Source organism: Glycine soja, chromosome 18, assembly GCF_004193775.1.
Source record: "Glycine soja cultivar W05 chromosome 18, ASM419377v2, whole genome shotgun sequence".
Lineage (NCBI taxonomy): Eukaryota > Viridiplantae > Streptophyta > Magnoliopsida > Fabales > Fabaceae > Glycine > Glycine soja.
In genome coordinates this window covers 8,382,456-8,525,704 of record NC_041019.1, presented here as the reverse complement: position 1 = coordinate 8,525,704, position 143,249 = coordinate 8,382,456, and the positions used below count along the sequence as shown (strand labels likewise).

The window sequence follows — 143,249 nt, the reverse complement described above, 5'->3', positions numbered from 1 at the left end:
AAAGAATGCAGTGTGAGGGAAAGAGTGTTTAAGATTTGAAAGAATCGAGGAGTCAAAGAATAAAGTGGATAGTTTGGAAATTTCATAGAAGCAAACACTCTCCGTTTGAGGAATCCTTAGCCAGTGTATGTCAAAGAAGGTGAGAGACAAGAATGTTGGGGTGGAGGATTGGTTGGTGTTGCCACACGGCAAACTTCAACAACTTGATGTGGTGGAAGAAGAAATATGTGGTGGTGTTTTAGCTGCTAAAAGGGAAAAGGAAACAGAGAATGTTCTTAAGATGGATTATATCATTTATATTCCACTAACTTCTCGGACCTCCTCATTATCAAATGCCAAAATTGCAAATAAAAAAAAGGAGAATAATGTGACTTTAAAACCAGTAACTGCGGTTGAGGAGAATGAGCATATGTTCCGTCTTAACACATTTCTTATTCTTATGTTATACAGAACTTTGCAAATGAAAATTTGAAGATGCAAATTGAGAAGCTGGAAAGAAAACACAACACAGAGATTAATACCATGAAGCAGTACAGTACAAAGAGCAAATTACCGGAGTCTGCATTGCAACCACTGTATAGAGAGGATTTTGGATGTGCCGCATAATGCAACTTCCTCCTATACTTATGATGATCAGGCATCAAGAGCAGGTTTTCGAGCAATATATCAGGAGCATTACTAATTCAACTGTTGTTAGTATTATTATCAATTTGATAGCAGAGACTGCGCATATGATAAAAATCAAAACAATTTGTCTGGCATCAGATCCTACTTGGATTAAAGGGAATTCCTAAAATGTCACTTTCTTTTTTGTATTCCTAGAAATTTGTTGTATTTTTTTTCATGTTCTGATCATACAACACTAGTTATAGAACTACACCAATTGTGATTATTCATGTTGTGTACTGATATAATAGGAAAATTCATAGTTGTACCATTGCATTCTTGTTCTTTACCCCTAATTTTTCCTTGGTAAATAAATCTCCTTAGTGTTTTCATTTTAGATTTCTTCTTTTATTCCCAAAACCAGAATGCAAATGCTACATGTTGTCATCCTTGTATGTCCAATATGTCTGTTATACCTCATGTGCAAAATATGATAGGCTTGCACAGGGATAAGTGTACCTTATGCCAATAATAGTGGTTTTGAAAGTATGGATATTATAACATCCCATTTTTCGTAAGCTAATTTAAAAAAAGAATTGTTATTTATAAATAAATAGAGTTTTAGAAAAATGATGAGATTTTATAAATAAATAAATAAGGAGATATAATTATTAATTAAAATAATGATTTGAGAGAAAATAAAAAGGTATTTTATTTATTTGTTTGATAGAGAATAAAATAGCGTTTGTTTTTATAAAATAATAAATAAATAAATAAATAGATTAAACCTAACTATAAATAGCGTTAGGTCAGTTTCACATTAACGGTACATCTTCTTTCCCTTATTTTTGTTTTTTCTCTTCTCCTCTCAAAACTCTTTCTTTTTCCCGCAGCCCACCAAACCTGTCTCAGAAAAACGATGATTTCGGACGCATTCACCGTTGGATCGTCGTGAAATTTGAGCATCATGTTCACAACTCAATTCCGAGAATTATCATCGTTGGGATTTGGAAATACATGTCAGAGTTAAGAGAAATACCCTTCACACCATAGCTTTCTCTTTTCCCGCAGAAACCCAAAATGGTCTCAGTAAAACTACTATCCCGGTTTCTTTAACCGTTAGATTTTCATGAACTTTTGATATGTGGTTCGAAATTCAATTACACACATCTTCACTGTTGGGATTTGCGAGATAATACTCATGGAGAGAGAAAAAGAAATCTCACAAGGTCTCACTGACGTTTGGGAACTTTATCAGAGCAGTCGGAGGAAAAGCTGGAAGAATCTCAGGAAACCACTAGAGATGTCGCTATCGCTGTTGGAAAACATGTGAGTCCGCTTAGAGGTAAGGGATGAGTTATTCACAATTGGGGGTTAGTGAGAACATGTGTAGGGATCCTTAGAGGATTAAATTGGGGTTTTATTTTGGGATGTTTATTAAATTGCAATTTTTCCTTTATGATTATAAATAAAATATTGATGTTATGATGAGAATTGCTTGATAAATTGTGCTCTTGATATTTGTATATTTTGACCTATGATTTTGATATAATTGTGTAATATTATTTGAGAGGTTTTAGTCTCCAGGTTGTGATAGTCTTTTGTATAGATTGTTATATTGAGGATATGAAACGATGATTCAAATTGTGAGTATGTGATGAATTGAACATGTGATAAATGACAGAATACATGTATATTGAGATGTGTATTGTGTTGTGAGCTATGAAATGTGCAATCACATAATTGTAAGACCCTTTAAGGGCGATGGGTATTGTGATGAGATCCACTGTGGGAACCCGACGAGCTAAAATGATTTTGAAAATAATTGAGTAGTTGTATGTATTGCATAGTTCATAGGTAAAGTGAATATTATTATTCATGAGGGATGATAACATGCTATTTTGAGATTATACCATTGTAATTGAGATCGAGTGTATGTGATAACCTGAGTATGCACGTGATTGAGATGTTGTGTGCATTGAGTTGTAAACTACGGATTGTACAATCACACGACTATAAGACCCTTTAAGGGTGACGAGTTAATGCTAAGACCCTTTAAGAGCGATGAGTTAATGCTAAGTCCCTTTAAGGGTAACGAGTTAATGCTAAGACCCTTTAAAGGCGACGAGTTAATGCTTAAACCCTTAAAGGGCGACGAGTTATAAATATTTGAGAACAATTGAGGACTCGTGTGTTTTGTACAATTCATAGATAGAGTTTGTGTGCTAAAATATTTTTTGGGTTGGACCTTAATCAGGAGGGAGAGGCCCTGACGGACTCTTCGGAGTGTAGGCCTTGGGGATCACCCAGTTTGAGTGCTCCTTTAAGCCTATGTTGATCCCATATGGTTGGAGCATTCTCGCAAAACACTGTGACCTTGACTGGTCTCCCTATGATATTACCTAGTGAGAGTGACTTGACTTGCTAGTGTGTGATTTGTCTTGTCATGTACTCCTAGGCACCCGCGAGTTTTTCACTGACATGGTATCATATTGTATATAGGATTGAGTCTTAGTGTATCTGCTGCATAACGCTTGTGTATTGTTTTATATTAATTGATTTGATGATATTGTGTTTGAACTATTGAGTATGCGAATGTTGTGAAAATGAATGAGATATGTGGTGAAATAATGTGAGTTATGCTCAAGTAAATTGTATTTTGTTATATAATATTTATACCTATATGTTGTCTTATTTTTCTCTATTAGTTAGGAATGTGATAACTCACTCCCTTTGTTGTTTGTGTTTGGATCCTGTGATGATCTCGAACTTTATGTTCGGGGGAGCAGATGACTAGGTGAATTGTTGTAAGGAACCTTGTGCTGAAAGATGTCGGGACACAATGCTCTGATAGGATGTGACATTAGGGCATAAGTTGCTATATTAATTGTATGAGGTCTTGGACAACCTTGTTTTGAGCCGAAATAATTTATTAATTATTTGAACAAGTTTTATTTTGATGTTAGAAAGGTGAATGTGAGTCTTCTACCCTCTTGAAAGGCTTGTATTTAAATGTGTTTTAAAAACTTTTAATTAAGTTTGATTTCTTATTTCTTTTCTTATTAGTACATATATGTATGGAGTAAAAGGTGTCACAGATATCAAACCCAAATGACGAGTTGTATTTCCAATTAGTTAAGTTTATTAAATTAACAGTTGAAGTAATTAAAAGGATAGTTTAAATATTTTCACTGTTTTGGTTTTATAAGAAAACAAATATACGAATATAAAGAAAAGGTTCAGTAATGATAAGAGTGATCAGGGGTTATGACTTACTATTATTAATTTTCCCTCAATCCTAATGGTAATAAAATTCTTTCTCCAGTTAATTACTAATTCACAAAATGAACTAAAGTCTATGATCAAGGTTAGAAGATGCTCCTTGCCTTATATCAATACCCCAATGATCATGGATCTATCAATTTAAGTCAAAAGAAAATCAATTATAGGAAAAAATTAATTAAAGATTAACTAATCTATAAGAGATTACCCAAATAGTTTGATCATGCAATTTGACATAAAACATTCTCTACCTAAATCTACTAATTACATGCAAATGATTAGTATTATGCAATTGATTAAACTTCAATTTACTTGATGCTTCTTTAAATGTGCAAAGTAAAATTAAACTGCAATAAAGTAAAAGAGTTTAGGGAAGAGAGAATTGTAAACTCAGTTTTATACTGGTTCGGCCACGCCCTGTGCCTACGTCCAGTTCTCAAGTAATCCACTTGGGATTTCCACTAACTTGTAAATCCCTTTACAACTTCTGAACCACCCAGGGATACCCTTCCCTTGTATTCAAAAAACTTTACAAATCAAGAGACTCACTGCCTCTTGATTAACAACAGATTACTTTGAAGTACAAAAGATTATTTTTCTCTCTTTTAGAAAAGAATGATACAACTTGAAGAACTTATAAGCATCCTTAATGATTTTGCAAGTGTTTGATCAAAGGTTTTCTTGTGAGAGGATAGGACGATGAATGTTCTGAAAAACTCTGAAAAATTTCGAATACAAGTCACATATTTATAGGCCTTTTGTGATCTTTCAAAAAACTTGTAAATAGTTGTGACTTTTTAGAGTTATTTTCAAAATTTCCTCACTGGTAGTAATTGATTACAAATATGTGGTAATCGATTACAGTTAATTTTGAGGAGTTATGCCTTTTCAGTTTGAATTTAAAATTTTCTGTTACTAGTAATCGATTACACAATAGTGGTAATCAATTGTAACTTTTAAATTTCAAATTCAAACTTTTCTAAAAGCCGTTAAAACCATTTTTGCTTCTGATACTCGATTACAGTCTCTGGTAATCGATTACCAGGGAGAAATACATATGTTTCAAAATGTAATGTTTACTTAAAAACTTTATAAGATATTTAAAAGCTTAAGTCTTTTAAGGCCAAATATTTGCAACCTTTTTAAGAGATTCTTTTAACATATAAAGGTCTATTGTAAATTGTTTCTCTTGATTTCTTGTCTTAACTTGAATCAACGTTGAATAGCTTTAATCTTTTTGGCATCATCAAAATCTTCATACATCATATGCACTTATATTGTTGTGTTTTTTCATGAGTTAAAATATATTTGTGATCAAAAAGAGTTTTGAAGTTTTGAAACATCAAGGATTAAACGGAAAAAAAGAGTGAATAAACAAAAAAAAAAAACTAGGCAAATTAATTGAATATTTTAGAATTCAATAAAATTTTCAAATTTTTTGAAAGTAAAAAAAAATTACTTTTTTATCCTACTATTTATTTAGCATTGGTCCTCTATTAATAAACAATTTAACTTAGCACTTTAATTTTCAAAACGGTGCAATTTGACCCCTTAATAAACTTCTTGTTCTCACTGTTTTTTCAATTTTAATAAACAATTTAATTTGTTCCTTTATTTGATTCAATCTCATCCCACTATTAATAAACAATGTTAAGTGAATTTGGACAGAAGAGATCAAATTGAATCGATTTGGAATTAAGCGATCAAATTAAAGATTTTATTATTAGGAGGACAAAATTGAATAAAATAAATAATGAATGAGACAAAAAGATAAAATTAAGCCTTGAAAATTTATCTTACTCCAGATAAGTGATATATAAATTGAGTTTAATAATATATATTGAACCATTAAATGTTTTTGAAAGATATGGGATCAAACCTGAACATAAAAGTTTGGGTACCAAAATTGCTGAAGCACTATGGTAAGAGGATTAAAGTGCTAAGCCAAAATCAAACATGTCTTGTTACACTAAGAGTTCATTCTAAGCTTAACATGTACAACCCAAATTTTCACGTACTCCAATTCAAGTTCTAGAAGCATAATTGGAAACTGAATTTATTATTTACTATTGTAATTGAAGGTGAATATATCTTAACTCAAAAACTCTTTTCCGCAATTGAAAATTCTAAATTTTTAGAATTTCTCAATTAGGGCAATCATTAGGTTCAAGAAAATCTAAATTATCGTAATTGTTGATCTTTATTCCTATAGAATCTCCAACCTTGTTGCATTATATATTAAATTCAATCCTTATTTCAATTTCACACAGTTGTCGATAGGAATATACGATCAATGCACTATAAGTGACCAAATGCCAATTTATAAAGGCATTAAATTAAAACAAAGACAAACAATCAATTTAAAAGAAATGAACTTGAATTATCGATAAGAATTCAAATAACATCAAGTTAACAAAAATTTAAGTACGCATTTTAGAAAAAAGACAAAAAAAAAAAAAGAGAAAGAGAAGAAGGAAGCTTAAAAAATTAATTTGATGAATCTTGCACTTTGATGCCTCAAATCCACTCATCCACCATTTCACAGGCAGCAAAAGAAAGAACTTGAGGGAATCTGAGTTTTCCAGTTGTCAAAAATTGTCTACCTTTATAGGAATACTATTTTCAGCTTTTTCGTATTGTGTTGGTGTTAATAACGCTAAAATGGGCGTAATAATTAACACTCAAAAAACCGCAAGATTGGAACGAATTTGAACACCTCTTACAATCTTCCCTTGGTGCTTTCCTAAAATTCATGTTTGTACAAAGTCGGTCAAACTTCAAAGCATAAAAATTAGGAACATTTAACACAATCTAATTTATGAAAAAAATCCACATTGTCGTAATGGAACTTTAAAAATCCACTACATTTACACGAAATATATGCTTACGACCCTATAAAAACATCAAGTTAATTTCTTCTTAAAATGATACAATGAAATTGTTCAAGTACTTATCAACATGGAAATAAAAAAACTCAATCCAGTTGAGGTCAACATCTACCAATTCTGAGCACAATAATAGAAAGGATTATAATGGTGAGAATCTTATGACGAAGAAACGTTAACTTTGGTTGGTGTAGGCATATACTTGTTAGACAATTCTATCCCTAACTTGTACGTGAGATGTTGTAGAGAAAGAAAAATGAAGCAAATACTAGAAGAGAAAATGAGGCAAAAGTAATTATTTTAGGAATTAGATAATAATGGTTGCATTTTTTATTGAAGAAAAGAAAAAGGCCACGAATGTCATTCTACAAAGTTATAGATGTGAAAAAGATGCACCTTCATTTTTCAAATTTGGACGCATCTTAGTGATGACTTCTGCCGAATAGATGCGAAGGTTCTAAAGCATCCCTGCTCCAAATACATACACGGGGCACATCTTGGATGATCCAGTGGTCTTCTCCTCCATCAGGAGCAATGCGCTGCTCAAATTCAGTTGGCATGCAGTTGATATAGAGATCTTTAAGTTTCTCCAGGTGTTGAATTCCAGAGGGAACTGTTTTGAGTTGGGAGAGGCCTTCTAAAACAATTTCTTCCACAGAACACAGTGCTCCTCTGTCGATAAGGATGCACTTCAATTGATCCAAACTTCCGAGGTTCAGTTGCTTTAGTTTCTGAAACCCTCCACATTGAAAATGCAAAGTTTCACCTTCATAAGCATTGTCTCTTAAAATGAGGAACAACAACCTTGGCATATTTTTTAGTGACTTCAATGCATCATTAGTCAACCTGGAGTTGCGCTAACACAGTTGCACAAGATTTGGGAACTGTGAAATCCAATTTGTCAACCTTGTTGACGTCCCCCATAGGACAAGCTTCCTAAGTGTAGACATAGGTGACGTAATGTACAAGTCAATTTCTTCATACCAATCAGCTGCATCAATAAGTAGTTTCTCCAAGAGTGGCATCTCATTTATCAAGGAACACAGAGTCTCTTTGTGTTTTCCCTCAAAATCTCTCACTGTCAGTTCCCTTAACTGCTTTAGCTTTCCAACCTCTCCAATGACCACTCCATCATCATCTATAATCACTGGAGGTATCTCTTGTAGGGATGCCATGCCTCCAATATCCTTCCATTGAATTGAAGATATATAGTTACTCAGAAGATGACGTAGCTTTTTAAGCTTCATAATCTCCTCTGGAATCTCAAACACATATGTGTCTCTTATATCCAAGGTCTCCAAATTCTGGAGCTTACCAACGGATTTTGGTAGACTTTCTATCCATGTATACCGGAAGCTTAAATACTTCAAGTGGCATAAATTCCCCAAATTTTCAGGAACATAACGTAAACCAGAACCTTCAAAATCAAGTACCTTCAGTAGCATGTAATTTGTAGGGAATTTGTTTACCAAGTCTTGAGATAATTTTTCATCTTTTCCTGTCATGATAAGAATTGATCGAATGGGTGAGCTTCCTATACTTCCACTAAAATCATCGGTTGCAATTGTCAGGTGTCGAACAATCTTACTTGATACAGATTGATCAGGCCAGTCAATATACTGACAAAATCCTGTATCCTTGACTTTTCTAAGGATCATGTCGTGTATTAAGTCATGAACACGACACCTTCTAACTTTGCCACCAATTCTAAATGAGGATACTTGCACCAAACTTCTACGAACCAACCCTGATAAATATTGATGCGCAACTTCTTCCAATGTTTTTCCGGTTTCATGTTTGACAAACCCTTCAGCTATCCACTGTCTAATCAGTCTATCAGATTGAACTTCATAGTCCTCCGGATACATTCCGAAATACAAAAAACATGATCTGAGATTGATCGGCAAATCATCATAACTTAAACCTAAAATTTTTGTTATACTATTTAACTCAGAATTCCTCTCCAAGTCTAAACTTAGATCTCGACTAAACTGTCCCCATTCAGGTGCACTTTCATCTTTTTGAGACAAAAGACCACCAATGGCCACTATTGCTAGAGGTAAACCTTTACAGTTTCTAACAATTTCAAGAGATATATCTTTAAGTTCTTCTGGACAATCTCCATCGGAACTATACTGAAATGCCTTCTTACAGAACAATTTCAAAGATTCTTCTTCAGTTAAAGGTTTCTCTAGCTTATGCACCTCAACAAATGATGATTTCCTACAATATTCTGCAACCTTCTCATCCCTGGTTGTGATTAATATCCTACTTCCATTTTTCTTATCAATTACAGCAGATTCAATGTGATCCCAAAATTTTCCATTCCATACGTCATCAAACAAGACAACATACCTCTTGTTGCGCAAGCGGTTTCTGACTTCTTCTGTCAACGACTCGATGGTAGAAACATCCTTGGGATGGTCCTCCTTGTTTTCTTTGCAAAGCTCATTCAACATATGCCTCAGCAATCCTTCTACAGAGTAGGATTGAGAAACTGTGATCAATGCATGGCACTCGAAATTGTTACGCACCTGGTCATAAACTTGCTTGGCAAGAGTTGTTTTTCCCACCCCTGCAATTCCCACCACGGAGATGACTGTGCGCTTTTCTCTTCCATTTGTCAACCAATATTTCAATGTAGCTCTATCGTTATCGAGCTCCACAACCTCATCCTCCTCAATAAAGAGAGGATCCCTTCTAAGTTTCTGCCAGGTGACATCTTGATTTCCTCTACAACTGGTTGGTCTTTGCTCTAAAGGAAAATGGCTTTGGAAACCATCTCTTTCAGCACGAGCAAGGGATTTAACATCCTGAATCTTATACGCACTTTGAAAGAGAAGGATTTGAGTTTTGATGAAGGCAACAGCCTCACATAGTAAAGCTGCACATCGAGGATCATCAGGTTGCTTATCCTCACAGGAGATGTTATATTCATCGATGACATCTTCCATGCGAAAAGCTGCTTCTCTCAGCCGCATCACTCCTTCTTTATTCTATGACGCCTTCCATCATCTTGTTCAGCTTCAGCCACTTTATTAGCATTGTTGGTTTTGAGGAGGAAATTATAAAAAACAGAGGAGACAAGAAAGACAATACGTATGTGGAGGAAATAGAATTATTTTATTCTAATTCAAATTGTTCTCAGCAGCGATACAATAAATAGCAAAAGATAAACTAATTAGATAACAAGATATTAGCAAAACAGAATATTAAAACTAACTTGCTCCTTAAAGATAAGAACCACTTATTGACTAGGCTAATCCATTAAAACTGCCTTACTCCTAAAATATAGGAAATCAACTTATTTACTAAATCGTATCTTAAAAAATGAAAAATAAAATATTATGCAGTTACAAAAGTATATCTTCAACACTCCTCCTTGCTTTTGGAACTGCAAACTCCAATTCTTTGAGTTCAAGTTTGTTGATAGGTAGTGACTTTGTAAACATGTCAGCTAATTGATCTTTAGACTTGCAGTAAATTAAGTTCACTTCTTCACTTTGTTGCATCTTTATCAAATAATAAACCTGGATGTTGAAATGTTTAATCTTCCCATGACACACGGGATTGTTTGCAATAGCAATGGCTACTTGATTGTCAACAAAAATTCCAGTTTTGTTCTTTTTAGAAAATAGAATGTTTGACCTTGTTGAAGTGAGATACATTGGACATCCAATCAAGCTCCCACAATATCCTTCATCAATGTTATCAACACCTTCTTCCTTTCTGAACTTCTCCTTTTGATTCATTAGTGTGCTAGCAGATTTGCATTCCTCCATTTGAAACTTCTTCAAATTTTCTTTTGCATATTTCCTTTTTTCCATGTTTAGCATTCTTTCAAGATGGCAATGATCAAGTCTCTTGTGCCAGAGTTCCGTGGGTGTGACTTGAGTGAAATAGGTTGTATGCTCCTCCTTTGCTGGATCAAATGAAAAGCTTTTACCTTTCATTTTAACCCTTAGAACTTCCCGGCCAAAATTGTCATAGATAAAGCAATGTTGATGTTCAAAGGACACTTTAAATTCCTTTTTAATCAACTGACCTACACTTAGCAAGTTTTGGTCAATGTTAGGTACATAAAGAACATCTGATACTAATTTGGTACCTGAACACGTTGAAATTGCAACAGTTCCTTTTCCTTTTACTGGAATATAGCCACCATTCCCAATTCTGACCTTTGAGACATTAGTTGGCTTCAAATCCTTGAATAAAGTCTTATCATTTGTCATGTGGTTCGTACAACCACTATCAATCAACCAACTTTCACTTGATTCACTACTCAAGAAGCATGTGGCCACAAACAGTTGGTCCTCTTCTTCTTGATTAGCAATCTGAGCTCCCTCATCATGGTGATTTTTGTTGGCGTAGATCACCGCTTCATGTCCTATCTGGTTGCACTTGTTACATTTTGCATCTGGTCTCCTCCAACATCTGAAAGGTGCATGACCTTTTTTGCCACAATGCTGACAAGGTGGATAATTTTTCTTTTTATCCTTACCTTGGTTGTTTGCACTGTTTTCACTGCTTGCTGGTTGATTCTTCTTGAAAAAATCCTTTTTGCTTTCATCAACTTCATGATGTTTGGCGGGCAAAGCACCTTCGACAACATGATCTTGCCTCATCAACATTCGCTGCTCTTGAGCTTGCAGGGCATGTAGCACTTCTACCAATGTGATTTTCGACAGATCCTTTGTGTTCTCCAATAAAGCTATAGATGCTTCATACCTCTCCGGCACCGTTATCAAAATTTTCTCTACAATTCTCAAATCAGCAAAATCACTTCCCAATAACTTTATCTTGTTGGCAATACCCAACAATTTGTTTGAGTATTCTTTGATTGTTTCTGACTCTTGCATCCTTTGAAGCTCAAATTTCCTCCTTAAATTCAGCACTTGCATGCTTCGTATTCTATCATCTCCAGCGTATTCTTCTTTCAGATAATCCCAAATTGCTTTGGGTGATTTAAGAGTCATGATTCTGATGAATATCATTTGTGAAACACCACTGAACAAACATGACCTCGCCATTGCCTTCTTCATCTTTCTTTCCTTGTGATTTTTAATTTGAGCCGTGGTGGGATTTTCAGGCAGCGGATATATTTCATAATCCTCTTCCACAGCATCCCATAAATCCAAAGACTCCATGTAGGATTGCATTTTCACTTCCCAAAGATCATAATTCTCTCCATCAAAGATTGGAAGAGTTATGTAGGAAAAACTTGCTTCACCTTCCATGGTAGAGGTCCCGTAAGAATAAGGCTCTCGATACCAATTGTTTGTTTTGAAGAGAAAATTATAAAAAACAGAAGAGAGAAGAGAGACAATACGTATGTCGAGGAAATAGAATTATTTTATTCTAATTCAAATTGTTCTCAGCAGCGATACAATAAATAGAAAAAGATAAACTAATTAGATAACAAGATATTAACAAAACAGAATATTAAAACTAACTTGCTCCTTAAAGATAAGAACCACTTATTGACTAGGCTAATCCATTAAAACTGTCTTACTCCTAAAATATAGGAAATCAACTTATTTACTAAATCCTATCTTAAAAACTGAAAAATAAAATATTATGCAGTTACAAAAGTATATCTTCAACAAGCATCATTGATGAAATCTTGAAAGCTTTCAAGTTCATCTGTAATGTCTCTAACTTCTTTTGGGAGATCTCTCAACATTTTGACAGCTTCCAATATTTTTGGAAGTGCATGCTGACCAGCCAAGGACACTGCAGTTTCTGCCATTTTAGTCTTGCTAGCTAGCTCTGTTTTTTGGTTTGTTGTGAGTGCAAAACTTGATGTTCTGCAACGTTATATAACCAATAAATGTACTTAGCCAAACAATGACACGGACACTGTTTATGATAATATCTTATCCATATAATTTCAATAAAATTTTAAAATTAACATGATTCTCTATTTATAAGTTCTATAGTCATGATTAACAGGTGTCGGTTATCAGATTTGTTTTTATAAATTCTTTTTATCTATATCATACTGAGATGATATTTTGTAACTTAGTGCACTGTGTACGCGGAGACGAAGACTTTGAGCTTTGCAGCGTCTCTTTTGTGAGCAAGTTGTGATCTTGTGGTCCACTTTTCGTAAACCACTTTTCATATATGCTAGCTTTGCCGCTAATAATTGTATACAGATGATTTAAAAAAAAAAGAGACTTTTCTTTAGCGTGTCTAAAAAACAGATCGAGCAACTTATTAATATGCTAGTGTGAGAAAAAAAAATGTTAAACCGCATGGAAAAAAGATATGTCTTCTTTTTGGTTAAACATGAAAGAAGAGATAAAGTGGCCACATTTTTATTTTCCAATTTATTTATTTATTCTTTTTAAATTTTTTATATTGCCCCAGCTTCTATCTCTTCCGTTGTATGTTAATTCAGCAACTGACTTCACTCCTTCGTTAGTCATTTTGTATTTTCTTTGTCATTAGACTCTGCTTCCAAGAAAAAGAAATATACCCAAGTCTTGAAGATTTATTCTATCGTCGGAGTATTTTTCTTTTGCTTGATTTCGAATATCTCTAACTCTAATTCAATATATTCATTTTTTCATGGTCTAAAAATATATATAATCTTTTCTTTTCTTTTTAGTAATGTTATTTTATTTTCACTAACATTTTTTTGGTATATTAAAAAATTCATTTGATGGATATAACATGCATGTTTACCCCTGTAGCCAAGTCTTCATTCATTCATCAGGTCTTAAGCTTGTTCTGACAAAAGAAAAGAAATAGAACTATGATATTCTTCTACCCCGTTTTAGGATGAATTGAGATGGAAAGATGAGAGAGAAAAGAAAAAAGATACAGAGACAAAGTGATATATGTGATAAGTAATATATTAAAAAGAAACGAGCAAAATAAAAAGGGAAAATTTGGTGGACGCGAGATGAATAATTAGTATTTTTGACAGACATAATATACTTTTGGCCCTTAACTTTTTTGAATTTTGTATTTAATCTTTAATAAAAAAATTAACTTTTTGTCCTTATAATTTTTTTTTTTGATAAAATATTTTTTATCCTTAAATTTCTTATAATTTATGATTTTGATCCTTAAATTATTTTACCACCGATCACCATTCCTAAACTTTTCCGTGTCCAATGTTTTATCCTTTTCATCTATTTTAATTTGCATTTAAATGAATAAATTCATGTTAGAATGAACACAACAATCAGTCATATCATACACGAAATTTATATATTAGGAGATCAAAAAGAGCTTCTTAAACTAATATATATATATATATATATATATATATATATATATATATATATATATATATATATATATTAGATGTAATACTGCAAAAAAACGTTTGAGCAAATTAAATATATCATGGGAAACAAGGTGCCAAACTTGAGATGAAAGTTTGTTGTCATCTCAGCCTGTGAAAAATAGATCATACTAGTCAAAAGAATTACTAATACAATGCAATCAATAATCATCTAACAGTCCTTTGCACATGTTTTCTTGCCTTGTTTTGTCCTTTCTCAATCTAGCTGTCTTGCAAATTGAAGATGCCACCTAAAACACATTATTGTCTCTGCTATCTTTGGGTCTACCAGTGTGTGAATATTAGTTATAACTTAAAATAATTATTTTTTATTTATCCAAAACAACTGAAAAAGACATTACTTCAGAAGTAAAGATACAATAAATAAATTATGTAAGAAACCATTTTACAGCTTTTAATAAATAAAATATCATTTTGTAACTTTTAACAAATAGAAGCTTAAATTACAATATAAAATAGAGATACAAGACCAACATAGTAATTTAGCCATAATTTTATGTCTAACACCTATCAGTGTGATGTAGACAAAGAGAAATAAAGCATACTCCAATTCATTTCAAGCTGAATCAGTGCCTGTATCTCAAACACTTCTTCTAGAAGAGAACACAAAGAGCTCTGGTCCAATCCATTCAAGCTGAATCAGTGCATGCCTGTATCTTAAACACCTCATCTAGAGTACCAATCCCACCAGCAAGAACATCTCATCAAATGAATTGTTCCTCACTGCAGTGTCCACCAGAACTCAAAAGTTAAAATAATCTAGGCAGCAATTACACTCATGAATACCCCAAGTTATTGAGCATAGGTGGTAGATTACGTTGAGTGTGGTAATTTTCGGATGGAAGCATTGATGAAAGTTAGATGTTCTCCATTCCCAACTTCTTTTCACTGGAATTCCAAAGGACTACAAAATTCTTTATATGAAGTTAGACAAGAGGAAATAAAAGAACAGCATAGAGGAACTCGTATGTGTAGGATCAATTCCTGCCACACATTTATAGCAAAAGCTTGAGCTATTATTTCTTTATTGCTTTATACAGCTGCATCAAACAAATACAGAAACATCCTAATATTTTTTTCCCCAAAATTCAACAGAGATTCATCCTAGTAAGTGAAGAACCGTATCAACATTCACCCAGAAAAACCCAGAACATCAAAGAACATTCATCCTTTTCTAGATTTTATTAAAATTGTTGACATTAATATTTTCACACAAAAATATTTGGACATACTCCTTATGATCTTAAGAACACAAAAAAATAATTATCTCTCCAAAAATTGTCAGAGAAAAATAATGATTGATCCAGAGCACGAACATCCTCACTGGAAATGCAGAGAATGAACATAGGGTTCAATCCATATTCTTCCAACAATATTATCATAAAAAATTCTGAAAATTTTATAGGATACTACCAACCCATATATCAACATAAATCAACTACCTTTTTTTATTTTTAACATTCCAGAACACATTAAATAAAATAAAACAGTATGGATAGAAAACAGAGAATACTCAAACCTAAGTGAGCACCTATCACTTTTTACCAAAATGTGTGTACCATTTAAGCTTCACAATGATATAGACATCACATTTCCTTCAACCAAATATCCTTTTTAATAACACAAGATGCATCCAAGATCAGATCAAAACACCAAAAATCAGAACAGGGCCAAATTTCTCCGTGCATGCGAACGGATCCTCCAAAATCAACATGCAACCACATATATCATCACTTGCATCCACGGATTCGAGCATCAACCAAGTAGAGGTGCTTAGGACTTGTGAAGAACTCATCAAGCAATTTGAACGCATCAACCACAAGCAATTTGAAGTAAAATGGAGACATAGTCAGGGCTTAGGACTGGTGGAAAATTATAATTATAACCCTTTTCGAAAAAGCCTAGTTCTTCAAACTTCAAACAGTTGCAAACCAAGTAAATTTTCCATTATTTCCCTTGCACACCTTACTAAGCTGTTGGAGTTGAGTGAAGTTGATAATGAATTCTTCCAAGTTTGTATAAATGGTTCCCCTTTCCAACATCAAAAGGAAATTGTTAGTTTAATTTACTTGGAAGAGAATGAAAGGAGTATATGGAAGCAAATATATGAGTCTCGGCTTTACTTTACAAATTTTTAAAATTAAAAGGTGTAATAATTTATAGAATAATTGAACACTGTAGGCGAAAGAGGAATTCTCTTGACCTTAGTCGCTATAATCCTTACAGAAGGCATATTTTTTGTAGAGATGTCATGCCTCCAATACTATCCTTCACTGCAATTGAAGATATTTCGTTAGCCAGAAGATGACGTAGCTTTAAAAGCTTGCTAATCTCCTTTGGTATCTGAAACACTTTTGTTTGTCTTACATCCAAGGTCTCCAAGTTCTGGAGCTTACCAATGGATTTTGGAAGACTTTCTATCTGTGTATACCATGAAGCTCAGATACTTCAAGTGGATTAAATTCCCCCAATTTTCAGGAAGATGATATAGTATAGCATCTTCAAAATCAAGTACCTTCAATGGTATGTATTTTTCAAGTATTCCACTGATTAAGTATTCGGGTAACTTTTGCTTTGTGAAAATTAGAACTGACCGAATGCGTGATCTTTCAGTATTTTCAATTAAATCATTGGAATCTGATCCTATTGTTAAGCGTCTAACGATCGCACTTGACACCAATTGATTATGCTCATCAATATACAGACAAATCCATGTATCCTTGATATTTCCAAGGATCATTTCATGTATTAAGTCATGAACACGACATCCTTTAACTTTGTCATCTATAGTAAATGAAGATACTTGCACCAAACTTGTAGTGATCAACTCCATTAAATGTTGTTGTGCAACTTCTTCTAAAGTTCTTCCATTTTCATGTTTGACAAACCCTTCAGCTATCCACTGCGTAATCAATCTTCCAGATTTAACTTCATAGTCTTCCGGATACATTCTAAAATACAATAAACATGATCTGAGATTGAACAGAAAATCATCATAACTCAAACCAATTTTTCTTTTTAAATACTAATTAACTCAGAATTCCTCTTCAACTCCGAACATAGATTTTGACTAAACCTGTCCATTCAAGTGCACTTTGACATTTGCTATATAAAAGACCACCAATGCAACAATTGCTAGAGGTAAACGTTCACACTTTCTAACCATTTCAAGACCTACGTCTTCATATTCTTTTGTACAGCATCCACCAAAACCCGAAAAAAATGCCTTTCCACATCATAACAATTCCAAAGATTTTTCGTCACTTAAAGGTTCTAGCTTATACACCTGAATGAAGGAAGTTATCTGACAAAACTCCGCAACCTGTGTCCGAAGTAGTGATTGATACCTGTGTCCGAATTTTTATCAATTATAGCAAAATCAATACCATCCGAAAACTTTTTATCCCATACGTCATGAAACAGGACGACATACCTTTTGTGGCGCAAGTGATTTCTCATTTCATCTATCAATGAATCATTGTGAAGAGGTGTCTCCAATTTTTCTTTGCATAGCTTGTGCAACGTATCCTTCAGCAATTCTTCTACAGTGTAGGATTGAGACACTGTGATCCATGCATGACACTCGAAGTTGTTATGGAAGTCCTTGTTGTCAGAATTTCATTGTATTTTTTTCCATGTTGTAATCATCCATCCAACACTTGTCATAGAACTGCAACAATTGTGATCATTCATGTTGTGTACTGATATAATAGGTAAATTCATTGTTGTACCATTGCATTCTTGTTCCTTATGGTGTTTTTCCTGGTAAATAGATCTCCTTAGATCTCTTCTATTATTCCCAGAACAGAAATGCAAATGCCACTATATGTTGCCAAAACTTTTTGCTAAATGCAATATGATTCAGACGTGGCAGACCCACAATATGTAAGTCCAATATGTTTGTTATATATAAATTATAACAGTCCCATTTCAGAAAACATTGTTGTGTGGTATTATGCGAGTCAAAATATTTTTGTTATCAGAAAGAGTGGTGAAGTTCTCAAACATCAAGGATTAATAGGAAAAAAAGAGTGAACAAACAAAAACTGGGCAAGTTCAATTGAAAATTTTCAAATTCAATAAAATTTTCAAAATTAGAAATTTTAAAAAAAAAACTTAATTAATTTTTTGTCCTACAACTTATTTATTTATATATTTGCCTTCGTTCATCTATAGTTGGGAAATCGAGAGGGTAAACACCGGGGATATTTAAACCAATGGGCCTCGAGCAACCTCATAAGTGAGTTTGACATCACACTTTAATCCAAAACCTTAAGGTTTAAATTTATGGGTCTTGTCCCCACTTATATGATATTCAATCTTTTCATTTGTATCCAATGTGGTACTTTTCCTCACACTTGTACTCCAACAATATTCTCCTTAAATGTGAGTCTCTTTCGCATGATAGTCTCCTCCTCGAATGAAAGAAATTGTCAACCTAAAAGTATTCAATGATGGCCCTTAGAACTTAATCGTGACTACCTTTAGCTCGCCTAACCATTTCCACCAACATGCTCTAGTACCTTGTGCTGCCACAACACATGCGGGACCCGCTTCCTAGCCTCCATGCATGGACCCACCTGCCAGGAAGACTTTCAATACAAGGGATCCCTATGTTCATGGATCTACCATCATCATTTTACTCGTTTGACCCGGTCACCACATGAAACCATTGACTCTAATACCAATTTTTGTGAAAACCGAGGCGGTTAACATCGAGGAGATTTGCACCAGTGAGCCTTGAGCAACCACATAAGTGTCTTTGACACCACACCTTAACCTCAAACCTTAAGGGTTTTGACATGTATTGACTCTCCAATTTCTTCCATACAACTGCCTTGGAGATTGCTTCAATCCATTCACAGACCTCTTCAACTTACAAATCAGTCGATCCAATCCACCTTTACTAAACCTCTTTGGTTGCTTCATGTAAATTTATTGCTCTACATCATTGTCAAGAAAGGTTGTCTTCACATCCATTTGCTCCAAGTGCATGTCACGATTGGCTACCGAGGCTAGCACTGCCTTAATAGAAGTGTGTCTTACGATTGAGGAGGAAATCTCATCATAATCAATCCCCTTCTATTGTGCATACCCCTTTGCTAATAGGCGAGCGTTGAACTTTTCCCCTTTTTTTTTCTGATACTAGAGGTTTCCTCTTGTACACCCATTAGCATATCCCATGGTTTTGTTGCCTGCAGGAAGCTCAACTTGATCCTTTGTCTGATTCTTCTGCAAAGACTTCATTTCCTTCACCATATTGTCTTTCTCATGGTAGAAGGATCTCGCACTAGTGAAAAGTGCAAAAGCAACCAAATTAGCCAATTCTTCAAACCCATATTGGACAACGGGTTTAATGCTGCAGTGATCTTTATCTTTGACAAGATGGTACTCCTGATGTGGTCCACCTAGACTCACCGATCCTGACTCAGGTATAGGTGTAACCTCAAATCTTGGACTACATGGTTCTATCCTCTCAGGAATCACCGACAATTACTTGAAGTCCACCTAAACCTCAATGAAGTTGGGGAAAGCTCCAGTAGACACTGACATAGTTGTCTCAACTATCTCTGGTAACGTGGATTGCTCATCAAACACTGCACCCTTGCTAATCACCATCTTCTTGAAAATTAGATCCCGAAACTTAAACCCTTTCACACCTTTGGAATAAATTATAAAAATACATTTTTTCGACTTTGGATCAAGTTTAGATCTCTCATCACTGGATATATGCACAAAAATTAGAACACCCAAATATTCTCAAATTATTAAAATCAATAGGGTTACCCGCCCAAACTTCCTCTACAACTTTCCCACCCAATGATGCTCACGGTGATCAATTAAGTAGATAACACACCATATTCACCACTTTTGCCCAAAATCCTTTAGAAAGATTAGCTTGCAACCTCAGACGCTGAGCCCTTTCAGTAAGGGGCCTATTCAGCCTCTCTACAACACCATTCTATTGTGGTGTTTTCCACATTGAGAAATGCCTCTGAATGCCATGTTCCTTACAAAATTTCTGAAACAACGAGTTTGTGTATTTTGTGCTATTATCAGATCTCAAGTACCTAGTCTTTTTGCCCGCCTGATTCTCCACCTTAGTTTTCCACAACTTGAAATTCTCAAAGACTTCAAATTTCTATTTCATGAAGTACACCTAGACCTTGCCAGAAAAATCATCAATGAAGGTCACAAAATAGTGAGAATCACCATGGACGAATCTCTAGTAGGACCCCACCCATTAGTATGCACATTATCTAGAATCCTTTTGGTGGTATGTTTCGTAACTTTAAACCGCACTCTAGTTTGTTTCCTAAGCAAATAATGCTCGCACAAGTCTAACTTGCAACTCTGAATTCCTTTCAAGAGCCCTCTCTTATGAAGCTCCACCATCTCATGCTCACTGAGATGACCCAAAACAGGTGCCATAATTTGGTAGCATCATCATTAGACTCAGTGGATGCAACTCGACTTACAATTATGCTCCCCAGCAGCCTATAAATATTTTGTACAGTGTGTTGTGCTTTTATCATAGTCAACACCCCCTTACACACTCTGAGGGTATCTCGATCTCCATCAGTTCTGTAACTAAAATCATTGGCCTGCACGGTACTAAGTAAGATCAAATTCTTCCTCAACTCAGGGATATGACGGACATCACACTACATTCTCACTCCACCATTATCCATAGCAATCTGCACCTGTCTCATTCCAACAACAACACACTCTCTGTCGTTACCTATATAGGTACTGCCAAAATTACCTAACGTGTGTATGCTGAACTACTCCTTTTTGGGAGTCATATGGTAAGAACTTCCAAAATCAAGAATCCATGCATCTGTCAACTGATTGCATGAACTACTCCATCAGTTCTGTAGTAGTTTGAATCATTAGTCTTTTTGCCACATTTACTAAATGGGATGCCCTTTCACCAAATTTCTTCAACTTTGGGCAATACCTATTGAAATGCCCCTTTTGGTTGCGTTTGTAACACTCTTCTCTTTCTTGCATTTTCTAGACTTGGACTTTTTCCTCTGTCTACCACCAGAACCCTTTCCTTGTGTCCTTTCATGTTCCTGTTTCCCCTTCACATAAACGCCATTGCCTTGCAAACTTCCCACTACATTCTTTCTCCATTGAGAGTGAGACATAAGTGCAGCCGGTAACTGTGGATTATATAATTTATATTGCAGGGAATGTTCTTCTGCCATTCTATTATTTGTTAAAAGGGTAATAGGAAACAGGGAATGTTCTTAAAATGGATTATATAATTTGTATTGCACTAATTTCTTTGGCCTCCCTATTTATCAAATACCAAAGTTACTAATAAAAACAGGAAGGGAACATAATGTGACTTAAAAACCAGTGACTGTGGTTGAGAAGCTTCAGCTTCAGCATATGTTCTGTCTTAACACATTTCTGATTATTCTTTTCCTGAGTAATATATTTCTTATGTTATACAGGAGAACTTTGCAAATTTGCAACAAGATAATGAAAATTTGAAGATGCAAATTGCGATGATGAAAAGAAAACACAAGACTGAGATTAATGCCATGAAGCAGTACACTACAGAGAGCAAATTACCTGAATCTGCACTACAACCACTGTATAGAGAGGATTCTGATGTGGCACATAATCCAACTTCCACCTATACATATGACGATCAGGCATGGAGAGCAGAATTTGGAGCAATATATCAGGAGCATTACTAATTGAATGTTGGTATTATTTGCATTTGATAAATTTCCTTTTGGATCAAACTCCAAACAATTTGTCTGGCATTATATCCTACTTGGGTAAAAGGGCATCCCTTAATGCAATTATTCTTTTTGTGTATTTCTAGAAATTCATTATATTTTTTCCATTGCTGTGATAATCCAACACTTGTTATGGAACTGCAACCTTTTCCTGCTGTATGATGATATAATAGATAAATTCATTGTTGTACGATTGCATTCCTTTACCCGTAGAATTTTCCTGGTAAATAAATCTCCTTAGGTGTTTTCATTTCACATTTCTTCTTTTATTTCCAGAAATGCAAATTCTACATTTGCCAAATCGTTGTTAGTTTTTCTTAGCAAGAGAGATCAAACCTGCAACCTTTTTCTCCTTCCCTTCTTTCGTACTCATCCAACCAACTTTTATCTCCTTACAGCTTTTCATTATTAATAACAAAAGTAGTACAATAAGGTGTCATATGATAAAAAGATGGACTGACATTATCAATTGTCTGTAGTCATTGGTTGATCAAAGCTGCCTCAGAAAAATCAGATTTGGCAGCCAACACTCTATCTACCACTCCCTAGCAATCTAATTCAAACATAGCATGGAACATTTCCAAATCAGTAACCCACTACAAAGCCAACAATAACCCCGAAGCCTCCTACACCTTCACGCAAGGTTTCATCCACACTGATTTAGCAATCACAAATTCGCCCACCTCCTCATCTCCTATAATAAATGTAATTTAAAAGTTATAACAATAATGATTTTTTTTATTGGATGAAAATGTAAAATTATTTTACATTTGATAACTGCTAAATATGAATTATTTTATAATAAAAATATATTGAAAATATCTTTGAAAATATTTATTTAGCAGTTATTTTTGGCTTAAATGATAAGAATTGATACTTTTATTATTTATGGCTTGCATGATGCAATCCTACCCCCCAAGGGTATTGGATAGAAGACTCCAAAAAGATTGGGCCAAAGATGCAAGAGAAGGCCCTAGGGTTCTCATGAGCCTTAGGGTAGATTTCGAGCCCATGGGCTAAGTATGAGCCCACTTATCTTTGTACATATTAGATTAAGGTTTCATTAATTTTGGGCCTTGTATTTAGGACTCCATAATGTAGTTAGGATATCCTAGAAATGTAGGATTTTCCAGCCCTTGTATTTTAGGGCACCTAGACTAGTTTTTGTATTAGGGGTAGTTTTGTAATTTTACATGCATTAAGTGAATATTTGATGTGTGTGTTGAGAAATAAATTTAATTGAATTGGTAGAAGCCCAATCTAATTAAATTTTAGAGGGGGAGGTGAGCATTTGCTTGCTACACCCCATTGCTACATCATATAGTCACACTTTGTGCATGTCCTTCGTGCTTTACATGCCTCATAACACCTAAGCACACTAGTGGAGAATCTTGGACTTGATCTTGGATTAGTGGGATGAACTATATCTGAAATTCACTAATCATAATTAGTGAAATTTTGGCTCCAAAATTTGGCTCCACAAATTCAATTTCAAATTCAAGTGAAATTTGAATAGAAATTCAAATTTCCCTCCAATTTTGTGTGACACTTAGGCTATAAATAGAGGCTATGTGTGTGCATTTTTACAACTTTGATCATTTGAAAATTAAACTTCAGATTTCAGAGCTCTTTTAGGGCACAAAAATTCATGCTCTTCTCTTCCTCTCCCTTCATTCATCTCCTTCTTCCTCCAAGCTCTTATCCATGGCCTGCTATGGTGGTGAGCTTCTTCTAGACTCATCTTCTCCTTAAAGTGGCGTCTCTTCCCTCTCTTCCTTCTCCATTCCACTGCCATTCATCTTCCAAGAAGCAAAGGAATCCATTGATGAAGAAGATCCTAGGCCTACAAGCTCCAATGGAGCTTACATCATTGCAGATATGAAAAGATAAGATTACAAGATCCAAAAGATATTGATAACTGCTAAATATGAGCTAATTTAAAAATATCTTTAAAGATATTTATTTAGTAGTTATTTTTGGCTTAAAAGATATGAATTGATATTTTTCTTATCTATGACCTGCAGATGTAGGAAAGATAAGATTTATAAGATCCACAAGATATCAAAAAGATAGATAAGGAAGATTTTTTGAATCAAGCCCAAGTCCACTTCATTAGCTATAAATGGAGAGTCAGGCCAAGGAGAAAACCCACCAAGTCTCAGAGCACTCTCACTACTACTTAAAGCTTGAGAATTCTTACTCTCTTCTCTCTTTTTATCATCTTTCTTTCACCTCTTCCATTGTAAAGCCCTTAATGGCCATGAGTGGCTAAACCCCCTAGTTAGGGCCTGACAGGCCTAAAAAGTCAAAGAGATGTATGATGTACTTCATATTTATCAATGCAACAAGATTATTTTCTAGGTTTTTCTATTCAATTATTTTTTCTGCTTTTATCTTGCATTATTCATCTTTATATTCTTTTAGGGGTTAGACACTCGGGAGAAGGTAACTTCTAAATAAGATTTAAAGAAAATATGCATGCATTAGTTTTAGGGGTTAGACACTCGGAAGAGGATAACTTCTAATAGAACAAAAAGAAAGGATTTCATGAGAAAGTCATTGCTAGGAATAGAATGATAATTTTATGCCCATGTATTCTTGCAAACATCTAGAATTCATACTTCATGCATTTTATTTGTTGAGTCTTTGCAAAGGAATTTGGGAGATAGATGAATAAAATAGGCTTGTCATTGTGAGGAATCAGGGGCAAGTAAATGAACAGATGTGGGTAGAATAGAATCACCTAAATTGATAAAGAAAAATCATAAACTCATACATCCTAGGCAAACAAGGCATGCTAGGTCCTAACATTCGCATTCCATTGAATTCTCTCTTTAATTATTCTGCTTTTAATTCTTTTGCTTTTTATTTATAATTTACTATTATTGCCTTCTATCTTCTACTCTTTCTTTTATTCCCTTATAAATTGAAAAGTATCCAAGATAAGTACAACACAAAATCCCTATGGATTCGACACTCGGACTTCCGAGTACTTTACTACTTGTGACAATTTGGTACACTTGTCAACGAGTTAACAAGTTTTTGGCGCCGTTGTCGGGGATTTTGTCTTCGTACTTGGTTGTCATACCTTTTCAATTTGTAAGAAATTCTTCTATTCTTTATTTCACACTTTTCCTTTTTCTTTATTTTTTCAATTTTTTTCTTCCATTATTTCTTCCATAATTTGCACGGATAGTACTTGTTTTTGTGCATGCGAGGTAGAACTGCAACTGGAGAAATAGTTCCTATCAACTTGGAAATTGAAGCCACTTGTAAACGCAACAATGCTACAAGAAGAAAAAGGGAATAAAAAGCATAAGGAAGCAGTCATGCCTCACATCCTCCTTCTCCACAAATCCACGTCCATATGGAGGATGAACATGCACGCCGAGTCACATTAGAGGATTACTCTAGTGCAACTACTCCATAATTTTTTACATGCATTGCAAGGCCGAAGGTTCTAGCGGCCAACATCTCTTATCCTCACTTTCTCATCCAACTGATTCAAGGGAATCTATTTCATGGCCTACCAAGTGAAGATCCATATGCACATCTAGCCACATACATCGACATTTGTAACTCGGTGAAGATAGCCGGGGTTCCTGAAAATGCAACACGCCTCAATCTTTTCTCTTTTTCACTAGCAGGAGAAGCAAAAAGGTGGCTACACTCCTTCAAAGGTAACAGCTTGCGGACATGGGAATAAGTTGTAGAGAAATTCTTAAAGAAATACTTCCCTGAATCAAAGACTGTTAAGGGGAAGATGGAAATCTTTTCCTTCCATCAATTTCCCGATGAATCCCTCAGCGAGGCACTCGACCGCTTCCGTGGACTGCTAAGGAAAACACCTACACATGGATACAGTGAGCCGGTCCAACTCAACATTTTCATAGATGGTCCGAGACCTCAATCAAAGCAGCTACTAGATGCATCCGCAGGAGGTAAGATCAAGCTAAAAACACCGGAGGAGGCGATGGAGTTAATAGAAAATATGGTGGCAAGTGATCACGCCATTGTTCGTGATCTCACATATGCCCCAACCAAGAGAAGCCTTCTGGAACTCACAACGCAAGATGCAACCTTGGCACAAAATAAGCTGCTATCTAGACAAATAGAAGCCCTGGCCGAGACTCTCAGCAAGCTACCACAGCAACTACAAGCGGTAAGTCCTTCTAACTCTTCTGTGATGTAGGTAGGGGGATGCCATACATGTTGAGGAATACACGAGCCTGGACAATGTACAATTTAAGAAAACCCTTCCAGAGAAGTAAACTACATGGGCATATATACCAAATCGCCACGGATTCAAAGGTTACAACCAAGGAGGTCCGTCTTGATTCAATCAAGGAGCAATAGGATTCAATCATGGCCCACCAGGAGTTCAACCCTCTACTGATGGGGGGGGGGGGGGGTGAGCCCTCTGAGGTCAGAGATATCACTGAAGTCGGAACTAAGGATGAGACCATATTGCATATCTAGCAACTGATTGGGATCCAGGGCCCACACAAGATTGAGACCCAAATCTTCTTATCAGGATTTCTTCTTTTCTTTTGTTTCTTTATGTTTCTTGTCTTTAGTTTTTGTTTTTCTTTATCTTACTTTAATTTCAGAAATTTAATTCTAGTAGTTTAAATTTAGTCATTTTATGTCATTGAATAAAAATTGCATGATAATTATGAAGTCACTTTTTGAGCTTTTTCTGAAGGACTTCGACACTTGAAATGTCGCATACCAATTTTTGTGAAAATGCTGGTTACATGAAGGAAAATGTTAGTTCAAGTAGTGGAGTATGAATCACAACAAAGAGAGGAAAAGGTTAGTCCGTCGGGAAGAAATCATGTGCGGTAAGCCAACAACTTTGTTTTGTCCCAATGAGTTGTGTGAAACTTACTTGTGAGAGAACGTCTGTTTTTAATTTCCTGCTTTTGCATCATTCTTAGACTGTTTGATTAATTGCATGAGGTGGAAATGATCAAGGCCATGTTTCTTCTTATTTTCAGCCACTTAGCCAGAAAGCCAACCTTTGATAATAATTTATCCCTTGCACCCTATTTGAGCCAAAAATGATAATGATGTTTCTTTTTTAAAAAAACCCTTAAGCCTACTTTAATTATTTCCTACCTTTTTTAGGGTTTAAGAGAGCATAAGGATCTTAGTTATGATATGCTCCTAATTTGGGAGAGGGTTAAGGTAAAAATTATCTCACGAAGGTAAAATAGCACAAATTAAGGCACCCTAAAAAAATGTATGCCCAAAGTTTCTTTCCAAAAAAACAATTGTAGCCCCAAAAGTTTGTCTTCAAAAAAACAATTGTAGGCCAAAAGTTTCATTCCAAAAAAAACGGAAAGAAGAATAATAAGGGTAGAAAATAAATAGGTGCCATAAGTGCTGTTAAAAAAACGCTAGACTGAATAAGTGAAAGTTTTTCTAGGATAAATGGTCTCTTATAACCTTAATTTTTGAATCCCAGAAAAACCATAATTTCTTTTGATAACTGCTAAATAATTGTGAATTAATAGTAGTGAATTAGTCAAATTTTGGACTAAAATTAATTATTTAGCAGTTATTTGTGATTAAAAGTTAGAAAATTAATTAAATTGAATTTTTGGTTGCAGATACGAAAACTGAAGTTACATTAAGCAAAAAGGCAACAGAAATGAAGAAAAATAAGAAAGTCTGAAGGAGGCCCAGCCCAACACGCGCGCTAAGCGTGCAAAGCAGCACAGGCGCTAAGCGAGGCGTTAAGCTCGAAGATGCAGAACCCGTTACGCGCGCTAAGCGCGAGCCACGCGCTAAGCGCGCGATCCCACAGAAACACACGCTAAGCCTGCAGCGCGCGCTCAGCGCGCGTTCTGAACGCGCTAAGCGTGAGGTGTCGCGCTAAGTGCGCTTACGAAGGCCCAAAGCCCACTTTAGCTGCTATAAATAGAGAGTCAGTCCAAGGAAAACAACACACCTCCCCTCAGAGCAATTCTCTCAGCATTCCAAGTCTGAGCTCTCCCTTTTCTCTCTATATTCTTTATTTTTATTACCCCATTCTTTCTTTTACCCCCAGTTGTAAAGCCCTCAATGGCCATGAGTGGCTAATCCCTTAGGTAGGGCCTGGCAGGCCTAAAAAGCCAACGATATATGGTGTACTTCAAGAGTTATCAATGCAAAGAGGATTCATTCCAGGTTTCATGTTCTAATTCTTTTCTTTTTATCTTGCATCTATGTCTTAAATTGTTTTTGGGTTTTATTCGATCGGGAGAGGGTATTGCCTAGTAAGGATTTAAGAAGTAATGCATGCATCAGTTTTAGGGGTTATATGCTTGGGAAAGGGTAATACCTAATAGAACACATTAAGAAAAGGATCATTGGGTTAACATTGCTAGGCATAGAATGATAACTCAACGCCCATGCATTTAGAAACATCTAGAATTTAACCTTAATGCATTTTAATTATTGAATCTTCACAAAGGCATTTGGGAGATAGGTAGTTAAAATAGGCTTGTCATCGTGAGGCATCAAGGGCAAGCAAAATTAATAGATGTGGGTAGAACTAATACAATTGCATTGGTAATGAATATCAAATTTACATGCATCGTAGGCCAATTGGGTTTGTCCGGTCTTGACATTTTCATTAGTTATCTTTCTAAAACTATTTGATTTAGTAATAACAATTTATTCTTGCACCTATTCCTATTTTTATTATTTATTCCGTACTTGCAAATTGAAGAGTATTCAATAAAGTGCAATAAAATCCCTGTGGAAACGATACTCGAACTTCCAAGAATTACTACTTAGAGCGATTTGGTACACTTGCCAAACACCTCAACAAGTTTTTGGCGCCGTTGCCGGGGATTTTATTCGTGTACTTAATTTCCATACTATATCAATTTGTAAGCCCAACTCTTCTTTTCTTGGCTCATTCTTTTAGTATTCTTTCTCTTCTATTCTTTCTTCTCCCATAAATTGCACGGTTAGTGCCTTTTGTTTTTATGCGAGGTAGAACTGCATCTAGAGACGTTGTCCCTATTAATTTAGAAATTGAAGCTACTTGTCGGTGTAACAACGCTGCAAGAAGAAGAAGGGAGCAAGACACAGAAGGAAGCAGTTACACCTCACCTCCTCTTTCTCCAAATCACACTCAGATGGACGGGGAACCGGCAAGAAGAGTCACACTTGAGGACTTCTCTAATACCGCCACTCCTCAGTTCTTCACAAGTATTGCAAGGCCGGAGGTTCAAGCAGCCAACATCTCCTACCCGCACTTTCTTATTCAGTTAATCCAAGGGAACCTCTTCCATGGTCTTCCAAGCAAAGATCCATATGCGCATCTAGCCTCATACATAGAGATATGCAACACTGTTTAAATCGCCGGAGTTTCAGAAGATGTGATAAAAATAATTAATCAAAGAAATATTATAGATTGAGTTTTATAAAATAGAATAAATATCATTTTAAAAGTCTTATAAATAAAAATGGAGACAAAATAATTAATTTCAACTAATAGAAAATAGAGTTTGGATCGCCTTAGCCTTGGGTCGACCCTGCCATTGCTGAAAAGAGTAGGGAAAAACTCTTTGAATACCTTTTAACCATGATCCGGAGTAAAAGATGGTGTCCTTCAACACAACTTGAGTGTCAAATAAATGTTGCTCCCCTAAAGACGATCGAGTTTGTTAGGTTCACACAGTGAACCTCCTGGGATTCGAGGTCCAGGAATGCCTCCTTAGAAGAGAGAAAGGGAGAAGAAATTGCTTTTTTTATTCCTTTCTTGCATGGAGACGATGATATTTATAACATGCCATAACAAAAACAATCCCAGCACTATGATTCTAACAGAGTTGCCCCTCAGTATTAAGAGCCTAACAGAATACACTAAAAAAACATAATCCTCTCGGTGAGTCATTATCTACCTCTTCCTGTTAGAGTTCCTCTGTTTCCATATATTCCAAACCAAAGCAGCCCATACAACTCACCATCTCTCACCGTGAATACCATTTACTGTAATATATAAAATTTTGACACTTACTATCGATTCTTCTTAGTTGTTTTATAATTTGAGTTTTATTTTATTTTTATCTAGATCTGATTTGGCTTTTTTATGTAATTTATCTTTTGTTTTCTTGTTGCTTATAGATTTTTTTTCATCAGATATTTGTTATAGATCATCATTTCGTGGCTCGTGTTATCCATGGTTTTTTTTTATAGGTCAAGTGTTTTTTCCAACCCATTTGGTTGACACTAATCTTATTCACTGTGGATAATTGTCGTTAGTCCAAGGCAATTTCACACATGAAAAAAAAAAACACGATCCTCCTATGTTGATTATTTGTGTTAATCTAAAGATTATTTTCCATGCATTTAGATTTAAAGGAAATATTTAACAATAACAATATATATATATATATATCACAACATAAATTATTTGATTGATTTAAATATTCACTTAAAATATTTAAATATAAAACATTATAATCGTATTTGAAATGTAATTTTATAGTTTTCAGAGATCCTTTTATAATATAATGAATTTATATAATATTCTTTCGATTTCTCATTTATTGGTCTATTTAACCTTTCAATAATTCAACACAAACAATTGATTTATCAATGGTGATTTATTTATTAAATTAATGGTTGAATCTTTATGATTAGAATAAAATAATATTTTAATTTATTCAATCAATCAAATATTATTATTTTAAAAACACTTTACATTTTGATTCTCATTAAAAAATTATAAAAATATAATATAATTCTCAATATCATGTAACTCTTTAATTTTTAAAAACTTATTATATAAATAATGTTAAAAATATTTATGATCAACTAAAAAAAATTACTTATATCTGTGAATCATGATTCAAGGACTCATCATTTTAGTGTGTGAAAAAAAAAATTCCTACCAACTGCTCCATTCTGTTTACACATTTATTTTATTTTTCGAGGTATAATGTTAAAGCTACTGATTATATTGTTTTTCTCTTGTAAAATATAATTTTAATTTCTTATATATGTGTAAATGTCAATAGTTTTGTTAATCAACACCAACCAAATAAACTATAATCCATGATAAAAGAAAATAGTTTTGAAAAAAAAATTAATTTAAGAAGTATGAGGCACCTTCCGATGACCGCCAAGAACGCCACCACGAGCGGTCCTGACGCAACGCGATGCAACCGCCACCCATGACGGAGCATCACCTTCTTTGTCGTCATCTTCACCGCGGTGTGCACATCGTGAAGCACAAAAAAGCACATGACTTCTCACGTGGGAGTCACACGTGTGAGGTAATAGTATATTAACTCATGCATGAGCCATGACACAAGGAACGTGGCCAAGATGGCACTTGTCATGGCACAAGAGGGACCCACAAAGCATATGAAAATATGGTATATGGGGTAGTATATGGTGGGGCGTGGAATACGGGTAACCATGAGATTTCACCTAGGACCCCAAAAGTCTTGAAGGGATGTGAAAAGGTAGGGTTCATTGAATTGTGGTTCAATCTCAAACCCTAAAAGGGTTCGAATCGGGATAGCACTAAGGGCTAACACAAGTTCTATGCCAAGGTACATGTGATAGCAATAGAGGACTAAGATGAAATGAGGGTGCAACTTTTCTCTATAGTCATAAGCACGTATGATCATTGCAAAAATAAGCACTTTTAGGAGCAAAAGCCATTTTGGCTTTTGGGTGTTGTTTGTGTGGTTGTTTTTGGTTGGTGAGTGTTGTTTGGGGTTGATGGGGAGGGAAGCTATGGAAATGAAATGGAGAATGTTTGGGGGTGATAGGGCAAGAGGGCCTTGGTAGAAGGAGAGAAGAATGAGTTTGAAAGTGTCAAGCCAAACAAGGAAGAAGGTGGTGGGGCCACCTAGGTGGAAGAAAGAGAGGTTGAAGGGAAGGGTGAGGAAGAGGTAGAGAATAGGGAGGAGTGTGACATCCTGGAAATTCTACCCAGAATTTTGTAAACGGTGCATTTTGAATGATTATATATATATATATATAAGTATTATTCAATGTACATGTATATATATATTCCTGGTGGAAGTAGGTATTTTGGGGGAAAAGATACGCGGGTTAGGCTAATTAAGGAAGAAAAATCCATAACTGGATGATTATAGGTTAATTCTCAATTAATTAGTCTAAAAATCATCGTTTTGCGTGTAACTAAAAATTTAACGAAACCAACCTCTGAACCACGCTCGGGGTTTTATTCTGAGCGTTTTGATATATATATTGCTTACTTTCGAAAACTGGCCCCGACTGGTGCAGAGAAACGCGAGGAACTGAAACTAGAGAAATGGCACGCAAATTGAGGCAGGATTTTAGCGTTGCAAATGTCAGATTTTTCCCTTTTTGTGACTGAGTGCGAAACACATCAAGAGAAAAGTGGGCCTTTTGCTCCACTTAAATGGAGACATGTGGCATAACTTAAAATAAAATAATAGAAAAGAGAAAAGCTTTTCTTTTTAAACTAAAAAGCAACACACTCTCTCTCTCTTCTCACTCAGCCCCAAATTTCAGAAGTTCTCTCCCTCTCTCTCACGCAGCCTTCTTCTTCTTTTCTCTCATCCACCATTGTTGCCCAACAAAGCTCCAACCTTTGGTCACCATTTCTGCTCCAAATCGCGAAAGGAAGGCATTTTCGGAGTCGTGAAGCGCATCTCTACGTGTGGGACTTCGAAATTTCAGGTTTGGGTAGACTTCTTTCTCACTTGATTTTCGTGGGTATGGGGCTTTGGGAGATATGATGGGCAGTTTTGCTTGGTTAATGCTTTGTGATAGTTATTTGTGAAGAGATTTGACGAAAGCATGCTAAACGTATTATGTTTGAGTGAGTTAAGCTTACCCATTCAATTTTAGGGTTTTTATGATGATGCTTTTGATGTTGGTGTGCTGAAATTGCTTATGGAAAACTGTTAGAGATGAAGGGTAGGGTTAACCTAGGGTTAGAAAGTGAGAATGTGGTGTTATGAGTGGAAAAAGAGTGAGGCTTTGAGAGTTGGAAGGCCAAATCTGGATTTAATGGTATTTGGAGGTTAAAGGGAATTAATCCTAGTTTGAAATGTCATTTAGGAGTTATGAGAAAGCTTGGGCTGTGCAAGAGAGAAAAACAAATGATCAAAGTGAAGGCAAGAGTCATTTCTAGGGTAAAATTGGGTGTTGAGAAGTCAAATTTTGATTTGGTGGAATTTTAGGCGTAAATCCAGTTTGAGCAAGTTTAAATTGATGTTATAGACTTGTGTGAGGTGAGAGTTTGCTCCAAATTTACCTCATTCTCAATTTCACTTCTCAAACCTTGAAAATCCATTAAATTGAGGGGTTTTGGATACCTAGATTTTGTGTTGCTTTGGTCTGAAGCTTGTCCTTGGTTTAGACATGATTGATACATGATTTAGGACTTGTAGGATTCAATTTGGGCAAAATTGGATGAAGGTAAGAGTGATTTTCGAATTCTGCACTTTATGCAGAATTTTGCTGTGAAATGTGCAGCAGAATTTTGTATATGTGCAGAAAAATGCTTGTGTATGGCTGGCTGTGGAAAGGGTAGTACACATGGGGTTCTGGACATTTGCTAGCAAATCCCAACGGTCAAGATGTAGACTTTTGTGCTAGAGACTTTCAGTAAAATTTTCGAGTCGATCCAACGGTGAACGAATTGGAACGAAGAGAATGTTACTGGGGTATTTGTATGTGAAAAGCTGTGATTTTGGTTTGTGTTTTGGGCAGAGTTTTCTGCCTTTGCCCTGTTTTGCTTGGTTTTGTGAGTTCATGACGATTGGATGTGGAACTACTTGGATGTTGTGGAAGCTTGGGAGGATTGATGGGGACCCGGCGTTGAGAGGAACGAGGATAAGAGCTACGTGGGAGTACGTGAGCTCAGTTGGAGGTGGGCAATAGGGGATGGTGGATTTATACGTGATTTGTGGATGTGGAGAACTTGTTTTGCACCATCGCCCGACCGCCACCTAGTACCACATGTGATGGATACCCCATAATCCTACAAGCTTGAAATGAGGAAGTGTGGAAGGGTGAGACTTCCTGCTTTTATTGTTGACCACAGAGTGGTACCTGGAGATATGTCGCGGGGGTCAGGAGACCTTGGAGACGTCAGGTGGGGTGCTATTGCCCAAAACCAAGCTTGACCAATCCCGACCCAACCCGGGCATAGTCAGTCAGTGAGAACCTGTAATGTACCTAAGCAGGCGAGCTCCTGGCAGTCAACAGATAAAAGGAACAAAGACCACAAAGCAAGGAGGCTTGTGTGGTGGCTGGCCAGCTGTGAACTTTGATTGATATATGGGATATGGCATCTGGTAATCGATTACCAAGGGTGGGTAATCGATTACAAGGCTTAAAAATGAAGACAGGAGGCTAAGATGGTCTCTGGTAATCGATTACCAAGGGAGTGTAATCAATTACCAGGCTTGAAAACGAGGTCAGGAAGCTAGGAGGGCTTCTGGTAATCGATTACCAAGGGGTGTAATCGATTACCAGGCTTAGAAATGAAGGCAGCATGTTTTGGAGGCCTCTGGTAATCGATTACCAGGCTGTGTAATCGATTACACAGAGGAACATGCCACTGGTAATCGATTACCAGTTAGGTGTAATCGATTACATAGTACATTTTTGCAGGTTTCATGTCCTGAAGCTGTGTAATTCGAGTTTGGCCTCTGGTAATCGATTACCAAGGCTGTGTAATCGATTACCAGAGATGAAAAGCCTTGAGATACCCCTTTTTCTTGCATGTAGTGGTTATGAGACGCATTGTGTTGCTACATAGTTAGGTGTCGCGTGAAAGAGTCTACCCCTCTCTTTTCTTTCTTGTAGATCGCGATGGCGGCGCAACTAATCCATGATCGTGTGGAGATGGAGTGCCTAGAGGGAGCTTGGGAGACCCTCGAAGGCAACGCGAGGTGCTGATTTCGGGGTACGATTCGATTCACGGCTACCTCATTGGTGCATCCAGATGAACCCGCGCGTACGCTTCAGCGCACTGTGGAGTGGATATTACCCACGCCTACACCATATCGTCTAGTGGAGCCAGTCCAAGTGATCGAGGTGACGTCATCTGAGGAAGACCCAGAGGAGCTACCTCCTGAGCCTGCTGTGGATGCTCTTGACTTTCTAGAGGGCGACGAGGACCCACTCCTTGAGGTGGATTCTCCCGAGGACGTCATGTCGGCATCTGAAGCAGACTCTACGGAGGATAGTGGCCCTAGAGAGATGGCGATCAGTGGAGGCTCTTCATCATAGTAGACAGCTCCTCATACTAGTTTTGTATACTTTTGAGGGTGGGTGTATCTAGTGCTGACTGTTAGGTTTACCCTTTTGTTTTTGTATGGGTAGACCTATTGTAAAGGAATTTGATGATTGTATACATGTGACTGAAGCTACTACAGTGGATACTTTTGCTCTGGATGACACTATGTATTTTGTAAAAACTCCCATATTTTGGACAACTTTAAATGATGAATGTATTTATGTTTAATCTTGTTATTTGAAAAGAAAGCATTAGCAAACTTCATTTGCAAAGGAGTTTACCGACCATATTATTTTTTATTGTTTTCACGTGACGACCTAAAGTAATGGCTGGCATACCTTTCCTTTTGAAAAAGCAACATATTTAGAGGTTATGAGTGATCAGAAAGAAATGACTCCGAATAGAGTTGTGAACTGGCCATTCAGGACTCTATAGTGATGATTTTCCCTTCTGAAATTAATTATTGAGAAAAGAGAAAGAAATGAAAAAGAAAAAGGAAAAAAAATTTACCATGGTTTTTGTTATTTAAATTATTACTATTAATCCAGTCATTATTTTGGGGACGCCACAAGGAGGGAGAGAAGCCTCATGAAGCCTTTTGGTATTCTAGAAGCTATGTAATAACAATAGCATAGACATGAGATGGTTGTGAGCCATACCTTGATGAACCTCTCAACTTCACCATCCATGATTGATCTTCTTTTCTTTCCTTTTTCTCTTTCTCTTTTTCTTCTTTGAATCTAGGTGGTTGTAGGTGTAAGAAATGTCAAGGAAGATGATGTGATCCTGACTAGGAGCGGATCGTTTGATATAGGCTACAGAGATTTGGATGACGCCACTTCCAGTGAAGGAAGATAAGTCAGGGTAGACGCCACAATGATTACCTTGATAAGTCTGAAATTGGTTCAACAAGGAACCCAGAGAGAAGCTCTCACCAAATTTTATGAAAATGCCAAAAGTTTCTTTTTATTGAAAACAAAAACCAATACTTATAGTGTATCTGAACAAAAAGATAAAATAGACATGGGCCTTCTAAACAGTTTGGGCCAAAATTACAATAAATAAAAATTATAACTAAAAAACATATATAACTTGGGCCTTCAAATTAGTTTGGGCCTTAAGCAACAATTAATAGTCTTGATAATGTCTCTGTCTCTAGGCCTTCATCCTTCTCCGCTCGGAGGCTTTGTCCTTCTCCACTTGGGCCTTCGTCCTTCTCCACTTGGGCCTTTAGCCTGTATTTGGCCAGTTTCAGTATTCTCATCAGAAAATGATGACTAATGTTGGTAGATCTAAGGATCTCTGAAAGGTGGAATACAAAAAAGGGAATTGTAATTTTGATGGAACCTTGATTGACGGATACAATTTTTAGAATCATCAAAATAGATAACCAATTTGGGGCTCTATGAAATTGGGGAAAATAAAAGGATAAAGCGGACTTAGAGAAAGAGATGGAAAGAACAACACCACAATCTTGAAAGATTGATAAGCTGAGGATGATTCGTCATAAAGAATAATTTTTTTTATAAGAACTTAATATTTCGCATAAGAACCAAGATAGACATTCTTTTAAATGTGTCTAATATGAAGTTTTCATCAAAATTGCCAACAAAGTGGGAGTCTTTTAATAACTCCTACTAATAATCCTAAATTATGCCTAAGGTCCAATAACTAATCTAATAATTAAAAGACTTAAAAATAACAATAAAGAAGCTAGCAGTCCATTACAAGTCCAAAAATAGACCCAAGAATGTAATAAAAAATGAAAATAAATATTATTCTAAAAGTTGACTAAAATAAATAAATTTCACTTCTCTTTGTCTTCCCTCCACGAGAGAATTTAGTTTCTTGCTAAGCTCTTGAAATCTATTAATCCTCGTTAGTAATTGGTTCATCTATGTTAAGTTCACTTAAGTCAAAATCTTCCCCATTGGATAATCCTTTATCAAATTTTTAATTCACTTTTTTTTTTTCAATAATAGGTGATAAAAGAGACTTTTGGATGCAAGTGGGGCATGTTGCTTAAACTATTATTTTTTTTTTCATGAATCCTATATCGCATCGCAATTTTTATTTATTTAGTAGTGTAGCTCTAAAAATATATTAGTTGCAGTATTTAATATTTTTATTTTCTTGCATTTTCCTCCTCAAATTTTTCTCTTTTTTTACCCATTACAATGATTATTACACCAATCACCTTTACTGGACAATCTCCATCGGAACTATACTGAAATGCCTTCTTACAGAACAATTTCAATGATTCTTCTTCAGTTAAAGGTTTTTCTAGCTTATGCACCTCAACAAATGATGATTTCCTACAATATTCTGCAACCTTCTCATCCCTGGTTGTGATTAATATCCTACTTCCATTTTTATTATCAATTACAGCAGATTCAATGTGATCCCAAAATGTTTCATTCCATACGTCATCAAACAAGACAACATACCTCTTGTTGCGCAAGCGGTTTCTGACTTCTTCTGTCAACGACTCGATGGTAGAAACATCCTTGGGAGGGTCCTCCTCTTTTTCTTTGCAAAGCTCATTCAACATATGCCTCAGCAATCCTTCAGCAGAGAAGGATTGAGAAACTGTGATCAACGCATGGCACTCGAAATTGTTACGCACCTGGTCATAAACTTGCTTGGCAAGAGTGGTTTTTCCCACCCCTGCAATTCCCACCACAGAGATGACAGTGCGTTTTTTTCTTCCCTTTGTCAACCAATTTTCCAATATACCTCTAGGGCCATCAAGCCCCACAACCTCATCTTCCTCGATAAAGAGAGGATCCCTTCTAAGTTTCTGCCATGTGATATCTTGATTTCCTCTAGAACTGGTTGGTCTTTGCTCTAAAGGAAAATGGCTTTGGAAACCATATCTTTCAGCACGAACAAGGGATTTAACATCCTGAATCTTATAGGCACTTTGAAGGAGAAGGATTTGAGTTTTGATGAAGGCAACAGCCTCACATAGTAAAGCTGCACATAGAGGATCATCAGGTTGCTTATCCTCAGGGCCGGGCCCAACATATTAGTAAGCCTAAACCAAACTTCGAAATGGGATTTTTTTGTTGACAAAAAAAAATGGAGTTTTTTCTAAATTATTAAAATATTTAATAAAATTATTCATATTTTATTTTAAAATATTTGATACCTTCCACACGCATGTCACGACAGAACTTCACGTATAACAGTTCGTGGTCCTTGATAGTGCATATGTTTAATATACATATATTAATAGTAAAAAATTTATTTTTTAGTGGCCTAAAACAAGAGTTTGGATGGCCTTAGCCTTGGGTCGACCCTGCCATTGCTGAAAAGAGTAGGGAAAAACTCTTTAAATACCTTTTAACCATGATCCGGAGTAAAAGATGGTGTCCTTTAACACAACTTGAGTGTCAAATAAATGTTGCTCCCCTAAAGACGATCGAGTTTGTTAGGTTCACACAGTGAACCTCCTGGGATTCGAGGTCCAGGAATGCCTCCTTAGAAGAGAGAAAGGGAGAAGAAATTTCTTTTTTTATTCCTTTCTTGCATGGAGACGATGATATTTATAACATGATTGCAACAAGCTACCAGACAAACACCACGTCCCAAAATACAAAAGCGATAACGAAAAGCACTTATGCTATCATGCCATAACAAAAACTACCCCAGCACTATGATTCTAACAGAGCTGCCCCTCAGCACTAAGAACCTAACAGAATACACTAAAAAACATAATCCTCTAGGTGAGTCATTATCTACCTCTTCCTGTTAGAGTTCCTCTGTTTCCATATATTCCAAACCAAAACAGCCCATACAACTCACCATCTCTCACCGTGAATACCATTTACTATAATATATAAAATTTTGACACTTACTATCGATTCTTCTTAGTTGTTTTATAATTTGAGTTTTTTTTTATCTAGATCTGATTTGGCTTTTTTATGTAATTTATCTTTTATTTTCTTGTTGTTTATAGATTTTTTTTCATCAGATATTTGTTATAGATCACCATTTCATGGCTCCTCGTGTTTTCCATGGTTTTTTTTTTGTTTTTGTTTTAGGTCAAGTGTTTTTTCCAACCCATTTGGTTGACACTAATCTTACTCAGTGTGGATAATTGTCGTTACTCCAAGACAATTTCACACATGAAAAAAAAACACGATCCTCCTATTATGTTGATTATTTGTGCTAATCTAAATATTATTTTCCATGCATTTAGATTTAAAAAAACATGAAGAAGGTGATGCAACCGCCACCCACGGCGGAGCATCACCTTCTTCGTTGCCATCTCCGCCGTGGTGCGCACACCGTGAAGCACAAAAAAGCACATGACTTCCCACGTGGGAGTCACACGTGTGAGGTAATAGTATATTAACTCATGCATGAGCCATGACACAAGAAACGTGGCCAACATGGCACTTGTCATGGCACAAGAGGGACCCACAAAGCATATGAAAATAGGGTATATGGGGTAGTATATGGTGGGGTGTAGAATACGGGTAACCATGAGATTCCACCTACGACCCCAAAAGTCTTGAAGGGATGTGGAAAGGTATGGTTCATTGAATTGTGGTTCAATCTCAAACCCTAAAAGGGTTCGAATCAAGATAGGACTAAGGGCTAACACAAATTTTATGCCAAGGTACATGTGACAGCAATAGAGGACTAAGATGAAATGAGCGTGCAACTTTTCTCTATAGTCATAAGCACGTATGATCATTGCAAAAATAAGCACTTTTAGGAGCAAAAGCCATTTTGGCTTTTGGGTGTTGTTTGTGTGGTTGTTTTTGGTTGGTGAGTGTTGTTTGGGGTTGATGGGGAGGGAAGCTATGGAAATGAAATGGAGAATGTTTGGGGGTGATAGTGCAAGAGGGCCTTGGTTGAAGGAGAAAAGAATGAGTTTGAAAGTGCCAAGCCAAACAAGGAAGAAGGTGGTGGGGCCACCTAGGTGGAAGGAAGAGAGGTTGAAGGGAAGGGTGGGGAAGAGGTTGAGAATAGGGAGGAGGAAGAGAAGCCTCATGAAGCCTTTTGGTATTCTAGAAGCTATGTAATAACAATAGCATAGACATGAGATGGTTGTGAGCCATACCTTGATGAACCTCTCAACTTCACCATCCATGATTGATTTTATTTTCTTCCCCTTTTCTCTTTCTCTTTTTCTTCCTTGAATCTAGGTGGTTGTAGGTGTAAGAAATGTCAAGGAAAATGATGACTAATGTTGGTGGATCTAAGGATCTCTCAAAGGTGAAATACAAAAAAGGGAATTGTAATTTTGATGGAACCCTGATTGACGAATCCAATTTTTAGCATCAACAAACTGGATAACCAATTTGGAGCTCTACGAAATTGGGGAAAATAAAAGGATAAAGCAGACTTAAAGAAAGAGATGGAAAGAACAACACCACAATCTTGAGTGATTGATAAGCTGAAGATGATTCGTCATAAATAATAATTTTTTTATAAGAACTTAATATTTCACATAAGAACCAAGATAGACACTCTTTTAATTGTGTCTAATATGAAGTTTTCATCAAAATTGCCAACAAGGTGAGAGTCTTTTTATAACTCCTACAAATAATCCTAAATTATGCCCAAGGCCCAATAATTAATCTAATAATTAAAAGACTTAGAAATAACAATAAAAAAGCTAGCAGCTCATTACAAGTCCAAAAATAGACCCATGAATGTAATAAAAAATGAAAATAAATCTTATTCTAAAAGTTGACTAAAATAAATATATTTCACTTCTCCTTCTCTTTCCTCCATAAGAGAATTTAGTCTCTTGCTAAGCTCTTGAAATCTATTACTCCTGGTTAGGTATTGGTTCATCCATGTTAAGTCCACTTAATTTAAACTCTTCCCCCTTCGTTAGTCTTTTATAATTCACTCTTTTCTTTTCGATCATAGGTGATAAAAGAGACTTTTGGATGCAAGTGGGGCATGCTGCTTAAACTATTATTTATTTGTTTTTTTCATGAATCCTATGTCACATGGCAATTTTTATTTATTTAGTAGTGTAGCTCTAAAAATATATTAGTTGCAGTATTTAATATTTTAATTTTCTTGCATTTTCCCCCTCAAATTTTTCTCTTTTTTTACCCATTACAATGATTATTACACCAATCACCTTTCTTTCTTTCTTTCTCTCACGTAGAAGTTACCCACGTAACTTTCAAACGTAACAACTTCGATATTTTTCCGGCTACCTCATTTGCTCGGTCGGAAGAATATATCAAGCTATCGTTTTCTCTTTTTGGAAAATGGGGAAGGTACGTAGAAGAGTAAGGAAGAGGTGATAATTAAAAAGAACAAATAAGAAGAAAAAGCAATTGATGTAATAAATAATAATATAAAAATAGATGAAAATATTGGTTATTAATATTAACTCCCGTTTCTTATTTAAAAAGGTTGCTCGTAATCTGCAACTGCTGGCTTAGTGGCTTTAACTCCATGAAATTGACAACTACTAAGCAACCGTCAAGCTTATGGTCGCGACTCAAAAGAAAGTATGACTGGGTATTCAATAACAAATAAAATTGATGAAGCAATTAATGCTACAGATCAGTTATATTTATAATCAAATTTGATTTTTCTTAATAAATACTTATTGGCTTAAGAATAAAATTATGTGGCCTTAAAATTTTAGGCATTCTTTTACTGTGCTGGTTACTGACTAGTGTAAAATAACAGTGGGAAAATGTAATAGATGAAAATTAAAATGAAAAAAAAAAACTTGAAGAACCCTTGTATATGTGCAAAATGTTAGGAGTTGGTGGTTGAATAAATGAAAATTAAAATAAATTACTTCTTTAGTTAAATTGTGATGTAAAATTGTTTTAACTATTGACATTCTTAAAAAAACACTAAAATTTAATTTAAAGATGAAATAATAAAATTTAAGAAATATGTTGTTGGGAAAATAAATAAAACAAGGTAGTTTGAAAATGTCAAACACTTGTAGAATAAATGTGGTAGTAGTGCAAATTGCACTTCTAAAAGAGAGAACAGATATGTTAAAAATATCCCATGACCGGCGAAGAGAATGAATGTCTTAGTCTACATTTAAAGGGAATGTAAAGGTGTCTAATTGAATAATGAGGAGGGAAAGCCTCATTCTTCAAATAGTGAACTCTGATTTATCATATACTTGTAGGTGGTACAACGTATCTACCCACTCCAAGGTCTTGCATATACAGATCACCAAAAAATGAAAAAACCTAAATGTTCTTTAGGAAGGAAATAGAGACCGAAGATTTAGCATACAGCATACACCAAAAAAAAAAAAAAAAAAAACCCAATGATTTCTGCAGATTAAGGCATACAGCAATTTTATGCAAAAGTAGAAGAGGAGAACAAAAAGATGGACATTCAAACTACCCATTGAATCGGTCTGATGAATTCTGGCGTGAATACATATGGTGAGAACCAGCTGCAAAACCTGGCATCCTACTCCCATATCCAGGTGGGAGGGCACTACGTTCAAAAGCACCGTTTCTACCAACTATAGCAGGTTCAGACCCCAAAGGATCCATCCTTGCATGGTTTAATTCGTCTAGGCGAGGTGCATATCGCTGCATGGCTGGTGTATTCATCACATAAGGCTCAGATGCTAAAGCAAGGGCTGGATAACTTGGCCCCATGTGGTGGCTATTAGCAGGATCATGCACAGATAGATAATTACTCATTACAGAATTAGGATTCTGAATACCATAATGGCGAGTCTGTTGCCTTGTCTCTAATTCCCTAAGGTAGTTCTCATCCTCCCTGACATAGGGTCTCCCATCAATTGGATTGGGTGGTGAGGTCACACCTAGTCTTCTTCCATCGTTTTCCTCAGTTCGTTTCCTCTTCCATGAGGTCTTATCAGCCTTTCTCACCATAACTATCATCCAAAGTATGACTGGCCGGTGATTTTTCTTTATCAAAGCTTTCAATTCTTAACAGCCCCCGCTGGCTGATAAAGTGACCATGTTTCCGAGCTATGGCCTTATGCTTATCAGTCCAAAGGTAGAGCTGGGGTGGCTTTACATTCCACTGATCTATCTGCCTGTCGTTTGCATCAACTGATCCCGGTAGATAAAATGACTTAAGACAAAAAAGGACAAGAACAGGGGAAAAAAATAAAGACAACAGTCAGAACAATACAGAGTATGTGATAGGATACCAGAAATAGGCAACAAGGAAGCTGGAACAGAGAAGGCAATGGTAACAATCAGCAAACCAGAGGTGTAAAAAGAAAGGTCCAAGAGAAGGATAGCAGGGCCATCATACCTTCGTGATTTTGTTTGAAGCAGAGGGCAGTATGGGCAATACAGTAATTAGGAAAATCTTGCTTGATTCGTGCATAACAAATTCTGTTATGATGTAATATTCCTTGAGCAGAATAGCACAGATTTGTTAAGAGGAATGCTATATATATCCATGTAAATAACAAGCAAGGGGCATGAATGAGAAAATGATATTTCCCTTTTCTTACCTCTGTGTCTTCTTCTTCTTGCTGGAGGTTTGCTGCCCTCGAAGCCAGCTTTAGGGTTCATACCCTAACAATTGGTGCTTTCATCATTGTTCCTCATGGCCTCCCGCAACCTCGACGAGGCCCTTGCTCGTCTGGACGACGCCATGCACTCCATGAACCGCCACCTGAACCCATTTTTCACCCGCCATGCTCCTGTGCCTTTCCCCCCCACATCCAAATCCCCACCGGTTCCTCATCAAGCCACTTTTGCTCCTGCAACACCCTGGTTTGCACCATCTCCATTTGAGGACCCTGTCGGTGCCCTGTTCAAACTCACTCAGACGGGGTCAGTGCTCACATACCTACTGGAGTTTGAAGCCTTAGCCAGTAGAATTATCGGCTTGCCAGGCACCTTCCTGTTGCCTTGCTTCATCTCAGGTTTGCAACCGGAGATCCGCCGTACAGTTCAGGCCCATCAGCCTACGACTGTGGACCAGGCCGCCGGCCTCGCGAAGCTCCTGGAGCAGCAAACGTCTTCGCGGCCGCGAACCCCACCTCTGGTAGCTCCACCGTCCGCCCCTTTGGTTCCTCCTCACATCGCAACCTTGCCCCCTTTGCTGCCATCCCCGCCGCGACCCCCACAGGCCCCGACCATTAGCTGCCTCACCCCGGAGGAGTTAGCCTCGCGCCATGAGCACGGGCTGTGCCTCACAGGCGAGGAGAAGCTCCATGGCGGCCGTCGCGAGGTCTCTAGGGTTCTTCCCTTCATCGTAGTGAATGAGGAACCCACAGACCCATTGGGTCCTAATATAAAGCACCCTGACCCGCAACTACCCACACCCGGATCCACAGGACTTGACCCAAAACCCATACCTGACCCAGATCCAAAACCCACCCCTGACCCAAGGCCAAAACCCACACACGACCCGGCCGCACACCCCACACCCAAACCGGACCCGGCCCAAATTGGTCTGAAATCCTTATCGGGAGATTTCACACCGGGAATTTTGCGCCTTGCCGGCCTTCTCTCCGGCATTCGAGTGGTCCTCCTTGTTGTTGGGAGAAGTCCCCACACCTTCTTCCAGCCTCCACTATTGATCTCTCTGAGCTTACCTTGTTGGACTGCTCCAACTCTTTTTCGCGTGATGTTCCTTCCTCACGGATACTTTGTGGAATTGCAGGTTCGTCGGAATGAACCTTGGGACCCCGGTATTGCTTTTGGAAGCTGTAGTTTGAACGCCCAACACCTTGAGGACAAGGTGTTTTTGATGAGGGTGGGAAATGATAGGATACCAGAAATAGGCAACAAGGAAGCTGGAACAGAGAAGGCAATGGTAACAATCAGCAAACCAGAGGTGTAAAAAGAAAGGTCCAAGAGAAGGATAGCAGGGCCATCATACCTTCGTGATTTTGTTTGAAGCAGAGGGCAGTATGGGCAATACAGTAATTAGGAAAATCTTACTTGATTCGTGCATAACAAATTCTGTTATGATGTAATATTCCTTGAGCAGAATAGCACAGATTTGTTAAGAGGAATGCTATATATATCCATGTAAATAACAAGCAAGGGGATGAATGAGAAAATGATATTTCCCTTTTCTTACCTCTGTGTCTTCTTCTTCTTCTTCTGAAACCCTCCACATTGAAAATGCAAAGTTTCACCTTCATAAGCATTGTAACTTAAATCGAGGAACAACAACCTTGGCATATTTTTTAGTGAATTCAATGCATCATTAGTCAACCTGGAGCCCCACAAATGCAGATGCACAAGATTTGGGAACTGTGAAATCCAATTTGGAAACCTTGTTAACGTCCCACTTAGGTCAAGCTTCCTAAGTGTAGACATAGGTGACGTAATGTACAAGTCAATTACTTCACTCTCATCAGCTGTACGAATACGTAGTTTCTCCAAGTGTGGCATCTCATTTATTACGGAACACAAAGTCTTTTCGTGTTTTCCACTTAATTGTACCACCCACAGTTCCCTTAACTGCTTTAGCTTTCCTACCTCTCTAATGACCACCACTCCATCATCTTCTATAATCACTGGAGGTATCTCTTGTAGGGATGTCATGCCTCCAATATCCTTCAATTGAATTAAACCCATATAATAAGACAGAAGATGACGTAGCTTAGTAAGCTTACGAATCTCCTCTGGCATCTTATACACACTTGTGTCTCTTATATCCAAGGTCTCTAAATTCTGGAGCTTGCCAATGGATTTTGGTAGACTTTTTATCCCTGTAAACCGGAAGCTTAAATACTTCAAGTGGCATAAATTCCCCAAATTTTCAGGAACATAACGTAAACCAAAACCTTCAAAATCTAGTACCTTCAATAGCAAGTAATTGGTAGGGATTTTGTTTACTAAGTGTTGAGATACTTCATCTTCTCCTGTGCTAATAAAAAATGACCGAATGGGTGAGCTTCCTGTACTTCCACTAAAATCATGGGTTGCAATTGTCAGGCGTCGAACAATCTTACTTGATACAGATTGATCACGCCCGTCAATATACTGACAAAACCCTGTATCCTTGACTTTTCTAAGGATCATGTCGTGTATTAAGTCATGAACACGACACCTATTAACTTTGCCATCAATTTTAAATGAGGATACTTGCACCAAGCTTCTACGGACCAACCCTGATAAATATTGTTGCCCAACTTCTTCTAATGTTTTTCCGGTTTCATGTTTGACAAACCCTTCAGCTATCCACTGTCTAATCAATCTATCAGATTTAATTTCATAGTCCTCCGGATACATTCCGAAATACAACAAACATGATCTGAGATTGATCGGCAAATCATCATAACTTAGACCTAAAATTTTTGTTATACTATTTAACTCAGAATTCCTCTCCAACTGGTCTAAACAAAGATTTTCACTAAACTGTTTCCATTCGGGTGCACTTTCATCTTTTTGAGACAAAAGACCACCAATGGCAACAATTGCTAGAGGTAAACCTTTACACTTTCTAACAATTTCAAGAGACATATCTTTAAGTTCTTCTGGACAATCTCCATCGGAACTATACTGAAATGCCTTCTTAGAAAACAATTTCAATGATTCTTCTTCAGTTAAAGGTTCTTCTAGCTTAAGCACCTCAACAAATGATGATTTCTTACAATATCCAGCAACCTTCACATCCCTGGTTGTGATTAAAATCCTACTTCCATTTTTATTATCAATTACAGCAGATTCAATGTGATCCCAAAATGTTTCATTCCATACGTCATCAAACAAGACAACATACCTCTTGTTGCGCAAGCGGTTTCTGACTTCTTCGGTCAACGACTCCATGTTAGAAACACCCTTGGGAGGGTCCTCCTTTTTAACTTTGCAAAGCTCATCCAACAAACGCCTCAGTAGTCCTTCTGCAGAGTAGGATTGAGACACTGTGATCAATGCATAGTAGTCGAAATTGTTACGCACCTGGTCATAAACTTGCTTGGCAACAGTGGTTTTTCACACCCCAGGAATTCCCACCACAGAGATGACAGTGCGTTTTTCTCTTCCCTTTGTCAACCAATTTTTCAATGTATCTCTAGGGCCATCAAGCCCCACAACATCATTTTCCTCGATAAAGAGAGGATCCATTCGAAGTTTCTTCCAGGTGACATCTTGATTTCCTCTAGAACTTGTTAGTCTTGGTTCTAAAGGAAAATGGCTTTGGAAACCATCTCTTTCAGCACGAACAAGCGATTTAACATCCTGAATCTTGTACGCACTTTGAAGGCGAAGGATTTGAGTTTTGATGAAGTCAACAGCCTCACATAGTAAAGCTGCACATCGAGGATCATCAGGTTGCTTATCCTCACAGGAGATGTTATATTCATCGATGACATCTTCCATGCGGAAAGCTGCTTCTCTCAGCCGCATCACCCTTTCTTTTATTCTATGACGCCTTCCATCATCTTGTTCAGCTTCAGCCACTTTATCAGCATCATTAATGAAATCTTGAAACCTTTCAAGTTCATCTGTAATGTCTCTAACTTCTTTTGGGAGATCTCTCACCATTTTGATAGCTTCCAATATTTTTGGAAGGGCATGCTTACCAGCCAAGGACACTGCAGTTTCTGCCATTTTAGTCTAGCTAGTTAGCTCTGCTTTTTGGTTTGTTGTGATTGCAAAACTTGATGTTCTTGAACGTATATAGCCATGTCCGTAGTAAGAGGGGGACAATTGATTAATATTTAATATTATTTTATTCAGCAAGTTGGATGTATTGCTAATTTATAAAGTAGTTATTTATTCCAATTAATACGAAGTCATAATAGTTGGCATGTGGAAGTTAAAGTATCATCCACTTGTCCTATAAACACATGCTAGATATAACAGTTGGATGTCAGCACTGAATTTGCCATCGTTAATGTCAATTGTTTGTCATTGTATCCATACCATATCACGCTATCACATAATTGAAGATTTACAGGAATGAACCATAAAAAATCAAATAAAAAAACTTTACAACACATTTTAATTTAAAACTTTAAGATTCAGATTTATGAATCTTCTTTTCAATTTTATGATATACTCATTTTAATGTTTAAAGTTTAAACGAACAGAAAAGACAATATCTGTGAATATACTTCTTATTTTAATGTTTAAAGTACAACTTGTTAATCAGCTACAGTGCAATATCAATTCAAGCGGGCTAACTTTCAAGCTTTGTTTATTTTCCTAGAAAACGGAGGGAACATGCAAGAAGGACGATATAAAACTATCCTTTTTAGTATATATACTTCTTATTTTGGGTATATATAACTTTTTTTAAAATTTTCTACATAATTAAATATAAAATAAAGATTCTTTTTTTAATTTTTTCTCTCATAAAAAATCACTAAAGATGAACAAATCAGATTCTCTAATAGAAATTATTTGTTGGTAAAACTGATAGATTACTTTGCATCTATAATATAATAACATAAACAACCTAAGAAATTAGGTCATTTTATACTTCTTTTTTACTCTTATTTTTCATTTATTTTCTTCATTTTAGGAGCATTGATCAAATTGACTTGATCATAAACTCAACATTCTAAATAAAACCAATTATTTTGATTCAAATTAGTTCGATTAATTAGTTTTTTTTTACTTCAAATTTGAATATCCAATTACAGTTTGTTTGATTCTCTACTATATTCTTTTGCTTTAAAAAATTACAATTTGTTTGATTCTCTAATTTGTCTTTTTTTGCCTTGCATTAACATAAAGTTTAAAATCATAAAAATCAACACTTAGTGAAGATAAAAACTTAAAAGAAAATAGATTGATTTATTTTTTTTAAATTTCAAATATAACCAATATATAATTGGATATGACTGGTTAGGATTTAATTTTAATTTCCTCTAAATTTTGACCAATTGCACAAAAACTTGTAAAATTCATACTCCCTCCCTTCGGTCTCAAAATATTTTTTTGTACTAACCAAGAAAGTTAATTAATAACATTTAATTCATCAATCTTAATTAAAAATTATTTTTTTCTCAACATATCCTTCATTGAAACTTCATATTAAACATAAAAAATCATTGAAAAAAACCTCAATTAAATGAAGGATATTTTAGAGATAATAACATTAAATAAAGTAAATTTACTTGAAAATTTCTTATATTTGAAACTAAAAAAATAAATTTTAGCTTATAAAGGAAGTATTACTTTTCTCTCATAAAGAAAACCTAATTATGGTTAGCCCTTAAAATTAGTATTACCACACAAAGTTTTGACTGTTGGCCATTTCTAGCATACTTTCTTATTGGTTGAAATTTGTTAAAACTAAAAAAAAATCATGAATAAGGCTGATTTGTAAATACATTCTTTTTCTTAATTCTTTTAATGATGAATATTTTTAGTTTAAAAATAATTAATCTAAAAAACATTGTAAATTGAGCTTTATAAAAAAAAATCATTTTAAAAGTCTTAAAAGAGCACGCTGTCAATATTTCTCTTATTATGATTATGATTTTTTTTTCTTCATTCGATCAATGGATGGATTGCATGTTAGTCACACACGATGACACACATAGTCACAAACTTTATTATAATATCTTGTATATTTTCATATTGCTATTTTTTATATCCAATAAGTATGTAAAATGATGTTCTCACGTATTATTCATATTACCTTTTTTATAACCAGTGGTATGTAAGATGATATTTTCAGTTACTATTCATGTGAGTTTAATAGTTTATTTGATTTATGCGGGTTAAATAGTATTCAAACTCATTTTTAGCATATTGAGACAAGACTCACTAGACACTCAAACTAAACTCTGTTAACTCACAAGTCTATTTTCACGTACTATTCATATGAGTTTAATAGTCTATTTGATTCATGCGGGTTAAATTAATAGTATTTAAATTCATTTTTAGCATATTGAGACAAGACTCAGTAGACACGCAGACTAAACTTGTGTTAACTTAGTCTAGATCGAATCAAACGAGTTTGCTTGGAAGATAGCAGTTTTCTCAATTGCGGGACCTTGAAACAAATCCGTGGAATCCTTCTAAAAACACATGCTAGATATGACCCGCCCTAGTTTCAGACACAACGTGCATGCCAGCACTGAATTTGCCATTGCTAATGTTAATTGTTTAATTGTTACCGTATCCATACCATATCACGCTACCCAGTTTTTAAATAAGTATGAAAACTAATTATTCGATTCAAATAATGATGTTTGTCGGTATTAGTTTTACCAACAAAATTAAACGGCCCTGCTTGTCAACTTAATTGCCTGTTAGGAATAAATTAATGTTTGCTTGTTCTATTGGCTCTGTAGCTTTAGGCTCATGCTTCCGTTACCAGCTTATTTGCTTAACAATATACATCTGAACTCTGCAACTACAAAGTTTAAACGAATAAAAAAGACAAATATGTTTGTGAATATATCATAAAAAAACAGTTTAATGTTTAAAGTACCACTTGTTAAACAGATACAGTGCAATATCAATTCAAGCGGCCAATCTTTCAAGCTTTGTTTATTTTCCGAGAAAACGGAGGAACAAACAATCACTAATGGTGTACGAGTCACATTCTCTAACGGAAATATTGATTGACAAAGTTGATAGATTACTTTTACACCTATAATATAGTAACAAACGGAAAAGAAAATCTAACAAATTGGGTCATTTTAAACTTCTTTTCCCTCTTTTTTTCACTTGTTTTCTTTATTTTAGGAGCATTGATCAAATTGACTTGATAAACTCACAATCTAAATCAAATCAATTATTTTGATTCAAATTGGTTTGATTGATTAGTTCTCTCTCTCTTTTTTTTTTTTTACTTCAAATATGAATATCCAATTACAGTTTGTTTGATTCTCTAATATATTCATTTGCTTACAGTTTTAGATAATAAAAAATCAACACTCAATGGAGATAAAAATTTTAAATGACAATAGAATGATTTATTTTAAAATAAATCAAATATAACCAATATATAATATATTCAACATGACTCATTAGGATTTAATCTTAATTTAACCTAAATTCGGACCAATTGCACAAAAACCTGTAAAGTTCATACTCTGTTGGATCTCAAATATAAGAAAAATGGTCTTGCTAAACTTGTGCCCTGAGAGCACTAGTTAAGAAACTAAAAGAAGAAAAGAACACTAGTTAAGAAACTAAAAGAAGAAAATATTCACTGTAAAGATTAAGAGAATTCAAAAAAATCATGAGCAACGTAATTTTCTATCTTCCATTAAAATATTTCTACTTTAAGTTCTTTACCTAATGTGTTAAGGATACTAGTTGGCATTTACCAAAGAAAATACTCATTTGTTCTAATTAAGAAAATTAGTTAACCACATTAAATTAGTATTACAACACAAAGTTTTGAGTGTTGGCATTACACTTTCTAGCACACTTTCTTATTGATTGAAATTTGTTAAAAATGAAAAATCATGAGTAAGGTCCTTTAAATAAGAACTGATGAAATCCATTCAATTTTATGATTTTTAGTCCCTCCATGCAATTACCTAATTCATTATGATTAAAGAAAGTGACTAATTTAATTCATAATAATAAGTTTGTCTTACATTTATAATATTTTTTAAAATTATTTTTGTCATTAAAATTTTCTCTCGTCTAATGGTTTATTGATATATTTGTTATTTTTTTAATGATGCATATTTATTTTAAAAATAATTGAGTGTAAGAAATATTATAAATTAAATTTTATAAAAAAAGAATAAGCATTATTTTAAAAGTCTTATAAATAGGAACAGGAAAGGAATAATCAATTTCAACTAATAGAAAACAGTGTGTAAAAAAGACCATGTTAAAGTCTTAAAAGAACATGCTCTAATATTTTTCTTATTATGATTATGATCTTTCTTTCTCCATTCGATCAATGTATTGATTTCATGTTAGCCACACGCGATGACACACATTGACACAAACTTTATTATAATATCTTGTATATTTTCATATTGCCCTTTTTATATCCAGGTAAGATGATGTTCTCACGTACTATTCATCCTATTTTTGAGGTGAAAAATTACAATAGGGGAAGCCATGCCACCTCTTGTAAAGTCAAGGAAGACTGTCAAGTTATAGCAAGTGTGGACAAAAGTCTCCATCAAATGTGTCAACTCTTGTTAGTCTCACGCACGATTAATTAATCTTAATTGTACAAATACAATAAATATAAAATTAATTTTAAGTAAAATAATAATCTATGCATAATTATACAGATATGATTAACTTTTATGGCGATCAGGTTTTCTCGAATACATCTCCTTTATCTATAGCATATTAGTGTTATATATTTTGTACCCATAAGTGTTATATAAAAATTTTATCACACCTGTCGAGAGGAAGACTTTGAACTTTTCAGCATCATCTATCTTAAATATACTATGAACAAGTTGTGATATTTTTCCCTTTATTTTTGTCGTGCTATAGCAAGTTGTGAATTTGCTATCTAGTTAATTGTATATAAATGTGATTAATTAAACAATGTCAGATGTATTTGTCAGTGTTATTGTACGGATAAAATTTAAATAAAATATCTTACACTTGTCAAAGTATTTACCTTGCAGGTATATATATATATATATATATATATATATATATATATATATATATATATTATTTTAATTATTCATTTGGCTCTAGTGTTTTAGTTTGCGCCAATAATTTACACAATTCATCATTTTGAGGATTGATCTTTAAACTGGTCCGAGATGATGAATTGTCGTTGAATAGGTCAGCCATCTGATTTGATCTAATCGATGCTGGCAATAATAATATATTATATGATGAGTAAGAAATTAAATGCTGATCCACAGGAACAGTTTTTTTTTTTAACTAGGTTAACCATTGGTGAAAGAGGGTAATTAAGCTATTCTATTTACTTTCAAAAGCTATATACAGGCTGGTGTATCCTTCTTATCATTCCATATGGTTTTACTCTAAGCTTTAAAATTTACTCTCTTTTTTCTTTCAAAAATGGAAATTTTTGATCTATTTCGTTGGTCTTTAATTTAGAAGAACAAAATTTGCTTTCCTATTTTTTCGCAGGATCAAGGATCACCTAGTTGTCATTAAAATACTGGATGAAGATTTTCCTAGAGAGTTTAATACTACTAAAAGATGCTTACAAAGAGTCTTCTGGTGATAAATTGGCTAAGAATAAATGTTTTGTAGAAGCAAGATATAGTTAATGCGAAAATATAAGACTTTACTCTCTCATCTAATCATAAATGGTATATATATATAATAAATTTAATTATCAACTTTTATAATAATAATTTAAAAAATGATATATACACTTAATACGATTTTTTTATTACGACATACTTTTATCTACATCAAATTGACATCATATTTTTTTATCCACGCTAGTGTTTACAAAAACGTTAGTGCAACGTCTACCTTGAGACTTGATAGGAAGACTTTGAGATTCCAGCATCTCTCTTAAATATTTGGGCTAATTATTACTAAACTTTTTCAAAATTTAGTTTTTAATTTTTAAATTTTTTTTCTATTCATCAAGATCTTTCAATTTTTTTATCAAGATTTTTAGTTCTTACATTTTTATTTGACGGGTCAATGTCTCTCGACTTTTTTTCATTAAGATTTTTAATTTCTAAACTTTTAAAAAATCGATTTATAATTATTAAAAACTCATTAAATTAATAAAAATAATAGATTTAATTTTTTATTCAAGAACTAAAAATTAAAATTTCTAAAAGTTAAAAAACTTTGACTAGTCAAAAAAGAATTTAGTGATTAAAATCAAATTTAAAAAAATTTAAAAACTAAAGCCTTAGCTAATTCTAAATATTTTTGTGAACACGTTAGTGATTTTGTCTCCTTATTTTTGTCCTACTACAACATCAACTGAATTTCTGATCTTCCTAATGTGTAAATGTGATAAAACAATGTTTATTGTAATTGTAAGTAGTGTTAGTTGTACCAATAAAAGTTACAGTGAATTTAACTCTTTTAGATCGACAAGACATAAGGTAAATCTATATTTATAATTATTAAAAATTCATGTGTTTAAATTTTTATTTTTGGTGTTATTATATTTATATTTTGATTTTAGGTCTAACTATTTCTTTAAATGATTTTTGTGAGATTAAATAAACATTTAAATCAATATCACATTTTTATTATAAAAACATTAGGGATGACTGTTATCACTTTATTGTGATCATGCTGATTATCACGATCGTAATCAATGTACCACAATAGTAATCAAGTTATGTAAAGTTCTTAAATCTTCATAAATTTGTACAATTTTCTACTCTTTCACTCAATTGAGTAGTTATACTTCTCGAATACAAAACTAATGTTCAAATGTGAATTGTATCAAAAAAATGCATATAAAATAATACAAAAGTTTGTACAAAATATCACTCAGAAAGTGATTTATCAATAACTGATAACTGTCCCATTTTAGAAAACATTGTTTTGTTGTTTTATGAGAGTTAAAATATGTTTGTGATCAAAAATAATTTTGAAGTTTTCAAACATCAAGGATTAAAAGGAAAAAAAGAGAGTGAATAAACAAAAAACTAGGCAAGTTAATTGAATATTTTAGAATTCAATAAAATTTTCAAATTTTCTGAGTAAAAAAAAATCCTACTTTTTTGTCGTGCTATTTATTTATTTAGCATTGGTCCTTTATTAATAAAAAATTTAATTTAGTACTTTAATTTTCAAAACGGTGCAATTTGACCCCTTAATAAACTTCTTGTTCTCACTGTTTTTTCATTTTTTTTTTCAATTTTAATAAACAATTTAATTTGTTCCTTTATTTGATTCAATCCCATCCCACAATTAATAAACAACGTCAAGTGAATTTGGAGCAAAGAGACCAAATTGAATCGATTTGAAATTAAGCAATCAAATTAACGATTTTATTATTAGGAGGATAAAATTAAATAAAATAAATAATGAATGAGACAAAAAGATAAAATTAAGCCTTGAAAAATTTATCTTACTCCATATAAGTGATATATAAATTGATTTTAATAACATATATTCAACCATTATTTTTTTTTTTTTGAAAAATATGGGATCAAACCTGAACATAAAAGTTTGGGTACCAAAATTGCTGAAGCACTATGCTAAGAGGATCTAACATGTCTTGTTATCGTACGAGGTCACCCCAAGCTTAACATGTACAACCCAAATTTTCACTCCAATTCAAGTTCTAGAAGCATATTGGAAACTGAATTTATTATTTACTATTGTAATTGAAGGTGAATATATCTTAATTCAAAAACTCTTCCGCAATTGAAAATTCTAAATCTTTAGAATTTCTCAATTAGGGTAATCATTAGGTTCAAGAATATCTAAGGGGGTGTTTGGTTTGACTGTTTTCTGTTTTCATTTTCACTGAAAACAGAAAATGGTGATGAAAATGTGTTTGGTTGGATTTTTTAAAACGTTTCCAATGAAAATAAAAACAGAAAAAAAACCAGAAAATGAAAACAATAAAATTTCGTTTTCAGTTATAAACAGGAACCTCATTTTGGGTAAAATAAAAATGTGATGACAATAAATGTAATTTTAAGTAAATCTAAAAATAAAAAAAGACAAGAAGTCAATATATCATAAATTTTCAGTGTTTTAATTTCCTAAAAACAGAAAACAAGAAGTCAAACAAAACATATTTTCAGAATTCTAATCTTTTGGAAATGAAAATAATTTTCAGAAAATGAAAACAGAAAATGAAAATACAAATCAAACACACCCTAAATTAGCGTAATTGTTGATATTTATTACTATAGAATATCCAATCTTGTTGCATTATACCTTAAATTCAATCTTTATTTCAATTTCATAGTTGTAGATAAGAATATGCGATCAAGGTACTATAAGTAACCAAATGCCAATTTATAAAGGCATTAAATTAAAACAAAGACAAACAATCAATTTAAAAGAAATGAACTTGAATTATAGATAAGAATTCAAATTACATCAAGTTAACAAAAATTTGAGTACACATTTTAGAAAAAAAGGGAAACAAGAGAAAGAGAAGAAGGAAGCTTAAAAAATCAATTTGATGCCTCAAATCCACTCATGCATCCACCATTTCACAAGCTGGAAAAGAAAGAACTTGAGGGAATCTTGAGTTTTCCCGTTGTCAAAAATTGTCTGTCTTTGTAGGAACACTATTTTTAGCTTCTTCATATTGTGTTGGTGTTAATAACGCTAAAATGGACGTAATAATTAACACTCAAAAAACCACATGATTGGAACGTCGGAAACATTGAATTTGGAACACCTCTTACAATCTTCCCTCAGTGCTTTCCTAAATTCATGGTTGTACAAAGTGGGTCAAACTTCAAAGCATCAAAATTAGAAACATTTAACACAATCTAATTTATGAAAAAAATCCACATTATTGGACTTTAATCATAATGAAACTTTAAAAACCCACAACATTTACACGAAGTATATGCTTACGACCCTATAAAAACACCAAGTTAATTTCTTCTTAAAATGATACAATGAAAATTTTCAAGTATTTATCAACATGGAAATAAAAAACTCAATCCAGTTGAGGTCAACATCTACCAATTCTGAGCACAATAATAGAAAGGATTATAATGGTGAGAATCTTATAATGAAGAAACGTTAACTTTGGTTGGTGTAGGCCTATACTTGTTAGACAATTCTATCCCTAACTTGTACGTGAGATGTTGTAGAGAAAGAAAAATGAAGCAAATACTAGAAGAGAGAATGAGGCAAAAGTAATTCTTTTAGGAATTAGATAATGGTTGCATTTTTTATTGAAGAAAAGAAAAAGGCCACGAATGTCATTCTACAAAGTTATAGATGTGAAAAAGAGGCACCTTCAATTTTCAAATTTGGACGCATCTTAGTGATGACTTCTGCCGAATATATGCGAAGGTTCTTCAGCACCCCTGCTCCAAATACGTACATGGGGCAAATCTTGGATGATCCAGTGGTCTTCTCCTCCATCAGGAGCAATGCGCTGCACCAATTCAGTTGGCATGTAGTTGATATAGAGATCTTTAAGCTTCTCCAAGTGTTGAATTCCCGAGGGAACTGTTTTGAGTTGGGAGAGGTCTTGTAAAACAATTTCTTCCACAGAACACAGTGCTCCTCTGTCGATAAGGATGCACTTCAATTGATCCAAATATCTGAGTTGCAGTCGCTTTAGTTTCTGAAACCCTCCACCTTGAAAATTCAAAGTTTCACCTTCATAAGCATTGTAACTTAAATCCAGGAACAACAACCTTGGCATATTTTTTAGTGAATTGAATGCATCATTAGTCAACTTGGAGCCCACCAAAGACAGTTGCACAAGATTTGGGAACTGTAAAATCCAATTTGGCAACCTTGTTAACGTCCCCCATAGGACAAGCTGCCTAAGTGTAGACATAGGTGACGTAATGTACAAGTCAATTACTTCACTCCAATCAGCTGTATAAATATGTAGTTTCTCCAAGAGTGGCATCTCATTTATTACGGAACACAAAGTCTTTTCGTGTTTTCCCCTAAATTTTACCACCAACAGTTCCCTTAACTGCTTTAGCTTTCCTACCTCTCCAATGACCACTCCATCATCATCTATAATCACTGGAGGTATCTCTTGTAGGGATGTCATGCCTCCAATATCCTTCCATTGAATTAAACCCGTATAATAAGACAGAAGCTGACGTAGCTTAGTAAGCTTACGAATCTCCTCTGGCATCTTAGACACCCTTGTGTCTCTTATATCCAAGGTCTCCAAATTCTGGAGCTTGCCAATGGATTTTGGTAGACTTGTTATCCATGTATACCGGAAGCTTAAATACTTCAAGTAGCATAAATTCCCCAAATTTTCAGGAACATAACGTAAACCAGAACCTTCAAAATCAAGTACCTTCAGTACCATGTAATTTGTAGGGAATTTGTTTACCAAGTCTTGAGATAATTTTTCATACTTTCCTGTCATGATAAGAATTGACCGAATGGGTGAGCTTCCTATACTTCCACTAAAATCATCGGTTGCAATTGTCAGGCGTCGAACAATCTTACTTGATACAGATTGATCAGGCCCGTCAATATACTGACAAAATCCTGTATCCTTGACTTTTCTAAGGATCATGTCGTGTATTAAGTCATGAACATGACACCTTTTAACTTTGCCATCAATTCTAAATGAGGATACTTGCACCAAACTTCTACGGACCAACCCTGATAAATATTGTTGCCCAACTTCTTCCAATGTTTTTCCGGTTTCATGTTTGACAAACCCTTCAGCTATCCACTGTCTAATCAATCTATCAGATGTAACTTCATAGTCCTCCGGATACATTCCGAAATTCAGTAAACATGATCTGAGATTGATCGGCAAATCATCATAACTTAAACCTAAAATTTTTGTTATACTATTTAACTCAGAATTCCTCTCCAAGTCTAAACTTAGATCTCGACTAAACTGTCCCCATTCAGGTGCACTTTCATCTTTTTGAGACAAAAGACCACCAATGGCCACTATTGCTAGAGGTAAACCTTTACACTTTCTAACAATTTCAAGAGATATATCTTTAAGTTCTTCTGGACAATCTCCATCGGAACTATACTGAAATGCCTTCTTACAGAACAATTTCAAAGATTCTTCTTCAGTTAAAGGTTTTTCTAGCTTATGCACCTCAACAAATGATGATTTCCTACAATATTCTGCAACCTTCTCATCCCTGGTTGTGATTAATATCCTACTTCCATTTTTATTATCAATTACAGCAGATTCAATGTGATCCCAAAATTTTTCATTCCATACGTCATCAAACAAGACAACATACCTCTTGTTGCGCAAGCGGTTTCTGACTTCTTCTGTCAACGATTCGATGGTAGAAACATCCTTGGGAGGGTCCTCCTTTTTTTCTTTGCAAAGCTCATTCAACATATGCCTCAGCAATCCTTCAGCAGAGAAGGATTGAGAAACTGTGATCAACGCATGGCACTCGAAATTGTTACGCACCTGGTCATAAACTTGCTTGGCAAGAGTGGTTTTTCCCACCCCTGCAATTCCCACCACAGAGATGACAGTGCGTTTTTCTCTTCCCTTTGTCAACCAATTTTTCAATATACCTCTAGGGCCATCAAGCCCCACAACCTCATCTTCCTCAATAAAGAGAGGATCCCTTCTAAGTTTCTGCCATGTGATATCTTGATTTCCTCTAGAACTGGTTTGTCTTTGCTCTAAAGGAAAATGGCTTTGGAAACCATCTCTTTCAGCACGAACAAGGGATTTAACATCCTGAATCTTATACGCACTTTGAAGGAGAAGGATTTGAGTTTTGATGAAGGCAACAGCCTCACCTAGTAAAGCTGCCCATCGAGGATCATCAGGTTGCTTATCCTCACAGGAGATGTTATATTCATATTCATCGATGACATCTTCCATGCGAAAAGCTGCTTCTCTCAGCCGCATCACCCTTTCTTTTATTCTATGACGCCTTCCATCATCTTCTTCAGCTTCAGCCACTTTATCAGCATCATTGATGAAATCTTGAAAGTTTTCAAGTTCATCTGTAATGTCTCTAACTTCTTTTGGGAGATCTCTCAACATTTTAACAGCTTCCAATATTTTTGGAAGCGCCTGCTGACCTGCCAAGGACACTGCAGTTTCTGCCATTTTAGTCTTGCTAGCTAGCTCTGTTTTTTGGTTTGTTGTGAGTGCAAAACTTGATGTTCTGCAACGTTATATAGCCAATAAATGTACTTAGCCAAACAATGACACGGACACTGTTTATGATAATATCTTAACCATATAATTTCAATAAAATTTTAAAATTAACAGGATTCTCTATTTATAAGTTCTATAGTCATGATTAACAGGTGTCGGTTATCAGATTTTTTTTTATAAATTCTTTTTATCTATATCATACTGAGATGATATTTTGTAACTTAGTGCACTGTGTACGCGGAGACGAAGACTTTGAGCTTTGCAGCGTCTCTTTTGCGAGCAAGTTGTGATATTGTGGTCCAGCTAATGTCAAAATGTGATTATCAGATTATTTGTTTTAAAGGAATAATTTCATTTTGATTTTTCATTTAGCACTTAAGGCTCATATTTTTGTAAACCACTTTTCGCCCCTAAGAGTTCGTATATATATGCTAGCTTTGCCGCTAATAATTGTATACAGATGATTTTTAAAAAAAATGAGACTTTTTTAACGTGTCTAAAAAACAGATCGAGCAACTTATTAATATGCTAGTGTGAGAAAAAAAAAATGTTAAACCATATGGAAAAAAGATATGTCTTCTTTTTGGTCAAACATGAAAGAAGAGATAAAGTGGCCACATTTTTATTTTCCAATTTATTTATTTATTATTTTTAATTTTTTTATATTGCCCCAGCTTCTATCTCTTCCGTTGTATGTTAATTCAGCAACTGACTTCACTCCGTTAGTCATTTTGTATTTTCTTTGTCATTAGACTCTGCTTCCAAGAAAAAGAAATATACCCAAGTCTTGAAGATTTATTCTATCGTCGGAGTATTTTTCTTTTGCTTGATTTCGAATATCTCTAACTCTAATTCAATATATTCATTTTTTCATGGTCTAAAAATATATATAATCTTTTCTTTTCTTTTTAGTAATGTTATTTTATTTTCACTAACATTTTTTTGGTATATTAAAAAATTCATTTGATGGATATAACATGCATGTTTACCCCTGCAGCCAAGTCTTCCTTCATTCATTAGGTCTTGTTCTAACAAAAGAAAAGAAATAGAACTATGATATTCTTCTACCCCGTTTTAGGATGAATTGAGATGGAAAGATGAAAGAGAAAAGAAAAAAGATACAGAGACAAAGTGATATAAGTGATAAGTAATATATTAAAAAGAAAGGAGCAAAATAAAAAAAAAGAAAATTTGGTGGACGTGAGATGAATAATTAGTATTTTTGACAGACATAATATACTTTTGGCCCTTAACTTTTTTTAATTTTGTATTTAATCTTTAATAAAAAAATTGACTTTTTGTCCTTATAATTTTTTTTTGATAAAATATTTTTTATCCTTAAATTTCTTATAATTTATGATTTTGATCCTTAAATTATCTTACCACCGATCAACATTCCTAAACTTTTCCGTGTCCAATGTTTTATCCTTTTCATCTATTTTAATTTGCATATAAATGAATAAATTCATGTTAGAATGAACACAACAATCAGTCGTATCATACACGAAATTTATATATTAGGAGATCAAAAAGAGCTTTTTAAACTATAATATATATATATATATATATATATATATATATATATATATATATATATTTATATATAAACTAGAATATTAGATGTAATACTGCAAAAAAAAAAAGTTTGAGGAAATTAAATATATCATGGGAAACAAGGTGCCAAACTTGAGATGAAAGTTTGTTGTCATCTCAGCCTGTGAAAAATAGATCATACTAATCAAAAGAATTCCTCAATACAATGCAATCAATAATCATCTAACAGTCCTTTGCACATGGCTTCTTGCCTTGTTTTATCCTTTCTCAATCTAGCTGTCTTGCAAATTGAAGATGCCACCTAAAACACATTATTGTCTCTGCTATCTTTGGGTCTACCAGTGTGTGAATATTAATTATAACTTAAAATAATTATTTTTTACTTATCCAAAACAACTGGAAAAGACATTACTTCAGAAGTAAAGATACAATAAATAAATTATGTAAGGAACCATTTTACAACTTTTAATGAATAAAATATCATTTTGTAACTTTTAACAAATAGAAGCTTAAATTACAATATAAAATAGAGATACAAGACCAACATAGTAATTTAGCCATAATTTTATGTCTAACACCTATCAGTGTGATGTAGACAAAGAGAAATAAGGCATACTCCAATTCATTTCAAGCTGAATCAGTGCCTGTATCTCAAACACTTCTTCTAGAAGAGAACACAAAGAGCTCTGGTCCAATCCATTCAAGCTGAATCAGTGCATGCCTGTATCTTAAACACCTCATCTAGAGTACCAATCCCACCAGCAGGAACATCTCATCAAATGAATTGTTCCTCACTGCAGTGTCCACCAGAACTCAAAAGTTAAAATAATCTAGGCAGCAATTACACTCATGAATACCCCAAGTTATTGAGCATAGGTGGTAGATTACGTTGAGTGTGGTAATTTTCGGATGGAAGCATTGATGAAAGTTAGATGTTCTCCATTCCCAACTTCTTTTCACTGGAATTCCAAAGGACTACAAAATTCTTTATATGAAGTTAGACAAGAGGAAATAAAAGAACAGCATAGAGGAACTCGTATGTGTAGGATCAATTCCTGCCACACATTTATAGCAAAAGCTTGAGCTATTATTTCTTTATTGCTTTATACAGCTGCATCAAACAAATACAGAAACATCCTAATATTTTTTTCCCCAAAATTCAACAGAGATTCATCCTAGTAAGTGAAGAACCGTATCAACATTCACCCAGAAAAACCCAGAACATCAAAGAACATTCATCCTTTTCTAGATTTTATTAAAATTGTTGACATTAATATTTTCACACAAAAATATTTGGACATACTCCTTATGATCTTAAGAACACAAAAAAATAATTATCTCTCCAAAAATTGTCAGAGAAAAATAATGATTGATCCAGAGCACGAACATCCTCACTGGAAATGCAGAGAATGAACATAGGGTTCAATCCATATTCTTCCAACAATATTATCATAAAAAATTCTGAAAATTTTATAGGATACTACCAACCCATATATCAACATAAATCAACTACCTTTTTTTATTTTTAACATTCCAGAACACATTAAATAAAATAAAACAGTATGGATAGAAAACAGAGAATACTCAAACCTAAGTGAGCACCTATCACTTTTTACCAAAATGTGTGTACCATTTAAGCTTCACAATGATATAGACATCACATTTCCTTCAACCAAATATCCTTTTTAATAACACAAGATGCATCCAAGATCAGATCAAAACACCAAAAATCAGAACAGGGCCAAATTTCTCCGTGCATGCGAACGGATCCTCCAAAATCAACATGCAACCACATATATCATCACTTGCATCCACGGATTCGAGCATCAACCAAGTAGAGGTGCTTAGGACTTGTGAAGAACTCATCAAGCAATTTGAACGCATCAACCACAAGCAATTTGAAGTAAAATGGAGACATAGTCAGGGCTTAGGACTGGTGGAAAATTATAATTATAACCCTTTTCGAAAAAGCCTAGTTCTTCAAACTTCAAACAGTTGCAAACCAAGTAAATTTTCCATTATTTCCCTTGCACACCTTACTAAGCTGTTGGAGTTGAGTGAAGTTGATAATGAATTCTTCCAAGTTTGTATAAATGGTTCCCCTTTCCAACATCAAAAGGAAATTGTTAGTTTAATTTACTTGGAAGAGAATGAAAGGAGTATATGGAAGCAAATATATGAGTCTCGGCTTTACTTTACAAATTTTTAAAATTAAAAGGTGTAATAATTTATAGAATAATTGAACACTGTAGGCGAAAGAGGAATTCTCTTGACCTTAGTCGCTATAATCCTTACAGAAGGCATATTTTTTGTAGAGATGTCATGCCTCCAATACTATCCTTCACTGCAATTGAAGATATTTCGTTAGCCAGAAGATGACGTAGCTTTAAAAGCTTGCTAATCTCCTTTGGTATCTGAAACACTTTTGTTTGTCTTACATCCAAGGTCTCCAAGTTCTGGAGCTTACCAATGGATTTTGGAAGACTTTCTATCTGTGTATACCATGAAGCTCAGATACTTCAAGTGGATTAAATTCCCCCAATTTTCAGGAAGATGATATAGTATAGCATCTTCAAAATCAAGTACCTTCAATGGTATGTATTTTTCAAGTATTCCACTGATTAAGTATTCGGGTAACTTTTGCTTTGTGAAAATTAGAACTGACCGAATGCGTGATCTTTCAGTATTTTCAATTAAATCATTGGAATCTGATCCTATTGTTAAGCGTCTAACGATCGCACTTGACACCAATTGATTATGCTCATCAATATACAGACAAATCCATGTATCCTTGATATTTCCAAGGATCATTTCATGTATTAAGTCATGAACACGACATCCTTTAACTTTGTCATCTATAGTAAATGAAGATACTTGCACCAAACTTGTAGTGATCAACTCCATTAAATGTTGTTGTGCAACTTCTTCTAAAGTTCTTCCATTTTCATGTTTGACAAACCCTTCAGCTATCCACTGCGTAATCAATCTTCCAGATTTAACTTCATAGTCTTCCGGATACATTCTAAAATACAATAAACATGATCTGAGATTGAACAGAAAATCATCATAACTCAAACCAATTTTTCTTTTTAAATACTAATTAACTCAGAATTCCTCTTCAACTCCGAACATAGATTTTGACTAAACCTGTCCATTCAAGTGCACTTTGACATTTGCTATATAAAAGACCACCAATGCAACAATTGCTAGAGGTAAACGTTCACACTTTCTAACCATTTCAAGACCTACGTCTTCATATTCTTTTGTACAGCATCCACCAAAACCCGAAAAAAATGCCTTTCCACATCATAACAATTCCAAAGATTTTTCGTCACTTAAAGGTTCTAGCTTATACACCTGAATGAAGGAAGTTATCTGACAAAACTCCGCAACCTGTGTCCGAAGTAGTGATTGATACCTGTGTCCGAATTTTTATCAATTATAGCAAAATCAATACCATCCGAAAACTTTTTATCCCATACGTCATGAAACAGGACGACATACCTTTTGTGGCGCAAGTGATTTCTCATTTCATCTATCAATGAATCATTGTGAAGAGGTGTCTCCAATTTTTCTTTGCATAGCTTGTGCAACGTATCCTTCAGCAATTCTTCTACAGTGTAGGATTGAGACACTGTGATCCATGCATGACACTCGAAGTTGTTATGGAAGTCCTTGTTGTCAGAATTTCATTGTATTTTTTTCCATGTTGTAATCATCCATCCAACACTTGTCATAGAACTGCAACAATTGTGATCATTCATGTTGTGTACTGATATAATAGGTAAATTCATTGTTGTACCATTGCATTCTTGTTCCTTATGGTGTTTTTCCTGGTAAATAGATCTCCTTAGATCTCTTCTATTATTCCCAGAACAGAAATGCAAATGCCACTATATGTTGCCAAAACTTTTTGCTAAATGCAATATGATTCAGACGTGGCAGACCCACAATATGTAAGTCCAATATGTTTGTTATATATAAATTATAACAGTCCCATTTCAGAAAACATTGTTGTGTGGTATTATGCGAGTCAAAATATTTTTGTTATCAGAAAGAGTGGTGAAGTTCTCAAACATCAAGGATTAATAGGAAAAAAAGAGTGAACAAACAAAAACTGGGCAAGTTCAATTGAAAATTTTCAAATTCAATAAAATTTTCAAAATTAGAAATTTTAAAAAAAAAACTTAATTAATTTTTTGTCCTACAACTTATTTATTTATATATTTGCCTTCGTTCATCTATAGTTGGGAAATCGAGAGGGTAAACACCGGGGATATTTAAACCAATGGGCCTCGAGCAACCTCATAAGTGAGTTTGACATCACACTTTAATCCAAAACCTTAAGGTTTAAATTTATGGGTCTTGTCCCCACTTATATGATATTCAATCTTTTCATTTGTATCCAATGTGGTACTTTTCCTCACACTTGTACTCCAACAATATTCTCCTTAAATGTGAGTCTCTTTCGCATGATAGTCTCCTCCTCGAATGAAAGAAATTGTCAACCTAAAAGTATTCAATGATGGCCCTTAGAACTTAATCGTGACTACCTTTAGCTCGCCTAACCATTTCCACCAACATGCTCTAGTACCTTGTGCTGCCACAACACATGCGGGACCCGCTTCCTAGCCTCCATGCATGGACCCACCTGCCAGGAAGACTTTCAATACAAGGGATCCCTATGTTCATGGATCTACCATCATCATTTTACTCGTTTGACCCGGTCACCACATGAAACCATTGACTCTAATACCAATTTTTGTGAAAACCGAGGCGGTTAACATCGAGGAGATTTGCACCAGTGAGCCTTGAGCAACCACATAAGTGTCTTTGACACCACACCTTAACCTCAAACCTTAAGGGTTTTGACATGTATTGACTCTCCAATTTCTTCCATACAACTGCCTTGGAGATTGCTTCAATCCATTCACAGACCTCTTCAACTTACAAATCAATCGATCCAATCCACCTTTACTAAACCTCTTTGGTTGCTTCATGTAAATTTATTGCTCTACATCATTGTCAAGAAAGGTTGTCTTCACATCCATTTGCTCCAAGTGCATGTCACGATTGGCTACCGAGGCTAGCACTGCCTTAATAGAAGTGTGTCTTACGATTGAGGAGGAAATCTCATCATAATCAATCCCCTTCTATTGTGCATACCCCTTTGCTAATAGGCGAGCGTTGAACTTTTCCCCTTTTTTTTCTGATACTAGAGGTTTCCTCTTGTACACCCATTAGCATATCCCATGGTTTTGTTGCCTGCAGGAAGCTCAACTTGATCCTTTGTCTGATTCTTCTGCAAAGACTTCATTTCCTTCACCATATTGTCTTTCTCATGGTAGAAGGATCTCGCACTAGTGAAAAGTGCAAAAGCAACCAAATTAGCCAATTCTTCAAACCCATATTGGACAACGGGTTTAATGCTGCAGTGATCTTTATCTTTGACAAGATGGTACTCCTGATGTGGTCCACCTAGACTCACCGATCCTGACTCAGGTATAGGTGTAACCTCAAATCTTGGACTACATGGTTCTATCCTCTCAGGAATCACCGACAATTACTTGAAGTCCACCTAAACCTCAATGAAGTTGGGGAAAGCTCCAGTAGACACTGACATAGTTGTCTCAACTATCTCTGGTAACGTGGATTGCTCATCAAACACTGCACCCTTGCTAATCACCATCTTCTTGAAAATTAGATCCCGAAACTTAAACCCTTTCACACCTTTGGAATAAATTATAAAAATACATTTTTTCGACTTTGGATCAAGTTTAGATCTCTCATCACTGGATATATGCACAAAAATTAGAACACCCAAATATTCTCAAATTATTAAAATCAATAGGGTTACCCGCCCAAACTTCCTCTACAACTTTCCCACCCAATGATGCTCACGGTGATCAATTAAGTAGATAACACACCATATTCACCACTTTTGCCCAAAATCCTTTAGAAAGATTAGCTTGCAACCTCAGACGCTGAGCCCTTTCAGTAAGGGGCCTATTCAGCCTCTCTACAACACCATTCTATTGTGGTGTTTTCCACATTGAGAAATGCCTCTGAATGCCATGTTCCTTACAAAATTTCTGAAACAACGAGTTTGTGTATTTTGTGCTATTATCAGATCTCAAGTACCTAGTCTTTTTGCCCGCCTGATTCTCCACCTTAGTTTTCCACAACTTGAAATTCTCAAAGACTTCAAATTTCTATTTCATGAAGTACACCTAGACCTTGCCAGAAAAATCATCAATGAAGGTCACAAAATAGTGAGAATCACCATGGACGAATCTCTAGTAGGACCCCACCCATTAGTATGCACATTATCTAGAATCCTTTTGGTGGTATGTTTCGTAACTTTAAACCGCACTCTAGTTTGTTTCCTAAGCAAATAATGCTCGCACAAGTCTAACTTGCAACTCTGAATTCCTTTCAAGAGCCCTCTCTTATGAAGCTCCACCATCTCATGCTCACTGAGATGACCCAAAACAGGTGCCATAATTTGGTAGCATCATCATTAGACTCAGTGGATGCAACTCGACTTACAATTATGCTCCCCAGCAGCCTATAAATATTTTGTACAGTGTGTTGTGCTTTTATCATAGTCAACACCCCCTTACACACTCTGAGGGTATCTCGATCTCCATCAGTTCTGTAACTAAAATCATTGGCCTGCACGGTACTAAGTAAGATCAAATTCTTCCTCAACTCAGGGATATGACGGACATCACACTACATTCTCACTCCACCATTATCCATAGCAATCTGCACCTGTCTCATTCCAACAACAACACACTCTCTGTCGTTACCTATATAGGTACTGCCAAAATTACCTAACGTGTGTATGCTGAACTACTCCTTTTTGGGAGTCATATGGTAAGAACTTCCAAAATCAAGAATCCATGCATCTGTCAACTGATTGCATGAACTACTCCATCAGTTCTGTAGTAGTTTGAATCATTAGTCTTTTTGCCACATTTACTAAATGGGATGCCCTTTCACCAAATTTCTTCAACTTTGGGCAATACCTATTGAAATGCCCCTTTTGGTTGCGTTTGTAACACTCTTCTCTTTCTTGCATTTTCTAGACTTGGACTTTTTCCTCTGTCTACCACCAGAACCCTTTCCTTGTGTCCTTTCATGTTCCTGTTTCCCCTTCACATAAACGCCATTGCCTTGCAAACTTCCCACTACATTCTTTCTCCATTGAGAGTGAGACATAAGTGCAGCCGGTAACTGTGGATTATATAATTTATATTGCAGGGAATGTTCTTCTGCCATTCTATTATTTGTTAAAAGGGTAATAGGAAACAGGGAATGTTCTTAAAATGGATTATATAATTTGTATTGCACTAATTTCTTTGGCCTCCCTATTTATCAAATACCAAAGTTACTAATAAAAACAGGAAGGGAACATAATGTGACTTAAAAACCAGTGGCTGTGGTTGAGAAGCTTCAGCTTCAGCATATGTTCTGTCTTAACACATTTCTGATTATTCTTTTCCTGAGTAATATATTTCTTATGTTATACAGGAGAACTTTGCAAATTTGCAACAAGATAATGAAAATTTGAAGATGCAAATTGCGATGATGAAAAGAAAACACAAGACTGAGATTAATGCCATGAAGCAGTACACTACAGAGAGCAAATTACCTGAATCTGCACTACAACCACTGTATAGAGAGGATTCTGATGTGGCACATAATCCAACTTCCACCTATACATATGACGATCAGGCATGGAGAGCAGAATTTGGAGCAATATATCAGGAGCATTACTAATTGAATGTTGGTATTATTTGCATTTGATAAATTTCCTTTTGGATCAAACTCCAAACAATTTGTCTGGCATTATATCCTACTTGGGTAAAAGGGCATCCCTTAATGCAATTATTCTTTTTGTGTATTTCTAGAAATTCATTATATTTTTTCCATTGCTGTGATAATCCAACACTTGTTATGGAACTGCAACCTTTTCCTGCTGTATGATGATATAATAGATAAATTCATTGTTGTACGATTGCATTCCTTTACCCGTAGAATTTTCCTGGTAAATAAATCTCCTTAGGTGTTTTCATTTCACATTTCTTCTTTTATTTCCAGAAATGCAAATTCTACATTTGCCAAATCGTTGTTAGTTTTTCTTAGCAAGAGAGATCAAACCTGCAACCTTTTTCTCCTTCCCTTCTTTCGTACTCATCCAACCAACTTTTATCTCCTTACAGCTTTTCATTATTAATAACAAAAGTAGTACAATAAGGTGTCATATGATAAAAAGATGGACTGACATTATCAATTGTCTGTAGTCATTGGTTGATCAAAGCTGCCTCAGAAAAATCAGATTTGGCAGCCAACACTCTATCTACCACTCCCTAGCAATCTAATTCAAACATAGCATGGAACATTTCCAAATCAGTAACCCACTACAAAGCCAACAATAACCCCGAAGCCTCCTACACCTTCACGCAAGGTTTCATCCACACTGATTTAGCAATCACAAATTCGCCCACCTCCTCATCTCCTATAATAAATGTAATTTAAAAGTTATAACAATAATGATTTTTTTTATTGGATGAAAATGTAAAATTATTTTACATTTGATAACTGCTAAATATGAATTATTTTATAATAAAAATATATTGAAAATATCTTTGAAAATATTTATTTAGCAGTTATTTTTGGCTTAAATGATAAGAATTGATACTTTTATTATTTATGGCTTGCATGATGCAATCCTACCCCCCAAGGGTATTGGATAGAAGACTCCAAAAAGATTGGGCCAAAGATGCAAGAGAAGGCCCTAGGGTTCTCATGAGCCTTAGGGTAGATTTCGAGCCCATGGGCTAAGTATGAGCCCACTTATCTTTGTACATATTAGATTAAGGTTTCATTAATTTTGGGCCTTGTATTTAGGACTCCATAATGTAGGTAGGATATCCTAGAAATGTAGGATTTTCCAGCCCTTGTATTTTAGGGCACCTAGACTAGTTTTTGTATTAGGGGTAGTTTTGTAATTTTACATGCATTAAGTGAATATTTGATGTGTGTGTTGAGAAATAAATTTAATTGAATTGGTAGAAGCCCAATCTAATTAAATTTTAGAGGGGGAGGTGAGCATTTGCTTGCTACACCCCATTGCTACATCATATAGTCACACTTTGTGCATGTCCTTCGTGCTTTACATGCCTCATAACACCTAAGCACACTAGTGGAGAATCTTGGACTTGATCTTGGATTAGTGGGATGAACTATATCTGAAATTCACTAATCATAATTAGTGAAATTTTGGCTCCAAAATTTGGCTCCACAAATTCAATTTCAAATTCAAGTGAAATTTGAATAGAAATTCAAATTTCCCTCCAATTTTGTGTGACACTTAGGCTATAAATAGAGGCTATGTGTGTGCATTTTTACAACTTTGATCATTTGAAAATTAAACTTCAGATTTCAGAGCTCTTTTAGGGCACAAAAATTCATGCTCTTCTCTTCCTCTCCCTTCATTCATCTCCTTCTTCCTCCAAGCTCTTATCCATGGCCTGCTATGGTGGTGAGCTTCTTCTAGACTCATCTTCTCCTTAAAGTGGCGTCTCTTCCCTCTCTTCCTTCTCCATTCCACTGCCATTCATCTTCCAAGAAGCAAAGGAATCCATTGATGAAGAAGATCCTAGGCCTACAAGCTCCAATGGAGCTTACATCATTGCAGATATGAAAAGATAAGATTACAAGATCCAAAAGATATTGATAACTGCTAAATATGAGCTAATTTAAAAATATCTTTAAAGATATTTATTTAGTAGTTATTTTTGGCTTAAAAGATATGAATTGATATTTTTCTTATCTATGACCTGCAGATGTAGGAAAGATAAGATTTATAAGATCCACAAGATATCAAAAAGATAGATAAGGAAGATTTTTTGAATCAAGCCCAAGTCCACTTCATTAGCTATAAATGGAGAGTCAGGCCAAGGAGAAAACCCACCAAGTCTCAGAGCACTCTCACTACTACTTAAAGCTTGAGAATTCTTACTCTCTTCTCTCTTTTTATCATCTTTCTTTCACCTCTTCCATTGTAAAGCCCTTAATGGCCATGAGTGGCTAAACCCCCTAGTTAGGGCCTGACAGGCCTAAAAAGTCAAAGAGATGTATGATGTACTTCATATTTATCAATGCAACAAGATTATTTTCTAGGTTTTTCTATTCAATTATTTTTTCTGCTTTTATCTTGCATTATTCATCTTTATATTCTTTTAGGGGTTAGACACTCGGGAGAAGGTAACTTCTAAATAAGATTTAAAGAAAATATGCATGCATTAGTTTTAGGGGTTAGACACTCGGAAGAGGATAACTTCTAATAGAACAAAAAGAAAGGATTTCATGAGAAAGTCATTGCTAGGAATAGAATGATAATTTTATGCCCATGTATTCTTGCAAACATCTAGAATTCATACTTCATGCATTTTATTTGTTGAGTCTTTGCAAAGGAATTTGGGAGATAGATGAATAAAATAGGCTTGTCATTGTGAGGAATCAGGGGCAAGTAAATGAACAGATGTGGGTAGAATAGAATCACCTAAATTGATAAAGAAAAATCATAAACTCATACATCCTAGGCAAACAAGGCATGCTAGGTCCTAACATTCGCATTCCATTGAATTCTCTCTTTAATTATTCTGCTTTTAATTCTTTTGCTTTTTATTTATAATTTACTATTATTGCCTTCTATCTTCTACTCTTTCTTTTATTCCCTTATAAATTGAAAAGTATCCAAGATAAGTACAACACAAAATCCCTATGGATTCGACACTCGGACTTCCGAGTACTTTACTACTTGTGACAATTTGGTACACTTGTCAACGAGTTAACAAGTTTTTGGCGCCGTTGTCGGGGATTTTGTCTTCGTACTTGGTTGTCATACCTTTTCAATTTGTAAGAAATTCTTCTATTCTTTATTTCACACTTTTCCTTTTTCTTTATTTTTTCAATTTTTTTCTTCCATTATTTCTTCCATAATTTGCACGGATAGTACTTGTTTTTGTGCATGCGAGGTAGAACTGCAACTGGAGAAATAGTTCCTATCAACTTGGAAATTGAAGCCACTTGTAAACGCAACAATGCTACAAGAAGAAAAAGGGAATAAAAAGCATAAGGAAGCAGTCATGCCTCACATCCTCCTTCTCCACAAATCCACGTCCATATGGAGGATGAACATGCACGCCGAGTCACATTAGAGGATTACTCTAGTGCAACTACTCCATAATTTTTTACATGCATTGCAAGGCCGAAGGTTCTAGCGGCCAACATCTCTTATCCTCACTTTCTCATCCAACTGATTCAAGGGAATCTATTTCATGGCCTACCAAGTGAAGATCCATATGCACATCTAGCCACATACATCGACATTTGTAACTCGGTGAAGATAGCCGGGGTTCCTGAAAATGCAACACGCCTCAATCTTTTCTCTTTTTCACTAGCAGGAGAAGCAAAAAGGTGGCTACACTCCTTCAAAGGTAACAGCTTGCGGACATGGGAATAAGTTGTAGAGAAATTCTTAAAGAAATACTTCCCTGAATCAAAGACTGTTAAGGGGAAGATGGAAATCTTTTCCTTCCATCAATTTCCCGATGAATCCCTCAGCGAGGCACTCGACCGCTTCCGTGGACTGCTAAGGAAAACACCTACACATGGATACAGTGAGCCGGTCCAACTCAACATTTTCATAGATGGTCCGAGACCTCAATCAAAGCAGCTACTAGATGCATCCGCAGGAGGTAAGATCAAGCTAAAAACACCGGAGGAGGCGATGGAGTTAATAGAAAATATGGTGGCAAGTGATCACGCCATTGTTCGTGATCTCACATATGCACCAACCAAGAGAAGCCTTCTGGAACTCACAACGCAAGATGCAACCTTGGCACAAAATAAGCTGCTATCTAGACAAATAGAAGCCCTGGCCGAGACTCTCAGCAAGCTACCACAGCAACTACAAGCGGTAAGTCCTTCTAACTCTTCTGTGATGTAGGTAGGGGGATGCCATACATGTTGAGGAATACACGAGCCTGGACAATGTACAATTTAAGAAAACCCTTCCAGAGAAGTAAACTACATGGGCATATATACCAAATCGCCACGGATTCAAAGGTTACAACCAAGGAGGTCCGTCTTGATTCAATCAAGGAGCAATAGGATTCAATCATGGCCCACCAGGAGTTCAACCCTCTACTGATGGGGGGGGGGTGAGCCCTCTGAGGTCAGAGATATCACTGAAGTCGGAACTAAGGATGAGACCATATTGCATATCTAGCAACTGATTGGGATCCAGGGCCCACACAAGATTGAGACCCAAATCTTCTTATCAGGATTTCTTCTTTTCTTTTGTTTCTTTATGTTTCTTGTCTTTAGTTTTTGTTTTTCTTTATCTTACTTTAATTTCAGAAATTTAATTCTAGTAGTTTAAATTTAGTCATTTTATGTCATTGAATAAAAATTGCATGATAATTATGAAGTCACTTTTTGAGCTTTTTCTGAAGGACTTCGACACTTGAAATGTCGCATACCAATTTTTGTGAAAATGCTGGTTACATGAAGGAAAATGTTAGTTCAAGTAGTGGAGTATGAATCACAACAAAGAGAGGAAAAGGTTAGTCCGTCGGGAAGAAATCATGTGCGGTAAGCCAACAACTTTGTTTTGTCCCAATGAGTTGTGTGAAACTTACTTGTGAGAGAACGTCTGTTTTTAATTTCCTGCTTTTGCATCATTCTTAGACTGTTTGATTAATTGCATGAGGTGGAAATGATCAAGGCCATGTTTCTTCTTATTTTCAGCCACTTAGCCAGAAAGCCAACCTTTGATAATAATTTATCCCTTGCACCCTATTTGAGCCAAAAATGATAATGATGTTTCTTTTTTAAAAAAACCCTTAAGCCTACTTTAATTATTTCCTACCTTTTTTAGGGTTTAAGAGAGCATAAGGATCTTAGTTATGATATGCTCCTAATTTGGGAGAGGGTTAAGGTAAAAATTATCTCACGAAGGTAAAATAGCACAAATTAAGGCACCCTAAAAAAATGTATGCCCAAAGTTTCTTTCCAAAAAAACAATTGTAGCCCCAAAAGTTTGTCTTCAAAAAAACAATTGTAGGCCAAAAGTTTCATTCCAAAAAAAACGGAAAGAAGAATAATAAGGGTAGAAAATAAATAGGTGCCATAAGTGCTGTTAAAAAAACGCTAGACTGAATAAGTGAAAGTTTTTCTAGGATAAATGGTCTCTTATAACCTTAATTTTTGAATCCCAGAAAAACCATAATTTCTTTTGATAACTGCTAAATAATTGTGAATTAATAGTAGTGAATTAGTCAAATTTTGGACTAAAATTAATTATTTAGCAGTTATTTGTGATTAAAAGTTAGAAAATTAATTAAATTGAATTTTTGGTTGCAGATACGAAAACTGAAGTTACATTAAGCAAAAAGGCAACAGAAATGAAGAAAAATAAGAAAGTCTGAAGGAGGCCCAGCCCAACACGCGCGCTAAGCGTGCAAAGCAGCACAGGCGCTAAGCGAGGCGTTAAGCTCGAAGATGCAGAACCCGTTACGCGCGCTAAGCGCGAGCCACGCGCTAAGCGCGCGATCCCACAGAAACACACGCTAAGCCTGCAGCGCGCGCTCAGCGCGCGTTCTGAACGCGCTAAGCGTGAGGTGTCGCGCTAAGTGCGCTTACGAAGGCCCAAAGCCCACTTTAGCTGCTATAAATAGAGAGTCAGTCCAAGGAAAACAACACACCTCCCCTCAGAGCAATTCTCTCAGCATTCCAAGTCTGAGCTCTCCCTTTTCTCTCTATATTCTTTATTTTTATTACCCCATTCTTTCTTTTACCCCCAGTTGTAAAGCCCTCAATGGCCATGAGTGGCTAATCCCTTAGGTAGGGCCTGACAGGCCTAAAAAGCCAACGATATATGGTGTACTTCAAGAGTTATCAATGCAAAGAGGATTCATTCCAGGTTTCATGTTCTAATTCTTTTCTTTTTATCTTGCATCTATGTCTTAAATTGTTTTTGGGTTTTATTCGATCGGGAGAGGGTATTGCCTAGTAAGGATTTAAGAAGTAATGCATGCATCAGTTTTAGGGGTTATATGCTTGGGAAAGGGTAATACCTAATAGAACACATTAAGAAAAGGATCATTGGGTTAACATTGCTAGGCATAGAATGATAACTCAACGCCCATGCATTTAGAAACATCTAGAATTTAACCTTAATGCATTTTAATTATTGAATCTTCACAAAGGCATTTGGGAGATAGGTAGTTAAAATAGGCTTGTCATCGTGAGGCATCAAGGGCAAGCAAAATTAATAGATGTGGGTAGAACTAATACAATTGCATTGGTAATGAATATCAAATTTACATGCATCGTAGGCCAATTGGGTTTGTCCGGTCTTGACATTTTCATTAGTTATCTTTCTAAAACTATTTGATTTAGTAATAACAATTTATTCTTGCACCTATTCCTATTTTTATTATTTATTCCGTACTTGCAAATTGAAGAGTATTCAATAAAGTGCAATAAAATCCCTGTGGAAACGATACTCGAACTTCCAAGAATTACTACTTAGAGCGATTTGGTACACTTGCCAAACACCTCAACAAGTTTTTGGCGCCGTTGCCGGGGATTTTATTCGTGTACTTAATTGCCATACTATATCAATTTGTAAGCCCAACTCTTCTTTTCTTGGCTCATTCTTTTAGTATTCTTTCTCTTCTATTCTTTCTTCTCCCATAAATTGCACGGTTAGTGCCTTTTGTTTTTATGCGAGGTAGAACTGCATCTAGAGACGTTGTCCCTATTAATTTAGAAATTGAAGCTACTTGTCGGTGTAACAACGCTGCAAGACGAAGAAGGGAGCAAGACACAGAAGGAAGCAGTTACACCTCACCTCCTCTTTCTCCAAATCACACTCAGATAGACGGGGAACCGGCAAGAAGAGTCACACTTGAGGACTTCTCTAATACCGCCACTCCTCAGTTCTTCACAAGTATTGCAAGGCCGGAGGTTCAAGCAGCCAACATCTCCTACCCGCACTCTCTTATTCAGTTAATCCAAGGGAACCTCTTCCATGGTCTTCCAAGCAAAGATCCATATGCGCATCTAGCCTCATACATAGAGATATGCAACACTGTTTAAATCGCCGGAGTTTCAGAAGATGTGATACGCCTTAACCTCTTCTCCTTTTCCCTAGCAGGAGAGGCAAAAAGATGGTTGCACTCCTTTAAAGGAAACAACTTAAGAACATGGAAAGAAGTAGTGGAAAAATTCTTAAAGAAGTACTTCCCAGAGTCAAAGACCGCCGAAGGAAAGATGGAGATTTCTTCTTTCCATCAATTTCCGGATGAATCCCTTAACGAAGCACTAGACCGTTTCCACGGATTGCTAAGGAAAACACCGACACACGGATACAGCGAGCCAGTACAGCTAAACATATTCATCGATGGCTTGCGGCCTCAATCGAAACAGCTACTAGATGCATCCGCAAGAGGGAAGATCAAACTGAAGACTCTCGAAGAAGCGATGGAGCTCATCGAGAACATGGCAGCTAGCGATCAAGCAATCCTTCGTGATCATACCTATGTTCCCACGAAAAGAAGCCTTTTGGAACTCAGCACGCAGGACATAACTTTGGCACAAAACAAGCTGTTGATGAGGCAGATAGAAGCCCTTACCGAAACCCTCAGCAATCTACCTCAACAATTACAAGCGGTAAGTTCTTCTCACCTTTCTGTTTTGCAGGTAGAAGGATGCCCCACATGCGGAGGAACCCATGAGCCTGGACAATGTGTAAGCCAACAAGACTCCTCTCGAGAAGTAAATTATATGGGCATACCAAATCGTCACGGATTCCAGGGCTACAACCAGGGAAATTCATCCGAATTCCATCAAGGGGCAACATGATTTAATCACGGGCCACCGGGATTCAATCAAGGAAGAAAATTCACGCAAGGATCAGGGTGGAGGAATCAAGGAAATCAATATAAGGAGCAAAGGAACCAACCACCATACCAACCGCCATACCAGCACCCTAGCCAAGGTCCGAATTAGGAAGAAAAGCCCACTAACATAGAGGAATTGTTGCTGCAATTTATCCAAGAGACGAGATCACATCAAAAGAGCACGGACGTAGCCATTCGGAACTTGGAATTTCAAATGGGCCAACTGGCGCATGACAAAGCCGAACGGCCCACTAAAACTTTCGGGGCTAACACGGAGAAAAACCCAAAGGAAGAATGCAAGGCGATGCTGACTTGAGGGAAGAGAAGAGCATAGGAGGAGGGTAAGGCTGAAGGAGAAGACCGGTCAGAGGAAGAGAGGACAGAAGAAGAAGAGAAGGTGGCATCACCACCTAAGACCAAGAGCCAGAGAGCAAGGGAAGCCAAGAAGGAAGAACCACCAGCCCTACCACAGGATCTCCCATATCCCATGGTACCCACCAAGAAGAACAAGGAGCGTTACTTTAGACATTTCTTGGAAATAATCAAAGGGCTGGAAATCACCATGTCATTCGGGGAAGCCTTACAGCAGATGCCCCTCTACTCCAAATTTATGAAGGACATCCTCACCAAGAAGGGGAAGTATATTGAAAACGAGAATATTGTGGTAGGGGGCAACTGCAGTGCAATAATACAGAGGAAGCTACCTGAGAAGTTTAAGGACCCCAGAAGTGTTACCATCCCGTGCACCATAGGGAAGGAAGCGGTAAACGAGGCCCTCAATGATCTAGGAGCAAGTATCAATCTGATGCCCTTGTCAATGTACAGAAGAATCGGGAATTTGAAGATATATCCCACCAAGATGACGCTTCAACTGGCAGACCGCTCGATCACAAGACCATATGGGGTGGTAGAAGATGTCCTGGTCAAGGTACGCCACTTCACTTTTCCGGTGGACTTTGTCATCATGGATATCGAAGAAGACACAGACATTCCCCTTATCTTAGGTAGACCTTTCATGCTGACTACCAACTGTGTGGTGGATATGGGGAATGAGAACTTGGAGTTGAGTATTGACAATCAGAAGATCACCTTTGACCTTTTCAAGGCAATGAAGTACCCACAGGAAGGTTGGAAGTGCTTCAGAATAGAGTAGGTTGATAAGGAAGATGTCAGTATTCTCGAGACACCACAAACTTTGCTAGAAAAAGCAATGGTAAATGCTTTAGACTATCTAACCAGTGAAGAGGAAGAAGATCTGAAGACTTGCTTGGAAGACTTGGATCGACAAGACAGTGTTCCTGAGGGAGAAGCCAGATTCGAGATGCTAGAGAAGGAAGTTCCGTCTGAGAAGAAGAAGATAGAGTTGAAGATATGGCCTGATCATCTGAAGTATATGTTCTTGGAGGAAGATAAACCCGTAGTGATCAATAGTACACTCACAACAGAGGAGGAAAACAGGTTAGTAGATGTCCTGAAGAAACACAGGGAAGCAATTGGATGACACATATCAGATCTCAAGGGAATCAGCCCCGCCTACTGCATGCATAGGATAATGATGGAAGAGGACTACAAGCCAGTCCGACAACCCCAGGGGCGACTGAATCCAACAATGAAGGAAGAGGTAAAAAAGGAGGTACTCAAGCTTTTGGAGGCTGGGCTCATATACCCCATCTTTGACAGCGCTTGGGTAAGCCCAGTATAGGTGGTTCCCAAGAAGGGCGGAATGACAGTAGTACGAAATGAGAGGAATGACCTGATACCAACACGAACTGTCACTGGCTGGCGGATGTGTATCGACTACCGCAAGTTGAATGAAGCCACAAGGAAGGACCATTTGCCCTTACCTTTTATGGATCAGATGTTGGAGAGACTTGCAGGGCAGGCATACTACTGTTTCTTGGATGGATACTCAGGATACAACCAGATCGCGGTAGACCCCAGAGATCAGGAGAAGACGGCCTTTACATGCCCCTTTGGCGTCTTTGCTTATAGAAGAATGCCATTCGGGTTATGTAATGCACCAGCCACATTTCAGAGGTGCATGCTGGCCATTTTTTCAGACATGGTGGAGAAGAGCATCGAAGTATTTATGGACGACTTCTCGGTTTTTGGACCCTCATTTGACAGCTGTTTGAGGAACCTAGAGATGGTACTACAGAGTTGCGTAGAGACTAACTTGGTACTAAACTAGGAAAAGTGTCATTTCATTGTTTGAGAGGGCATAGTCCTAGGCCACAAGATCTCAGCTAGAGGGATTGAGGTTGATCGGGCGAAGATAGACGTCATTGAGAAGTTGCCACCACCACTTAATGTTAAGGGGGTTAGAAGTTTCTTAGGGCATGCAGGTTTCTACAAGAGGTTTATCAAGGATTTCTCGAAGATTGCCAGACCCTTAAGCAATCTGTTGAATAAGGACGTGGTTTTTAAGTTTGATGAAGAATGTTCAGCAGCATTTCAGACACTGAAGAATAAGCTCACCACTGCACTGGTAATGATTGCACCAGACTGGAATAAAGATTTTGAACTAATGTGTGATGCCAGTGATTATGCAGTAGGAGCAGTTCCGAGACAGAGGCACGACAAGGTATTTCACGCCATCTATTATGCTAGCAAGGTCCTTAATGAAGCACAGCTGAATTATGCAACCACAGAAAAGGAGATGCTAGCCATTGTCTTTGCCTTGGAGAAGTTCAGGTCATACTTGATAGGGTCGAGGGTCACCATTTTAACAGATCATGCTGCCATCAAGCACCTGCTCGCCAAAACAGACTCAAAGCCGAGGTTGATTAGATGGGTCCTACCGTTACAAGAATTTGACATCATCATCAGGGACAAGAAGGGATCCGAGAATGTGGTAGCCGATCATCTATCTCGATTAAAGAATGAAGAAGTCACCGAGGAAGAACCAGAGGTAAGAGGAGAATTTCTTGATGAGTTTCTTTTGCAGGTTACCACTAGACCTTGGTTTGCAGACATGGCTAACTACAAAGCCACGGGAGTCATTCCAGAGGAGTTTAATTGGAGTCAGAGGAAGAAATTCTTGCACGATGCACGCTTCTATGTGTGGGATGATCCTTATTTGTTCAAGGCAGGAGCAGATAATTTATTAAGGAGATGTGTCACAAAGGAGGAAGCATGGAGCATTCTGTGGAACTGCCACAGTTCACCATATGGCGGTCACCACAGTGGGGACAGAACAACAAAAAAAGTGCTACAATCAGGTTTTTTCTGGCCTTCTATTTTTAAAGATGCTTACGAGTTTGTGCGTTGCTGTGATAAATGTCAGAGAACAGGGAGGATATCTCGAAGGAATGAGATGCCTTTGCAGAATATCATGGAAGTAGAGATCTTTGACTGTTGGGGCATAGACTTCATGAGGCCCCTTCCTTCTTCATACGGGAACGTCTACATCTTGGTAGTTGTGGATTACGTCTCCAAATGGGTGGAAGCCATAGCCACACCGAAAGACGATGCCAGGGTAGTGATCAAATTTCTGAAGAAGAACATCTTTTCCCGTTTTGGAGTCCCACGAGCTTTGATTAGTGATGGGGGAATGCACTTCTGCAACAATCAGTTGAAGAAAGTCCTGGAGCACTATGATGTACGACATAAGGTGGCCATACCTTACCACCCTTAGACAAACGGCCAAGCAAAAATTTCTAACAGGGAGCTCAAACGAATCCTGGAGAAGATAGTGGCGTCATCAAGAAAGGATTAGGCCTTGAAGCTCGATGATACTCTCTGGGCCTATAGGACAACATTCAAGACTCCCATCGGCTTATCACCATTTCAGCTAGTGTATGGGAAGGGATGTCATTTACCAGTGGAGCTGGAGCACAAAGCATATTGGGCTCTTAAGTTGCTCAACTTTGACAACAATGCATCCAGGGCCATGAATTTGAAACTGTCCAACCCCTAAACTGCCCTTTTGTTTTATTTTAAATTTCAAATCACCTCATTTTTCTTCTTTTCTTCTATGCCTTCCACTCTCTACACTCCTTTTCTCTGAATTCTCTCTTCACCTGCCTGCTCCCCTGTGCCTTTTCACGCAGATTACACAAAAATAGGTGAGATTTGAATCTGGACTATTGCTGTAATACTTTGCAGGTATCATCACGCTAAGCCTTTCACATAGGCTTAGCGGGAACAGGTAACATGGAGAAGAAAAGAGGAGCGCGCTAAGCCACAGCAAGTAACAGCAGAAAACCGAAGCACGCGCTTAGCCGACACTGCCGCACTAAGCGCGCTCATGAACATCAGTGAACGCGCTAAGCGCGGGGCTGGGCCTTAGGGCCCATCAGCCTCGCGCCTTACTTGTTGCACCCACTTTATTACTAACCACACTCCCCTTTGGATTTCTCTTTTCACCCACATCTTTACTGACTACACCCCTATTCTGATTTCTTTTTGCACCCCCTCTATTTACTAACTGCAGTCTATTTCTGTTGTTTCTTGTTTTCATTTCAGATGGCCTCCCGCAAACGTCGAGTCGTGCCTACATTCGGGGAAGCGTCCACCTGGGACCCTTCCCGTTTCACATCCGAGATTGCTTGGCACAGATACCAGGACAACATTCAGCTCCGGAACATCCTTCCGGAGAGGAATGTAAAGCTTGGACCAGGGATGTTTGATAAGTTCCTCCAGGAGTTCCAGAGGCGCAGATGGGACCAGGTTCTGACCCGACTTCCAGAGAAGCGGATTGATGTTGCTCGGGTGAAGGAGTTTTACTCCAACCTATATGATCCAGAGGACCGTAATCCGAAGTTTTCCAGGGTTCGAGGACAGGTGGTCAGATTCGATGCTGAGACGATTAATGACTTCGTTGACACCCCGGTCATCCTGGCAGATAGAGAGGAGTATCCAGCCTACTCTCAGTACCTCCGCACTCCTCCAGACCATGACGCCATCCTCTCCGCCTTGTGTACACTAGGGGGACAATTTGTGCTGAATGTTGATGGTGCCCCCTAGAAACTGCTGCTGAAGGATCTGACAACACTCGCTCAGACATGGAGTGTTCTCTCTTATTTTAATCTTGCTCCTACTTCTCATACTTCTGATATTAATGTTGACAGGGCCCGACTCATATATGGCTTGGTGATGAAGATGGACCTGGACGTGGACAGCCTCATTTCTCTTCTGATCAGTTAGATCGCCCAGTCCAGCATTTCCAGGCTCGGGTTTCCAGCGTTGATCACAACACTGTGTGAGATTTAGGGGTTGTCTCTGATACCCTGATTTTTGAGTCACTCAGTCCTGTGATCAACCTTGCTTACATTAAGAAGAACTACTGGAACCCCGTCAATCCATCTATCACATTTCTAGGGACCCGCCACACACACACCAGAGGTTTAGCATTAGCATCAGAGGCCCCTTCTCAGCCTTCTTCCCAGAGACCGTGCCCTCCACCTGCTTCCACCTCAGCACCCCTGGACATGCATGGTTAGATGCTGAGGTCCATTCACATAGGACAACAACTCATTATGGAGAACATGCACAGGCTATCCTTGCACCTGTAGATGGACCCACCGCTCATCACTCCAGAGGCTTATCGTCAGCACAATGCCTGGCCAGGAGACCAGCCCTCCACTAACAGGGGGGAAGAGCTTTCTAGAGCCGATACTGAGGATCCTACAGTTGATGAAGACCTCATTGCTGACTTGGCTAGCGCTGATTGGGGCCCATGGGCAGACTTGGGCGGAGGCAGCACATGTTTTTATGTTTTGATGTTTTGAAGTTTTGATGTTTTTATGTTTTGATGTTTTCTTGTAGTCTATTTGGTAAGTAAAAAGAAGTAGTAGTAATAATATTAGTATTCAGTATGTGTTTTCTGAGTAATAAGTGCATGATAACTTGAGCATCATAATTCTTTAGCTTGTTCTGAAAGGTTCAACACTTGAGATGCTACTGATCCTTGTAGAAACACTGGTTCTGAAAGCACAAGTCAGGTCAAGAAAGGGAACATGAGTAGCACAGAGTGGAAAAGGTTAGCTTGATGGAACAAGGTCATAATTGGTACGTCGAATACTTGCTTAGTCCCGGTGAGAGTGTGAACTTAATTGTGAGAGAAAAACGCCTGTTTTTAAGCCAACCCAACATAATTTTACCCCTTGCACCCTTGATTGAGCCAACATATTATTTTGAATTAACCCTTGAGCCAATAAAATGATAATCCTGACCCTTTAGGATTTTAAGAGAGCAAAATGGGGTTATAAAAGTCTTAATTTGGGGGATTTTGAGAATAAGTGGCCAAGACAATAGTACAGCACACAGTAGGACACCTTTTACAAACTGTAGGCCCAATTCATTTCAATAAAAAGAAGTGAGAAGAGATAGAATTTTTAAATAAAGGGCAAAAACAAAAAAGCAAGAGAGGTGTCAAAAGAAAAGTGTCATGGGGAAATAAAAGGGCAAAGTAAAAGACCTAGGCAGAATTGGAAATTTTGCTCTCTTATAATCCTAAGTTTGAATTTCCAAGAAAAACCATGATTTTTTGTAAGCCAGGCCCCGATACAAGCCAGTAAAGTCCTTAGTGATCCACCATAGGTAACTAAAAGATAACTTTAACTGAGATGAAATGCAAAACTCAGGAGTCTTACTTGCAGGTTGTTATTAAATTGCAAACACTAAACCAGACACTTGTGAGCAGAGGAAAACACCAGCCTTGTGAGGAAAGTAAGGCAAGCCAAATTTGATTGAATTCCAGATGACTAACTAATTCAACTCTTGTGCTTTTATACTTTCATTTTGAGATGTTGACAGATGCGGAAAGGACCAGTGAAAGAAGGAGGAATTGAAGCCATTGATAGTGTTGGAACACTTAGAACTTGCTTGAGAATTTATTTGCTTTTATTTTTGGTTGGCTTGGGGACAAGCAAACTTTAATTTGGGGGATTTTGATAATTGCTAAATAATTGTGAATTAATAGTAGTGAATTAGTCAAATTTTGGCCTAAAATTAATTATTTAGCAGTTATTTGTGATTAAAAGTTAGAAAATTAATTAAATTGAATTTTTGGTTGCAGATACAAAAACTGAAGTTACATTAAGCAAAAAGGCAACAAAAATGAAGAAAAAGAACAAAGTCTGAAGCAGGCCTAGCCCAACACGCGCGCTAAGCGTGCAAAGCAGCACAGGCGCTAAGCGAGGCGTTAAGCTCGAAGATGCATAATCCATTATGCGCGCTAAGCGCGAGCCACACTAAGCCTGCAGCGCGCGCTCAGGGCGCGATCTGAATGCGCTAAGCGCGAGGTGTTGCGCTAAGCGCGCTTACGAAGACCCAAAGCCCACTTCAGCAACTATAAATAGAGAGTCAGTCCAAGGGAAATAACACACCTCATCCCAGAGCAATTCTCTCAACATTCCAAGCCTCAACTCTCCCTTTTCTCTCTATATTCTTTATTTTTATTACCCCATTCTTTCTTTCACCCCCAGTTGTAAAGTCCTCAATGGCCATGAGTGGCTAATTCCTTAGCTAGGGCCTGGCAGGCCTAAAAAGTCAACGGTGTATGGTGTACTTCAAGAGTTATCAATGCAAAGAGGATTCATTCTAGGTTTCATGTTCTAATTCTTTTCTTTTTATCTTGCATCTATGTCTTAAAATGCTTTTGGGTTTTATTCGCTCGGGAGAGGGTATTGCCTAGTAAGGATTTAAGAAGTAATGCATGCATCAATTTTAGGGGTTATACGTTTGGGAAAGGGTAACACCTAATAGAACACATTAAGAAAAGGATCATTGGGTTAGCATTGCTAGGCATAGAATGATAACTCAACGCCCATGCATTTAGCAACATCTAGAATTTAACCTTAATGCATTTTAATTATTGAATCTTCACAAAGGCATTTGGGAGATAGGTAGTTAAAATAGGCTTGTCATCGTGAGGCATCAGGGGCAAGTAAAATTAATAGATGTGGGTAGAACTAATACAATTGCATTGGTAATGAATATCATATTTACATGCATCGTAGGCCAATTGGGTTTGTCCGGTCTTGGCATTTTCATTAATTATCTTTCTAAAACTATTTGATTTAGTAATAACAATTTATTCTTGCGCCTATTCCTATTTTTTTATTTATTCCGTACTTGCAAATTGAAGAGTATTCAATAAAGTGCAATAAAATCCCTATGGAAACAATACTCGGACTTTCAAAATTACTACTTAGAGCGATTTGGTACACTTGCCAAACACCTCAACATCTTTGTTTAGCCATGCATGCCACATTACAAGCCAATAAAAGTCGTTAGTGATCCACCAAGTGTAAGCATGATAACTTTAACTGAGATGAAGTGTAAAATTGGGAACATTAATTGCATGTCGTATAAATTTAAGCACTCATCCAAGACACTTGTGTGCAGAGAGAAACACTAAAGCCTTGTGAGGAAAAGTGAGGCATGCTGACTTGATTAAAAATAGTAATAATCACTGTGAATTCAAAGGATACTGGGCTGCCTTGCAGCGACGTTCTCTGCTTGTCCAGCGCCGGGAAGAGACGACGATCGGTCACTAACCAATTCTATCTTAGTGTTTGTTTATGCTTCCATTGCAAGATCATGACAAATGCAAGAAGGTCCAGCTAAGGGAATTTGAGAAAAATTGCAGCCATTGAAAGTGTTGAAGCATTTAGAGCCTGCTTTTATTCTGATTTGCTTGAGCACAAGCAAAGTTTTAATTTGGGAGATTTTGATAACTGCTAAATATGAGTTATTTTATAATAAAAATATATTGAAAATATATTTGAAAATATTTATTTAGCAGTTATTTTTGGCTTAAATGATAAGAATTGATACTTTTATTATTTATGGCTTATAGATATGAAAAGATAAGATTACAAGATCCAAAAGATATTGATAATTGCTAAATATGAGCTAATTTAAAAATATCTTTAAAGATATTTATTTAGCAGTTATTTTTGGCTTAAAAGATATGAATTGATATTTTTCTTATCTATGACTTGCAGATATAGGAAAGATAAGATTTATAAGATCCAAAAGATATCAAAAAGATAGATAAGGAAGATTTTTTGAATCAAGCCCAAGTCCACTTCATCAACTATAAATGGAGAGTCAAGCCAATGAGAAAACCCACGATGTCTGAGAGCACTCTCACTATTACTTAAAGCCTGAGAATTCTTACTTTCTTCTCTCTTTTTATCATCTTTCTTTCACCCCTTCCATTGTAAAGCCCTCAATGGCCATGAGTGGCTAAACTCCCTAGTTAGGGCCTGACAGGCCTAAAAAGCCAAAGAGATGTATGATGTACTTCATATTTATCAATGCAACAGGATTATTTTCTACGTTTTTCTATTCTATTATCTTTTCTGCTTTTATCTTGCATTATTCATCTTTATATCCTTTTAGGGGTTAGACACCCGGGAGAGGGTAACTTCTAAATAAGATTTAAAGAAAATATGTATGCATTAGTTTTAGGGATTAGACACTCGGAAGAGGGTAACTTGTAATAGAATAAAAAGAAAGGATTTCATGAGAAAGTCATTGCTAGAAATAGAATGATAATTTGATGCCCATGTATTCTTGCAAACATCTAGAATTCATACTTCATGCATTTTATTTGTTGAGTCTTTGCAAAGGAATTTGAGAGATAGATGAATAAAATAGGCTTGTCATCGTGTGGAATCAGGGACAAGTAAATGAACAGAAATCATAAACTCATACATCCTGGGAAAACAAGGCATGGTAGCTCCTAACATTCGCATTTCATTGAATTCTCTCTTTAATTATTCTACTTTTAATTCTTTTGCTTTTTATTTCTAATTTACTATTATTGCCTTCTATCTTCTACTCTTTCTTTTATTCCCTTATAAATTTAAAAGTATCCAAGATAAGTACAACACAAAATCCCTGTGGATTCGACACTCGGACTTTCGAGTACTTTAGTACTTGTGACAATTTGGTACACTTGCCAACTAGTTAACAACATTGTTAGTGCATCACTATTAATCCTTTTCAAATTTTTTGATAGTTAAAAAAAAGATTAATTACTTTTTGTTGTCCCACAATTTATTTATTTTGTAAACGTTGTCCCACTATTAGTAAATGGTTCAATTTGTCCATTAATTTTCAAAATGACACAATTTTATCCCTTAATAAACTTTTTTGGTCTTCCTATTTATTTATTTTGTTCAACTTCATTTCACTAATAATAATCGGTTCAATTTGGTTCCATATTTTGTTGAACTTCTTCCCACTCTCTTAATAAACATCAAGTCGATTTGGATAAAAGGGATCAAATTGCATTGATTTTAAACTTAAGGGACCAAAATTAACTATTTTTTTGGTTATCATGATATTCTTGCAAAGTATTTATTAATTTTGTTTATGACAAATCTGTGTTGGAGAATCTGTTTGACCACCTTTAATGAGATTTTACATTCCAATCATATTTTTTCTATCCACAAGTTTTGAATCCAAAATTTAGCTTAAGGGAATAGTGTTTAGTTCCACTAAGACCAACAACTTGTTAGTCCAAATTAAACTATTTAGTAATAGTAAAACAAATTTAAGCATTGAAAGAAAAAAATAATTTCTTAGTGAATAAGCCTGAATTTTAGTATCTTACTTAAGATAAATTATATCACGTAGTTATTATAAAAGTAATGAAACTTATTATATATATTGCTTTTGAATAAATAAAAATATATAATTTTCTGAAAAAATGTTTAATTAATTTGGACTGACAATTTATAACTTTTTTTTTCACTTACGTTACATGTTTAGCATGAAATCCACATTTTTTTCGCTTACGTTACATGTTTAGCTTTTTCGTTTTGGTGAACAACTCTTACCGTAACATGATGAATCTTCCACTTTGATCGTCAAACCCACATATCCATCATTTCAAGGGCCGGAAAAAGAGAACTTGAGGGGGATCTTCCAGTTGTAAAAAATTGTCTGCATCTGTAAGAACACTATTTACAGCTTCATTCTGACGTCCTGGTTTTAATTATGATGAGTCTAACATGGACAACATTGGAAACACCTCTTACAAATCTTCTCTCATAGCTTTCCTGAAATTCATGATGGTAAAAAGTGGATCAAAGCATTAAAATTAGGAAAAATTAACTCAATCTAATCTATATAAATCCACATTGTGCTTCAACCATAATAGAACATTAAAAACCCACAAAATTTAAGCGAAATAAATGCTTGCAACCCTGTAAAAACACCAGATTAATTTCTTCTTAAATGATACAATGAAATTGTTCAAGAACTTATCGTCAAACTAAAAACTAAGAGAGCATAAGAGCATGACTGAAGAGAGCAGCATAAGAGCATGACTGAAGAGAGCAGCATAAGAGCACACAACAGAAATTGGTGGAATGGGAAGTGTATTTTCATTCTCTTGTTTTCAGCTTACATAGAGAGACTTGCATTTGGTGAAAATATAAAGTTACAAGCAAAAAAGTTACAACTAATACTGACATAGCTTACTCACTTCCTTAAAACATGGTTTTTCACCCAATTCCACCTACTACAAAATGACGAAATTGATATATATCAGAAATATGACAGCAACATATTTTACATTTATAATAACAAGAAAAGTCTCAATTCTAACGCCTATCAACATGGCAATAAAAAACTCAACCCATTCGATCTCAACATCCACCAATTCTGAGCACAATAATACAAAGGATTATAACGGTGAGACTCTTCTAATGAGAAAACAATGACTATTATTGTTGCAAGCATGTACTGTACGTTAGACAATTCTATCCTTAACTTCTATGCGTGATGTTGTAGAGAAAAAAAAATGAAGCAAATACCACAAGAGAAAAGGAGGCAACAGTAATTATTTTAGGAATTAGATAAGAATGGTTGCGTGTTTTATTCAAGAAAAGAACAAGGCCATGAATATCATTCTACAAAGTTATTATGCCTCCAATATCCTTCCATTGAATTGAACACGAAGAATAATCTAGAAGATGACGTAGAATAAATTCTCCAATATCCTTCCAATCATCTATAGTCACTGTAGGTATCTCACGTAGAATAAATTCCCAAATTTTCAGGAACATAACGTAATCCCGAACCTTCAATAGCATTATATAGGGATTTTCCTTACCAATTGTTCAGATAATTTTTCATATTTTCCCATGATAATAAGAGTTGACCGGGGTGAGCTTCCTATACTTCCACTTAAATCATCATAACTTAAACCTAAACTTAGATCTTGACTAAACAAACCCCATTCAGGTGCACTTTCATCTTTTTGAGACAAGACCACCAATGGCCACAATTACTAGAGGTAAACCTTTACACTTTCTAACAATTTCAAGAGATATGTCTTTAAGTTCTTTTGCACAATGTCCATCGGAACTATTCTGAAATGCTTTCTTACCGAACAATTTCAAAGATTCTTCTTCACTTAAAGATTCTTATAGCTTAAGCACCTCCACGAATGAAGATTTCTTACAAAATTCTGCAACCTTCTCATTCCTGGTTGTGATTAGTATCCTACTTCCATTTTTTATCATTAACTACAGCAGATTCATGTGATCCCAAAATTTTTCATTCCCTATGTCATGAAACAAGACAACATACCTCTTATTGCACAAGCAGTTTCTGACTTCTTTTGTCAACGACTTGATGGTAGAAACATCCTTGGGAGGGTCCTCCTTTTTTTCTTTGCAAAGCTCATCCAACATACGTCTCAGCAATGCATGAAATGGATAGAACCAATGTATCAACATAGAATACTTTTTTTTCCCTTTAAACTTTAACACACCACAACTCATTAAACAAATCTAACAGAATGGGTGAAAACATAGAATACTCCATCCAAAGTGAACATCAATCACTTTTTTCAACATGAATGTACCATCTAAGCTTCACAATCGTATAAACATCACATTTCCTATATATATCAAAATAGCATATATAATAACTTAAGAATTAAAATGCTTTCAAGCTCAGATCAAAACACCAAAAATCAGAACAGAGCCAAATTTCTCCATGCATGACCAGGGAATGCAACCGCACATATATATTACCACTTGCATCCATGGATTCGAACATAAGCCACCAAATTTAAAAACACATCAAGCACCACAAAAATGAAATGGAAACATACTAACAATAACGAAGAATCAAAACAACTACAATAACGAAGAATAATTAAGACCAAATGCTTAAGCCCTAGCTAGGATTTTGTAGTGGGGGACCCAAAATCCTAGTTCTTCAAACTTCAAACATGTTCAAACAGGAGCAAACCAAGTATATATATTTTCCTTCATTTCCCTAGCTCAAAATATGGAGTGATGTACTCACTCCCCTCACCTGTCTAAGCTCTTAAGTTGATGATGAATTAATTAATTGGTGCCTTCTCCTCTAATAGTCACTCCCGGTCTCTTCCAAAATCACAAGGAAATCATTAGTTTGATTCACAAGGGGCATAACATGTCTCTAGATGAAGCAATGCTAACGTGGGGCACATGTTGGATCTTCCAATGATCTTGTCCTCCATTGGAAGCAATGCTCTTATCAAATTCAGTTGACATATTCCAGACAATGAAAACTTCAAGTTTCTGTAAGTATTGAATGCCAGAGGGTACAGTCAGGAGTTGGGCGTTTTCCTTTAAATGAAGCTTTCCGAAAGAATGCAGTGTGAGGGAAAGAGTGTTTAAGATTTGAAAGAATCGAGGAGTCAAAGAATAAAGTGGATAGTTTGGAAATTTCATAGAAGCAAACACTCTCCGTTTGAGGAATCCTTAGCCAGTGTATGTCAAAGAAGGTGAGAGACAAGAATGTTGGGGTGGAGGGATTGGTTGGTGTTGCCACACGGCAAACTTCAACAACTTGATGTGGTGGAAGAAGAAATATGTGGTGGTGTTTTAGCTGCTAAAAGGGAAAAAGGAAACAGAGAATGTTCTTAAGATGGATTATATCATTTATATTCCACTAACTTCTCGGACCTCCTCATTATCAAATGCCAAAATTGCAAATAAAAAAAAGGAGAATAATGTGACTTTAAAACCAGTAACTGCGGTTGAGGAGAATGAGCATATGTTCCGTCTTAACACATTTCTTATTCTTATGTTATACAGAACTTTGCAAATGAAAATTTGAAGATGCAAATTGAGAAGCTGGAAAGAAAACACAACACAGAGATTAATACCATGAAGCAGTACAGTACAAAGAGCAAATTACCGGAGTCTGCATTGCAACCACTGTATAGAGAGGATTTTGATGTGCCGCATAATGCAACTTCCTCCTATACTTATGATGATCAGGCATCAAGAGCAGGTTTTCGAGCAATATATCAGGAGCATTACTAATTCAACTGTTGTTAGTATTATTATCAATTTGATAGCAGAGACTGCGCATATGATAAAAATCAAAACAATTTGTCTGGCATCAGATCCTACTTGGATTAAAGGGAATTCCTAAATGTCACTTTCTTTTTTGTATTCCTAGAAATTTGTTGTATTTTTTTTCATGTTCTGATCATACAACACTAGTTATAGAACTACACCAATTGTGATTATTCATGTTGTGTACTGATATAATAGGAAAATTCATAGTTGTACCATTGCATTCTTGTTCTTTACCCCTAATTTTTCCTTGGTAAATAAATCTCCTTAGTGTTTTCATTTTAGATTTCTTCTTTTATTCCCAAAACCAGAAATGCAAATGCTACATGTTGTCATCCTTGTATGTCCAATATGTCTGTTATACCTCATGTGCAAAATATGATAGGCTTGCACAGGGATAAGTGTACCTTATGCCAATAATAGTGGTTTTGAAAGTATGGATATTATAACATCCCATTTTTCGTAAGCTAATTTAAAAAAAGAATTGTTATTTATAAATAAATAGAGTTTTAGAAAAATGATGAGATTTTATAAATAAATAAATAAGGAGATATAATTATTAATTAAAATAATGATTTGAGAGAAAATAAAAAAGGTATTTTATTTATTTGTTTGATAGAGAATAAAATAGCGTTTGTTTTTATAAAATAATAAATAAATAAATAAATAGATTAAACCTAACTATAAATAGCGTTAGGTCAGTTTCACATTAACGGTACATCTTCTTTCCCTTATTTTTGTTTTTTCTCTTCTCCTCTCAAAACTCTTTCTTTTTCCCGCAGCCCACCAAACCTGTCTCAGAAAAACGATGATTTCGGACGCATTCACCGTTGGATCGTCGTGAAATTTGAGCATCATGTTCACAACTCAATTCCGAGAATTATCATCGTTGGGATTTGGAAATACATGTCAGAGTTAAGAGAAATACCCTTCACACCATAGCTTTCTCTTTTCCCGCAGAAACCCAAAATGGTCTCAGTAAAACTACTATCCCGGTTTCTTTAACCGTTAGATTTTCATGAACTTTTGATATGTGGTTCGAAATTCAATTACACACATCTTCACTGTTGGGATTTGCGAGATAATACTCATGGAGAGAGAAAAAGAAATCTCACAAGGTCTCACTGACGTTTGGGAACTTTATCAGAGCAGTCGAAGGAAAAGCTGGAAGAATCTCAGGAAACCACTAGAGATGTCGCTATCGCTGTTGGAAAACATGTGAGTCCGCTTAGAGGTAAGGGATGAGTTATTCACAATTGGGGGTTAGTGAGAACATGTGTAGGGATCCTTAGAGGATTAAATTGGGGTTTTATTTTGGGATGTTTATTAAATTGCAATTTTTCCTTTATGATTATAAATAAAATATTGATGTTATGATGAGAATTGCTTGATAAATTGTGCTCTTGATATTTGTATATTTTGACCTATGATTTTGATATAATTGTGTAATATTATTTGAGAGGTTTTAGTCTCCAGGTTGTGATAGTCTTTTGTATAGATTGTTATATTGAGGATATGAAACGATGATTCAAATTGTGAGTATGTGATGAATTGAACATGTGATAAATGACAGAATACATGTATATTGAGATGTGTATTGTGTTGTGAGCTATGAAATGTGCAATCACATAATTGTAAGACCCTTTAAGGGCGATGGGTATTGTGATGAGATCCACTGTGGGAACCCGACGAGCTAAAATGATTTTGAAAATAATTGAGTAGTTGTATGTATTGCATAGTTCATAGGTAAAGTGAATATTATTATTCATGAGGGATGATAACATGCTATTTTGAGATTATACCATTGTAATTGAGATCGAGTGTATGTGATAACCTGAGTATGCACGTGATTGAGATGTTGTGTGCATTGAGTTGTAAACTACGGATTGTACAATCACACGACTATAAGACCCTTTAAGGGTGACGAGTTAATGCTAAGACCCTTTAAGAGCGATGAGTTAATGCTAAGTCCCTTTAAGGGTGACGAGTTAATGCTAAGACCCTTTAAAGGCGACGAGTTAATGCTTAAACCCTTAAAGGGCGACGAGTTATAAATATTTGAGAACAATTGAGGACTCGTGTGTTTTGTACAATTCATAGATAGAGTTTGTGTGCTAAAATATTTTTTGGGTTGGACCTGAATCAGGAGGGAGAGGCCCTGACGGACTCTTCGGAGTGTAGGCCTTGGGGATCACCCAGTTTGAGTGCTCCTTTAAGCCTATGTTGATCCCATATGGTTGGAGCATTCTCGCAAAACACTGTGACCTTGACTGGTCTCCCTATGATATTACCTAGTGAGAGTGACTTGACTTGCTAGTGTGTGATTTGTCTTGTCATGTACTCCTAGGCACCCGCGAGTTTTTCACTGACATGGTATCATATTGTATATAGGATTGAGTCTTAGTGTATCTGCTGCATAACGCTTGTGTATTGTTTTATATTAATTGATTTGATGATATTGTGTTTGAACTATTGAGTATGCGAATGTTGTGAAAATGAATGAGATATGTGGTGAAATAATGTGAGTTATGCTCAAGTAAATTGTATTTTGTTATATAATATTTATACCTATATGTTGTCTTATTTTTCTCTATTAGTTAGGAATGTGATAACTCACTCCCTTTGTTGTTTGTGTTTGGATCCTGTGATGATCTCGAACTTTATGTTCGGGGGAGCAGATGACTAGGTGAATTGTTGTAAGGAACCTTGTGCTGAAAGATGTCGGGACACAATGCTCTGATAGGATGTGACATTAGGGCATAAGTTGCTATATTAATTGTATGAGGTCTTGGACAACCTTGTTTTGAGCCGAAATAATTTATTAATTATTTGAACAAGTTTTATTTTGATGTTAGAAAGGTGAATGTGAGTCTTCTACCCTCTTGAAAGGCTTGTATTTAAATGTGTTTTAAAAACTTTTAATTAAGTTTGATTTCTTATTTCTTTTCTTATTAGTACATATATGTATGGAGTAAAAGGTGTCACAGATATCAAACCCAAATGACGAGTTGTATTTCCAATTAGTTAAGTTTATTAAATTAACAGTTGAAGTAATTAAAAGGATAGTTTAAATATTTTCACTGTTTTGGTTTTATAAGAAAACAAATATACGAATATAAAGAAAAGGTTCAGTAATGATAAGAGTGATCAGGGGTTATGACTTACTATTATTAATTTTCCCTCAATCCTAATGGTAATAAAATTCTTTCTCCAGTTAATTACTAATTCACAAAATGAACTAAAGTCTATGATCAAGGTTAGAAGATGCTCCTTGCCTTATATCAATACCCCAATGATCATGGATCTATCAATTTAAGTCAAAAGAAAATCAATTATAGGAAAAAATTAATTAAAGATTAACTAATCTATAAGAGATTACCCAAATAGTTTGATCATGCAATTTGACATAAAACATTCTCTACCTAAATCTACTAATTACATGCAAATGATTAGTATTATGCAATTGATTAAACTTCAATTTACTTGATGCTTCTTTAAATGTGCAAAGTAAAATTAAACTGCAATAAAGTAAAAGAGTTTAGGGAAGAGAGAATTGTAAACTCAGTTTTATACTGGTTCGGCCACGCCCTGTGCCTACGTCCAGTTCTCAAGTAATCCACTTGGGATTTCCACTAACTTGTAAATCCCTTTACAACTTCTGAACCACCCAGGGATACCCTTCCCTTGTATTCAAAAAACTTTACAAATCAAGAGACTCACTGCCTCTTGATTAACAACAGATTACTTTGAAGTACAAAAGATTATTTTTCTCTCTTTTAGAAAAGAATGATACAACTTGAAGAACTTATAAGCATCCTTAATGATTTTGCAAGTGTTTGATCAAAGGTTTTCTTGTGAGAGGATAGGACGATGAATGTTCTGAAAAACTCTGAAAAATTTCGAATACAAGTCACATATTTATAGGCCTTTTGTGATCTTTCAAAAAACTTGTAAATAGTTGTGACTTTTTAGAGTTATTTTCAAAATTTCCTCACTGGTAGTAATTGATTACAAATATGTGGTAATCGATTACAGTTAATTTTGAGGAGTTATGCCTTTTCAGTTTGAATTTAAAATTTTCTGTTACTAGTAATCGATTACACAATAGTGGTAATCAATTGTAACTTTTAAATTTCAAATTCAAACTTTTCTAAAAGCCGTTAAAACCATTTTTGCTTCTGATACTCGATTACAGTCTCTGGTAATCGATTACCAGGGAGAAATACATATGTTTCAAAATGTAATGTTTACTTAAAAACTTTATAAGATATTTAAAAGCTTAAGTCTTTTAAGGCCAAATATTTGCAACCTTTTTAAGAGATTCTTTTAACATATAAAGGTCTATTGTAAATTGTTTCTCTTGATTTCTTGTCTTAACTTGAATCAACGTTGAATAGCTTTAATCTTTTTGGCATCATCAAAATCTTCATACATCATATGCACTTATATTGTTGTGTTTTTTCATGAGTTAAAATATATTTGTGATCAAAAAGAGTTTTGAAGTTTTGAAACATCAAGGATTAAACGGAAAAAAAGAGTGAATAAACAAAAAAAAAAAACTAGGCAAATTAATTGAATATTTTAGAATTCAATAAAATTTTCAAATTTTTTGAAAGTAAAAAAAAATTACTTTTTTATCCTACTATTTATTTAGCATTGGTCCTCTATTAATAAACAATTTAACTTAGCACTTTAATTTTCAAAACGGTGCAATTTGACCCCTTAATAAACTTCTTGTTCTCACTGTTTTTTCAATTTTAATAAACAATTTAATTTGTTCCTTTATTTGATTCAATCTCATCCCACTATTAATAAACAATGTTAAGTGAATTTGGACAGAAGAGATCAAATTGAATCGATTTGGAATTAAGCGATCAAATTAAAGATTTTATTATTAGGAGGACAAAATTGAATAAAATAAATAATGAATGAGACAAAAAGATAAAATTAAGCCTTGAAAATTTATCTTACTCCAGATAAGTGATATATAAATTGAGTTTAATAATATATATTGAACCATTAAATGTTTTTGAAAGATATGGGATCAAACCTGAACATAAAAGTTTGGGTACCAAAATTGCTGAAGCACTATGGTAAGAGGATTAAAGTGCTAAGCCAAAATCAAACATGTCTTGTTACACTAAGAGTTCATTCTAAGCTTAACATGTACAACCCAAATTTTCACGTACTCCAATTCAAGTTCTAGAAGCATAATTGGAAACTGAATTTATTATTTACTATTGTAATTGAAGGTGAATATATCTTAACTCAAAAACTCTTTTCCGCAATTGAAAATTCTAAATTTTTAGAATTTCTCAATTAGGGCAATCATTAGGTTCAAGAAAATCTAAATTATCGTAATTGTTGATCTTTATTCCTATAGAATCTCCAACCTTGTTGCATTATATATTAAATTCAATCCTTATTTCAATTTCACACAGTTGTCGATAGGAATATACGATCAATGCACTATAAGTGACCAAATGCCAATTTATAAAGGCATTAAATTAAAACAAAGACAAACAATCAATTTAAAAGAAATGAACTTGAATTATCGATAAGAATTCAAATAACATCAAGTTAACAAAAATTTAAGTACGCATTTTAGAAAAAAGACAAAAAAAAAAAAAAAGAGAAAGAGAAGAAGGAAGCTTAAAAAATTAATTTGATGAATCTTGCACTTTGATGCCTCAAATCCACTCATCCACCATTTCACAGGCAGCAAAAGAAAGAACTTGAGGGAATCTGAGTTTTCCAGTTGTCAAAAATTGTCTACCTTTATAGGAATACTATTTTCAGCTTTTTCGTATTGTGTTGGTGTTAATAACGCTAAAATGGGCGTAATAATTAACACTCAAAAAACCGCAAGATTGGAACGAATTTGAACACCTCTTACAATCTTCCCTTGGTGCTTTCCTAAAATTCATGTTTGTACAAAGTCGGTCAAACTTCAAAGCATAAAAATTAGGAACATTTAACACAATCTAATTTATGAAAAAAATCCACATTGTCGTAATGGAACTTTAAAAATCCACTACATTTACACGAAATATATGCTTACGACCCTATAAAAACATCAAGTTAATTTCTTCTTAAAATGATACAATGAAATTGTTCAAGTACTTATCAACATGGAAATAAAAAAACTCAATCCAGTTGAGGTCAACATCTACCAATTCTGAGCACAATAATAGAAAGGATTATAATGGTGAGAATCTTATGACGAAGAAACGTTAACTTTGGTTGGTGTAGGCATATACTTGTTAGACAATTCTATCCCTAACTTGTACGTGAGATGTTGTAGAGAAAGAAAAATGAAGCAAATACTAGAAGAGAAAATGAGGCAAAAGTAATTATTTTAGGAATTAGATAATAATGGTTGCATTTTTTATTGAAGAAAAGAAAAAGGCCACGAATGTCATTCTACAAAGTTATAGATGTGAAAAAGATGCACCTTCATTTTTCAAATTTGGACGCATCTTAGTGATGACTTCTGCCGAATAGATGCGAAGGTTCTAAAGCATCCCTGCTCCAAATACATACACGGGGCACATCTTGGATGATCCAGTGGTCTTCTCCTCCATCAGGAGCAATGCGCTGCTCAAATTCAGTTGGCATGCAGTTGATATAGAGATCTTTAAGTTTCTCCAGGTGTTGAATTCCAGAGGGAACTGTTTTGAGTTGGGAGAGGCCTTCTAAAACAATTTCTTCCACAGAACACAGTGCTCCTCTGTCGATAAGGATGCACTTCAATTGATCCAAACTTCCGAGGTTCAGTTGCTTTAGTTTCTGAAACCCTCCACATTGAAAATGCAAAGTTTCACCTTCATAAGCATTGTCTCTTAAAATGAGGAACAACAACCTTGGCATATTTTTTAGTGACTTCAATGCATCATTAGTCAACCTGGAGTTGCGCTAACACAGTTGCACAAGATTTGGGAACTGTGAAATCCAATTTGTCAACCTTGTTGACGTCCCCCATAGGACAAGCTTCCTAAGTGTAGACATAGGTGACGTAATGTACAAGTCAATTTCTTCATACCAATCAGCTGCATCAATAAGTAGTTTCTCCAAGAGTGGCATCTCATTTATCAAGGAACACAGAGTCTCTTTGTGTTTTCCCTCAAAATCTCTCACTGTCAGTTCCCTTAACTGCTTTAGCTTTCCAACCTCTCCAATGACCACTCCATCATCATCTATAATCACTGGAGGTATCTCTTGTAGGGATGCCATGCCTCCAATATCCTTCCATTGAATTGAAGATATATAGTTACTCAGAAGATGACGTAGCTTTTTAAGCTTCATAATCTCCTCTGGAATCTCAAACACATATGTGTCTCTTATATCCAAGGTCTCCAAATTCTGGAGCTTACCAACGGATTTTGGTAGACTTTCTATCCATGTATACCGGAAGCTTAAATACTTCAAGTGGCATAAATTCCCCAAATTTTCAGGAACATAACGTAAACCAGAACCTTCAAAATCAAGTACCTTCAGTAGCATGTAATTTGTAGGGAATTTGTTTACCAAGTCTTGAGATAATTTTTCATCTTTTCCTGTCATGATAAGAATTGATCGAATGGGTGAGCTTCCTATACTTCCACTAAAATCATCGGTTGCAATTGTCAGGTGTCGAACAATCTTACTTGATACAGATTGATCAGGCCAGTCAATATACTGACAAAATCCTGTATCCTTGACTTTTCTAAGGATCATGTCGTGTATTAAGTCATGAACACGACACCTTCTAACTTTGCCACCAATTCTAAATGAGGATACTTGCACCAAACTTCTACGAACCAACCCTGATAAATATTGATGCGCAACTTCTTCCAATGTTTTTCCGGTTTCATGTTTGACAAACCCTTCAGCTATCCACTGTCTAATCAGTCTATCAGATTGAACTTCATAGTCCTCCGGATACATTCCGAAATACAAAAAACATGATCTGAGATTGATCGGCAAATCATCATAACTTAAACCTAAAATTTTTGTTATACTATTTAACTCAGAATTCCTCTCCAAGTCTAAACTTAGATCTCGACTAAACTGTCCCCATTCAGGTGCACTTTCATCTTTTTGAGACAAAAGACCACCAATGGCCACTATTGCTAGAGGTAAACCTTTACAGTTTCTAACAATTTCAAGAGATATATCTTTAAGTTCTTCTGGACAATCTCCATCGGAACTATACTGAAATGCCTTCTTACAGAACAATTTCAAAGATTCTTCTTCAGTTAAAGGTTTCTCTAGCTTATGCACCTCAACAAATGATGATTTCCTACAATATTCTGCAACCTTCTCATCCCTGGTTGTGATTAATATCCTACTTCCATTTTTCTTATCAATTACAGCAGATTCAATGTGATCCCAAAATTTTCCATTCCATACGTCATCAAACAAGACAACATACCTCTTGTTGCGCAAGCGGTTTCTGACTTCTTCTGTCAACGACTCGATGGTAGAAACATCCTTGGGATGGTCCTCCTTGTTTTCTTTGCAAAGCTCATTCAACATATGCCTCAGCAATCCTTCTACAGAGTAGGATTGAGAAACTGTGATCAATGCATGGCACTCGAAATTGTTACGCACCTGGTCATAAACTTGCTTGGCAAGAGTTGTTTTTCCCACCCCTGCAATTCCCACCACGGAGATGACTGTGCGCTTTTCTCTTCCATTTGTCAACCAATATTTCAATGTAGCTCTATCGTTATCGAGCTCCACAACCTCATCCTCCTCAATAAAGAGAGGATCCCTTCTAAGTTTCTGCCAGGTGACATCTTGATTTCCTCTACAACTGGTTGGTCTTTGCTCTAAAGGAAAATGGCTTTGGAAACCATCTCTTTCAGCACGAGCAAGGGATTTAACATCCTGAATCTTATACGCACTTTGAAAGAGAAGGATTTGAGTTTTGATGAAGGCAACAGCCTCACATAGTAAAGCTGCACATCGAGGATCATCAGGTTGCTTATCCTCACAGGAGATGTTATATTCATCGATGACATCTTCCATGCGAAAAGCTGCTTCTCTCAGCCGCATCACTCCTTCTTTATTCTATGACGCCTTCCATCATCTTGTTCAGCTTCAGCCACTTTATTAGCATTGTTGGTTTTGAGGAGGAAATTATAAAAAACAGAGGAGACAAGAAAGACAATACGTATGTGGAGGAAATAGAATTATTTTATTCTAATTCAAATTGTTCTCAGCAGCGATACAATAAATAGCAAAAGATAAACTAATTAGATAACAAGATATTAGCAAAACAGAATATTAAAACTAACTTGCTCCTTAAAGATAAGAACCACTTATTGACTAGGCTAATCCATTAAAACTGCCTTACTCCTAAAATATAGGAAATCAACTTATTTACTAAATCGTATCTTAAAAAATGAAAAATAAAATATTATGCAGTTACAAAAGTATATCTTCAACACTCCTCCTTGCTTTTGGAACTGCAAACTCCAATTCTTTGAGTTCAAGTTTGTTGATAGGTAGTGACTTTGTAAACATGTCAGCTAATTGATCTTTAGACTTGCAGTAAATTAAGTTCACTTCTTCACTTTGTTGCATCTTTATCAAATAATAAACCTGGATGTTGAAATGTTTAATCTTCCCATGACACACGGGATTGTTTGCAATAGCAATGGCTACTTGATTGTCAACAAAAATTCCAGTTTTGTTCTTTTTAGAAAATAGAATGTTTGACCTTGTTGAAGTGAGATACATTGGACATCCAATCAAGCTCCCACAATATCCTTCATCAATGTTATCAACACCTTCTTCCTTTCTGAACTTCTCCTTTTGATTCATTAGTGTGCTAGCAGATTTGCATTCCTCCATTTGAAACTTCTTCAAATTTTCTTTTGCATATTTCCTTTTTTCCATGTTTAGCATTCTTTCAAGATGGCAATGATCAAGTCTCTTGTGCCAGAGTTCCGTGGGTGTGACTTGAGTGAAATAGGTTGTATGCTCCTCCTTTGCTGGATCAAATGAAAAGCTTTTACCTTTCATTTTAACCCTTAGAACTTCCCGGCCAAAATTGTCATAGATAAAGCAATGTTGATGTTCAAAGGACACTTTAAATTCCTTTTTAATCAACTGACCTACACTTAGCAAGTTTTGGTCAATGTTAGGTACATAAAGAACATCTGATACTAATTTGGTACCTGAACACGTTGAAATTGCAACAGTTCCTTTTCCTTTTACTGGAATATAGCCACCATTCCCAATTCTGACCTTTGAGACATTAGTTGGCTTCAAATCCTTGAATAAAGTCTTATCATTTGTCATGTGGTTCGTACAACCACTATCAATCAACCAACTTTCACTTGATTCACTACTCAAGAAGCATGTGGCCACAAACAGTTGGTCCTCTTCTTCTTGATTAGCAATCTGAGCTCCCTCATCATGGTGATTTTTGTTGGCGTAGATCACCGCTTCATGTCCTATCTGGTTGCACTTGTTACATTTTGCATCTGGTCTCCTCCAACATCTGAAAGGTGCATGACCTTTTTTGCCACAATGCTGACAAGGTGGATAATTTTTCTTTTTATCCTTACCTTGGTTGTTTGCACTGTTTTCACTGCTTGCTGGTTGATTCTTCTTGAAAAAATCCTTTTTGCTTTCATCAACTTCATGATGTTTGGCGGGCAAAGCACCTTCGACAACATGATCTTGCCTCATCAACATTCGCTGCTCTTGAGCTTGCAGGGCATGTAGCACTTCTACCAATGTGATTTTCGACAGATCCTTTGTGTTCTCCAATAAAGCTATAGATGCTTCATACCTCTCCGGCACCGTTATCAAAATTTTCTCTACAATTCTCAAATCAGCAAAATCACTTCCCAATAACTTTATCTTGTTGGCAATACCCAACAATTTGTTTGAGTATTCTTTGATTGTTTCTGACTCTTGCATCCTTTGAAGCTCAAATTTCCTCCTTAAATTCAGCACTTGCATGCTTCGTATTCTATCATCTCCAGCGTATTCTTCTTTCAGATAATCCCAAATTGCTTTGGGTGATTTAAGAGTCATGATTCTGATGAATATCATTTGTGAAACACCACTGAACAAACATGACCTCGCCATTGCCTTCTTCATCTTTCTTTCCTTGTGATTTTTAATTTGAGCCGTGGTGGGATTTTCAGGCAGCGGATATATTTCATAATCCTCTTCCACAGCATCCCATAAATCCAAAGACTCCATGTAGGATTGCATTTTCACTTCCCAAAGATCATAATTCTCTCCATCAAAGATTGGAAGAGTTATGTAGGAAAAACTTGCTTCACCTTCCATGGTAGAGGTCCCGTAAGAATAAGGCTCTCGATACCAATTGTTTGTTTTGAAGAGAAAATTATAAAAAACAGAAGAGAGAAGAGAGACAATACGTATGTCGAGGAAATAGAATTATTTTATTCTAATTCAAATTGTTCTCAGCAGCGATACAATAAATAGAAAAAGATAAACTAATTAGATAACAAGATATTAACAAAACAGAATATTAAAACTAACTTGCTCCTTAAAGATAAGAACCACTTATTGACTAGGCTAATCCATTAAAACTGTCTTACTCCTAAAATATAGGAAATCAACTTATTTACTAAATCCTATCTTAAAAACTGAAAAATAAAATATTATGCAGTTACAAAAGTATATCTTCAACAAGCATCATTGATGAAATCTTGAAAGCTTTCAAGTTCATCTGTAATGTCTCTAACTTCTTTTGGGAGATCTCTCAACATTTTGACAGCTTCCAATATTTTTGGAAGTGCATGCTGACCAGCCAAGGACACTGCAGTTTCTGCCATTTTAGTCTTGCTAGCTAGCTCTGTTTTTTGGTTTGTTGTGAGTGCAAAACTTGATGTTCTGCAACGTTATATAACCAATAAATGTACTTAGCCAAACAATGACACGGACACTGTTTATGATAATATCTTATCCATATAATTTCAATAAAATTTTAAAATTAACATGATTCTCTATTTATAAGTTCTATAGTCATGATTAACAGGTGTCGGTTATCAGATTTGTTTTTATAAATTCTTTTTATCTATATCATACTGAGATGATATTTTGTAACTTAGTGCACTGTGTACGCGGAGACGAAGACTTTGAGCTTTGCAGCGTCTCTTTTGTGAGCAAGTTGTGATCTTGTGGTCCACTTTTCGTAAACCACTTTTCATATATGCTAGCTTTGCCGCTAATAATTGTATACAGATGATTTAAAAAAAAAAGAGACTTTTCTTTAGCGTGTCTAAAAAACAGATCGAGCAACTTATTAATATGCTAGTGTGAGAAAAAAAAATGTTAAACCGCATGGAAAAAAGATATGTCTTCTTTTTGGTTAAACATGAAAGAAGAGATAAAGTGGCCACATTTTTATTTTCCAATTTATTTATTTATTCTTTTTAAATTTTTTATATTGCCCCAGCTTCTATCTCTTCCGTTGTATGTTAATTCAGCAACTGACTTCACTCCTTCGTTAGTCATTTTGTATTTTCTTTGTCATTAGACTCTGCTTCCAAGAAAAAGAAATATACCCAAGTCTTGAAGATTTATTCTATCGTCGGAGTATTTTTCTTTTGCTTGATTTCGAATATCTCTAACTCTAATTCAATATATTCATTTTTTCATGGTCTAAAAATATATATAATCTTTTCTTTTCTTTTTAGTAATGTTATTTTATTTTCACTAACATTTTTTTGGTATATTAAAAAATTCATTTGATGGATATAACATGCATGTTTACCCCTGTAGCCAAGTCTTCATTCATTCATCAGGTCTTAAGCTTGTTCTGACAAAAGAAAAGAAATAGAACTATGATATTCTTCTACCCCGTTTTAGGATGAATTGAGATGGAAAGATGAGAGAGAAAAGAAAAAAGATACAGAGACAAAGTGATATATGTGATAAGTAATATATTAAAAAGAAACGAGCAAAATAAAAAGGGAAAATTTGGTGGACGCGAGATGAATAATTAGTATTTTTGACAGACATAATATACTTTTGGCCCTTAACTTTTTTGAATTTTGTATTTAATCTTTAATAAAAAAATTAACTTTTTGTCCTTATAATTTTTTTTTTGATAAAATATTTTTTATCCTTAAATTTCTTATAATTTATGATTTTGATCCTTAAATTATTTTACCACCGATCACCATTCCTAAACTTTTCCGTGTCCAATGTTTTATCCTTTTCATCTATTTTAATTTGCATTTAAATGAATAAATTCATGTTAGAATGAACACAACAATCAGTCATATCATACACGAAATTTATATATTAGGAGATCAAAAAGAGCTTCTTAAACTAATATATATATATATATATATATATATATATATATATTAGATGTAATACTGCAAAAAAACGTTTGAGCAAATTAAATATATCATGGGAAACAAGGTGCCAAACTTGAGATGAAAGTTTGTTGTCATCTCAGCCTGTGAAAAATAGATCATACTAGTCAAAAGAATTACTAATACAATGCAATCAATAATCATCTAACAGTCCTTTGCACATGTTTTCTTGCCTTGTTTTGTCCTTTCTCAATCTAGCTGTCTTGCAAATTGAAGATGCCACCTAAAACACATTATTGTCTCTGCTATCTTTGGGTCTACCAGTGTGTGAATATTAGTTATAACTTAAAATAATTATTTTTTATTTATCCAAAACAACTGAAAAAGACATTACTTCAGAAGTAAAGATACAATAAATAAATTATGTAAGAAACCATTTTACAGCTTTTAATAAATAAAATATCATTTTGTAACTTTTAACAAATAGAAGCTTAAATTACAATATAAAATAGAGATACAAGACCAACATAGTAATTTAGCCATAATTTTATGTCTAACACCTATCAGTGTGATGTAGACAAAGAGAAATAAAGCATACTCCAATTCATTTCAAGCTGAATCAGTGCCTGTATCTCAAACACTTCTTCTAGAAGAGAACACAAAGAGCTCTGGTCCAATCCATTCAAGCTGAATCAGTGCATGCCTGTATCTTAAACACCTCATCTAGAGTACCAATCCCACCAGCAAGAACATCTCATCAAATGAATTGTTCCTCACTGCAGTGTCCACCAGCCTTGATGATCAAAACCTGAACTCAAAAGTTAAAATAATCTAGGCAGCAATTACACTCATGAATACCCCAAGTTATTGAGCATAGGTGGTAGATTACGTGGAGTGTGGTAATTTTCGGATGGAAGCATTGATGAAAGTTAGATGTTCTCCATTCCCAACTTCTTTTCCTAATGTTGAATCCACCAACTTGTTTCCCTGATAGCATAACAAGATTTATTATCCCTGGTCCTAACCATGATTAAGAAGTGCAGTCCAAAATATTTCTATCTGCCCAGAAAAAATATATAGAAAAAATAATCATAACTTATAAAGAACCTTGCCACTATCAATGATGTAAATACGAGAAACAATGTGATTAGGAAACAAATGAATGAGATCTTATAGAATGCATATCAGCAAAGTAAGCCAGAAAAAGAGGAAGGATTTACTTGCCTCTTTAGCTGGCCCTTGTGCTTGCACCTAATGTGAATGGCTGGGTCCCATCCTTGAAGTACTAAGATATATAACTCACCTAATGTGAATGGCTGGGTCCCATCCTTGAAGTACTAAGATATATAACTCTCCCTAATCCGCTTGTAATTTCGTCATATTTTTTATTCTCCTCCTGTAATATAAATAAAAAAACAGTGAGGACTGAATTTTCACTGGAATTCCAAAGGACTACAAAATTCTTTATATGAAGTTAGACAAGAGGAAATAAAAGAACAGCATAGAGGAACTCGTATGTGTAGGATCAATTCCTGCCACACATTTATAGCAAAAGCTTGAGCTATTATTTCTTTATTGCTTTATACAGCTGCATCAAACAAATACAGAAACATCCTAATATTTTTTTCCCCAAAATTCAACAGAGATTCATCCTAGTAAGTGAAGAACCGTATCAACATTCACCCAGAAAAACCCAGAACATCAAAGAACATTCATCCTTTTCTAGATTTTATTAAAATTGTTGACATTAATATTTTCACACAAAAATATTTAGACATACTCCTTATGATCTTAAGAACACAAAAAAATAATTCTCTCTCCAAAAATTGTCAGAGAAAAATAATGATCGATCCAGAGCACGAACATCCTCACTGGAAATGCAGAGAATGAACATAGGGTTCAATCCATATTCTTCCAACAATATTATCATAAAAAATTCTGAAAATTTTATAGGATACTACCAACCCATATATCAACATAAATCAACTACCTTTTTTTATTTTTAACATTCCAGAACACATTAAATAAAATAAAACAGTATGGATAGAAAACAGAGAATACTCAAACCTAAGTGAGCACCTATCACTTTTTACCAAAATGTGTGTACCATTTAAGCTTCACAATGATATAGACATCACATTTCCTTCAACCAAATATCCTTTTTAATAACACAAGATGCATCCAAGATCAGATCAAAACACCAAAAATCAGAACAGGGCCAAATTTCTCCGTGCATGCGAACGGATCCTCCAAAATCAACATGCAACCACATATATCATCACTTGCATCCACGGATTCGAGCATCAACCAAGTAGAGGTGCTTAGGACTTGTGAAGAACTCATCAAGCAATTTGAACGCATCAACCACAAGCAATTTGAAGTAAAATGGAGACATAGTCAGGGCTTAGGACTGGTGGAAAATTATAATTATAACCCTTTTCGAAAAAGCCTAGTTCTTCAAACTTCAAACAGTTGCAAACCAAGTAAATTTTCCATTATTTCCCTTGCACACCTTACTAAGCTGTTGGAGTTGAGTGAAGTTGATAGTGAATTCTTCCAAGTTTGTATAAATGGTTCCCCTTTCCAACATCAAAAGGAAATTGTTAGTTTAATTTACTTGGAAGAGAATGAAAGGAGTATATGGAAGCAAATATATGAGTCTCGGCTTTACTTTACAAATTTTTAAAATTAAAAGGTGTAATAATTTATAGAATAATTGAACACTGTAGGCGAAAGAGGAATTCTCTTGACCTTAGTCGCTATAATCCTTACAGAAGGCATATTTTTTGTAGAGATGTCATGCCTCCAATACTATCCTTCACTGCAATTGAAGATATTTCGTTAGCCAGAAGATGACGTAGCTTTAAAAGCTTGCTAATCTCCTTTGGTATCTGAAACACTTTTGTTTGTCTTACATCCAAGGTCTCCAAGTTCTGGAGCTTACCAATGGATTTTGGAAGACTTTCTATCTGTGTATACCATGAAGCTCAGATACTTCAAGTGGATTAAATCCCCCCCAATTTTCAGGAAGATGATATAGTATAGCATCTTCAAAATCAAGTACCTTCAATGGTATGTATTTTTCAAGTATTCCACTGATTAAGTATTCGGGTAACTTTTGCTTTGTGAAAATTAGAACTGACCGAATGCGTGATCTTTCAGTATTTTCAATTAAATCATTGGAATCTGATCCTATTGTTAAGCGTCTAACGATCGCACTTGACACCAATTGATTATGCTCATCAATATACAGACAAAACCATGTATCCTTGATATTTCCAAGGATCATTTCATGTATTAAGTCATGAACACGACATCCTTTAACTTTGTCATCTATAGTAAATGAAGATACTTGCACCAAACTTGTAGTGATCAACTCCATTAAATGTTGTTGTGCAACTTCTTCTAAAGTTCTTCCATTTTCATGTTTGACAAACCCTTCAGCTATCCACTGCGTAATCAATCTTCCAGATTTAACTTCATAGTCTTCCGGATACATTCTAAAATACAATAAACATGATCTGAGATTGAACAGAAAATCATCATAACTCAAACCAATTTTTCTTTTTAAATACTAATTAACTCAGAATTCCTCTTCAACTCCGAACATAGATTTTGACTAAACCTGTCCATTCAAGTGCACTTTGACATTTGCTATATAAAAGACCACCAATGCAACAATTGCTAGAGGTAAACGTTCACACTTTCTAACCATTTCAAGACCTACGTCTTCATATTCTTTTGTACAGCATCCACCAAAACCCGAAAAAAATGCCTTTCCACATCATAACAATTCCAAAGATTTTTTGTCACTTAAAGGTTCTAGCTTATACACCTGAATGAAGGAAGTTATCTGACAAAACTCTGCAACCTGTGTCCGAAGTAGTGATTGATACCTCTGTGTCCGAATTTGTTAGGTGCAAAGTATCAAGAGCTAGAATTCGAGGTCTACACCTCCAGAAATGAGGAAGGAGCAGAGCACGAAAGAAGAAAGAAGAAGCTTGTAATTTTCTTATTGCCTTTGTTTGTTATTACATGGTTTTTATAGAATTCCTAATATGTAATAATCCTAGGAATATTACAATAACCGTTTTATTGATAAGAATTGCTCAGCAGGATCACAATTCCAAGCAAGGCGATCTGGGAAGGATTTGCAGAAGCTTCTGTTTTGGCAGTTTTCTTCAAACGAAGTCGTGAAGGTAAGTGGACCTCTTCACCTTTCGTTTGGGCTTTACTTCGTTATGCACCCCCTCTTTTGTGATTCCCACCTCTGAGTTTGCATTTTGTTGTTCTTCTTCTGTTGATATTGTCTTGTTCGTATCATCCCTGGGTCCTTGTAAAATCACCTTGCCCTCAAGGTGATACTCTTCCTGTAGCTTGGTCCAATTTTCCCATGAGGTCTCGTCGGGGGAGAGACCTCTCCATTGAACTAAGACTTCCCAAGGAGCCTCTGGTGATGTTCTTCGGTGGTCTAAGATGGCCAAGGGAGAAATCAGGGGTTGATCATTGACGAAAGTGGATGGGAAGGTCTCTGTTGATGGTGGTGTTGGGGTCCCTCGAAAGGGTTCGAGCTTAGAACAATGGAATACTGGATGTATTTTTGCCTCGTCAGGTAACTTGAGCTTATAGGCAACAGGGCCAATTCTTTCAATAACTTGGAATGGACCGTAGAAACGTTTTGCAAGCTTGGCGGAAACTGAAGAATTTCCCTTGGTCGAAGATTGCCGGTAGGGTCGTAACCGGAGAAGAACCAAATCGCACACCTGATAATTCACCTCCCGACGCTTGTGATCAGCTTGCTTCTTCATCTGGTCTTGTGCCTTTAGCAATTTCTTACGAATGGTTTGAAAAGTAGCGTCTCTATCAGTTAGCAAATCCTCAACAGCTTCAATGTTTGAGGTGCCGGAGATGTACTCCGGGAAATTGAATGGCTTCCGGCCAAACGTTACCTCATAGGGGGTTGACCCTGTCCCTGCATTCCACGAAGTATTGTGGGACCACTCTATCCATGGAAGAAGCTTACCCCATCTCTGAGGTCGTCGGTGCACGAAGGCACACAGGTATTGTTCCACAACCCTATTGATGACTTCTGTTTGACCATCACTCTGAGGATGGTAAGCAGAACTCATCCTCAGGTGGGTATCGCTAGCTCAGAATAATTCCTGCCAAAAGTGACTTATGAAAAGAGGATCTCGGTCGGAGACCAGACTCCGAGGAACGCTATGAATCTTAACCACCACGTTGATGAATAAGGTTGCCACCATGTATGCGGTGTGAGCTGCCGGAAGCGTGCCTAAATGTATCCCCTTCGAGAAGCGGTCCACCACGACGAGGATGGTGGTGTGGCCTTGGTACGGTGGTAATCCCACGATAAAGTCAAGGGAGAGGTCCTCCCATGGCCGGCAAGGTACCGGAAGAGGACACAACAAACCTGCTACCTTCTGGGTTTCATACTTGGTTATCTGGCAATCCAAGCAATTGGTGACAAATTGTTTGACATCTTCACGGATGCCGGTCCAGCTAAAATTTTCCGATATCCTTGCTAATGTTTTTGCGATTCCAGCGTGGCCCCCTGTGGGTGTAGTGTGATACTCCAAAAGTAATGTGGAGGTGATGGGTAATTCACGAGGTAACCAAATGCGACCCTTATGCAGAATCAACTCTTGTGAAATCGTGAAGGTGGGAAAATTGGATGGATTCTGCTCAATTTCCTGCCAGCAGCGTACGTATTCTGGGTGAGCTTGGAGTTTTCGGCGAAGCTCCTCGAGGAATGTTAATGAAGGAACAGAGAGAATCATCAGAAGGGAAGAGCCCTGTTATGGTAATCGTGATAATGCATCTACAGCTTGGTTACGGTTTCCGGCCCGATATTGAATTGTGTAATCGTAGCCCATGAGGCGAGCTAAGTACATGTGTTGTTCCGGCGTCTGTATAACCTGGGTGAGGAGTTCCTTGAGGCTGCGATGGTCAGTCAAAATCGTGAAGCGTTGACCGAGAAGGTATTGGCGCCATTTTTTAATTGCGGCAGTGATTGCGAACAGCTCTTGAATGTATGTGGAGGCGCGGAGAAGCTTAGGGCTGAAAGGTTTGTTGAAATACGCAATAGGGTGGCCACATTGAGAAAGAACTGCACCCATTCCGACGCCGGAGGCGTCCGTCTCCACCGTGAATGGGAGCTGAAAATTTGGTAAGGTGAGTACCGGAGCTGAGGACAGAGCTGCCTTAAGGTGTTCAAAAGCTGATTGTGCTTGGGGTGTCCACTAAAAAGGTTCTTTTGTGGTGAGCTTTACCAGGGGAGCAGCAATGGTGGCATATCCCTTTATGAAACGCCGATAGAATCCTGCAAGTCCCAGGAAGCCACGCACAACCCTTGAAGATTGAGGTATGGGCCATTGAAGGATGGCCTCTACCTTCGAGGCTACCGGTTCTACTCCCTTCTTCGAGACCATATGGCCTAAATATTCAACCTGCAACTGCGCGCAAAAGCATTTTGATAATTTCAAAACAAATTGATTATCGAGGAGGACCTGGAATGCTGTTGTCAAGTGTTGTATATGGGTCTCAAAGGAATTACTATAAATGAGTATATCGTCAAAGAACACTATAATAAAGTGACGGAGGTGTTGCCGGAAAATGTTGTTCATCGTCGCCTAAAACGAAGATGGTGCGTTGCAGAGACCAAACGGCATTACTTTGAATTCGTAATGGCCGTGGTGAGTTCTAAATGCCGTTTTGGGAATATCGGGGCCATGCATCCTTATCTGGTGATAACCTTGCAACAGGTCAAGTTTGGAGAAATATTGAGCACCTCCGAGCTCGTCTAAGAGCTCATCTATTGTGGGAATAGGAAACCGGTCTCGGACCGTGACCGCGTTGAGGGCCCTGTAGTCCACACAGAACCTCCAGCTTCCATCATGTTTCCTTACAAGAAGGACGGGAGAGGAGAAGGGGCTTGTACTAGGTTGGATCAGTCCCTTCTGAAGCATGAGGTTGACTTGGTGTTCAATCTCGTTTTTCTAGTAATGGGGATACCGGTAGGGGCGCACATTCACGGGTTCGGATTGGGGTAGCAGGTGTATGTGATGATCAGTTTCTCAGGCTGGTGGAAGTCCCTGAGGCTCTTGGAACAAGGCTGAAAACTGGTCTAGTAAGTGTTGGATGGGTTGGGGTAATGGTGGTGAGCTTGTGGGTGAAGTGTTTTCAGTAAGGATGGCTATATGAAAGTAAGTGACGGGTTCATGTGTCTGGTGGAGACGACGAAGCTGATGATGGTTCAAAAGGCCCAATTGAGCTTCACTTTCCCCTTTTAATTGGACCAAGCAGTGCTGATAGAAAAATTGCATGCTTAAGGAATTATAATCCGTGAGGATAGGGCCTAATGTTTTAAGCCATTGGACACCCAACACGATGTTGGCTCCGGCAATAGGTAGAACATAAAGGTCCACCAAGAATTTGATGTTCAGAATCGAAATAGGAACAACTTCACAAATTGTAGTGCATTCCAGGTGATGACCATTTCCCACCATGACTCGCAGCGGTGGTGTGGAACGGCAAGGTAGCCCCAATCGAGAGACCAGTTGCTGCTGGACAAAGTTATGGGTGCTTCCTCCGTCAACGAGGAGCACCAGAGGATGAGCATGAATAACTCCTTCAAAACGCAGCGTTTCCGGGGCATGATGGCCTGATAATGAGTGTAGGCTTATGTGGGCCGGGTATGGGTCAGTTACTTCAGGTGGGTCAGGTATGGTATTGGGTTGCGGGTTATTAGGGTCTATATTAACTGAAGGAGGGTCCTTTTCTTCAGTGATGAGTAAGAACACACGAGAGGCGCAGCGGTGACCCCGGTGGTAACGCTCGTCACAGTTGAAGCATAACCCACACTCACGGCGTGAGGTTATCTCCTCCGATGACAAGCGTTTCATCACAGGGGGAGGCTGACGCGGTGGTGCAAGTAATAATGGTGGTAGTGAGGGTGAACGAGAGGTTTTTAGGTTAGGGTTCGTGTGAGGGGAAAGTTGTGGTGGGGGTGGAGGTCGCGGTCGAGGCGGTGGTCGTATATCGGCTAATTTCTCTTCCTGCAAACGTGCTAGCCCCGCTGCTTGCACTAAAGTGAGGGGTTGTAAGGCCTGGACTTCACGTCGTATCTCCGGCGACAGCCCCGAGATAAAGCAGCTGAGAATGAAGGGAGGAGGGAGCCCGATAATACGATTCGCTAAATCCTCAAATTCCGACAGGTATTGGCCTACTGAACCCTTCTGAGTTAACTTGAAAAGCGCACCCGTAGGGTCCTCGTATTGTGACGGGGAAAAATGGGTCTACAATGCCTTCAAAAATCTCGGCCAAGAGGTGAACTGAGCATTGTTGGTCATCCATTGGAACCACGCAAGTGCTCGTCCCTCCATATAAAACGAGGCGATTGTGAGATGATCGCGTTCCGGGGTGCCGTGATATTCAAAGTATTGATTAATTTTGAATATCCACCCGAGAGGTTCAGTTCCATCGAATCTCGGAACCTCTAATTTCATTTTGTGTAATGTTGCAGGTGCAGGGTTAGGTTGGGGTTGGATTGGGGTTGGCTGAGGGTTTGGGGAAGAAGAGCTTGGGGATAGGTGGTGGAGTATTTCATCAAGTTTGAGGGTCACAGTGTTCATGGTGTCACCCAGGCGGAGGAGAATGTCCTCAAGGGAACGTGGGAAAGTATCGTGAGAATGAGAGTCTGGCATGGTGAAAAGGACAACAAGAGCACCAAAAATGTTAGGTGCAAAGTATCAAGAGCTAGAATTCGAGGTCTAGCACCTCCAGAAATGAGGAAGGAGCAGAGCACGAAAGAAGAAGGAAGAAGCTTGTAATTTTCTTATTGCCTTTGATTGTTATTACATGGTTTTTATAGAATTCCAAATATGGAATAATCCTAGGAATATTACAATAACCGTTTTATTGATAAGAATTGCTCAGCAGGATCACAATTCCAAGCAAGGCGATCTGGGAAGGATTTGCAAAAGCTTCTGTTTTGGCAATTTTCTTCAAACGAAGTCGTGAAGGTAAGTGGGCCTCTTCACCTTTCGTTTGGGCTTTACTTCGTTATGCACCCCCTCTTTTGTGATTCCCACCTCTGAGTTTGCATTTTGTTGTTCTTCTTCTGCTGATATTGTCTTGTTCGTATCAGAATTTTTATCAATTATAGCAAAATCAATACCATTCAAAAACTTTTTATCCCATACGTCATGAAACAGGATGACATACCTCTTGTGGCGCAAGTGATTTCTCATTTCATATATCAATGAATCATTATGAAGAGGTGTCTCCAATTTTTCTTTGCATAGCTTGTGTAACATATCCTTCAGCAATTCTTCTACAGTGTAGGATTGAGACACTGTGATCCATGCATGACACTCGAAGTTGTTATGGAAGTCCTTGTTGTCAGAATTTCATTGTATTTTTTCCATGTTGTAATCATCCATCCAACACTTGTCATAGAACTGCAACAATTGTGATCATTCATGTTGTGTACTGATATAATAGGTAAATTCATTGTTGTACCATTGCATTCTTGTTCCTTATGGTGTTTTTCCTGGTAAATAGATCTCCTTAGATCTCTTCTATTATTCCCAGAACAGAAATGCAAATGCCACTATATGTTGCCAAAACTTTTTGCTAAATGCAATATGATTCAGACGTGGCAGACCCACCATATGTAAGTCCAATATGTTTGTTATATATAAATTATAACAGTCCCATTTCAGAAAACATTGTTGTGTGGTATTATGCGAGTCAAAATATTTTTGTTATCAGAAAGAGTGGTGAAGTTCTCAAACATAAAGGATTAATAGGAAAAAAAGAGTGAACAAACAAAAACTGGGCAAGTTCAATTGAAAATTATCAAATTCAATAAAATTTTCAAAATTAGAAATTAAAAAAAAAAAAACTTAATTAATTTTTTGTCCTACAACTTATTTATTTATATATTTGCCTTCGTTCATCTATAGTTGGGAAATCGAGAGGGTAAACACCGGGGATATTTAAACCAATGGGCCTCGAGCAACCTCATAAGTGAGTTTGACATCACACCTTAATCCAAAACCTTAAGGTTCAAATTTATGGGTCTTGTCCCCACTTATATGGTATTCAATCTTTTCATTTGTATCCAATGTGGTACTTCACCTCACACTTGTACTCCAACAATCTTCTCCTTAAATGTGAGTCTCTTTCGCATGATAGTCTCCTCCTCGAATGAAAGTAATTGTCAACCTAAAAGTATTCAATGATGGCCCTTAGAACTTAATCGTGACTACCTTTAGCTCGCCTAACCATTTCCACCAACATGCTCTAGTACCTTGTGCTGCCACAACACATGTGGGACCTGCTTCCTAGCCTCCATGCATGGACCCACCTGCCAAGAAGACTTTCAATACAAGGGATCCCTATGTTCATGGATCAACCATCATCATTTTACTCGTTTGACCCGGTCACCACATCAAACCATTGACTCTGATACCAATTTTTGTGAAAACCGAGGCGGTTAACATCAAGGAGATTTGCACCAGTGAGCCTTGAGCAACCACATAAGTGTCTTTGACACCACACCTTAACCTCAAACCTTAAGGGTTTTGACATGTATTGACTCTCCAATTTCTTCCATAAAACTGCCTTGGAGATTGCTTCAATCCATACACAGACCTCTTCAACTTACAAATGAATCGATCCAATCCACCTTTACTAAACCTCTTTGGTTGCTTCATGTAAATTTGTTGCTATGCATCATTGTCACGAAAGGTTGTCTTCACATCCATTTGCTTCAAGTGCATGCCACAATTGGCTACCGAGGCTAGCACTGCCTTAATAGAAGTGTGTCTTACGATTGAGGAGGAAATCTCATCATAATCAATCCCCTTCTATTGTGCATACCCCTTTGCTAATAGGCGAGCGTTGAACTTTTCCCCTTTTTTTCTGATACTAGAGGTTTCGTCTTGTACACCCATTAGCAAATCCCATGGTTTTGTTGCCTGCAGGAAGCTCAACTCGCTCCTATATCTGATTCTTCTACAAAGACTTCATTTCCTTCACCATATTGTCTTTCTCATGGTTGTTCATAACCTCTTGAAAAGTAGAAGGATCTCTAGCACTAGTGAAAAGTGCAAAAGCAGCCAAATTAGCCAATTCTTCAAACCCATATCGGACAACGGGTTTAATGGTGCAGTGATCTTTATCTTTGACAAGATGGTACTCCCGATGTGGTCCACCTAGACTCACTGATCTTGACTCAGGTATAGGTGTAACCTCAAATCTTGGACTACATGGTTCTATCCTCTCAGGAATCACCGACAATTACTTGAAGTCCACCTAAACCTCAATGGAGTTAGGGAAAGCTCCAGTAGACACTGACATAGTTGTCTCAACTATCTCTGGTAACGTGGATTGCTCATCAAACACTACACCCTTGCTAATCACCATCTTCTTGAAAATTAGATCCCGAAACTTAAACCCTTTCACACCTTTGGAATAAATTATAAAAACACATTTTTTTGACTTTGGATCAAGTTTAGATCTCTCATCACTGGATATATGCACAAAAATTAGAACACCCAAATATTCTCAAATTATTAAAATCAATAGGGTTACCCCTCCAAACTTCCCCTGCAACTTCCCCACCCAATGATGCTCATGGTGATCAATCAAGTAGATAACACGCCATATTCACCACTTTTGCCCAAAATCCTTTAGAAAGGTTAGCTTGCAACCTCAGACGCTGAGCCCTTTCAGTAAGGGGCCTATTCAGCCTCTCTACAACACCATTCTATTGTGGTGTTTTCCACATTGAGAAATGCCTCTGAATGCCATGTTCCTCACAAAATTTCTGAAACAACGAGTTTGTGTATTTTGTGCTATTATCAGATCTCAAGTACCTGGTCTTTTTGCCCGCCTGATTCTCCACCTTAGTTTTCCACAACTTGAAATTCTCAAAGACTTCAAATTTCTATTTCATGAAGTACACCTAGACCTTGCCAGAAAAATCATCAATGAAGGTCACAAAATAGTGAGAATCACCATGGACGAATCTCTAGTAGGACCCCACACATTAGTATGCACATTATCTAGAATCCTTTTGGTGGTATGTTTCGTAACTTTAAACCGCACTCTAGTTTGTTTCCTAAGCAAATAATGCTCGCACAAGTCTAACTTGCAACTCTGAATTACTTTCAAGAGCCCTCTCTTATGAAGCTCCACCATCTCATGCTCACTGAGATGACCCAAAACAGGTGCCATAATTTGGTAGCATCATCATTAGACTTAGTGGATGCAACTTGACTTACAATTATGCTCCCTAGCAGCCTATAAATATTTTGTACAGTGTGTTGTGCTTTCATCATAGTCAACACCCCCTTACACACTCTGAGGGTATCTCGATCTCCATCAGTTCTGTAACTAAAATCATTGGCCTACAAGGTACTAAGTAAGATCAAATTCTTCCTCAACTCAGGGATATGACGGACATCACACTACATTCTGACTCCACCATTATCCATAGCAATCTGCACCTGTCTCATTCCAACAACAACACACTCTCTGTCGTTACCTATATAGACACTGCCAAAATTACCTAACGTGTGTATGCTGAACTACTCCTTTTTGGGAGTCATATGGTAAGAACTTCCAAAATCAAGAATCCATGCATCTGTCAACTGATTGCATGAACCAGAGAGAACATCTCCCTCACTGTAGTAGTTTGAATCATTAGTCTTTTTGCCACATTTACTAAATGGGATGCCCTTTCACCAAATTTCTTCAACTCTGGGCAATACCTATTGAAATGCCCCTTTTGGTTGCGTTTGTAACACTCTTCTCTTTCTTGCATTTTCTAGACTTGGACTTTTTCCTCTGTCTACCACCAGAACCCTTTCCTTGTGTCCTTTCATGTTCCTGTTTCCCCTTCACATAAACGCCATTGCCTTGCAAACTTCCCACTACATTCTTTCTCCATTGAGAGTGAGACATAAGTGCAGCCGGTAACTCTGGATTATATAATTTATATTGCAGGGAATGCTCTTCTGCTATTCTATTATTTGTTAAAAGGGTAATAGGAAACAGGGAATGTTCTTAAAATGGATTATATAATTTGTATTGCAGTAATTTCTTTGGCCTCCCTATTTATCAAATACCAAAGTTACTAATAAAAACAGGAAGGGAACATAATGTGACTTAAAAACCAGTAACTGTGGTTGAGAAGCTTCAGCTTCAGCATATGTTCTGTCTTAACACATTTCTGATTATTCTTTTCCTGAGTAATATATTTCTTATGTTATACAGGAGAACTTTCCAAATTGGCAACAAGATAATGAAAATTTGAAGATGCAAATTGCGAAGATGAAAAGAAAACACAAGACTGAGATTAATACCATGAAGCAGTACACTACAGAGAGCAAATTACCTGAATCTGCACTACAACCACTGTATAGAGAGGATTCTGATGTGGCACACAATCCAACTTCCTCCTATACATATGACGATCAGGCATGGAGAGCAGAATTTGGAGCAATATATCAGGAGCATTACTAATTGACTGTTGGTATTATTAGCATTTGATAAATTTCCTTTTGGATCAAACTCCAAACAATTTGTCTGGCATCATATCCTACTTGGGTCAAAGGGCATCCCTTAATGCAATTATTCTTTTTGTGTATTTCTAGAAATTCATTATATTTTTTCCATTGCTGTGATAATCCAACACTTGTTATGGAACTGCAACCTTTTCCTGCTGTATGATGATATAATAGATAAATTCATTGTTGTACGATTGCATTCCTTTACCCGTAGAATTTTCCTGGTAAATAAATCTCCTTAGGTGTTTTCATTTCACATTTCTTCTTTTATTTCCAGAAATGCAAATTCTACATTTGCCAAATCGTTGTTAGTTTTTGTTAGCAAGAGAGATCAAACCTGCAACCTTTTCCTCCTTCCCTTCTTTCGTACTCATCCAACCAACTTTTATCTCCTTACAGCTTTTCATTATTAATAACAAAAGTAATACAAGAAGGTGTCATATGATAAAAAGATGGACTGGCATTATCAATTGTCTGTAGTCATTGGTTGATCAAAGCTGCCTCAGAAAAATCAGATTTGGCAGCCAACACTCTATCTACCACTCCCTAGCAATCTAATTCAAATATAGCATGGAACATTTCCAAATCAGTAACCCACTACAAAGCCAACAATAACCTCGAAGCCTCCTACACCTTCACCCAAGGTTTCATCCACACTGATTTAGCAATCACAAATTCGCCCACCTCCTCATCTCCTATAATAAATATACTTTAAAAGTTATAACTAATGATTTTTTTTATTGGATGACAATGTAAAATTATTTTACATTTGATAACTGCTAAATATGAGTTATTTTATAATAAAAATATATTGAAAATATCTTTGAAAATATTTATTTAGCAGTTATTTTTGGTTTAAATGATAAGAATTGATACTTTTATTATTTATGGCTTGCATGATGCAATCTTACCCCCCAAGGGCATTGGATAGAAGACTCCAAGAAGATTGGGTCAAAGATGCAAGAGACGGCCCTAGGGTTCTCATGAGCCTTAGGGTAGATTTTGGGCCCATGGGCTAAGTATGAGCCCACTTATCTTTGTACATATTAGATTAAGGTTTCATTAATTTTGGGCCTTGTATTTAGGGCTCCATAATGTAGGTAGGATACCCTAGAAATGTAGGATTTTCCAGCCCTTGTATTTTAGGGCACCTAGACTAGTTTTTGTATTAGGGGTAGTTTTGTAATTTTACATGCATTAAGTGAATATTTGATGTGTGTGTTGAGAAATAAATTTAATTAAATTGGTAGAAGCCCAATCCAATTAAATTTTACAGGGGGAGGTGAGCATTTGCTTGCTACACCCCATTGCTACATCATATAGTCACACTTTGTGCATGTCCTTCATGCTTTACATGTCTCATGACACCTAAGCACACTTAGTGGAGAATCTTGGACTTGATCTTGGATTAGTGGGATGAACTATATCTGAAATTCACTAATCATAATTAGTGAAATTTTGGCTTCAAAATTTGGCTCCACAAATTCAATTTCAAATTCAAGTGAAATTTGAATAGAAATTCAAATTTCCCTCCAATTTTGTGTGACACTTAGGCTATAAATAGAGGCTATGTGTGTGCATTTTTACAACTTTGATCATTTGAAAATTAAACTTCAGATTTCAGAGCTCTTTTAGAGCACAAAAATTCATGCTCTTCTTTTCCTCTCCCTTCATTCATCTCCTTCTTCCTCCAAGCTCTTATCCATGGCTTGCTATGGTGGTGAGCTTCTTCTAGACTCATCTTCTCCTTGAAGTGGCGTCTCCTCTCTCTCTTCCTTCTCCATTCCGCTGTCATTCATCTTCCAAGAAGCAAAGGAATCCATTGATGAAGAAGATCCTAGGCCTACAAGCTCCAATGGAGCTTACATCATTGCAGATATGAAAAGATAAGATTACAAGATCCAAAAGATATTGATAACTGCTAAATATGAGCTAATTTAAAAATATCTTTAAAGATATTTATTTAGCAGTTATTTTTGGCTTAAAAGATATGAATTGATATTTTTCTTATCTATGACTTGCAGATGTAGGAAAGATAAGATTTATAAGATCCAAAAGATATCAAAAAGATAGATAAGGAAGATTTTTTGAATCAAGCCCAAGTCCACTTCATTAGCTATAAATGGATAGTCAGGCCAAGGAGAAAACCCACCAAGTCTCAGAGCACTCTCACTACTACTTAAAGCCTGAGAATTCTTACTCTCTTCTCTCTTTTTATCATCTTTCTTTCACCCCTTCCATTGTAAAGCCCTTAATGGCCATGAGTGGCTAAACCCCCTAGTTAGGGCCTGGCAAGCCTAAAAAGCCAAAGATATGTATGATGTACTTCATATTTATCAATGCAACAAGATTATTTTCTAGGTTTTTCTATTCTATTATCTTTTCTGCTTTTATCTTACATTATTCATCTTTATATTCTTTTAGGGGTTAGACACTCGGGAGACGGTAACTTCTAAATAAGATTTAAAAAAAATATGCATGCATTAGTTTTAGGGGTTAGACACTCGGGAGAGGGTAACTTCTAATAGAACAAAAAGAAAGGATTTCATGAGAAAGTCATTGCTAGGAATAGAATGATAATTTTATGCCCATGTATTCTTGCAAACATCTAGAATTCATACTTCATGCATTTTATTTGTTGAGTCTTTGCAAAGGAATTTGGGAGATAGATGAATAAAATAGGTTTGTCATCGTGAGGAATCAGGGGCAAGTAAATGAACAGATGTGGGTAGAATAAAATCACCTAAATTGATAAAGAAAAATCATAAACTCATACATCCTAGGCAAACAAGGCATGTTAGGTCCTAACATTCGCATTCCATTGAATTCTCTCTTTAATTCTTTTGCTTTTTATTTATAATTTACTATTATTGCCTTCTATCTTCTACTCTTTCTTTTATTCCTTTATAAATTGAAAAGTATCCAAGATAAGTACAACACAAAATCCCTGTGGATTCGACACTCGGACTTCCGAGTACTTTACTACTTGTGACAATTTGGTACACTTGTCAACGAGTTAACAAGTTTTTGGCGCCGTTGTCGGGGATTTTTTCTTCATACTTGGTTGCCATACCTTTTCAATTTGTAAGAAATTCTTCTATTCTTTATTTCGCACTTTTCCTTTTTCTTTATTTTTTCAATTTTTTTCTTCCATTATTTCTTCCATAATTTGCACGGGTAGTGCTTGTTTTTGTGCATGCGATGTAGAACTGCAACTGGAGAAATAGTTCCTATCAACTTGGAAATTGAAGCCACTTGCAAACGCAACAATGCTACAAGAAGAAAAAGGGAACAAGAAGCATAAGGAAGCAGTCACACCTCACATCCTCCTTCTCCATAAATCCACGTCCATATGGAGGACGAACATGCACGCCGAGTCACATTAAAGGATTACTCTAGTGCAACTACTCCATAATTTTTTACAAGCATTGCAAGGCCGAAGGTTCAAGCGGCCAACATCTCTTATCCTCACTCTCTCATGCAACTGATTCAAGGGAATCTATTTCACGGCCTACCAAGTGAAGATCCATATGCACATCTAGCCACATACTTCGACATTTGTAACTCGGTGAAGATAGCCGGGGTTCCTGAAAATGCAACACGCCTCAATCTTTTCTCTTTTTCACTAGCAGGGGAAACAAAAAGGTGGCTACACTCCTTCAAAGGTAACAGCTTGCGGACATGGGAATAAGTTGTAGAGAAATTCTTAAAGAAATACTTCCCTGAATCAAAGACTGTTAAGGGGAAGATGGAAATCTCTTCCTTCCATCAATTTCCCGATGAATCCCTCAGCGAGGCACTCGACCGCTTCCGTGGACTGCTAAGGAAAACACCTACACATGGATACAGTGAGCCGGTCCAACTCAACATTTTCATAGATGGTCTGAGACCTCAATCAAAGCAGCTACTAGATGCATCCGTAGGAGGTAAGATCAAGCTAAAAACACCAGAGGAGGCGATGGAGTTAATAGAAAATATGGTGGCAAGTGATCACGCCATTGTTCGTGATTGCACATATGCACCAACCAAGAGAAGCCTTCTGGAACTCACAACGCAAGATGCAACCTTGGCACAAAATAAGCTGCTATCTAGACAAATAGAAGCCCTGACCGAGACTCTCAGCAAGCTACCACAGCAACTACAAGCGATAAGTCCTTCTAACTCTTCTGTGATGTAGGTAGGGGGGTGCCATACATGTGGAGGAATACGCGAGCCTGGACAATGTACAATTCAAGAAGACCCTTCCAGAGAAGTAAACTACATGGGCATACCAAATCGCCACGGATTCCAAGGTTACAACCAAGGAGGTCCGTCTTGATTCAATCAAGGAGCAACAGGATTCAATCATGGCCCACCAGGAGTCCAACCCTCTACTGATATGGGGGGGGGGTGAGCCCTCTGAGGTCAGAGATATCACTAAAGTCGGAACTAAGGATGAGACCATATTGCATATCTAGCAAATGATTGGGATCTAGGGCCCTCACAAGATTGAGACCCAAATCTTCTTATTAGGATTTCTTCTTTTCTTGTTTCTTTATGTTTCTTGTCTTTAGTTTTTGTTTTTCTTTATCTTACTTTAATTTCAACAATTTAATTCTAGTAGTTTAAATTTAGTCATTTTATGTCATTGAATAAAAATTGCATGATAATTATGAAGTCACTTTTTGAGCTTTTTCTGAAGGACTTCGACACTTGAAATGTTGCATACCAATTTTTGTGAAAAATGCTGGTTCCATGAAGGAAAATGTTAGTTCAAGTAGTGGAGTATGAATCACAACAAAGAGAGGAAAAGGTTAGTCCGTCGGGAAGAAATCATGTGCGGTAAGCCAACAACTTTGTTTTGTTCCGGTGAGTTGTGTGAAACTTACTTGTGAGAGAACGTCTGTTTTTAATTTCCCGCTTTTGCATCATTCTTAGACTGTTTGATTAATTACATGAGGTGGAAATGATCAAGGTCATGTTTCTTCTTATTTTCAGCCACTTAGCCAAAAAGCCAACCTTTGATGATAATTTATCCCTTGCACCTATTTGAGCCAAAAATGATAATGATGTTTCTTTTTTAAAAAAACCCTTAAGCCTACTTTAATTATTTCCTACCTTGTTTTAGGGTTTAAGAGAGCATAAGGATCTTAGTTATGATATGCTCCTAATTTGGCGATAACAACTAAAGAATGTCCCCATTCAACTCTAGATGCCAAAAAGTTGAGGCTGACACTAAAATCTTAAAACATGATGTCGTTTACTGAAAGACACTCAACCAAAAAATTATATATAAAAAAATTGAAATTTATACGTCTTATTTTGTCTCAAAAAAATATTCTTCATTATCAAAAGAAATACAAATACATACTCTTATTACTTTATTCTTCGTTACTAAGCTTACATATCTCTTTTTTTCATATTTAATTATACATTTATACTATTTTAAATTGTTGTAAAGACAAGAGTTTAATTTTAAAAGTATTTTATATTAGCTTGATCATCATTAAATTGAGTAAAACTGTCTCATAAGATCTAATCATTAAATATGAATTTAGCCTTGGCAAAAATGGAGTATACGAGAATGGTGCCTCATGCTATAAAATACACAAAAAACATAAGATGTCACTTTTTTCTATAATCCTATGTGACAAAAATCATCTATTTTGATAAATACTTTCTTGATAAATCCATTATGATAATTTTAATTTTTAATCCATTTTAATAATAAAAAAACCATTATAGTCATCATTGGGCTATTTAACCAGTCAAAGAAGGAATAACTGAAGCCTTTAAATATTCTGGCGTGCAACCAAGATCATGTTCTAAATCTTACAGATTCCAAGCAAGTCTTCAAACGACAAATTACCACTTCTAAAGACAATTTTATTTCTGAAGTTCTACAGGCAGCAGATTATAGCTACCCAAATTAATTGCCACGCTTCTGTGCCTCTCGATCTTGCCTTTGACTAATCTAGAAGGAAACTTAGCCAGCTGTAACAGTCGTTCAATCATTTATTACTAACTAGTTGTTATTGCTACAAGGGGGGACACACTTTAATTATAAATCTCCTAATGGATGATATTTTCCTTAGATTAATTCTTATTGCTGCAAGGGGGGACACACTTTTCCTTTATTTTATTTTTCCAATTTTGTAAGAAAGAACAATGGATTAATCCAAGATAGAGATGGTATTTTTTTTTAAACCACGTATGTGTATCTTTCATTTGAAACACTATGTGCAATTAAGTTTCTTTTATTTTCAAATATTTAAATAAAGATTTTTTTGCCTTCAAACCTAAACTCATACACCCATATATTTTTTTATACACCCACGTAAATCCAATAAAAACATAAAATACTTTAATGTTTTTAGACTTGCACATTTTCAGATGTTAGCTGTTGAGTCACACTCATCATTTTTCAACATATTCAACATATATGCCTTATTCACAATTAAATAATTCTTAAAAAAAATGAAATGTTTTACCCTTTAAGGTAAATATTACAATTATAAGTCTCTCTCATCCTTTAACGTTTACTCTCAAGAGTTAAACATTCTCAATGTTATATCTTAGACTTAACAAAATCCACCAAAATTACATACTCTTCACTGGACTTCCTATCCATTTCATTCCTCAACAATTGATGAAAAAACAGCCAATTCGCCGAGATAGCCAAGAATGCCACCACGAGTGGCCCTGACACGGCACGGTGCAGCCGCCATCCACGATGGAGAACCACCTTCTTAACAGCCACCTCCGCCACCGTGCACACACTGTGAAGCACAAAAAAACACGTAACTTCCCACGTGGGAGGTACACGTGTAACATGATAATAGATTAACTCAAGCACAAGCCCAGACACAAGGAACGTGGCCAACATGGCAGCTGACGTGGCACATGAGGGACCCACTAAACCCGTAATCATACAGCTTACGTGGTTGTATACTGTAGAGCGTAGAAGACAAGAAACCATAAGTAGACATGGCAATGGGGCGGGGGGAGTACGGGTATTGTCTCCACAATCCCTTATCCCGACTCCCCAACATATCCCCATACCCGTACCCGACACCCGACGGGTTAAAGTTTATTATCCCATCCCCGTACCCATCGAGTACCCGTCGAGTATCGGGTATCCCTGATTCCATCCCATACCCAATTCAAATTAGAAAAATAATTTTTTTGTAAAAAAATATTAAAAATTTGATTTTAGAAAAAATAAATTGATTGTTAAACATTTGTTTTTAACCACTTATATATCTATAAATTTATCATAGCGCACGTGTCTACAAAAATCTTTAAAAAAATAATATTAAATTATGTAAAAAATTTAAAATAAAATTAACTAGTAATAAAAATTCTATCTTTTGATTAAATTATGCAAAAGTTTTAAAGATTTCAAGTGGCAGGCGGGTTCGGGTTCGAGGTCGGGACGGATCTAGTAATCCCATACCCGTACCCATATCCAGCTTTTAATTATCGGGAAAAACCCGAACCCGAACCCGAACCCATACCCGGTCAACTCGGGTATTACCTGTCAAAGTCGGGAAGGATTCGGGCGGGTACCCACCGGTATGGGTTTTCTTGCCATGTCTAACCATAAGGTTGCATCTATGACCCCAAAAATCTTGAAGTGGGGACGAAAGGTAGGGTTTGTTGAAGTGTGGTTCTATCTTTAAGCCAAAAAGGGTTTGAACCGGGGTTGCAATAAGAGCAAAAACAAGCTCTAAGCCAAGGTACAAGTGAAGACAATAAAGGACTAATATGAAATGAGGGTGGAAGTATTCATTGTACTCATAAACACGTGCGATCATTGCAAAAATAAGCAATTTTAAGGGCAATAGCCATTTTGGCTTTTGGGTGTTGGTGGTGTTATTTTTATTGGTTGGTGGATGTTGTTTTGGGGTGATGGGGAGGGAAGCTATGGAGATGAAATGGACAATGTTTGGGGGTGATAGGGCAAGAGGGCCTTTGTTGAAGGAAAAAAGTAGGAGCTTGAAAATGCCAAGTTGAACAAGGAAGAAGGAAGTGTATCCAACTAAGTTAGGTGAAGAGATGTTCAAGGGAAGGATGATGAAGAGGTAGAGAATAGGGAGAAGGGAGAGAAGTCTCAAGAAGCCCTTTGGTATTCTTGCAGCCATGTAATAACAATAACATAAACCTAAGATGGCTGAAATCCATACTTTGATGAACCTTTCAATTTCACCATACATCTCCTCTCCTTGAATCTATGAGTTGAGTATGTGAAATGTCAACGGAAATTATGAGTATTGTTATAGGGTGAGTCTCGGACATTTTTTTAATCATCATGTGCTATAGAAGACTTTAGACACGAATGATATTATATGTAAATAATTGAAGATGTGTTATAAAATATGCAACACAATACACACAATATATATTATATTCGAAAGTAAGCGTTGACTGGTTCAATAATTCTTGTTGTTACTGAATAATACTAATGGCTTATATTTTCCTTTTAATTGTTATATATTGCCGCCAGAGAGAGAGAGAGAGGTGGCTCGACTTTCTTCTATGATTGTCTCCTGCAGGGGACGCCAAAGGGGATGCACTTTTCTTTTTTTTTTTCTTCAATTTTTTTAAGGGAGAAGTGAAGAACAATGCCTTAATTCATCAAAGAAAAGATATTTCCCATTAAAAATAATCTCTTTGAACCCAATATAATTATTATGTACGATAAAAAGAGTTTTCCAAATATTTAACATAACTACTTAATCAAATCTCATTCAAAATCACTAATTAAGGTAGAATTACAATTTCCTATAGTTTATTCATGTTTTCCATTATAGGAAGATCGAGAAGATATCTAAATTATATATATATATATATATATATATATATATATATATATATATATATATATATATATCGCTTAAAAAATTAATTTGATGAATCTTGCCCTTTGATGGCTCAAATCCACTCATCCACCATTTCACGGGCTACAAAAGAAATAATTTGAGGGAATCTTGAATTTTCCGTTGTAAAAAATTGTCTGCCTTTGTAGATGATGGCTGGTTGGCCTTAGGGTGACAAGCGTAACCATAAATTGTTAGCCATTGATTTCCTAAAATATTCCTTGGCACAAAATGACAAATTCTGTTAGCAAGGAATTAGTATAAATAAAGCAATTGTAAGGCACACATGATATGAAAAAAGCTAAGTTTCCTTTCTTTCTTGCCTTGTCTGGAGGTGCTGGCCTCGAATCCAGTTTTCTTTCAAGTTTTCTCTATCAATTTTGGTGCTATCGTTCCATCCGGTCCACACCATGGGTACCTTCGATAAGCTTGATGAAGTTTTACTCAGACTCACCAATCATCAACTATCCCTCGGCGAATCCATGCACTCACTCACTCAGAAAATTGATGAACTCCTTAATCGTGTCACTCCCATCCTCTCGTCATCTTCTTCTCCAACACCTCCACCATCACCATCGGTACCTGCAAACAATCACCGAATGAAATTAGATGTGCCTCATTTTGATGGCACCGAACCACTTGGTTGGATTTTCAAAATCAACCAATTCTTCGAATACCATGGCACACCAAAGAATGAAAGACTTACCATAGCTTCGTTCTACATGGAAGGCAGGGCGCTCACGTGGTTCCAATTCATTCTACATGAGCCTTTCTGTCCCTTGCCCTCTTTTCTTTGAAGAACCGCGCCACCAATTGGAGGATCATCCTGAGTATCGACATCTCCGACAAGCAATCACAATGGACCCCGACAAGCACTCTGGATTCACTCTTGTTCATAACTTGATCCTCAGGAAGGGACGAATTTGGCTACCAAAGGACCTGCCCCTGATTCCCACATTACTAGTGGAGTATCATACAACACCCACGGGAGGCCACATGGGGATTGCGAAAATGATAGCTCGCTTGACGGAAAACTTTGAATCGTCAGGACTTTGAGAAGATGTCACGAAGTTTGTCTCGCAATGTATTGATTGTTAGCATGCTAAGTACGAGACAACAAGAGCAACAGGATTACTATGCCCTCTGCCAGTTCCCCATCAACCTTGGGAAGACTTATCCCTGGACTTCATCATCGGGCTCCCACCATATCACAGCAACACAGTTAATACTGGTAGTGGTTGATCGATTTTCAAAAGGCGTTCATCTTGGCATGCTTTTAGCGACACACACAGCCCATGCGGTAGCCTCGTTGTTCATGGAAATCATGGGCAAGATTCACAGCCTCCCTCACAGCCTGGTCTTCGACTGCGACCCCTTGTTCATTAGCAAATTCTGGCAGGAGTTGTTTCGTCGGAGTGGCACACGGCTAAGGATGAGCTCCGCTAATCACCCACAAAGTGATGGTCAAACGGAGGTGCTAAACAGGGTCATAGAGCAATGTTTGCGCACATTTGTTCATCACCGGCCAAGGGAATGGGGCAAGTTTCTTCTCTGGGTAGAGTGGTCTCATAACACTTCATGGAATGCGGCAAAAGGCATCACTCCATATGAGATCACATTCGGGCGCAAATCCTTTAATTTTCCTGAATATATCGCGGGTTCTTCAGCTCTGGATGCAGTTGACGAAATGTTGACCAACAGAGAAGAAACATTTTAGGCCATTCGCAAGAAGCTTCTCAAAGCACAAGACCGTATGAAGATAACTGCAGATGCTAAACGAAGAGAGGTGATCCACCAACCAGGAGATTGGGTTATGCTTAAATTAAGGCCCCACCGAAAAGTCTCCGCTAAGGGACCACAAGAAATCATGGGCAAGTTGGCTAAGAGATTCTGCAGACCATTTCAAGTTCTGGAACGCATAGGACCCGTGGCATACCGCTTGAAATTGCCGGAAGAAGTCCGCATACATCCTGTTTTTCACCGCTCCCAGTTGAAAGCATTCAAAGGCTCCCCAGAACATATTCAAGAAGTTCACTTTCCAAAACAATTTGTTCAACACCAACCAGTCATTACTCCCTTAGCTAGCCATATTAGATTATCGGGGAGCTTTAGAACAAGGGCCTTGGGAAGTGTTGGTGCAATGGGAAGGGCTATCCCCGGATGACGCCTCGTGGGAGAATTGAGATCAATTATGTGAGGATTATCACCTTGAGGAAAAGGTAATTTTACAAGGGCCTACGAATGATACAAAAGTTGGGCCAGTTAATAGAGAACACAAAACAGAGGTACAAACACAGAAACCAAGGGTACAGATAGCAAGAAAGTAAAGAGGGCCTCTTACCTCAGAGACCACGCATGAGAAAGAAAAGCGAGAAAGGAAGTTGACCTGGAATGAAGAATTGCTAGATGATGGCTGGTTGGCCTTAGGGAGACAAGCGTAATCATAAATTGTTAGCCAATGATTTCCTAAAATATTCCTTGACACAAAATGAAAAATTCTTTTAGCAAGGAATTAGTATAAACAAAGCAATTGTAAGGCACACATGATACGAAAAAAGCTAAGTTTGCTTTCTTTCATGCCTTGTTTGGAGGCTGGCCTCGAATCCTTTTTTCTTTCATGTTTTCTCTATCAATATATCCTTAATATAGAATTTTAACTAAGGAAAGTAATTTATCAGAAAATTTAAATTTCTTTAATATAAAATTCATTGTTTGGATGTTTTTTTTTTTTGAAGAATTTAAATTTTTGGAATTTTAAAACATAATTTTAAACCACTAAAAATGTGGAATTTTAACTTCCTTGTAAAAGGTGAGAAATTGAAATTCTCTTCTTACATTAGAACTTTCCAAAAAGTTTATGTATTTCCTTTATAACCTTCATCATCTTTTTCACCTAAAAGTCCGAAATTGCATTCTCGAACTCGTGACTCATTTTCTTTCACCCTCAATTTTAATTTTTTTTATACAAACACAAAATTTTGAAAATAAAAGAATTTCAATTGAGGTATTTGAAATTCTTAGAATTTAAAATCTTCGAATTTTAAATTCCTTTATACAAACAGTGTTTTCATTTCAGATTTCTTCTTTTATTCCCAAAACCATAAATGCATATGCTACATGTTGCCATCCTTGTATGTCCAATATGTTTGTTATACCTCAAGTGTACCTTACGCAATCATAATAGTGGTTTCGAAAGTATGGATATCAAACCCAAATGACGAGTTGTATTCCCAATTAGTCAAGTTTATTAAATTAACAGTTGAAGTAATTAAAAAGATAATTTAAATATTTTTACGGATTTATAAGTAAAAAAATATACGAATATAAAGAAAGGGTTCATTGATGATAAGAGTGATTAAGGGTTATGACTTACTAGTACTAATTTTCCTTCAACCCTAGTTGTAATAAAATGCTTTCTCCAGTTAATTACTCATTCACAAAATCAACTAAAGTCTATGATCAAGGTTAGAAGATGCTTCTTGCCTTAAATCAATACCCCAATGATCATTGGTTCTATCAATTTAAGTCAAAAGAAAATCAATTATAGGAAAGATTAATTAAAGATTAACTAATGTATTGGAGATTATCCAAAGAGTTTGATCATGCAATTTGACATAAAACATTCTCTACCTAAATCTACCAATTACATGATTAGTATTATGCAATTGATTAAGTATTAAACTGATTGGTTTCAAATAAACAGTAAAAAAAAAAAGAGAATTAATTAACATAAAATCAATGAGAAATTTCATTAAAAATGAGGAGAATGGTACAAATGAAAAGTTATCTAATAATCTTCGGACTAGGAGGACTAGCTCCTCATGATCAGAACAACACTAGCAATCCTAGATAAAATAAACATAAACATACCAATAAGTAGGAACAATGATCATGATCCATTCTAGCGATGTTGTTTAAGTTCTTCGGCTCTTAAAAGCTTTCAAGGTTGTCTCAAATTCGTAAAAGATAAGAATAAAACTCAAAATAATTGAAAAATGATTTTTACATAGTCTAGAAACCTATATATAGCTTCCTAAAGATATTTACTCGAAAAGGAGCACTACAATCGTGGTTAGAAGTAACGCTGAAGCCTTGAACCATTATAAATTGACTATGAGCCTCTTGATTTACCATGATCGTGGTCAATTTACCATGGCTATTGTTGGATCTTGACGCTGTTTGGGAGGACTCTTATCACTTTATTGTAATCATGTTGATTACCACGACCGTGATCAATGTACCACGATAGTAATCAAGTTATGTAAAGTTCTTAAATCTTCATAAATTTGTATAATTTCCTACTCTTTCACTCAATTGAGTGGTTATACTTTTGGAATACAAAACTAGTGTCCAATTGTAAATTCTACCAAGAAAATGCATACAAAATAACACAAAAGTTTGTACAAAATATCACTCAAAGTGATTTATCAATAACTTATAAAAGTCCGATTTTAAAAACATTGTTGTGTTGTTTTATGAGAGTTAAAATATGTTTGTGATCAAAAAGAGTTTTGAAGTTTTCCAACATCAAGGATTAAAAGGAAAAAAAAAGAGTGAATAAACAAAAAATTAGGCAAGTTAATTGAATATTTTAGAATTCAATAAAAATTTTAAAAGTAAAAAAAAAACCTTACTTTTTTGTCGTGCTATTTCTTTATTTAGCATTGGTCCTCTATTAATAAACAATTTAATTTAGTACTTTAATTTTCAAAACGGTGCAACTTGACCCCTTAATAAACTTCTTGTTCTCACTGTTTGTTTTTTAAATTTTAATAAACAATTTAATTTGTTCCTTTGTTTGATTCAATCTCATCCCACTATTAATAAACAACGTCAAGTGAATTTGGACCAAAGAGACCAAATTGAATCGATTTGGAATTAAGCAATCAAATTAAAGATTTTATTATTAGAAGGATAAAATTAAATAAAATAAATAATGAATGAGACAAAAAGATAAAATTAAGCCTTGAAAAATTTATCTTACTCCAGATAAGTGATATATAAATTGGTTTTAATAACATATATTCAACCATTATTTTTTTTTTTTGAAAAATATTGGATCAAACCTGAACATAAAAGTTTGGGTACCAAAATTGCTGAAGCACTATACTAAGAGGATTAAAGTGCTAAGCCAAAATCTAATATGTCTTGTTACCGTACGAGTTTAGCATGTACAACACAAATTTTCACTCCAATTCAAGTTCTAGAAGCATATTGGAAACTGAATTTATTATTTACTATTGTAATTGAAGGTGAATATATCTTAACTCAAATCTTTAGAATTGGAAACTGAATTAAAGTGCTAACTCTTCCGCAATTGAAAATTCTAAATCTTTAGAGTTTCTCAATTAGGGTAATCATTAGGTTCAAGAATATCTAAATTATCGTAATTGTTGATATTTATTACAATAGAATCTCCAATCTTGTTGTATTATACCTTAAATTCAATCCTTATTTCAATTTCACAATTGTAGATAGGAATATACGATCAAGGCACTATAAGTGACCAAATGCCAATTTATAAAGGCATTAAATTAAAACAAAGACAAACAATCAATTTAAAAGAAATGAACTTGAATTGTAGATAAGAATTCAAATTACATCAAGTTAACAAAAATTTGAGTACACATTTTAGAAAAAAGGGAAACAAGAGAAAGAGAAGAAGGAAGCTTAAAAAATCAATTTGATGCCTCCAATCCACTCATGCATCCATCATTTCACGGGCCGCAAAAGAAAGAACTTGAGGGAATCTTGAATTTTTCAGTTGTCAAAAATTGTCTGTCTTTGTAGGAACACTATTTTCAGCTTCTTTGTATTGTGTTGGTGTTAATAACGCTAAAATGGGCGTAATAATTAACACTAAAAAAACCACATGATTGAAACGTCTGAAACATTGGATTTGGAACACCTCTTACAATCTTTCCTCAGAGTTTTCCTAAAATTCATGGTTGTACAAAGTGGGTCAAAGTTCAAAACATCAAAATTAGGAACATTTAACACAATCTAATTTATGAAAAAAAATCGACATTATTATGCTTCAATCCTAATGGAACTTTAAAAACCCACAACATTTACACGAAATATATGCTTACGATCCTATAAAAACTCAAAGTTAATTTCTTCTTAAAATGATACAATAAAATTGTTCAAGTATTTATCAACATGGCAATAAAAAACTCAATCCAGTTGAGGTCTCAACATCTACCAATTCTGAGCACAATAATAGAAAGGATTAGAATGGTGAGAATCTTATAATGAAGAAACGTTAACTTTGGTTGGTGTACGCATATACTTGTTAGACAATTCTATCCCTAACTTGTACGTGAGATGTTGTAGAGAAAGAAAAATGAAGCAAATACTAGAAGAGAAAATGAGGCAAAAGTAATTATTTTAGGAATTAGATAATGGTTGCATTTTTTATTGAAGAAAAGAAAAAGGCCACGAATGTCATTCTACAAAGTTATAGATGTGAAAAAGACGCACCTTCTATTTTCAAATTTGGACGCATCTTAGTGATGACTTCTGCCGAATATATAAGAAGGTTTTGCAGCATCCTCACTCCAAATACGTACATGGGGCACATCTTGGATGATCCAGTGGTCTTCTCCTCCATCAGGAGCAATGCGCTGCTCAAATTCAGTTGGCATGTCGTCGATATAGAGATCTTTAAGCTTCTCCAAGTGTTGAATTCCAGAGGGAACTGCTTTGAGTTGGGAGAGGTCTCGTAAAACAATTTCTTCCACAGAACACAGTGCTCCTCTGTCGATAAGGATGCACTTCAATTGATCCAAACTTCCGAGGGACAGTTGCTTTAGTTTCTGAAACCCTCCACAATGAAAATGCAAAGTTTCACCTTCATAAGCATTGTAACTTAAACCGAGGAACAACAACCTTGGCATATTTTTTAGTGATTTCAATGCATCATTAGTCAACCTGGAGCCGCTCAAATACAGTTGCATAAGATTTGGGAACTGTGAAATCCAATTTGGAAACCTTGTTAACGTCCCCCATAGGACAAGCTTCCTAAGTGTAGACATAGGTGACGTAATGTACAAGTCAATTACTTCACTCTCATCAGCTGTATAAATATCTAGTTTCTCCAAGAGTGGCATCTCATTTATTACGGAACACAAAGTCTTTTCGTGTTTTCCCCTAAATTTTACCACCAACAGTTCCCTTAACTGCTTTAGCTTTCCTACCTCTCTAATGACCACTCCATCATCATCTATAATCACTGGAGGTATCTCTTGTAGGGATGTCATGCCTCCAATATCCTTCCATTGAATTAAAGATATATACTCACTCAGAAGATGACGTAGCTTAGTAAGCTTCGTAATCTCCTTTGGCATCTCAGACACATGTGTGCCTCTTATATCCAAGGTCTCCAAATTCTGGAGCTTACCAATGGATTTTGGTAGACTTGCTATCCATGTATACCGGAAGCTTAAATACTTCAAGTGGCATAAATTCCCCAAATTTTCAGGAACATAACGTAAACGTAAACGAGAACCTTCAAAATCAAGTACCTTCAGTAGCATGTAATTTGTAGGGAATTTGTTTACCAAGTCTTGAGATAATTTTTCATACTTTCCTGTCATGATAAGAATTGACCGCATGGGTGAGCTTCCTATACTTCCACTAAAATCATGGGTTGCAATTGTCAGGCGTCGAACAATCTTACTAGATACAGATTGATCAGGCCCGTCAATATACTGACAAAATCCTGTATCCTTGACTTTTCTAAGGATCATGTCGTGTATTAAGTCATGAACACGACACCTTTTAACTTTGCCATCAATTCTAAGTGAGGATACTTGCACCAAACTTCTACGGACCAACCCTGATAAATATTGTTGCCCAACTTCTTCCAAAGATTTTCCGGTTTCATGTTTGACAAACCCTTCAGCTATCCACTGTCTAATCAATCTATCAGATTGAACTTCATAGTCCTCTGGATACATTCCGAAATACAATAAACATGACCTGAGATTGATCGGCAAATCATCATAACTTAAACCTAAAATTTTTGTTATACTATTTAACTCAGAATTCCTCTCCAAGTCTAAACTTAGATCTCGACTAAACTGTCCCCATTCAGGTGCACTTTCATCTTTTTGAGACAAAAGACCACCAATGGCCACTATTGCTAGAGGTAAACCTTTACACTTTCTAACAATTTGAAGAGATATATCTTTAAGTTCTTCTGGACAATCTCCATCGGAACTATACTGAAATGCCTTCTTACAGAACAATTTCAAAGATTCTTTTTCAGTTAAAGGTTCTTCTAGCTTAAGCACCTCAACAAATGATGATTTCCTACAATATTCTGCAACCTTCTCATCCCTGGTTGTGATTAATATCCTACTTCCATTTTTATTATCAATTACAGCAGATTCAATGTGATCCCAAAATTTTCCATTCCATACGTCATCAAACAAGACAACATACCTCTTGTTGCGCAAGCGGTTTCTGACTTCTTCTGTCAACAACTCGATGGTAGAAACATCCTTGGGAGGGTCCTCCTTTTTTTCTTTGCAAAGCTCATTCAACATATGCCTCAGCAATCCTTCAGCAGAGAAGGATTGAGAAACTGTGATCAACGCATGGCACTCGAAATTGTTACGCACCTGGTCATAAACTTGCTTGGCAAGAGTGGTTTTTCCCACCCCTGCAATTCCCACCACAGAGATGACAGTGCGTTTTTCTCTTCCCTTTGTCAACCAATTTTTCAATATACCTCTAGGGCCATCAAGCCCCACAACCTCATCTTCCTCAATAAAGAGAGGATCCCTTCTAAGTTTCTGCCATGTGATATCTTGATTTCCTCTAGAACTGGTTGGTCTTTGCTCTAAAGGAAAATGGCTTTGGAAACCATCTCTTTCAGCACGAACAAGGGATTTAACATCCTGAATCTTATACGCACTTTGAAGGAGAAGGATTTGAGTTTTGATGAAGGCAACAGCCTCACATAGTAAAGCTGCACATCGAGGATCATCAGGTTGCTTATCCTCACAGGAGATGTTATATTCATCGATGACATCTTCCATGCGAAAAGCTGCTTCTCTCAGCCGCATCACCCTTTCTTTTATTCTATGACGCCTTCCATCATCTTGTTCAGCTTCAGCCACTTTATCAGCATCATTGATGAACTCTTGAAAGCTTTCAAGTTCATCTGTAATGTCTCTAACTTCTTTTGGGAGATCTCTCAGCATTTTGACAGCTTCCAATATTTTTGGAAGCGCATGCTGACCAGCCAAGGACACTGCAGTTTCTGCCATTTTAGTCTAGCTAGCTCTGTTTTTTAGGTTTGTTGTGAGTGCAAAACTTGATGCTCTTCAACATTATATATAGCCATGTCCGTAGTAAGAGGACAATTGATTAATATTTAATATTCTTTGATTCAGCAAGTTGGATGTATTGTTAATTTATAAAGTAGTTATTTATTCCAATGTATTGAAATATTCCATTATGGTTGTTGAACCAATTAATACGAAAACGCCAAAGTAATATTGGTTTAAGTCATAATATTTTACATTTCCACGTTGAAGTATCATCCACGTTTGAGTCATAGATATGACCAGCGCTAGTTTGAGACAAAGCTGAACGTGTATGCCAGCACTGAATTTGCCATTGTTAATGTTAATTATTTGTCACCATATCCATACCATATCAGGCTACCCAATATTTAAATAAGTACGACAACTAATTATGTTAGAGAAAACTAATTATTCGATTCAAATGATGTTTGTCGGTTATATTTTCTAAGGACATATATTTATTTTATTTACCTTGCAAACATTATTTTAATTTATAAAATTATTTCTTCTTATTTATTTAATCACAAAAATCTCATTATTTTTTTTAAAATTTATTTATTTTTAATTTACTTTACGAAAAATTGAATGTTACATTCTCCATTACATGCCACCCATGACCAGTGATTAATAAGTTTGTCCCATGCATTGATTAATAAGTTTGTCCCATCCTTTTTAATAAGTTTGTATTATGTTTATAATATTTTTAAAAATTATCCTTGTAATTATACTTCTCTCAAGTCTAATAGTTTGTCAATACTTCTCTTTCTTCTTTTAATGATGGATATTTTTAATCTAAAAATAATTAATGAAAAAAATATTATAGATTGAGTTTTATAAAATAGAATAAATATCATTTTAAAAGTCTTATAAATAAAAATGGAGACAAAATAATTAATTTCAACTAATAGAAAATAGAGGTTGGATCGCCTTAGCCTTGGGTCGACCCTGCCATTGCTAAAAAGAGTAGGGAAAAACTCTTTGAATACCTTTAAACCATGATCCGGAGTAAAAGATGGCTTCCTTCAACACAACTTGAGTGTCAAATAAATGTTGCTCCCCTAAAGACGATCGAGTTTGTTAGGTTCACACAGTGAACCTCCTGGGATTCGAGGTTCAGGAATGCCTCCTTAGAAGAGAGAAAGGGAGAAGAAATTGCTTTTTTTTATTCCTTTCTTGCATGGAGACGATGATATTTATAACATGCCATAACAAAAACAACCTCAGCACTATGATTCTAACAGAGTTACCCCTGCTACCTACCTCTCCCTGTTAGAGTTTCCTCTGTTTCCATATATTCCAAACCAAAGCAGCCCATACAACTCACCATCTCTCACCGTGAACACCATTTACTGTAATATATAAAATTTTGACACTTACTATTGATTCTTCTTAGTTGTTTTATAATTTGAGTTTTTTTTATCTAGATCTGATTTTGCTTTTTTATGTAATTTATCTTTTGTTTTCTTGCTGTTTATAGATTTTTTTTCATCAGATATTTGTTATAGATCATCATTTCATGGCTCCTCGAGCTTTCCATGGTTTTTTTTTAGGTCAAGTGTTTTTTCCAACCCATTTGGTTGACACTAATCTTACTGATCAATTTTTCCTCTTCACTAGTTACTTTGTATTTGTTGCTATTAATCTATGCATGCTTAGTGCTTGATTAATTGTCTCTGCGCTTAATTTACGTTCATGCTTAATGATCAGTTTCATTCATGATTAATTGGTGTATGTGTTGTTTAATCGCATAATGACAGTCTTATGTTAATTTTCGCTTAGTAATTTAATTTAGGGTTGGATTAAGTGGTTGAACTGATTAAAGATAAATTCTCGTAACCTAGGATAAGAGACTTGTTTGTGAATCAAGGGAAAACATGTTTTAATTCTGTTATTTTCTAATTCAAATTTGTTTGTTGTTTAATTTACAAAAACAAACAATCCCCAATTCGTTAATGTTTTATTATTATCTGTTATGAATGTTTGGTTGATCATTGCTCGTTGGGAGACGACCTAGAATCACTTCCTAGATACTACATTTTTAATGTTTATTTGATTCGGGTACGGCCTCGATCAATAGTATATAAGATATGGCTTAAGTAGACTAAGATGAAATTATTGTAGATATATTTTTTAAAAAAATATTTAATATAATTATATATTCAAAAAATTGGATTAAAAATTGTTAATTTAACTAATAATAATTTTTGTTTGGCTATATTAGTGTAAATCATCTCTAATCCATACATTTTTTAATATTATGCTCTTTTTATTTTTTTTTTATATACTTTGTGCTTTAACGACTTGAATTCAATATGATTTTGTTTATCAATTATTTTTTTATTTGTACATTACTTATACGAAATTTTATTAGTTTCTTTTTTTAGTTAGTATTTCACTTGGTTTTAAAATAATTAATTAATCAAAGACATCTTTAAGCAAGTTTTTAAATAGGCTCGTGGGCCAAGCCAGACCTTTATGTAAGCCGAACCGAGTCTTAAAAAAAACCTATGACAGGTAATGAGCCAAGCTCAAACCTTACGTATTTAACTCAAGCCGAGCTCAAGTCACTGAGCTCAAGCCTAGTAAAGCTTGGCTTGTCTTGGCTCATTTCCATCCCTACTCACTGTGGATAATTGTCGTTAGTCCAAGACAATTTCACACATGAAAAAGAAAAACACGATCCTCCTATTATGTTGATTATTTGTGTTAATCTAAAGATTATTTTCCATGCATTTAGATTTAAAGGAAATATTTAACAATAACAACAACAACAACAATATATATATATATATATATATATATATATATATCACAACATAAATTATTTGATTGATTTAAATATTCATTTAAAATATTTAAATATAAAACATTATAATCGTATTTGAAATATAATTTTATAGTTTTCAGAGATCCTTTTATAATATAATGGATTTATATAATATTCTTTCGATTTCTCATTTATTGTTCTATTTAACCTTTCAATAATTCAACACAAACAATTGATTTATCAATGGTGATTTATTTAATAAATTAATGGTTGAATCTTTATGATTAGAATAAAATAATCTTTAAATTTATTCAATCAATCAAATATTATTATTTTAAAAACACTTTACATTTTGATTCTCATTAAAAAATTATAAAAATATAATATAATTCTCAATATCACGTAACTCTTTAATTTTTAGAAACTTATTATATAAATAATTTTAAAAATATTTATGATCAACTAAAAAAAACTTACTTATATATGTGAATCATGATTCAAGGACTCATCATTTTAGTGTGTGAAAAAAAAATTCCCTACCAAATGCTCCATTCTATTTACACATTTATTTTATTTTTAGAAGTATAATGTTAAAGCTAATGATTATATTGTTTTTCTCTTGTAAAATATAATTTTAATTTCTTATATATGTGTAAATGTCAATAGTTTTATTACTCAACACCAACCAAATAAACTATAATCCATGATAAAAGAAAATAGGTTTGAAAAAAAAATTAATTTAAGAAGTATGAGGCACCTTCCGATGACCGCCAAGAATGCCACCACAAGCGGTCCTAACGCAACGAGATGCAATCGCCACCCACGACGGAGCATCACCTTCTTCGTCGCCATCTCCGCCGCGGTGCGCACACCGTGAAGCACAAAAAAGCACATGACTTCCCACGTGAGAGTCACACGTGTGAGGTAATAGTATATTAACTCATGCATGAGCCATGACACAAGGAACGTGGCCAACATGGCACTTGTCATGACACAAGAGGAACCCACAAAGCATATGAAAATACGGTATATGGGGTAATATATGGTGGGGCATAGAATACGGATAACCATGAGATTCCACCTATGACCCCAAAAGTCTTGAAGGGATGTGGAAAGGTAGAGTTCATTGAATTGTGGTTCAATTTCAAACCCTAAAAGGGTTCGAATTGAGATAGCACTAAGGGCTAACACAAGTTCTATGCCAAGGTACATGTGACAGCAATAGAGGACTAAGATGAAATGAGGGTGCAACTTTTCTCTATAGTCATAAGCACGTATGATCATTGCAAAAATAAGCATTTTTAGGAGCAAAAGCCATTTTAGATTTTGGGTGTTGTTTGTGTGGTTGTTTTTGGTTGGTGAGTGTTGTTTGGGGTTGATGGGGAGGGAAGCTATGGGAATGAAATGGAGAATGTTTGGGGGTGATAGGGTAAGAGGGCCATGGTTGAAGGAGAAAAGAATGAGTTTGAAAGTGTCAAGCCAAACGAGGAAGAAGGTGGTGGGGCCACCTAGGTGGAAGGAAGAGAGGTTGAAGGGAAGGGTGAGGAAGAGGTAGAGAATAGGGAAGAGGGAGAGAAGCCTCATGAAGCCTTTTGGTATTCTAGAAGCTATGTAATAACAATATCATAGACATGAGATGGTTGTGAGCCATACCTTGATGAACCTCTCAACTTCACCATCCATGATTGATTTTCTTTTCTTCCCTTTTTCTCTTTCTCTTTTTCTTTTTTGAATCTAGGTGGTTGTAGGTGTAAGAAATGTCAAGGAAAATGATGACTAGTGTTGGTGGATCTAAGGATCTCTCAAAGGTGGAATACAAAAAAGGGAATTGTAATTTTGATGGAACCCTGATTGACAGATCCAATTTTTGACATCAACAAACTGGATAACCAATTTGGAGCTCTACGAAATTGGGGAAAATAAAATGATAAAGCGGACTTAGAGAAAGAGATGGAAAAAACAACACCACAATCTTGAGAGATTGACAAGCTGGGATGATACGTCATAAAGAATAATTTTTTTATAAGAACTTAATATTTCACATAAGAATCAAGATAAACACTCTTTTAATTGTGTCTAATACGAAGTTTTCATCAAAATTGCCAACAAAGTGGGAGTCTTTTTATAACTCCTACTAATAATCCTAAATTATGTCCAAGGCCCAATAATTAATCTAATAACTAAAAGACTTAAAAATAACAATAAAAAAGCTAGCAGTCCATTACAAATCCAAAAATTGGCCCAAGAATGTGATCAAAAATGAAAATAAATCATATTCTAAAAGTTGACTATAATAAATAAATTTCACTTCTCCTCCTCTTTTCTTCATGAGAGAATTTAGTCTCTTACTAAGCTCTTGAAATCTATTACTCCTTGTTAGTAATTGGTTCATCCATGTTAAGTCTACTTAAGCCAAACTCTTCCCCCTTCGATAGTCTTTTTATCAAATTTTTAATTCACTCTTTTCTTTACGATAATAGGTGATAAAAGAGACTTTTGGATGCAAATGGGGCATGTTGCTTAAACTATTATTTATTTATTTTTTTCATGAATCCTATATCGCATCGCAATTTTTATTTATTTAGTAGTGTAGCTCTAAAAATAAATTAGTTGTAGTATTTAATATTTTAATTTTCTTGCATTTTCCCCCTCAAATTTTTCTCTTTTTTTACCCATTACAATGATTATTACACCAATCACCTTTCTTTCTTTCTTTCTCTCACGTAGAAGTTACCCACGTAACTTTCAAACGTAACAACTTCGATATTTTTCCGGCCACCTCATTTGCTCGGTCGGAAGAATATATCAAGCTATCGTTTTCTCTTTTTGGAAAATGGGGAAGGTACGTAGAAGAGTAAGGAAGAGGTGATAATTAAAAAGAACAAATAAGAAGAAAAAGCAATTGATGTAATAAATAATAATATAAAAATAGATGAAAATATTGTTTATTAATATTAACTCCCGTTTCTTATTTAAAAAGGTTGCTCGTAATCTGCAACTGCTGGCTTAGTGGCTTTAACTCCATGAAATTGACAACTACTAAGCAACCGTCAAGCTTATGGTAGCGACTCAAAAGAAAGTATGACGGGGTATTCGATAACAAATAAAATTGATGAAGCAATTAATGCTACAGATCAGTTATATTTATAATCAAATTTGATTTTTCTTAATAAATACTTATTGGCTTAAGAATAAAATTATGTGGCCTTAAAATTTTAGGCATTCTTTTACTGTGCTAGTTACTGACTAGTGTAAAATAACAGTGGGAAAATGTAATAGATGAAAATTAAAATGAAAAAAAAAAAACTTGAAGAACCCTTGTATATGTGCAAAATGTTAGGAGTTGGTGGTTGAATAAATGAAAATTAAAATAAATTACTTCTTTAGTTAAATTGTGATGTAAAATTGTTTTAACTATTGACATTCTTAAAAAAATACTAAAATTTAATTTAAAGATGAAATAATAAATTTTAAGAAATATGTTGTTGGGAAAATAAATAAAACAAGGTAGTTTGAAAATGTCAAACACTTGTAGAATAAATGTGGTAGTAGTGCAAATTGCACTTCTAAAAGAGAGAACAGATATGTTAAAAATATCCCATGACCGGCGAAGAGAATGAATGTCTTAGTCTACATTTAAAGGGAATGTTAAGGTGTCTAATTGAATAATGAGGAGTGAAAGCCTCATTCTTCAAATAGTGAACTCTGATTTATCATATACTTGTAGGTGGTACAACGTATCTACCCACTCCAAGGTCTTGCATATACAGATCACCAAAAAATGAAAAAACCTAAATGTTCTTTAGGAAGGAAATAGAGACCGAAGATTTAGCAT

At 35.8% G+C, this 143,249-nt stretch overlaps 6 protein-coding genes, 3 long non-coding RNA genes and 5 pseudogenes across 14 annotated transcripts in view; 1 reads left to right on the top strand and 13 right to left on the bottom strand.

Moving 5' to 3' along the window:
* Positions 1-7,054: 7,054 nt before the first annotated feature.
* LOC114396402 lies at positions 7,055-12,631 on the bottom strand (annotated as a pseudogene).
* Positions 12,632-14,370: 1,739 nt separating this feature from the next.
* Positions 14,371-18,120, bottom strand: LOC114396403. Its single transcript, XR_003663297.1, has 2 exons — positions 16,295-18,120; positions 14,371-16,122 (listed from the first exon to the last, which is right to left on the bottom strand). It is a non-coding gene; the product is annotated as an uncharacterized LOC114396403 (long non-coding RNA).
* Positions 18,121-30,678: 12,558 nt separating this feature from the next.
* LOC114396865 lies at positions 30,679-35,795 on the bottom strand (annotated as a pseudogene).
* A 2,311-nt stretch (positions 35,796-38,106) lies between these two features.
* Positions 38,107-41,103, bottom strand: LOC114396401 (probable long-chain-alcohol O-fatty-acyltransferase 1). Its single transcript, XM_028358359.1, has one exon. The coding sequence runs from the start codon at positions 40,208-40,210 to the stop codon at positions 39,215-39,217; it is 996 nt and encodes a 331-aa protein (XP_028214160.1). The 5' UTR covers positions 40,211-41,103; the 3' UTR covers positions 38,107-39,214.
* Positions 41,104-42,054: 951 nt separating this feature from the next.
* LOC114396400 lies at positions 42,055-47,672 on the bottom strand (annotated as a pseudogene).
* Positions 47,673-55,937: 8,265 nt separating this feature from the next.
* Positions 55,938-59,750, bottom strand: LOC114396347 (disease resistance protein RPM1-like). The gene is made up of 2 exons (XM_028358271.1): positions 56,867-59,750; positions 55,938-56,322 (listed from the first exon to the last, which is right to left on the bottom strand). Exon 1 carries the CDS (start codon positions 59,659-59,661, stop codon positions 56,893-56,895), a length of 2,769 nt encoding a protein of 922 aa, XP_028214072.1. The 5' UTR covers positions 59,662-59,750; the 3' UTR covers positions 55,938-56,322; positions 56,867-56,892.
* A 1,955-nt stretch (positions 59,751-61,705) lies between these two features.
* Positions 61,706-65,366, bottom strand: LOC114396351. Its single transcript, XR_003663288.1, has 2 exons — positions 63,541-65,366; positions 61,706-63,368 (listed from the first exon to the last, which is right to left on the bottom strand). It is a non-coding gene; the product is annotated as an uncharacterized LOC114396351 (long non-coding RNA).
* Positions 65,367-77,736: 12,370 nt separating this feature from the next.
* LOC114396864 lies at positions 77,737-78,402 on the top strand. Its single transcript, XM_028359047.1, has one exon. It carries the CDS (start codon positions 77,737-77,739, stop codon positions 78,400-78,402), a length of 666 nt encoding a protein of 221 aa, XP_028214848.1.
* A 19,513-nt stretch (positions 78,403-97,915) lies between these two features.
* On the bottom strand, positions 97,916-103,492 carry LOC114396348 (annotated as a pseudogene).
* A 1,714-nt stretch (positions 103,493-105,206) lies between these two features.
* On the bottom strand, positions 105,207-109,104 carry LOC114396350. Of its 4 annotated transcripts, none has more exons than XR_003663284.1 (3): positions 106,982-109,104; positions 106,126-106,270; positions 105,207-105,861 (listed from the first exon to the last, which is right to left on the bottom strand). It is a non-coding gene; the product is annotated as an uncharacterized LOC114396350 (long non-coding RNA). The 4 variants fall into 4 exon arrangements; XR_003663285.1 differs by having other exon boundaries at positions 106,178-106,270; XR_003663286.1 differs by having other exon boundaries at positions 107,387-109,104.
* A 15,915-nt stretch (positions 109,105-125,019) lies between these two features.
* Positions 125,020-126,711, bottom strand: LOC114396349 (probable long-chain-alcohol O-fatty-acyltransferase 1). Its single transcript, XM_028358272.1, has 2 exons — positions 126,049-126,711; positions 125,020-125,423 (listed from the first exon to the last, which is right to left on the bottom strand). The coding sequence occupies exons 1-2, from the start codon at positions 126,665-126,667 to the stop codon at positions 125,020-125,022; spliced, it is 1,023 nt and encodes a 340-aa protein (XP_028214073.1). The 5' UTR covers positions 126,668-126,711.
* A 6,122-nt stretch (positions 126,712-132,833) lies between these two features.
* LOC114396346 (disease resistance protein RPM1-like) lies at positions 132,834-136,634 on the bottom strand. 2 transcript variants are annotated; one of them, XM_028358269.1, is made up of 3 exons: positions 135,779-136,634; positions 133,814-135,313; positions 132,834-133,265 (listed from the first exon to the last, which is right to left on the bottom strand). In XM_028358269.1, exons 1-2 carry the CDS (start codon positions 136,606-136,608, stop codon positions 133,840-133,842), a joined length of 2,304 nt encoding a protein of 767 aa, XP_028214070.1. In that variant the 5' UTR covers positions 136,609-136,634; the 3' UTR covers positions 132,834-133,265; positions 133,814-133,839. The 2 variants fall into 2 exon arrangements, with proteins under 2 accessions (XP_028214070.1, XP_028214069.1); XM_028358268.1 differs by having other exon boundaries at positions 133,814-136,634.
* Positions 136,635-137,903: 1,269 nt separating this feature from the next.
* LOC114396863 lies at positions 137,904-141,097 on the bottom strand (annotated as a pseudogene).
* Positions 141,098-142,951: 1,854 nt separating this feature from the next.
* LOC114396146 (protein ENHANCED DOWNY MILDEW 2-like) overlaps positions 142,952-143,249 on the bottom strand; it is a 13,596-nt gene continuing 13,298 nt past the window's right edge. For both annotated transcript variants that reach the window (XM_028358036.1, XM_028358035.1), the window contains one exon: positions 142,952-143,249. This exon is cut by the window's right edge. The gene's annotated coding sequence lies outside the window, so the exon portion shown is untranslated.

Coding starts and splice junctions, on each gene's coding strand:
- LOC114396401 (XM_028358359.1), bottom strand. CDS start 40,210: ATGGATGGTGAAGTTGAGAGGTTCATCAAGGTATGGCTCACAACCATC.
- LOC114396347 (XM_028358271.1), bottom strand. CDS start 59,661: ATGGCAGAAACTGCAGTGTCCTTGGCAGGTCAGCAGGCGCTTCCAAAA.
- LOC114396864 (XM_028359047.1), top strand. CDS start 77,737: ATGGTACCCACCAAGAAGAACAAGGAGCGTTACTTTAGACATTTCTTG.
- LOC114396349 (XM_028358272.1), bottom strand. CDS start 126,667: ATGTATGGTGAAATTGAAAGGTTCATCAAAGTATGGATTTCAGCCATC. Junction 125,424..126,048: donor TAGATGCAACCTTATGGTTA/GACATGGCAAGA, acceptor TACTTATGGTTT/CTTGTCTTCTACGCTCTACA.
- LOC114396346 (XM_028358268.1), bottom strand. CDS start 136,608: ATGGCAGAAACTGCAGTGTCCTTGGCTGGTCAGCATGCGCTTCCAAAA.